This window comes from Pithys albifrons, chromosome 11, assembly GCF_047495875.1.
Source record: "Pithys albifrons albifrons isolate INPA30051 chromosome 11, PitAlb_v1, whole genome shotgun sequence".
NCBI classification, from domain to species: Eukaryota; Metazoa; Chordata; class Aves; order Passeriformes; family Thamnophilidae; genus Pithys; species Pithys albifrons.
Window position 1 is genome coordinate 25887254 of NC_092468.1, and position 139130 is coordinate 26026383.

Consider the following 139130-nt stretch of genomic DNA (forward strand, 5'->3'; position numbering starts at 1 on the left):
AGTGACAGGAGGGATCTACCGGATCAGGAAGTCACCCCTGATCCCAGGACTCCACACTAACAACTACTGTGACTTTACAGATCAAGCTAAGCACAACACATACCCAAAAAAATCCTGTAAAAGCAAATGTGTAGAAAATAAACTGTCATCAAGTCCAAGGAGAGCACGGGGCAGCAGGAGCAGAGGGGACACTGCACTGCTCTGGGGGCAAGCAGGACTCACAGGTCCAGTGGCTCTGCTGCTACAGCCCTGCCAGCTGCACTCCCAGTTTTACACTTCATCCACTCCCAGAGCACACAGGGACACTTCCCTGCCTGGAGTCTGCCATGAGCACACACACAGAGTGTGCTCACAGCTGTCACCACACACCCACCCGCCGAGCCGGGACAGACACACGGACAGAGGTGATGGCAGAGATTTCAGCATTGCTCAACATTATTGCCATGGGTCAAACAATATAGAACAAGTTAACAGTACACAACATACACAGTAACTCCACAACTCAACAGGGCCCACTACTCCATTTGGCAAAATATTTATTTATAATAAATCCGTTCGAAAGCAGTTGGTCACAAAGAATTCCTTTTACATGTTTAGGCTGTAACAATGCTTTTGGTAGAAGTAAATAAACTGTCTCTTTTTACACAGTGTACAAAACCAAAGAGACACCCCAATGACAGTAAAACACATGAGAAAGGGGAGAACTGGTAAGACAAAGGCAGAAGCAAGAGGGACCTGTCTGAGCCCGGCAGTGCTGCCATGGTTCTTTACCCGTACAATCCTCAGCCCCACGTCGGGATCATCCCCAGCACAGCTCTGAACTGCAGGATCCTGCTCCAGGATTGGAATCTGATGCGGTGTAGCAGCTCCAGTCACTCTTTCACAGTACTGCATGTCAACACTGGGAATGGTTTCTGATATGGTTTAGACTGCACACAGTACTTGGATAGAAAACAGTTAATTACTCCCACTCCGTAGTTCCTGGTGGCTTTGATGTCAAGTCATACATCACCCGAGAAATGCCAGGAATCTTCTTGATCTCTGCCACCATTTTTAACACAACCTGTTGTGGAGGGGAAAAAGAGTATCAGAAGAGAGTGTGGGAAACAGACCTGATGAAAATCAGCTGAGAAAAGCTCGAAGGAAAACTGCTCCCACTGGCTCTGACAGACACAGGGGAGGGGAGCCCATTGCCATTAGCAAATCACCCCCAGTTCACGGCCAGTTGAACCAAAACCTCTGGCTCAGGGTATCTGCAGGTGCATTTGGGACTTGCTGGGTTTTGGCACAGACTAAACCAGGCTGGGAATCACAAAACACGTCCCTCAAGGCAGCAGCTCTTCAGCTTCAGAGCTGTTTATTACAGTTCAGCAGAACACACTCTGCTGTGTGTTACCAAAGCTCTTGAAACTGGATATGGATAGTTTCCCAGAAAAAAGCAGCTTGAACCTGACTCCTAAATCCTTTTAGTGACCTAAAGAGCAAACAGGACACTGAGGTGTTAAAATCAGAAGTGTCAATCAAGGGCACTTCATTATGCAATTATTTCCAATTACTAATGCAAAAACTAATTCCAAAATCCCAGGAATGGCTGGGTATTCTCTTGCTGGTATTTCAGCTCAGCTCTGCTGGAAAGCCTTTGAGTTTGTCACACCCATCTGCCAGCTCCTCATTTTGTTAGTTTTTCCCCAAAACACCACAATATTCTGCCTAATGAATATCATGAAGGAATAAAAAAAGCAAGGAAATCAAATCAAGGCAAGAAAGAGAGAGAGGAAAATGACAATGAACCATCTACACGCCAAGCTGCTGCTGAAGGGGAGCCCAAAGGCCACGTTACCTCCTCTGGGACCTCGTTGCCAGGGGTGGCTGCGATGCCAGTCATGAAGTCACTGGTGATGAAGGGCCTGATGACCACAGACCTCTGGCAGGAGGGCTGTTTCTGCAGCGGGTCCCGGTCGAAGTGCAGCGGCGTCAGGATTATCGGCATCTGGCTGATCTTCCCGGCGTAACCTGCGCCAAACGGTTCCCCGGGGGGCATTACGTGGGTGGCACACACAGGGGGTACACAACTCCCACGTGTGCTTCAAATTCTGCACCAGGAGCTGCATCTACATCTTGGGGGATCCTCTCCCTACTGCTGTGACACCCCAGAGATCACAGTGGGGCATCACCAGAGCTCCTCAGTGCTGGAGGCACTGGCAGGCCCTGGCACAGGGTGGGCAGGCCCTGGCACAGGGCACAGGGTGGGCAGGCCCTGGCACAGGGTGGGCAGAGAAGCTGTGGCTGCCCCAGCCCTGGGAGTGCCCAAGGCCAGGCTGGACAGGGCTTGGAGCAGCCTGGGACAGTGGAAGGTGTCCCTGCCCAGGGCAGGGGTGGGACTGTGTGGTCTTTAAGGTCCCTTCCCATCCAAACCTTTCCATGATTCTATAAATTGCCAACTGAGATGATCCTCAACCTTTGCAGGCTTGCAGAGAAATCCCAGATAATCTGAGTTATCCCTCTAATTCACTGTGAGTCAACTGAAGATCCACTTTCCTTCCTACATAATGCAGCCATGGGGTTTTATCAATCACCACACCAAGCCAAATAAGAGTCATTCACAAATATCCCTTTGAAACATTCTATGAATAGTCTTTGAACTACTCTTTGAATAGTCTTTGAACTATTTAAGAGAAAGCTCTCCAGTATCCCCATGGCTGGTGGCTGACAGGTAACTCCAGACAATCATCTCTCACTTATTTCTTTCTAAATTATCTCCTCCTGAAAGTCACTACACAGCCCCCTAATTTGCCTCTTTCAATGATCCAGAGTCTGCCACTGAGGTGTGTGGCACTGACAGTGCTCAGCTCCCCCCTCTGCCAGCCTGGCCTGAGCTGCTGGCACAGGAGCCTTTGCACGAAATCAGAACTTCAGTCTTATTTTTAGGAGCAATTCATTCACACAAAGCCAAGTGTCACCAAAAGTTAGCAAGACACAGCTACAGCTTTACCAACACAGCCAACAGTGTTATCCTCAGCCTTCTGAGGTTAATTTTGTACAAATTCTGTTCAGACAGCCTTGCAAACTGAACATGGATTCTCAAAAAGACGTATCTGTTGTAACTTGATTTATACAAAATATAGGCAAGACTGAGGCAGTGCTTCCCACACTGATCACATCTCCACAGGTAATTAAGTTAAAAAATAAAGACTGCACCTCAGAACTCTTCATTCCCAGACTGGCTGTGCACCATATCCAGGGAACTCAACACTCCCTGGGTGTGCAGGTTTGGGTTGACAAACAGCTTTTACTTCAAGTTAAGAAACAGAAAAGCACCACAGGCAGGGAGCAGCATCATCACCACTGGAAACCTGCTATTTGGGCTCCCTTCTCACCACAAAAAAAACACTATTTAAAAACTGTGTCAAGTTTCTTTGGGTAAGTACTGAGGACTGAGATGAGCAGAGAGAAGGAATTCTGCTGAATTTTTAGCTGGCTGTCAGTACTTCCTGCTCAAGCTCACAGTGCAGTGAAGCACCACAGCTCTGGGCTTCATGGCATGCCAGAGGCAAGCCTCAGTTCCCCAAAATCCCCCAAAATTAATCCCAGGCTTCTACAACTTTGCCAAGAGTGTCCTCCCATTAGATGGCCACTTGTTTTGCAGATACTTGGCAGGTTACAGATTTTGACAGTGCCCCTGTAACTGTTGCCTTTAGGTTTGCAGGGATGTGACCCATGGGATAAGAGGAGCACCTACCAGACTCCCTGAGAATGTTGTGAGCCTCAAAGTCTGCTTGGCGTAAAGTGCTGAGGACTCCTGTGGTCAGGAACGTGGGGGTGACGTCTGTGGGGGGCTCCTTGACTGGGGGGCCAAACACATACACAACTCTGCAACACACAGGGTGGGGAAAGCACAGGTCACATCCACAGAATGGAACAAACTGCTCCAGACTGCAGTTACAGTGAGAAAATGGAAGCAAAAAGCAGCATAATATTTTATTTTACTTCCAGTTTCTAACAGGAACCCACCAAACCCCCCATTAAATACTAAACCTCAGTGTCAGTGAAGAGCTGTGTTTGCAGCACAGGGCACTAACACTACAGTTTATTATCTGCATGATTACACCTGTAATAAAATATGTTCTGCATTCAAAGCAGCCCCTCAGCTGCCTCTCATCAATCCCACTCCCTGTGTCTCAGCTGGAGCAGAGCACAGAGCAGAGTGTGGCACTGAGTGCCCCTCACAGATTTACTGCGACCGAGTCACACGAGGAGTTTGAATTTGTGGACACAAACCAAGAATATTTGACTTAAACCCCAAGCAGAAAACCAGGCAAGTTTACATTGTGTATTCTGGTTTGCAGTGCAAAGCCTGCAAGCACAGCTGGGCAGCAAACCAGCCCTGCCAGTGCCCTCCCCACTGTCCCTGCAAACACCCCTGGGAGAGCAGAGCCCCCAGGGCTGGGGGAGGCTCAGGGGGCAGCACCAGCTCCAGGAGAGCCCAAAGGAGTCAGTGATGCTGTAAAGTCAGCACACACCAAAACTGCCCAGGCAACCCTCATTTATACCCTCTCTTGTCCCCTCTGCATTTAATTTAACCAATTATACTGCAATTCAAGGTCTCACCTTTCAGAGTAATAGCTCTGTCAGTAGGTGTCACTTATGTGAGAAAATTAAGGCTTGCTGTAAGCAATTAGAAGCAGTTTCATCAGAAATCCCCCAGCCAGGCAAGGAGGATATGATTCTCCAGAGCTGATTTAATGTCTGAGCAGCTTCAGCTGCTGGGAGAAGTTATGGAATCAAGTAGGCAGAAAATGTATCCTCACAGAGAGCTCAATTGAGATCAAACTGCCCAGCTCTGGGGCTCTCCCTGTGCCATTAGAACTGCCATTCCCAAGTAAATCCCTTTGTGACACACAGCAAAATCAAACTGCAGGACAGCACAGCTCATCAGCAGGCTGGAGTCCTGCAGAAGAGATTTGCATAAGTTCTGTTGGATGTTGTCTAATCAAGTGCTCTAAAAATGAGCTATCACAGGCTGTCAAATTCTTTTCAAGCTAGAAATAAATCTGTATTTTGATTTATTGCATATTGTAACCTCTGTATGACACACCTGAACAATACATAAGAAAATAAATACTATAAACAGGAGAATGCCTGCACAAGCTAAACTTCCATATATTAATTAGCTGATTAAAAATAAAGGTAATTCAATACTTACCTGTTTATGTTGTGGCACATGCGTGGGATGAGCCTGGCAAGAAACATGAGGGACTCCCAGTGTGGGGCATCCTTGCTGGAGATGCCACAGACGTAGCTGTACGAGCGACAGTCACCCTGCAGGCACAGACAGTGAGAACTGCAGGGCAACTTCCCTGCCAAAACAACTCACAAACTTTCCTGTTCACCCTGCAGGTGACTGGGCCACTTGCTGGGCCAACATTTAGCAGACATTGAGCTGGTGAAGTCAGTGTGCTGGGAGATACTGAGGGGATGAGGAAACACAGAGCAAGGTGACAGAGGTAAGACTGTACAAAAGGAAAGACTCAGACTAAGGAAATATATATTTAAAAATATATAAAAGGAAAGATTCAGAATGGGAAGACTCATCTACACTGACCAGAGCAGAGGGATTGTGTGTTGCTATTTTTGTGACAAAGCACAGAAATGTGATGACATTGCAGCTTAAAACACTAACAAAAGGTGACTGCAAAGAGTCACAGAAGCCACACACAACACTAAGCAGTGACAATAAAATATATGTAACTCAATACTGATAGTGCAGAGAAAGGTTCTTTACAGCTGTGACTGCTCAGTCAGGAAAGCTTCCAAGCTCCTGCACACAATGGGAATGCCAGCTCAGCACTTGGTTTGTGTTTCTTGTCCCCAGAGGAGGGAAGGGGAAGGCAATGCTGGAGCTGCACAGTCCCAGGGTCCCCTGCACTGCCCCAGGCCTTCTCCTCCAAGCAGGAGGATCAGTCAATGCAGAAAGGTACAGCAAGGGGCAAAAAGCATTGTCCAAGGAGGGATTTGTAACCAACTTGGTCTGATAGTCCTGAGCCTTATCAGGGACAACAGGATGGCAGCAGAGGGCAATGGCACGGTGAGTGTTGTGAAGAAACTGCCTGTGAGTGCCCAGGAACTGCCTGTGAGTGCCCAGCATCACTGACAGAGGACAGCAGCATGGCTCTCACAGCCCTCTGGAGTTTATCTCCTCAATAAAGCTCTTTATTCCCACATCTTAAAGCAGTTCATGTGATGTTTCACCCCAGGCTGCCACCCCAGCAGGAGGGAGCTCCCAGAACAGCCCTGCAGTGCCTGCATTTACCTGCACTCCCACAGTTTTGATTGGTAGCAAGAAGGCATTCAGTGAATGTAGGCTTGTAATCTGCATCAGCTTCTCCTGGTCTTCCTCACTTGTGCAGGCCTTGACCCTCTGCAGCAACGTGTGTGGCTGTGAAGGATGCAGAGAAAGACACTGTCATTCCATAAAGCTCCCAAGCCCTCCAACAGAACTTGCACAGTGCAATTAAATTTGGTATTTAAGTAGCTGTTTGCTTAAATTTAGTCTGCATTTACCCCTTGGAACTATTTAAAAAACACCTTTAATTTGATAAGCACTTTTCTTGATTAGCCTGTACTTTAAGCTGAGACTCTCCATGGCCATGGGGGAGGCTCTTTTCCTTTGCTCATCCTCTTCCACAAAGATGGACTTTTCATTTTTGTTGCACTACAATTCCATGTTTTAGAAGAAAAGCAGGTGTAAATACTTGCCCTTCAGGATTTACCAAAAGGCTTTGGCAAGTTGTTTTGAACTCACACCTCAGAGCAGGGCCCTGTTAATGCCCCTTCACCTCCGAGTGAGCTCAGAGCAACCACACAGGTCACCACAGTTAAGAGATGTAGAATTTAAACATCACCAATTAACAACTCCAGGTTTTGGTCCAGGACACCTGGCAAGCACCAGTTCCTCATTCCTGCACTGTCACCTACACATTCACTGATTGTCTGTGTGCAAAACTAGAAAGCTGCATTTATTTCAGGGAGGGAAGACCTTTTGATTTGAAGTACCTCCAGGAACCTCATCTGCACAAAGTTTAACTACAACAAAACTTTTTTACTATCTGAAAGGTGAATTAAATTCCATTTTACAGAAACTGTTCAACACTTGCACCAGTCATGGCACTAAAGATTATTCCACTGTACTGCCCTGAACAGCTTCAAGTGAGTTGTACTGGGAGCCACCATTCCTTAAAGAGCACAAAGCAGTCACTTTAACCCTTCAGCAAATCAAACCTCACTGCAGGTCACTGCAGAACAATCCCTCTACTTCCACAGAACCACCACAGTCACACTACTTCTGTGCATAGCAAAATTTAGAGTTTCTGACCTTCTTCACACTCGCAGAAAAATCCGCAACTATTTTCAAAATGTTGTTTGTTTCTGGGAAGTCTTTGCACACATAAGGTTCTTCAGCACAGATCACTCTGATTGCCAGACCAGGACCTGCAAAGCAACGTTGAGAAAACATTACACTAATTAACAGCAGCTGATTTCCCCTTAGAAATGTGGAACAGGGGGTCAGTCACTGAGTAAGGGATTTTTTGCCACTGTACCTACAATTCAATTGTCCAAATACCCAACAAGACAAAAATGCCCAACCCACACACAATTTATTCCACAAGGACATTTCTGATTAATACAATTAGGCATTAATTTACATTTAAGCATTAACTGCTTACACCTTAAACGTGCTGGTGGTGCAATGAAGCAGTTTGTGGTGATGAAGTGGTGGCTGGAAATCCAAGAGGAACAGGAACCTGCTCCCTGCTTTTGCTGGGCAACTGGGAAGGACTCTGAGTGGAGTCTCTACTGTTTTTAAAGCCCCTCAAGGGCTGTTTGACCTTTTAGCTTATTAACAGAGAAGTGCAACGTGCTGGACAAGGCAGCAGACAGGTCCTTGCCCTCCCTGGGTGCTGCTGCACTGGCACTACCCTGTGCTCTGCCAGCTCCCAAACACGGGCAGAAAACATCCCCCTCCCAAAAGGACATGGACTTTGCTGTATTATCTACTTGGATGTTTTGTGGTGGAGAACTGGGGTTACTCTCCAGGCACTCATGTTAAAAGCAGCAAATGCCCCTTGGAAAGGCAGAGTCAGGCCATTATTCCAGGTAAGACACACGTGGCAGCTCAGGCAGATCTCACTGCACTTACTGAGCATTCCTGCTTTGGCTTCTACAACTGAAAAGGAACAAATGCAGCTAAAAAAGGCAAATTCAGTTACAACACTTTTATTAGGTGTATTTATTAAGCTGCTCAGAAATCTTTTCCTGAAGGAGGATCCTGCTGAAGTTAAAACCTAAATGGATTTTTGCAGTGTTTAGAGATCAGTTTTATACTCCCCCACACTGCAGGTTAAGCACCTGCTGAACAACACTGGTGTGACCCCCAGCCCTGCACTAACAGCACAGCCCAGCCCATACCTGGGAAGGGATGCCTGGAAACCAGCTCTTCAGGAAGGCCAAGTTCTCTTCCCAGCACTCGCACTTCATCCTTGTGAAAGTCTTTCAGTGGTTCTATTACTTTACCCTTTAAAAAAAAAAGAAAAGAAAAAAAAGGCAATTTACACTCCAGCTCAAGTGTTTAGGTTATGGCAGTCAAACTGGCCTGCTCCTCACAGCATCAGTGCCAAGGATTCCATAAACACCAGGAAGAAATCCCTTGTGAATGTGGGCTTTGTAACACAGCTGCAGCACAGGGAGAGCCAAGGAGCCTTCAGTCTGTGCCACCAGTACCCCTGTGCAGCAGGGCAGGCACAGCTGCAAGGGCAAACTGGCTGTCCTCACAAATTCAGACCCTCCTTGCCTTTGCTGGATAGTCAAACCAATCCAAAAGCCTTGAAAATTCTTAGTGCAGTGAGGAATATCAGAAATGTGGATCATTAGTTCTCTCCTGTGGGTGAGACTCTGATAACTGAGCACCTTCCACCAGGGCTGTTATGTGATCTCTCATGAGCTGGTTCTTTCTTACAGTATTTTGTCACAGTTAAGAGAACTAATGCCAGAAAAAGCAAATTAAGGCAGTCTCCTACATCTGCTTCACATGCTAATATTTAAGAGCTGTGCCCAGGAAAGGTGTTTAAAAAGCTTTTCCAGACTTCAGACTAAACACACCAACTGGGAGTAGCATCAAAGGGACAGGATCTGGGCAGCTTGGCTTAAGACAGTCCAACCCCTTGTGTTCCCATCACCTCCAAGCTCCTGGCTGTCACCCATGGATGTCCATTTGGGGCCATTTCAGAGAGAATTTGGGGTTCTTAAATTGCTAAGTGGCAAACAGTGTGTGCCACCAGCATGCTGCTGGCAGATCCCTCAACAGGGTACTACAAATGGGATGCAGAAGCTGCACAAGAACAGAAAGAACTCACCCTGGAGGTACCTGCAGGAACCATCCCTAGACTTCAACTCATTTTAAGTATGTTTTTCTCATTCCCTCTCAAGAGAGAATACTTTGCTCAAAGAGTTGAATGTTAGAAGAGGTTCAAGATAAGGAGAATTCTGTCCCTCTCTCAAAGAAGGAGCTGATTATCTTTTTCCTAAGCATTCTTTTTAAAGCACTGTTGTTGCTCTTGCCTGAATCCATGATGTGCCAGGTCTGGACTATCAGTACCTACAGTTTTCTCATTGACTTGAGTCCACAGAAGGAATGAGTGACCCATTTCACCATGGACTTCAGTTAAACCACAATAAAGTTGCCTGAGAAGCCTTGAATTGCTCTCCTGCTGAAGGCATTGGTATTTCTCTGCTTCCTCACCAAACATGGGCTTGTTTGGAGGGCTAAAGAGGAAACAGCTTTTGGTTTGCAGTTGAGAACATGATTGTTCACACTGCATGAACCCACCTCCAACCTCCTGACACCTCCCTGGGCGTGCAGTGCTGGACAATACCCAAACCACTCTGACTACTTGGGGAATGTGGAACTAAAAAACTGTAATAAATTGCAATATATCTCAGTAAAATCTCACAGGCCTCATCAGAACAGGGTCCCACCAGTGCAGGACAGTGACAGCAGAGCTTTCCACCTCTGGCCCTGAGGCTCCTGCAGCACCAGGGCCACCCATGCCCACGCACCTCCTCCCGCAGCTTCCGGATCAGCTCCGTGTCGTTGTGGTGGGTTTTGATCACCTCAGCTTTGCCACTGGCAACGAGGGAAGCACTTTCAATGAGATCAGGTCTGAGGGTTCCCTGAGCCAGGAAAACCTCCTCAGGTTTCAGGTTCATTTCTCCAATAACTTCATTGGCAATCTGTAGGATGAACAAAGAAAGTTCCAGTCTATTTTGGCTGTCCAAGGTCTAAAGGAGGGAACAGAGTGCCTGACACTGATACTGAGCTGGAGCAGCACAATCAGGAAGACAATTATGACACTCTCCCACTACTGAAATAGCCCTATAACCCCATATTTTGTTGCATAGAAAATGGAAAAAATGCCTTCAGATTACAGGAACATCAGTGCCTGGTAAATGCTCTCCCTGTAACCCACCAGTGGCTCCTGAGGTCACCCACAGCTCCCACGAGCACTGATGATGATTAACCACCCAGACAAGAAAGATGGATCCAGAAATCACATTTAAAAAGATCAACCAAACAACAAACACACATCACCTTCACAAAGGTGTCACCAATGATTTTCCTTTTCTCTTCAGGACTGGTGGTCATATTTAAGGTCTTGCTAATTCTTTTCCGTGGAGTTCTGTCCTCATCTGAGATGGGCAGAGTTGTGGTACCATTATAGAATGAGTGAGCTGCATTCACCACTGCAGGGAATGACAGGGATTTTTGGACAAAGTCAGTAAAGATTTGTATACAAGATTACAAAAAAGTAAGTTTCACTTTGTTGCTTTAAGAAAATAAAAATCACCCCAGACCTTTGACTACTAACTGCATTAAACAGGGCTGTTCAATACTTCAAGAATTACTTTTAACAGAAGCCTTTTATTTCTCTTATTAACCTATTCTTTTTTCATATTGTGCCAACCAGTTCAGTTCTTGCTTCTCTTCTTAGATTGTAATTTACTTGCTTTAAATAGTTTACAGGACAGTGTTTCCCCAAGGCCTTTCTGCAACTAAAATTAAATGATGCACTATTTATTCATGCTACATTATGCCTCTTAATTTGGAGAGGCTCTCAAGCAGAGATGAGCTGGGAGGCTCTCTGGCATCTTTACCAGCACTGAACTCCCTGACCTACAGAAGGAGCATTTGCAGCAAAGGGATTCCCTCAGTTTGTTCCCCTGGCTGCCTGCCACAGCCCAGGTTTATTGCTCCACACACTGCAAGAATAAGACATGGATTTTCCACCAAAAAAGTAAAGATAAAATAATTTTTTTTAAATAAATGTGTCTAGAACAAAGCTTAGACTTTGCTGCACTGTGTCAGGGCCAGGCCAGTGGAAAGAATTGCTCACCTAGTGCCACAATTCCTGGCCAAAACAAGGGAGAATCCCTAGACAACACACATTGCCCCAGGAACAATCAGCTATTACTCATTAAATTAGTCAGCCAGGCATCATAAAGCAGCTCTTGCTGTTTGCACAGATTTGTCTTCTCTGACCTCCTCATACTTGAGGTGCTAAAAAACCTCTGAACCTTCTCATCAGCCACATCAAGGCACTTTCTGCTCACTCATAATGAATTGCTTCATAGAATCACAGAATCTCATGATGTGGAAAAGACCTCTGAGATCACCGAGTCCAACCTGTGACCAATCACCACCTTGTTCTCCACAAGCTAGTCCAAAACCAACCAAAATGCACCTATTTAAAAGCAAGGAAAAATGCTTTGGAAAAAATGCTATGAAAACTTAATTCTGGCTGTAATAGCATTCATTCACCCAAATGAGCTCACACTTTAAAAAGAAAGAGATCCAGGATAAGAAATAAAGCCTCAAGCATTAATCAAAATACTGGAGAAAATGGAAATCCAGGGAGTTCTGCAGCAGCTGAACAGGATCACTCAGCCATCAGCAGAGAAGTGACTGAGGCACAAACCCACCTCTCTGCTGTGCCCCAACTGCAGAGACTGGGGCATACAACAAACTGCCCCATCAGATCAATTAAGGCTTAATATTTTAGGTTTGAGTTTTGTGAGTAGGTCCAGGTGGCTCCAAATTACCAATCCTGCTTTGGTAGGCAAAGTCTGAGAAGGCAAATCTCTAAACCAGCAGATGAGCTGTGGGTTCTGGGAGACCAGGCAGGTGCCTGTGGGTGCAGGGCACAGTGGCAGAGCTGTGGGGTACCTTTCACTTGGATGCCCAGCTTCCTGAGGGCCTCCTCCACGGCCTGGCTCTCCCTCTTGCGCATGAAGCCGTTGTCGATGTGCACGGCGATGACCTGCTCGCGGTTCAGCGCCCGGTTCAGCAGCGCGGTGCACACGGTGGAGTCCACCCCGCCGCTCAGCAGCACCTGGGCACAGGGACAGGGAAACACCCAAACTGGGCACGCTGCCCCTGGGCAAGTGTCAGCACACAATTCAGACACAGCCAGGAGGGGGAGAACAGCCAAGGACTCGGAAGGAGACGAGAAGTCAAACGATGTGTTGACCCAATGGCGTAACTTTTCTAAAGCTTGTTTAATGTATGACCCAAATCATGACAATTCTGCACCTTCCAAGTGAACCTGAGTAACTACCAGTGTTTCTGCAAATAAAGTTCCAGCTTCAGTTGAATGCACTCACCAGGACCTTTGAGGAGCCCACTTTCTCCTTGATGCTCTGGATGCACTGGAGCTCCCTGTTCTCCACCGTGAAGGTGCCACTGCACCCCGCAATGTCATAGAGGAAATTCTTCAGGATCATCTTCCCATTCACTGTGAGGCTCACCTCAGGGTGGAACTGTGCTCCATAGAGCTTTTTAGACTCGTTGGCTATGCCTTCATTGGTGCCAAGAGACGAGCAGGACAGAACAGAAATAAATCAATACCTTGGAAGTGAATGCAAACCCAAGTCAAGCATAACTGTTGGAGTGATTTACTCTTCCACCTCTGGGCACAAATCACCCATCAAAACTAAAGATTCTGGTTAAGAATTAGGAACAGGGGTACTGTTTTATAACTAGAACACACAATCCCTCAGAAACCAAGGAAAACACTGAGACAACCCAGAAAAACCACTGTGAAAACAGCAAACTGAAGACTTGACTTTTTCCCTCACCATGATGCCTCACCCAACCCTATGCCAAGCCACACTGACCCAGCTGCAGCCAAGTGCCCTGTCTGATTTAGGAGCTCTATCTTCAGACCTTTCATTTTAATGAAAGGCTTCCAATACCCAGGTGAATACTCAGATCTTATTAAATGGCTCAGCACACTCAGGATCTCTCCAGGGCTCCCATCTCTGAGGAAAGAGACTCCAGGGGGCTGTGTGGGATTCAGTAATTCCAGTGGCTTTCAAACCCCAAATTCTAAGGTCCTACATTTTCCTGTGACAATCTGTGTGTGCTGTTAGAGCCCTGCTTTCAGTACCTACATTATTCTTGCTCAGTTGAACATTCATGCAATATTAAATAACAAGTTAATCAATGTTTAATAATTAATTAAACAGTGTTTGACTTGTGCTGTTACAGTGCAAAACCCAAACCCCACTCACACCACAGTGTCTCCATCCCCTGCCCCAAGGGCACAGGGTATTTTAGTTCAAAGACAAACAACACTTGCATACTTTAAAATAACATAAACTGTATAAACAATGTTAACTCTTACTTAAACCACATTTAAATCAGGACTATTCCTTTTCAAGTATTTTTATTGTCACGATAGCACAACACACAAACACACAAGAAATGGTTAAAACCAATTCATTTTTTGGCAATTAAATAACAAGAGATATTATTCTGCTCCAGTGTGGTTTTAACTCCTGTCTGCCATAATTCTTTCCTTTAACCAACATTACCAAAGACAATTTCAGGAGACAATAAATACCTGCTATAATGTTCCCAGACTGTGCCACCACTTTGAATCCATCAGCTACTTTATCCACACTATCTCCATGAGTGAGGAGGACGAGCTCTTCCTTCTGAAGGCCCCTAAACAAGGAATAAAAACTGGAATCAGCTCAAGAAAGAACAGACATTTAACTCCCTGCCATTCCAAGGGAAGTCCTGAGGGATTCCAGGAAAAGCTCATCTCTATTGACCAGGGCATTTGAAATATGTGCAGGATTTCCCTCCCAGGAACATCCACCTCCAACTCCAAGATGCTTCCCCTGGAAGCTGTTTAAGTTCCTGTACAACACACACTTCAGGCAAGAGGGAATTCATCTTAATTCTGAAGGGTTTGGGTTTTTTTTCCTTATAAACATCCCAATATTGAAATATCCCCTCTTGGACATGTGGAGCCATCTGGAGTCAACCAGATCCTGCTTTTTATTTCAACAAAGTCAATTTTCTCGTTGCAAACTGTGTTTTCAGGACAGTTTGGGCACCTTTAGGCAGGGTATGAAGTTCTGCAGGAGCCCAGTAGAGGGAAGTTAATAAAACTGGAACACCAGGTATAAGGAAACTGCCAGACTTTTACAAGGAACTTGAGAGGCACCGACAAACTACCAAGAAGTCTAATTCTGGTTTTATAAAAACATCACAAAGAAATTTCTAAGGAAGGCAGAAAATGAATGGGTTTGGAAATTCTAAGACCTTTCCAACACTGGGTGGGTGCCAACCAATACAAGAGCATTGCACAGCAGGAGACAGGAGCTTAACACAAATATTCTCAGGGCATGGTACATTTTACAGGGTCTCAGTGAAGACTTTCTGCTTTGAAGTAAGGCAGTTACACATCTATTTGCTTGGAGATTGTGTATTTCTTGAGAACTTTTGCCTAAGTATTTGTTTCAATGAGCAACCTGCTCACTCGTGACCACACCTGTACAAGTTGTATTAGAAATGATCAGCTAAATATTGATGCAATGTCACTCTTTCCTTTAAAAACAGCATTCCTCTCACCCAGACACCCCTTTCCAGACAGGTATTCCCAACGTGGCTGTGATAACTTGCAATGTGTCTGACCTGAAGAGTGAGCAGGTGTTATCCAGAGTGATGCTGAACACGCCGTCCTCTCGCACACTCTTCTTGTGCACTGTGCCCCCAAACACCTTGTTCATCATCTGCAAAGCAAGAACACTGCATGGAAAAGCACCACACAATCTGCTGCCACTGCACACTCAGCCTGCCTATGACTGACAACAGCTCTCTAAAACATACCAAGCCAGTTTGTCATTATTACACTCATTATGTCTCCCAAAATTACAAGAATTCTCCTAAAAATTGGTCACTGCTCTGTACTGGGCTCAGTCCCCTCTGCCAGCATGGCTGGGGACAACTGCCACACACAACAAGCAGAAATCCACAGCAGCCAACAGGCAGAGGTTTGCAGAATAATGTACATTCCACAGTTACACCCACTTCTCCCATACAGGGCTGCTCTGCAAACCAGCTGTGGCCACGTCAAAAACCTGCATTTATTCCCCCAGTTTTATTCTGTGACTCTTAATAATCCTTGCTGTATCAAAGTAGCACAATTCTCAACAAGTTCTTTCTTTCTCCAGCCTCACTGTGTTGTTTGCAGTTGGGTATTTCCATCTTAGACTTCAGAAAGCTCAAACCAAAGATTTTTTTCCCTTTCAAATACAACTGTCGACTTAATGTTTTGAGAGTTCCAATCACTTTAATTTTCAGAGACTTAAAGCTTGGGTTTAGACTCAGTTTGATATTGTACCTACTGCTCTGCACTGTTATAATGAAGCAGCAGTGCATTAATAGACACACTTGGTTAATTACCCCAAGGTCAGCCCTAATGAACTCCTCTGGTGGTTTTCAATTTGCCATTTTGAGGTTCATTTTAATATTACACACGTTTCCTTTCAGGCCAGGGAGTCCCAACATGGTTTCCCCCATTACTGGCCTTTCCAAAGGAGTTTTTCCAGCCATTATTCAGCACCTCTTAACCACTAACCCTGGAAAAATCCAAGATGCACAAGCAGAAGGAATAAATCTAATCCAGCCCTTGTCTCCTTCAAGTTTGGATCACTGCAGGACCACCAGTGAGTCCAAGGGTAAAGAGCTGGGGCTGTTTCCTTTCTGGGGGGTGAGGGAGTGTTAAACACTCTAAGAACTATGGTAGAACATTGCATGCTTCAAACACCAATGCTCTTCCTTCCATGAGGGGAACACTTTCCAGTACCAACTGGACAGAACTAATTAGTGACTGACAGGTTGTATTTATTATGACAAAAAAAAAAAGGAGTGTGGAACTCAGAACAAAACCAGTCATGCCATTGATCATGGACTGGTCTGGGTTGGAAGGGACCTTAAATCCCACCCAGTGCCACCCCTGCCATGGGCAGGGACATCCCCCACCAGCCCAGGGTGCTCCAAGCCCTGTCCAGCCTGGCCTGGGACATTCCAGGGGATTAAGGGTTCTGTGACTATCCCAACTGCACCTGCATGCCATAGCAGATTCCAAGCACTGGTTTTCCTATTGTAAATATGGCTGGGTCAAACCATGGTGCATCTTCTGCATATACTGAGTTTGGTCCTCCAGATATGATGATAGCTCTGCAGAGGAAACAAAGAAAACATTAAGGATGCTGTTTATTTAAAATCTCTTTATTTGCTTCAAGTTCTGACATTATCTCACATCACTCTCTGAACTTCCTACACTATAATCCACATTTTAACACAGATATCCAAACATGTACCCCTGCTATGCTATAGCTTACCACAGAGCTATTGCCTCAGTTCAAACAAAGCCAAGTAGAAACCATCCTAACAAGTGCCTGTGTTTTACATTCCTCATAGCCAAGCATCAGCAAGGTGGCTGGGACAGAGTGTTAGAATTAAGATATAGATTTATACTTCAGGAAGTCTGTGACATCTGGAGCAGAGCTGCAGTCAAAACACACTCCCAAATTTCTAAGTCTGCTGAAAAATGTCCCCCAATCCATTCTGATTACCCAGAGGTGGCATTAGCAACAGGTTGTGCATGACAAGTCTAACACATGCCAGCAGGTACAGTTTGAAGTTGATACTTCACACTGTGCAAGAAAATTAAACCATTTCAAAGGGGAAGGGAGGGTTTTTGCAAACCATAATGATTTACAAGATCATGAACTGCAGAAGCACCAGTTGGGCAACACTTTTGGCCTCAGCCTGGGATGAACCAGGGCTGTACCAGACCTTGGACTCACGTACTGTTTATTCCACAGAGAACATCAAACTTGTTATTCAGAGCCAGAGAAACAAAACTGAGCAAGTGAGAGGTTGCATAAATGGGATTAAATGTACCTAACAAAGCTTTCCTCCAGCATCAGTCAGAGTTTGCCAAGCAGGGGCTGACAAAACCCACTTTCTCTGGTTTTGAGCAGCAGAATCAGGCACTGTGCTGACAACACCTGCACCACCAACAGGAACAACCAGGTAGGAACAAGCCCTGTCCCCAGTGTCCCCTGCAGCCACACAGGTTCCCCCAGCACAGAGCTGGATCTCCCTGCAGCCCAACTCCACCTCCCTTGTCCCAGGCAGGACAGGGATGGATTTGGAAGAGGCAGCATTTATTTCTCTGTGTGCTGGGACCTGCAGGTGAGCTGTGGAACAAGGACACAGCTGACACAGGGACAGCCTCACACTGAACCATCCTGACAACCTGGACCTGCTGTCCATGCCCAGGCACTTCTGCTCAGGCTGGAGACACCATGAATTTCCTAAACTCCAGGAAGAGCCTGACCACTCTCCATGCCTGGTGGTATCACTGCTTCCAATAACTCCGTGTGCAGAAGCCTGTGCTGAAGTGCCACTATGTACAGAACACTATTTAATATTAACTAGAATCACAGAATCTCCTGAGTTGGCCTGTTCTGGTGCCCAGCCACCCTCTGGGGGAAGAACCTTTGTCCAATATCCAACCTAACCTCCCTGACACAGCTCCAGCCTTCCCTGGGCTTCTAGGAAGGAATTATCATAGAATTGATTGGGTTGGAAAAGACCCCTGAGATCATCAAGTCCAACCCTTGGTCCAACTCCAGTCCCTTTACCAGATCATGGCACTCAGTGCCACAGCCAAGCTCAGTTTAAAAACCTTCAGGGATGGGGAATCCACCCCCTCTCTGGGCAGCCCATTCCAATGCCTGAGCACTCTCTCTGCAAAGAATTTTTTTCTGCTCTCCAACTCCAATTTCCCCTGGCAGAGCTTGAGCCCATTGTGCCCCGTTGTCCTATTGCTGAGTGCCTGGGAGAAGTTCCCCCAGTTTAGCAGGTGAAACAGTAAGATCACCTCAACTTTTGCAGATACAGATTTAAAATGCAACCTCTTGAACTACACTTGGAACGTGGAAGGAAGAAGGCAATGAGAAGCACACACACAGCGTGCATCGTTGGTGGGTGCCCAGCATGCCTCAGGTGGAGCAGCGAGGTGGGGTCAGCACAGCCCTGCAGGCCGTGCCCAGGAGCCCCCCAGCCTAGGAGGGGGGCAGGACGTACCGGAATCCCTGCTCCCGGATGGCGAAGGCGGGCGTCTCCAGCGGGAAGATCTCGGACTGCACGAAGAGCTCTCGGACGCGCCGGTCGATGACCTTGCCGTACTGCGCGCCGGCGTCCAGGATGACCACGGCCCCCTCGTAGTGGTGCTGCCCATCCTTGAGCTCTGCCCCGGCGTTCTCGGGCTGTGAACGGCACCACGTCAGCACTGCCACAAACCACACACCCAGCAGGGCTTCAAAGGGCCTTGGGGACCGTCGAGCCCAACCTCGGGGGGCACCGTCGAGCCCAACCTCGGGGGGCACCGTCGAGCCCAACCTCGGGGGGGCACCGTCGAGCCCAACCTCGGGGGGGCACCGTCGAGCCCAACCTCGGGGGGGCACCGTCGAGCCCAACCTCGGGGGGGCACCGTCGAGCCCAACCACGAGCCCAACACCAGCGCATTCACCTCAAACCTCACCCTTGAGTACCATTTCCACATTTCTCAAACACTCCCAGGGATGGGGACTCCACCACTGCCCTGGGCAGCCTGTTCCAGTGCTTGACAACCCTCTCCATAAAGAACTTTTTCCCAATATCCAATCTAAACCTCCCCTGGCTTTCCAGTGACACACTGCAGACCGCAGACTAAGTCAGGTCTCTTCAACAACTAACATCTGCAAAGCTTTGCTAATTAGCTGATGCTAATTTATGATCAAAATGATAAAGACTAGCCAAGAAACTTCTAAACAAAAAAAATCCTCAAGTTTATGAGGAACATCAGATGTACTGGCAAGATAAAGGGGTTGGACATCAGCACATCCCAACCCTGCCAAGCAGCCACACAAACACAACATCCCCATCCCCCAAACCAAACAGGGCACAAATTAGGGAAGAAAAATGCTAATAAGCTAATGAAGGCAGAGCTTTCCATAAATAAGAGCTCATATGCTCTGCTCACCATCTGCAGCCACTCCAGCTTTTTCTCTTTCCAGTTCCCATGAAACCCAGCACAGCCCATGGTAACTGAGAGCATGTGCCTTTTTGTCAAGCAAAAGAGCTCTAAGTCAGAAGGAAAATGTTTTCCTCACAGGCTGAACTTTCACTCAACATTACCTCCTGGAGAGAATAAAAAGGAGAAATTGAGAACAAATGTCGCTGCTAAATCATTTTTTATAAAATCTGCACTCAAGCAGACTGTACAACAGAACAAAGCACTGGTTCTCTCAGAGCCCATCACGTCTGAATTGGTTGGCCAACTCCAGCTAAATCTGAAAGAGGGCTGAAAAACACAAGGACAAGTTTCTTTTCTTAAAAAAAAAAACAAAAAAGAAGAGGCAGCTATTCCATGGAAGTGTCCTTAATGGAGGGTCTTCAAGGAAGAATGAACACAACCACAGTCTAAGACACCAAGAAATTCATGCAGAAAAAAACTTGCTGCTTGAAGAAATTACTTACTTTGGGGTGTTTTTCTCATAACTTAAAGCTTACACTGTTTCCTTGCCAATGCAGTTTGATGAAGGAAAAACTGGGAAGGTTTTACTTCAGAAAATCAGCCTCCAAACACAATTTGGAGCTTCATCACAGGGCACTCTGGAGGGCACCATCCTGCTGGGCCACAATTCCCCAGCAAAGGCTGCTCTGAGCTTTATTCCTCATCTACCACAAGACAGCTCAGGTAACACACTAGACACTCCTGAAGTTTACAGGCACTGGAAGAGGTTTATCTCCATTAAAAGACAGAAGCAGGAAGAAAAAAGTAGTTCTAGATCCCTCAAAAGCCTAAATCCAGGCTACAATCAGACACATAATTTCTGTCCTTTAGCTCACAGCCAAGTGTGTCTGACAGGGAGCTCTTGGTGACTTTTAGTCTTGGGTCACACACCAAAAAGAGCATGTGTTGGAGGAGAACAGACTTCAGCAGCAGGGCCCTTCAAACCACCAGTCAGATGGAGACAGGCCACCAGAACTGTCCTCCCTTTCCGTGGGTGGGAGGAAATCACTTTTAGAGAGACTCTGGGTGTTTTCATCTCTCAGTTTCTAAATTAGCACCTCTTGTGAGAAAGACCAACATCCTACTCCCTTCCTGAGTCTATCTTGGGGCAAACACCATTCCTTGCAGAGTTATTTTTCTATTTAAAGTCTTTAATTGTTTCAGAGCTGTAAGTTCAGACAAGCAGAATCAAAAGGAGGTTCAGGTCTGAAGAGAGCCCAACAACTCTACCATAAATCACAGGGAAAAGAGGAAGGAGGAAAGTCAGGACAGGCTCTGCCTTTCCTTGTTTAAAGGCACAGTTCTAAGGCGAGGGATTTTGAACCCAAATTTAACAAGGGAAACTTCATTTAATAAAATCCAAAAGGGAACAGATGCTGTTAACGTGCAGCCAACATGGCAGTTGAGCCTTGTACACCACATGTCTGCCAGGAGGGAGATTAGGAGGACAGCAGCCAGCCCAGCTCCTGCAGGGCCGGGGCTTATGGGGCCAGCACCTCTTCCCACTGGGGACTGGCCAGGCTCTAATAAAAGCTCTTTTTCCCCTCAGCAGAGGAGTAACTAGAGTTCCCTGTCTTCTGGCCTGTGTTCACAAAAATCTGGAAAACTTGCTGGTTTTGAGACCTTCTGTGGCAGCTGCTCCAACAGCTGCCCGAGGCAGCCCAAGCACGGGGGGCTGGGGGCACCCAGAGCTGATGTCCTGAGGGTGGGACTGGAAACAGGGTGGAACTTGTGCACACCAAGAGAAAAAAGGGGGGGAAGTCTTTATTCAGCTAATTCAAATCACAAATCACCCTGAAAACCACAGTGCTCTGTCCCTCAGACCCGGGACGTGGCACCGAGGTCCAAGTGCCACCTGAACCGCGTGGCCACAGCCGGGTCAGGGTCAGCCTCCTTCCCTCATGTCAGCTCCACCACAGAAACTCTGGGACACTAAAACCTTCCACCACTGCTGGAGGTTTTCCGTGTCAAACCCAAGCGATTCTGAGTTCTGCAATGAGCTGCCACCAGGCTTGCATCACCAACTAAGGACACCCCAAACCTCACTCCTCACACATGTACCTTTAACCCAAGTCTGCAGGTTCCTAACAACCACTTGTGCAGAATCAGGGAATTTTTTGGCATTTCACACACCCACATGCTCACAGGATGCTCATTAATGCAATTTATAAACCACTATGCAGAACAGTCACATTCTGGCACCAAGAAGCAGCAGAGCCCAGTCTGCAGCTGTGGCTCCTCTGTCCAAGTTCTGAGCTTTCACCCACACCAATAACTCAGGACAAGCCTAAACCAGGTGCTTTAAACTCACATTTTCAAGCCAGCACAGGTTTTACAAGAGTTTAATTGTTTCCCTCTGGTACTAAAATTAAGCAGGTCTAAAAACACTCGCTCATACTTCAAAGTATAACAGGAAAGTCATTCCCTCGAACTCAGCCCACCCCCAAGACCAGGAGAGGAGCTCCCAGCCCGTTATCCCAGGGAAGCTTTAACAGGTACAGGTGCCATGCACGTGTCCATGGGCTGGGCTGACCCAGCCCTGTGGAAACCGCTCTGTCCTCTCCATCACCCCTTCCCTGGACAGCTGGATGGTGGAGGATGAGCCATGAGCGCCACATCCCACCAGGAGCCCCGGCCAGGGACGGAGGTTGTGTCCGTGCCTGGGGAAAAGCGCGATAGGAAACTTAAGCAGAGCTCAACTGAGAACTCAAAAAGCCCTTCGGAGTCACGTCTTCTGGCAAACCAGATGAAGAGCCAGCACAGGGAGAGCAGGAGCCCCGCAGAGCAGCCCTTGTGTCCATGGCCTGCTAAAAGCGTGGCAGGAAACTTCCACGAGGACCAGCTGAGCACCCAAACCCCGAGCACTCAGAGCCGAGTGGATAAAACGCCTGCGAGGAGGGTTTGTCCCGCTACCGACACAGCTCGCAGGGCTCGGGTAAGGAGCGGAATTACCGAGGGAAGCCCCGAGTTCCTGCCGGAGCCACCGGGGCACGCGGCCCGGGAGCCACCGGGGCCACACGCGGGGCCGGGGGAGGCTCGGCCGAGCGGGGTCCGGACCCCGGCCCGGCCCAGCCCAGCCCAGCCCAGCCCGCCCGGAGGGACCCCCAGCCCGGCACAGGCCGCAGAGGCCGCCCCTGCCCGGGGAATCAGCTCATTAACCAGCGCCGGTACCCCCGAGCCCCCAGCCCCGCAGGGCCCCCGGTCCGGCCACACTGACCTTGGTGTCCCCGTTGCACAGGGCCATGGGGGCGGCGGCAGCGAAGAAAGGGCCGCTCGGAGCCGCGGCCGCCGCGCCGCGATGAGCTAATGCCGCCCGCGGGAGGAGGAGCAGCCCCGGCCCGGCCGGCGGAAGGGGAGGAGCGGGGAGGGACAGGGCGGGGATGGAGCGGGGCAGGATGGGGATGGGGATGGAGATGGAGCAGGCAGGAGCGCGGACGGCATGGGGATGGAGCGGGGATGGAGCAGCATGGGAATGGAGCGGGGATGGAGCGGGACAGGATGGGGATGGAGCGGAGATGGAGCAGGCAGGAGCGCGGACGGAATGGGGATGGAGCGGGGATGGAGCGGGGATGGGGCTGGAGCAACATGGGGACGGAGCGGGGATGGAGCAGCATGGGGATGGAGCGGGGATGGAGCGGAGATGGAGCAGGCAGGAGCGCGGACGGCATGGGGATGGAGCGGGGCAGGATGGGGATGGAGCGGGGACACGGCGGGGGCAGGATGAGGATGGAGCGGGGACACGGCGGGGGCAGGATGAGGATGGAAGTGGAGACACGGCGCGGGCAAGATGGGGATGGGAGCGGGGACAGCGGGAGCAGGATGGGGATGGAGAGGGGGATCAGGATGAGGATGGGGAGCAGGGACACAGTGTAGTCGAAATGGGGATGGGGAGCTTACAGCAATGGACCATTTTTGTTCCAAATGTTTTTTTTTAATATTCTAGGGTTTTTTTCGGGGGGTGGGATTAGGGGGGCATCATTCTTTCACAGCTCTATTTACACTGTCATTCTATTTACAGTCACACAACAATTAGTCTGTTAGAAACACATTTTGTGTCTCGTTTTCCTTCTGTTTCTAGTGCTTGAATTGTTCTTCCATTCCTGCGTTTTTTTAAATTCCTGAAAGAACAGGATGTGGTTAAAGCTTCGTGATACAGTTGGTTGGAGCTTTGTGGTATGATGTTTCCTCCTCCCTGCACTGTCCCTCTGCTCCTGTGCCCTGTGCTCCACGTGAGCCCCACAGCCCAGACAGGGGTCCTGCTGCTGTTCCTGTGCCCTGTGCTCCATGTGAGCCCCACGGCCCAGACAGGGGTCCTGCTGCTGTTGCTGTGCCCTGTGCTCCATGTGAGCCCCACAGCCCAGACAGGGGTCCTGCTGCTGTTCCTGTGCCCTGTGCTCTACATGAGCCCCACAGCCCAGACAGGGGTCCTGCTGCTGTTCCTGTGCCCTGTGCTCCACGTGAGCCCCACGGCCCAGACAGGGGTCCTGCTGCTGTTCCTGTGCCCTGTGCTCCATGTGAGCCCCACGGCCCAGACAGGGGTCCTGCTGCTGTTCCTGTGCCCTGTGCTCCTTGTGAGCCCCACGGCCACCCCCATCCCAGACAGGGGTCCTGCTGCTGTTGCTGTGCCCTGTGCTCCATGTGAGCCCCACGGCCCAGACAGGGGTCCTGCTGCTGCCCCCCGAACAGCACAGACCCAACACACCAGAATCCCAGAGTGGGTCAGGCTGGCAGGGCCCACAGTGGGTCATCTGTTTTCCCTTCCCTGCTCCAGCAGGGTCATCACAGAGCACAGAGAACAGGGTTGTGTCCAGATGGTGCTGGAGTATCCCCAGTGAGGAGACTCCACACCCTCTCTGCTCTCTGTCCAGTGCTGGGTCACTGCACAGGAACAAGTTCTCCCTCCTGTCCACGTGGCACTCCCTGGGCATCAGTTGCTGCCCATTCCTCTTGTGCCATTGCTGGGCCCCCAAGCAGAGCCTGGTCCGTGCTCTGCCCCCTCCCTGCAGGCACTGCCAGCCATGGGGAGGTCCCTCTCAGGGGCTGCTCTGGAGGCTGCCCAGCCCCAGCTCCCTCAGCCTTTGCTGCTGCCAGAGCTGCTCCAGGCCCTTCAGCACCTGCCCAGCCTGCACTGGCCCCGCTGCAGGAGCTCCCTGGCCCTGCTGTGTGAGGAGCCAGAGCTGGGCACAGCCCAGATGTGCTGCCAGGGCTGGGCACAGGGGCAGGATCCCCTCCTGCCCTGCTGGCAAAGCTCTTCCCAAAGCTCCCCAGGATCCCCTTGGCCCAGGGCTCGCTGCTGCTCAGGGGCAGCTCGGTGTCTGTCCGTGGGCTGCGGGGCTCGGCCGGGCGGAGCGGGGCGGGGCGCCCATCCCGATCCCAGTCCCAGTCTCGATCCCAGTCCCAATCCTGATCCCGTTCCCGATCCCGGACCCGATGCCAATACCGACACCAATCCCGGTCCCGGTCCCGATCCCAATCTCGGTCCCGGTCTCGATTCCAATTCCAATCTCGATCCCAATCCCGGTCCCGATCCCAATCTCGATCCCGATCCCTGTCCCATTCCTGATCCCGATCCCTGTTCCGTTCCCGATCCCGATCCCGATCCCGATCCCTGTTCCGTTCCCGATCCCGATCCCTGTCCCGCTGTCCCCCGCCCGCCACCGAGGGCGAGGGGCCTTGGCCGTGTGACGTCACCGCGGCGCACCAATGGGGCGCGGCCACGCCGGGCGGGGCGGGGCGGGGCAGTTCCCTCCGCGCGGCCGCGCCGGGGCCGCTCCCGATCCCGATCCCGATCCCGCTCCCGGGCCGGTCCCGCTCCCAGTCCCGACCCCGGCGCCCTCCCGGGGCCCGTCCCGCACATGGCCATCGCCGCCGAGGAGGGCGGGCGGCAGCGCCGCGCCGGCAGCCGGCAGCACTACGCGGCCGTGGCGGGCGCGGACGCCGAGGCGCTGGTGCCGGGAGGGCCGGGCCCGGCGCGGGGGTGCCGCGCGGAGCTGGGCAGCATCCTGCTGCTGCTGGTGCTGTACGTGCTGCAGGGCATCCCGCTGGGGCTGGCGGGCAGCGTGCCGCTCATCCTGCAGAGCAAGAGCGCCAGCTACACCGACCAGGCCTTCTTCAGCTTCGTGTTCTGGCCCTTCAGCCTCAAGCTGCTGTGGGCGCCCTTGGTGGACGCCGTGTACCTGCGCGGCTTCGGCCGCCGCAAGTCGTGGCTGGTGCCCACGCAGTACGTGCTGGGGCTCTTCATGATCTACATGTCCACGCAGGTGGACGCGCTGCTGGGCGACGGGCAGGGCCGCGGCCCCGACGTGCGGGCCCTCACCGTCACCTTCTTCCTCTTCGAGTTCCTGGCGGCCACGCAGGACATCGCGGTGGACGGCTGGGCGCTCACCATGCTGTCCCGGGAGAACGTGGGCTACGCCTCCACCTGCAACTCCGTGGGGCAGACGGCCGGATACTTCCTGGGCAACGTGCTCTTCCTGGCCCTCGAGTCCGCTTCCTTCTGCAACAAGTACCTGCGGCTGCAGCCCCAGCCCCGGGGCATCGTGACCCTCTCAGGTACCGCCTGGGTGTGCTGCGATGGGAGGGGGCACAGCCGTGGAATGGGGTGGGCTGGGAGCGACCCTGAAGGCTCCATGGGCTGGGACGTCATCACGAGACCGGGGAGTCATAGAGTGGTCTGGGTTGGAAGGGACCTGAAAAATCATCCACTGCTCCACTTGCCACCAGCCCAGGGTGCTCCAAGCCCCGTCCAACCTGGCCTGGGACACTCCCAGGGATGGGGCAGCCACAGCTGCTCTGGGCATTCTGTGCCAGGGCCTCCCATCCTCACAGCCAGGAATTTCTTCCTTATAATAATAGTTGTGTCTTCCTCAGGGTGTTTCTGAGCCTGAATCCCTCTGTTCAGAGTGAGTGGTGGTTTGGAACAGGTTTGGTTTGTCCCCTGCTCATGGGAAAGCACAATCTGGCAGAGGCCACTGCTACTGCACTGAACTTCCAGATTTCTCTGGGCTTGAGACTGTGGGAAACCTGCCTTGTCATTATCTTGGCTGACCTAAGCACTTTGGAGGGATTGGGTTTTTCCCTTTCTAGTTTCATGGCCCGGGACAAGATTACTCTTAAAAAAACCACCAAACCAGCCAAAATCTTTGTTTCTTTTTAAGGAGCTCTTTTGAGAACATCTTCTGGGAGGAAGGAAAGGGGAAACTACAAAAAATTTCATTCTTTCAACATGGTATTGTGCACAGAAGTAGAAATGAGAAGTACTTGGGAATGAGCATGCAGTCAATTTCTGAAGGAAGGCCTTACTAAAGTAAATTAAGGGAGGGTTGGATTTTTAATTTATTGAATTACATTAAGTCTGGTAATCCAACCAGACCTGTCTGCTAGTGTAGGGATACTTCTGTTTCCTGGTGTTTGGGTTGGTTTTTTGGTTTTTTTTCCCCAGAAGGGTTCTATGTAGTGGTTTATGTTAGAGTTACTACCTAAAAGATGCTTCAAATGCACCTGGTTTGGTTGGAAGGTCGAGTTCAGCCAGCTGAGCTTTTGGAGGGCAGGAAATGCTGGGATCCCTTCTGGCTGCAGTCTCAGGGTTCCATGGCCAGCAGTGAAGGGCACATTCTCCTGATTTTAGTCTCTTTTCCCTCTCTCACACTGGTTGCCTTGCCTGTGTCATCTCAGAGAACAGGTATGCCAAAACAGGCTGGAATTGCTGTGTCAAGGGTAGTTTTTGCTTTCTGTCCTGTCCTTACCTCGTGGGTAAATCAGGACAGCAGTTTCCAAGAGTGCTGTTTGCCTTATCTGTGCAGCTGTCACCACTGCTATCCAGTCTTCCCTTTGCTTCCTGCTGCCAACCTCCTGTGTGGTCTGTCAGTGAGCAGAGAGTAGTCCTTGGAGTATCCCAGGTAGTTCCTGGCCTTCCCTGTCTCCTGCTGTGGCTCTCATCCCTGCTGGCCTGTCCCTGCCCTGGCTCTGCAGTGCACACTGACATCTCACTGCTGATGCAACTGGCAGTCACAGCTGCTCAGAGAGCCTGGCTGGGCTGTGCTTCCCTCACTGCCCAGGGCTTCCTGTTTGGGCTTTTATTTTCTCAGCACAGTTTGTATAAATGGATTTGTTACTATTACAAAATGCTGTTTTTTAAAAAAATACAATCCCAAACCCAAAAAGCACCAATGCAACCTGCTTAACCTGTCCTGGAGTGCTGACGTGGGTGGAGGAAGAAAAGCCAATAACTGACACTGTAGTTGCAGGGTATGTTTTTCTAGGTGGTAAAACTGACTGCAAGAAACTTCCTTCCCTGGTTTGTGTGACAGTGACACAGTTTGGTGTGTCCATGTTCCCTGAGGCAGCTGAGAGCAGCAGGACATAACCAGCTCCCTGAGGAGCAGAGGGGCTCACTGGCCCTTGCTCTGCATGGAACAGGGATTGTGATGAGCAAGTTCAGGCAGGTAAAGCAGCAGAAAACTTTATACCTGGAAAAGGTGAATAGTTTTCTGCCAGTTCAGATTTCTGAGCACTTTTGTTGTAGGCTGGGAAAGAACAAGTCAGCACTTCATGATCTGGAGGGGCAGGCACAGGCACTGATCCTTCTCTTTGTGACCAGTGACAGGACCCAAGGGAACAGCTGGAGCTGTGTCAGGGCAGGGTTGGGTTGGATCTCTGGGAGAGGCTCTTCCCCCAGAGGGTGGTGGGCACTGACCAGGCTCCCCAGGGCAGTGGGCACAGCCCCAAGGCTGGCACAGCTCCAGGAGGGTTTGGATGATGGGACAGACACAGGGTGGGATTGTTGGGGTGTCCTGAGCAGGGCCAGGGATTGGACTGGATGATCCTTGCAGTCTCTTCCACTCAAGATACTCTATGATTGTGTCATCCCATGTCAGCTTCAAGGTGTTGAGAACAAACAGCAATTGTTCTTATTAACCTCAGGAAATAATATGGACAAACTAAAACCCTTCATCAAACCAAGTGCTGTGTTAGGTTGTTTCAGGATAAAGGTCAAGAGAAGAAAATGGACAATACCCTTCTGTGGGCTGATTGTTTGTGCTGCCATGGCCAGGGCTTTATTTAGCACCTGCTGTTCAGGTGACTTTTGTTTTTTTAAAACAGGGGGAGCTTCCTGGCTGGGTTTGGTGATTCCTGCCCACTGTGCTGTGCAGCCTCCTGAGTGCCTGTTCCAGCATGAAGGGGGAGAGGAAGGTGTGGGCACAGGACCAGGTGCCCCGTGGTGCCCACCTGTGCCTAGGCCAGGACTGTGGGGCACCCCTGCTGGGAGGAGGGCTGTACCTGTACAGGGGCAGCTGGGACCTGTGCCCACCCCATGGGCACCTTCTTGGTGGTTGTTTTCCAGCCTGATCCATTCCTGATCTAATGAAAAAACTTGTTTTGCCCCATCACAGTGGTTTATTTCATTACAACAGTGTAGAGGCAGAGACAAAATAGGGATGGGGAGGCAGCAGTGCTGGGACCAGAAAATTTGAGCTTGAAATCACTTGTGTAAAAACTGTGATTTCAAAGTTCTTTTGCTTGTAGCCTGTTAGTGGAGCTTACTGTATTTGAAAGGAAATTAACTTTATTTTTGTGTAAACTGCCTACAGTCTGAAAAAAACCCCACACTTTTTTTTTGTGTGTGGACTGTTCTATATGGTGTTTCTTTTCTTTTTTTCCTGCCTTGCTTTGTTGCTGCTGCAGCCCTTGCAGTGCTGTGCTGCAGCTGACAGGGCTGACCTGACCAACAGCACTCATGTGATGATGCTCAGAGCTATTTCTATCCCCATGCTCACACTGTGCATCTCTCACTGCAGTGACAATGCCCAGGGTTATTATTAGAGAACTGCTCCTCTGTCCTTTGGAGCCAGCAGCTGTGATTAGTGAGACTCTCTGAAAATACACTTTGCTTCAAAATTTATGTTAAGGGCACTGATTTTTTAGGAGAGCAGTCTGACAGCATTGGTTCTGAGCTCTTTACTTTAGGAAAGGGAAAATAGCTGCTATGGAAGCAGCAAAAAATGGTTTGAAAAGCCTTTTTTATCCTGAGAATGGTGGATACATGTAAAAGCAGTCCTTCCACATTTCCTTGTTCTCTTCCTGGCATAAGAAGCTGCTAATAATTGACTAACCTTTGCACTGACTCTGCCCTTTCACCAGCCCTTGCTGCTTCCTTTCAAGTGTCCCTGAGGCTCCTGGAGTTGCTCGTGACCAGGAAGATTAAAGGCTGCCTCTGTCCTACCCTCTGCATGTTACTGAGTTCTTTCTGCCTGTGTCCTAGAGGTAGAGGATAGAATTATCTTGGATTAACCATTCACTGACTCAAAAAGTACTGCTTGGTGTGTTTTTGCTGTTGCTGCCTTCACATCCCCAGTTCAGCACATATTAACTGTGTTTGAAACAGAGCACCTGGACCTTGGCAAGTGTCCATTTCAGCCAGACACGTTTGAGGCCTCCTTAGGACTGTGTAAGCACTTTCATCAGGCCATCTTTACACTCATAAATCTCTTTCCTCCAGGTGGGGGGTGGATGTTGGGTAGGGAGTGTAGAACTGAGGCACAGGATGGCTCATGAGTAGCCAGTAAATTCCTGCAGAGCTGTGAATGAATTCTTCCTCTGGAGGTTTTCCCTCTCCTGTACCCAGTATATGTGTTTCCCACTCCTTTATCAGCCTTAGTGGTTCATGTGTAGCCCTTCAACACCTGCACTTGTGTTGCTGTTTCTCCTCCAACTTGCTCACTGTGCTAATACCCCACCAAACCCCAGGGGAGTGGCCTGGTTTGCTGCTGCTCCTCTGCCCCAGCTCCAGCAAACACCTTGTTCCTATGAGGGAAGAGCTGTGTCAGTCCCTGTGTGTAGCTCTGTGCTTGTGGTTTGCTTTTGTTGCTTGGTTTTGTTCAGTTTTGAGGATTAGGTTTGTATTTTGCAAAACAGCTGCATTTTAGATACTTGGTGACTTGACAGTGATGGCAGTACAAAGGTTTTTTTAATTTTATTTCCCCTCCAGATTTCCTGTTTTTCTGGGGGGCTGTCTTCTTAGTTACCACTACACTGGTGGCCCTTTTGAAAAAGGAAAACAAGGAGCTAATACCAGCAAAAGAAGAAACAAAAGGCATCACTGATACATACAGGCTGCTATTCTCAATAATCAAGATGCCAGCAGTTCTTACTTTCTGTCTCTTGATCCTCACATCCAAAGTAAGTAAATACATACAAGAACTGTTAAATGCTGGTGTCAGAGTCTGGGAGGCTGCTGAGCCCCTGGCATTGAACTCATTCCTTGGGTTTGCTACTGATTTTCCTCACAGTTGTGAAGTTTCCCGTGGAGTTTGAAGCAGAATTGTTTGTGTCGTTGTGCTGAGCAGAGCTGCACAGCAAAGAGCATTTGAGCTTTGGTGTTTACATGGGTATTAAAGACAAGTGTGATTGCAATCCCATGTAACAGCAATCTGATTTTAAACATTTTCAGACAGGCTGTGTAGCCTGCAGTTAAGAGGGCAGAGAATGTTTAACTCAAATGCTGTTCTCAGAGTCCAGCTGTGCCCAGACGAGGTTTCCGTGGCTTCCTGTTGGCCACTGTGGATCCCAAAGCAGTTGAGGCACAGACATGAATGGCAGTGCTGCTTTGCTGTTCCTGGGCTGGGGTTGGCACTGGTGACAGTAAGAGTGTGTAGAACGTGTAGAACTAATCTGGAAATCAAATCAGAGGCAGAAGTGACTTGTCCTCTATCCTGTCTCTCAGTGAGTAAGTGGATTTTCTAGCCAAGCTCTTTTACTGCTTTCCTCAGTCTGGTTTGTCTCGTTTGTATTGCAGGTTGGATTTTCAGCAGCAGATGCTGTAACAGGACTCAAATTGGTGGAGGAGGGAGTCCCCAAAGAGCACCTGGCTCTGCTGGCAGTTCCAATGGTCCCTTTACAGATCATCTTGCCCCTGGTAATCAGCAAATACACAGCAGGCCCCCAGCCCCTGAACACCTTCTACAAAGCGATGCCTTTCAGGTAAATCCTCATTTTATAGAAACATAGTAATTAGTGTGTTCAGTTTGTGTATTTAGATCAAGTGTGGGGTTTCTTGTCTAACTTCCAGCTACAAGAAAGTAAGTCAGGATGCTCACAGGGCCCCAAATTCTGTCCTGTGCTGTGAGGATGATTCACACACCATCACCTGTGATAAAACACAGAGCATGAGGTGTTTCTGAGATGCATGTACAGCACCACTGGAGCAATGTCCTCTTGCTCTTACTTAACATTTTCACTGCCTGTCATATATTTAATATCTAATTCTAAGATAGAAATAGTTGTAACTGTTTAGATCTAAACTATTTTAGTGTACTTTCTATAAATGTTCAGTAGTTGCTCTGTGCTGAGGAAACACTTGGGAAGAATGATTTGAATTACGAGTTATCTTTGTTACTCCTCCAGGTTGCTGTTTGGCCTGGAGTTTGCTTTCCTGGTGTGGTGGGCTCCTAAAGTAAGGCACGAGGGAGGATTCCCTGTGTACTACTACGCTGTGGTGGTGCTGAGTTACGCTTTGCATCAGGTAACACACCCTGTGGGAAGGGGAGGGCGGGAGGGTGTTCACACCCTCACCTCAGGGACTGTAACTGCTGTTACCTGCTTTGTTCTGGGTCTCACTGGAACCCCTCCAAGCCTGATCTGTGTGCTCTGTGCCTGTATTGACTTCTGATACTCTCACCAGAGTTACTTCTTCCTATTCCCTGTGTTCCATTGGACATCAGCTGTGGAGCTACTTTTGAGTTGTCCACTTTTGGTTTTGTTTCCTGGGTTTGTCTCCAGGAGCTGGAGAGATCTCAGCACACTGTCTGAGTGTGACAGGCATGTGATGATTGTACTGGTTGTGCAGATCCATCAGCTTAGGTGATCCTACTCCCAGAAACAATACTGGATTGTTAGGGGAACATCATAATGGGTCTGATCCAAAGGCTTAGAAAACAAACACCTGAGACAGCCTGGCCTTTGGATCACAACTGACACGTGTGATGCTGTGAGAGTTGATCTTAAATACAAAAGTGTTGGGTTTAGATGCTATTCTAGCTGGCCTTGTGTTTCAGTTTGATAACTCAAGTCATGCCAGTGCATGTGAGGCAAGACTCAAGAGTGACTTGAGACAGGTGGCCAGGCCACTCCTGGTGTTAGCAGAGGGACAGGCTGCAGGAGGAATTGCTCCCTTGGGTAATTTTAAGCTGTTGGGATTATTTTTCAGTGAATGTTGCTAACTTGGGGTAATCTCTTAGAACAGTTTTCACACTGGGGATCTGAGTTGTTGTGACCCCTGTGTCCTGTGGGTTTGTCCCCTCAGATCACCCTGTACAGCATGTACGTGGCAATCATGGCCTTCAACGCCAAGGTCAGCGACCCTCTCATCGGGGGCACCTACATGACCCTCCTGAACACGGTGTCCAACCTGGGGGGGAACTGGCCCTCCACCGTGGCCCTCTGGCTGGTGGACCCTCTCACAGTGAAGGAGTGTGTGGGGGCCCAGGACCACACCTGTGGGACTGCAGCAGCTGCAGAGGTGAGTCTGAGGGGCTCTGCTCAAGAATGTCACAATTCAGTTGCTTCTTGGAGTACTTCTTTGCCTTTGAAAACCTTCGTGGGGCACAGCTCATGCTTCAAAATTCCCAGTGATGGAGGGGTAATTTTCCTGTGTGACAAAACTGCCTGCTTTTTTCTGTCCACCCTGAATAACCAACATCTTGCCAGGGATCTGCAGTTGTAGGGTAGTTGTCCCTTTATTTCTGGGCTGGGATGAAAAGCTGTGGTAGAAGCTGTAGATATGTTTTTGAGAGTTGGGTAATAGGGGCTCTGTCCTGGGCAGGGTTGTCTGTGCTCCAAGTCTCTCCATTTTTGTGGTAGGTTTTGCTTCCTCCTGTCTTCCTGGAGGTTTCCTCTCTGCCTGCCTTGATACCCCTCCGTGCTGCTCCTCTGCTCTCTGACTTTGGTGTTCCCTTTCCCCATGACACTGAGCAGTGGGACTGGCTCCCTTCCCAGTGCTGGGAGCCCCGTGGAAGAGAACAAAGCACTTGCTGTGCACTGTACATGGATCAAACAGGACACAAAACTGCTGAGAAGGCCAGGTTTCAAATTCACCTCCCCATGGCAAATGAGACATTTAATGTGGCTGAAGAGTGGAAAAGTTTGGAGGGTTTTTTGTGTGCTCATGGCTGAGATTCATTTCACCCCTGAATGCCAGGACTCTTTGGGATGTGGAGGGTCTCTAAACAAAGTGTTCTGGGAGTCCAGCACGACTTGTCTGAACTGAAGTTGCAATTTTTACCAGTTGCAGAAAGGAAACTGCTTCCACAGCAGGTGCTTTTTCAGTCTCCCTCATTAGCTTGTCATTAATGAGGTTCCCTGTGCCTGTACTGAACTCGAGTCCTTCCTCCTTCACCTCCCTCCTCTGATGTTTTCTCACATCTTCACAGTTGGTAACATTCCACCATCGCCACCACCACTCCCTTCTTACTCCTAATCTGATCTTGACATGTCTCAGAATAATGAAAGTGCTGGCAGAGCCTCAGCTCAGAGGATTGATTTATCCTGGGATTAGAGCAGTGTTGAAAGCCAAACAATAGCAGAACAATCCCATGCTGCACACTCACCCTTTAAATGCTGGGCACCTGCCTTCCAGTTAGAAACCACCCCGGGCGTGTTGCTCCCAGACAGAGAATCCCAGAGTGCTTTGGGTCAGAAGGGACCTTAAAGCAGTTCCACCCCCTGCCATGGACTTCCACTATCCCAGTTGCTCCAGGCCCCATCCAGCCTGGCCTTGAACACTCCAGCAATGGGCAGACCATAACATGGATGGCTGTTAAACACTGTTGGCTGAAGGCTCTTGGGAACACTGTTTGCAGCTCCAAGCCAGCACAAGACAGGGGGCACTTTCTGTCTTCTGGAGTTTGCCCTGTGGGCCAATGTGCTCCATTTCCCTCATTATTTTAGAACAGATTTGTTACTTTCCCTGCTGGTGATAAGCTCCAAAGCCTCTCTGACTGACTCGGTAAGAAATAAGGAAGAGTAAACAACTATATTTAGTAATAACCAAGAGCAAGTAAACACCAGTGGCTCTCTAGTGCTTTCTGCAGTCTGTTTGTGTCTCCCAGAGATCCTTAATGCATCAGCCTTGCTCCTGTTTCAGCTGTGCACAAAGGCTGGAGGCTCCTGCCTGACGACCCTGGACGGTTACTACGTGGAGTCCATCATCTGTGTCATCCTGGGCTTTGGCTGGTGGTTCCTCCTTGGACCAAAGTTCAAAAAGCTGCAGGATGAAGGACAGTCCTCATGGAAGTGCAAGAGGAGCAACTGATGCACTTCAGTGTTGGATGGACCAGCAAGGTTGTTTTCGGTTTTACTACAAAGACATATCCCATAATTCTCACCCAGGAGTATCGGTATTGTAACGCCACAGCAGTGAGATGGGGTGGCCGAGGTGTGGCATGATGTGTGTGACACCAGTGCCCTCCCGAGGACACAGGGGCAGTTCAGAAAGCAAAGGTTCAACCCTCTGTCCTCCCTGCATACCCTGCCCATCCCTGAGCTGCAGAGCCACAGCTGCTGGCACTGCCCCTGCTGATCCCATGCTCTGGAACAGCTGCTGGTGCCAGGGCTGTCCTGCCAGCTGGGCTCCAGCTCTGCTGTCACACAGACATGACCTGACAGAGGGTGGCCTGGGCAAGGGTGCCAAAGGCATTCTGACCTGTAGGTTAAGTGTTGCACTACAGAATCCTTGTGGGAAGATCAGTGTGAGATGTCTGTGGGCTTTGCTTCTTCTCACTCTCTGAACTGCAGCCACGCCTCAAAGGATGAAACGTTCCACAGATCCTTTTAAATGTATTTTCTGGCTTTTATAAGCTTTAAAGATTTATAAGAAAATATTTTTATAAACAAATGACATTTGTTTAATTTATTTCTGCTGTTTCAAAGCATTTTGATTTACATTCAAGGTACTTCCTTGAGGACAAAGTGCTGTAAGGTAGGACTGGAATAACGCACAAGCCTCTGAGCCTCGAGTCCTGCAGCTGTCACTGGAAGGGGCAGCAGTTGGGCTTCCCAAGGGAGGCCTTCAGAGCAGGGGGAGTTTGAGGGAATGAATTGATAGTGTTAGTTTTCCTCTATGTCATTAAAATTTGAACATTCCTTCTCTCAAATCAGTGGGAACACCATGACTTCTCCCAGCTGGGGGGTAAGACAAGTGAGTTGGTGATGACAAAGTTGCCAAATTCCCAGTGAGCTGGTGCACAGCTCACCCTCACAGAAATCCGAGGAGCACAGTCCAGTGGTAGAGCTGCTGCAGAATGAGCTGCTGGTGCCATGTGGTGGAAACATTCCCAGTGCATTTTCTCCCCTGCCCTCCCTCCTGAGTGCCTTAGTGACCCACAGCCCACGCTGAGAGGGCACTGGGACCTCACTGGGTATAAATGGTGCATTGCTATTAAACAGGAAAACTATTAAACAGCCCTTGGAAAGGTACCTGAGTTTCTGTCTGTGTTTCTTGCCTTGTCAGTGTTTGAAGTATTGGGCTTGGAGGGGGTTGGGGAAAGTAAATCAATACCAGCTTTGGAGTGGCTGGAGGGGATGGGTGGGTGTGCACCCAGGGTTTGCCTGGCATCAGGAGCAAGGAGGGATCGGGGAGGGTCTGGTGGCATCAGGAGCAAGGAGGGATCTGGGAGGGTCTGGTGGCATCAGGAGCAAGGAGGGATCTGGGAGGGTCTGGTGGCATCAGGAGCAAGGAGGGATCTGGGAGGGTCTCGTGGCATCAGGAGCAAGGAGGGATCTGGGAGGGTCTGGTGGCATCAGGAGCAAGGAGGGATCTGGGAGGGTCTCGTGGCATCAGGAGCAAGGAGGGGCTTGGACGAGGTCGGTGCTTCCCTGGGCACTGACTCGTGTCCCTCTGTCCCTTCCCCTCTCACAGTTTAAGTACAGCAAAATCAGTCAAGCTGAATAAAATCAGATCGTTTTTATTCCCCAAGCTGAAAGTCTTCCAATTTCTCCTCTGCATAAGCACAAAACCAACACAAAAATATATTAGAGCTTTCTGGCTGCACCTCTCAGTCCCAACCCCATCCCCTCCCCTCATTAACCACTTCAGTTCTGTGTCCTCACTGGGCCAGATCTGGAGATTTTTTTTTAGCTTTTTTGACTTCGAGATAAAATATCTCAAGTGCAGAAGATGGGAAATTAAATTCCCAGGTTTATCAGAGTTGGATTTTACTTTGTGATTTTGTTTCTCTGTTTCTGAAGGTGCCTCTGAAGCTTGTTACAAATAAAGAGGGGTGGAGAATTGTTTATTAATAATTAGATGATCTCAACAACATAGAAGTTACACATAAATTCCAAATCGGTAGGAACACCAGTGAAATGTGGCCTAAATTACCTGTTTACTCTTTCAAACTGCTGGCACAAGTGATGGGTTAGTGCTTTTAATCTAAGTAGCTATTTTGTAAGTCAGAGATGTTACTGCTGGGCCGCCCATTAGCAGGTTGTTGATGGAAGCACCGAACTTTTGACATTGTTGCTTTTTCTATCAACCCTCTCTAAGTGATTTGTGTTAAAACATTACAAGTATTGCTGACTAAACTCTAAAAAAGAGAGAAACAAACAAAACACTAACCAAATGAAAGCTTTTAAAAAGAGAAGAAAGGAGCATCAGGCAGGGTCAGAGGAGGTGTTGGAAGAGTTCAACCCAGAGCTCAGCCTGCACAAGAGAAGGGTCTGGGGAGACCTGAGAGCCCCTTCCAGAGCCTAAAGGGGCTCCAGGAGAGCTGGAGAGGGACTGGGGACAAGGGATGGAGGGACAGGACACAGGGAATGGCTTCCCACTGCCAGAGGGTGGGGTGAGATGGGATTTTGGGAAGGAATTCCTGGCTGTGAGGGTGGGCAAGGGCTGGCACAGGTTGGGCGGGGAAGCTGTGGCTGCCCCAGCCCTGGAGGTTCCCACGGGGTTTGGAGCCGTGGAAGGGGTGGCTGCTCCTGGCCCTGCCCGCCCAGCGCGGGTGTCCCCCTGTCCCCTCCTGTCCCCGCTGTCCCCCCCTGTCCCTGCTGTCCCCCCTGTCCCTGCTGTCCCCCCTGTCCCCCCCGCCCCCCCTGTCCCTGCTGTCCCCCCTGTCCCCCCCGCTGTCTGTCCCGATGTCCCCCCCCGCTGTCTGTCCCCCCCCCGTCCCGCTGTCTGTCCCCCCGTCCCGTGTCCCGCTGTCCCCCCCGCTGTCCCCCCCGTCCCCCTGTCCCGCTGTCCCCGCCCCGGGCCGGCCATGCCGCAGCCGGAGCGGCCGCGCCGTTCGGAGGGGCCGGGGCAGGGCCTGGCGCGGCTCTCGGAGTGGGCGGACACGCACCTGGGGCTGCTGCGGGTACGGGCCGGGCGGGGGGCCCGGCTGGGGGTCCCGGCTGGGGTGTCCGCAGGGCCCCCTGAGCGCTCTGAGCCCGCCGTGTCTCCCGCAGGGCCTGAGCGCAGGAGCGGCCGTGGCTGCGCTGCTGCTGCTGGGCCGGAGCCTGCGAGTGGTGAGCGGGGACGGGGAGGGACTGGGGGGGACACGGGGGGAGAGGGGGGGACTGGGGGGGACAGGGGGGGACAGGGAGGGACTGGGGGGGACACGGGAGGACTGGGGGGGACTGGGGGGGGACACGGGGGGACACGGGAGGACTGGGGGACGGCGGGGGACACGGGGGGACCTGGGGGGGACACGGGGGGACAGAGGGGGACTGAGGGGGACAGGGGGGGACGGCGGGGGACACGGGGGGACAGGGGGACGGCGGGGGACACGGGGGAGACGGGGGGGACGGGAAAGGGGGGATACGGGGGGGGACTGGGGGGCGACACGGGAGGAAACCGAGAGACACGGGGCACAGGAGGAGACGGGGGGGGACACGGGGGGGACAAGGGGGGACACGGGAGGGTCAGGGGGAGGACCCGGGGGCACAGAAGGACCGGGGGGGGCATGGCAGGGGCCAAAGTGGGGACAAGGGGGGACACGGGGTGGGGATCGGGGTAGGGGCGACCCCAGGCGGGGCCCAGGTGCGTTCCCGGTGCTATCCCGCCCATTCCTGGTGTTATCCCGCCCGTTCCCGGTGCTACCCCGGTGTTCCCACCCAGAGCCTTTCCAAAGCCCCTGGGATGGGGGCAGGCCCTTCCTTCTCTCTGTGCAGCTCCAGACACAGCAAACAGGCGCTTTCCTCGGTGCTCTCGTGTCCTGCCACGCACAGAAACTGCCCTGGAGTGCTGTTGAACCCCAGCTGAGCCTTCCTGTGCTCCTGGAGCGGGCAGGTCACTGCACTGACCCCACAGCACCAGCACTGCCCTGGGGTGCTGTTGAACCCCAGCCCGAGCCTTCCTGTGCTCCTGGAGTGGGCAGGTCACTCTGCACTGACCCCACAGCACCAGCACTGCCCTGGGGTGCTGTTGAACCCCAGCTGAGCCTTCCTGTGCTCCCGGAGCGGGCAGGTCACTCTGCACCAACACCACAGCACCAGCACTGCCCTGGGGTGCTGTTGAACCCCAGCCTGAGCCTTCCTGTGCTCCTGGAGTGGGCAGGTTATGCTGCACCAACACCACAGCACCAGCACTGCCCTGGGGTGCTGTTGAACCCCAGCTGAGCCTTCCTGTGCTCCCGGAGCGGGCAGGTCACTCTGCACTGACCCCACAGCACCAGCACTGCCCTGGGGTGCTGTTGAACCCCAGCTGAGCCTTCCTGTGTTCCCGGAGCGGGCAGGTCACTCTGCACTGACCCCACAGCACCAGCACTGCCCTGGGGTGCTGTTGAACCCCAGCTGAGCCTTCCTGTGCTCCCGGAGCAGGCAGGTCACTCTGCACTGACCCCACAGCACCAGCACTGCCCTGGGGTGCTGTTGAACCCCAGCTGAGCCTTCCTGTGCTCCCGGAGCAGGCAGGTCACTCTGCATTGACCCCACAGCACCAGCACTGCCCTGGGGTGCTGTTGAACCCCAGCTGAGCCTTCCTGTGCTCCCGGAGCAGGCAGGTCACTCTGCATTGACCCCACAGCTCCTGTGCCTGGGGAAGCTGAGCCCCCATGGGCAGGGGGGCACCCACTGCCACGGGGTTCCAGCAGCTCAAAAGTAACAGATACCCCCATCTTCCCTCGGCACAATTCCAAGGGCTAAGGAGAACTGTTGTGTCGTTTTTACTTTAAAATCCTATCAGAAAACATGAACTACAAATGTTGCCAGAATTACTTTTTTTTTTCTGGTTTTTGTTTGTGTTTTTGGCCCAAGGGCCTGAGAAGGTGCTCTTCTCTGTGGTGGAGCTTCCAGAGCAGATGAAGCAGCCTTGGACAGCTTCTGTTCCTAAAAGCCTTCAGGCTCCTGCCTGGAGGGCCTGAATTCCCATATTCCTGGAGGGAGAGGCCTGACAAGCCACAGAGGGGCAGGCTGGCTAAATAAATAGCACACAGGAGACAGATCTTTGCCTTAGGCTCGGTGTTTAGGGGGTTGATTTCCCAGCAGTTGTGCCCCAGCAGCTCAGTGGGTCTCACAGCTGAGCAGAGGTAGGTCAGTGCTCTGCAAAGGCCTCTTGCAGTGAGACCTCAGTGCCTTCAGTTCTGGGGGTCTCCCCTGTCCTCCCTCCACCCCAAACCTGCTGCTCCATTCCTGTGCCACAGCCCAAGTCTTTGCTGCTGCTCAGGCTGGTTCTGCTGTGTGATCACATAACCACTCCCTTTGGATCCTCCTGGGCTGTGGTGTCGAATTTAATCTCCTTGTGATCTTCTCAGAGCTGTTCACCTGCCTTTGTCCCTCTCCTGGTTTCCTCCCTTATCAAAGGCAGGGCTGTCTCTGCCCTCCCTGCTCTGCCTTTGTTTTCAGCGTGTCTGTCCTTTGCCTTCCTTTCACCCCCATCCCAGCACCATTCAGGCCACTTCTCAAACACTCTTTTCACAGGGAATCAAGTGAACTTCAATAGGCATTGCTCAGAAATGGCAGTTTCTGTTCTTTCTCTAAACCTGGCTTTTATGTCCACCCTGTAAGCCAGGGAGCATGGTAAGTGTAGAAAGGCTGGCACAGCTTCTGCAGCTGATCACTATTAAATATCTATCTATATTTACTTGCCCATGCTGTCTAATAATAGATCTGTAATTTCCCAAACCATTTTAAGAAGTTGGATTTAATGTGATTTGGATCACCCTACATTTATTTTTAATAAAACTCTGTCTTGTGCTTCCTTCCATCAATAGACAACCAAGTTTACAAGTGCTTTGGATATACCTGTGGAGTTTGTAGAAAAGAATGTGAAATTGAGAGGGAAGTTGCACCGTGTCACAGAGAAGGGCCTGGAAGTTGAGCACATTCCCATCAGCATTCCCTTCTTCACAGCCATACAGAGGAAATGTAAGCAGTGAGGAAGGTGAAGAACAAGGGTGGGGGGAAATGTGCTGCTCTCAGAGTGGCTGCAAGGCTGAGAGGAAGGGCTGAAACACTTCCAAGCTCTGCCTTGTCTTTCCTTGCCTTACAGGTGGGAAACTGGGGAGTAAAAGACACGAGGAGACCTGTACAGAGAGTTTGTCAATACAGGGTTTTATTACTCCTTACTGTGATATTTTCTAGCAGCAGAATTGAGCACACAGACAGTGCTGCTGCTTGCACAGCTCATCTCAGTCCTGGCAAAAAGGCTTTGTTGGGTTTGTGCTTTTATTTGCAGGCACTGATTTTGGGGGACAGTTTTTGTGTCAGAAACTGTCCCTCAGTTCTGTGAGTCCAACACTCAGGTGTGTGTGCAAACACCAGCAGGTGTTGATGCCTCTGCCCCTTTGCCTGAGAGGGAGTGACTGATGGTGGAGGCAGGTCTCTGTATTCAGAATAACCCAAATCAGCTTAAACAACTTGTGCTATCTGGGATTTTATTTTTTTTTTTACTGAAGGAAGGATGAGACCAAATTCCTGTTTGCTAATAAGTGCTTTGGGGAACTAAAGGGGATTCTTTACGTCCATGGGAATAAGTTCCTTACCAAGGGCTGAGGGCTGTGGAAAGCCTGAGCTTTGCTGCAGTCCCAGACCTGTCCCTCTCTGTTCCCAGGGCAGTCCGAGGGGCTCCTGCTGGTCCGGCTGGCGGGTGTGGAGGTGGCTCCCAGTGGCACGGCCTGGCTGCAGAGGGAGCTGAGCCCACACCAGCCCCTGTGGTTCCAGCTCCTGGGAAGGGAGGGCTCGGCCCTGGAGTGCCTTGTTTTGGTGAATAAGGTACATGGAGACCCCAAAATCAGCTTTTGTCTGCAGTTTGGGGTTTGACTGCAGTACCACAATTGTGTTACCTCCCTTCATTTAAGGAATGTTATATTTATGATTTATGTCTTTTGATATGAATTCTAAATGTTGTATTTGCAAATCTGATTTCAAGACCAGTAGTTTTGCAGACTGAGTCATGAGAGGAGTGTATTTCTCTGTCAGATAGTGCCAGGCTGCATCCCATAGTTCTGATTAGACCAGTGTTTATGCTGTTGAATGTTCCTGCTTTATAGAATCACAGAATCATGGGATGGTTTGGGTTGGAAAGGACCTTAAAGCTCATCTCTTTCCACCTTCTGCCATGGGCAGGGACACCTCCCACCAGCCTAGGGTGTTCCAAGCCCCGTCCAACCTGACCTTGGACACTCCCAGGGATGGGGCAGCCACAGCTGCTCTGGGCAACCTGTGCCAGGGCCTCACATGAGAGTGGGGTTTTAAGTCAGATGGATTCTTCTTCCCTTTTAACTTCTTCTGCCAGAGCATAGATTTAGCCATGATTGGAGCTTGTACCTGTGGGGGAGTTCACACAAAACCCCAAATAAACCTGTTTTAACAGTGAATATCATATTTATTGTGCCCTTTCATAGGGTCGGTTTCTCAGCACATGCTTGAACGAAGAGCTCTTGAGCCAAGGGCTGGGCAGAGCAGCCCGGATTGAGGGGCTGCCCCACCACTCCCACCTGTACTGGAAGCTCCACAGGAGGCTCCTCCGGGCAGAGCTGAAGGCTGTGAAGAAAAATAAAGGCATCTGGAAAGAAGAGAAGAAACGGGAAGGAATCCGAGATCACCTCAGCAGCAACACGTTGGTGCAGAGGCTGAAGCAGTTTGGGAGCTGGTTCAGAGGCTCCAGGGAGAGCTGAACAGGGGGGGAATGGCAGTTCCTGAGCTGGGGTTTGTGTCCTGTGGGTGTTTGTGCTCACAAACAGTGCTCTGATGCTGAGGGCCCTGTCTGGAATGGAAAGCCCACAGCTGGGGGGTTATACTGACCCCCAGTTAATGGGTTATAGTGAACCCACAGTCAGTGGGTTATAGTGACCCCACAGTTAATGGGTTATACTGACCCCCAGTTAATGGGTTATACTGACCCCACAGTTAATGGGTTATACTGACCCCCAGTTAATGGGTTATACTGACCCCACAGTCAGTGGGTTATACTGACCCCCAGTTAATGGGTTATAGTGACCCCACAGTCAGTGGGTTATAGTGAACCTTCAGTTAATGGGTTATACTGACCCCACAGTCAGTGGGTTATACTGACCCCACAGTCAGTGGGTTATAGTGACCCCACAGTTAATGGGTTATAGTGACCCCACAGTCAGTGGGTTATAGTGACCCCCAGTTCATGGATTATACTGAACACCCAGTTAATGGGTTATAGTGAACTCACAGTCAATGGGTTATAGTGACCCCACAGTCAGTGGGTTATAGTGACCCCCAGTTCAAGGGTTATCCAGAGAGTATCATCCCCAGTGGTGGGGTCTGTATAACACACCCCACATCAGGTGGCACTGAAGTTCAGCAGCACTGTGCCAGCCACCAGTGGAACGATCCTGATGCCAGACCTTCCCACAATGATGTCCTCAGTGAGGTGCCCACTTTCCCACCTGCTGACTCCTACAGCCTGTGTTCCCAGCAGGGAAAGCAGCCCCCAGTGCAGGACTGGGAGGTGCTCTCAGTTCACACCTCTGTGATGTGTCCTTGCTGTGCAGCCAACATTGGTTAGAAACTCCATTTCAGGCCTTTGCAAAGCTCATGGGAAGTGTTCACACGTGAGCCTTTTGTTTTAATTATTTTCTTACTCTGTTTCTGTGTGTCATTTTTGTTTTAAAAAACTTCCATCTTGAATAATGGGTTGCATTGTTACTGATAGAAATGGTAATTTGTTATGGCTGATCTTAAAAAGCTGATAAGGTTGTAACAAATAAAGTTCCCCAGGGGAAAAATCAATTAGTAGATCAAAGAACATAAATTAATGTCAGGAATCCAAATTTTTAGAGACAACTTTCACTTCAAGAGGAAAAAACTATTGGTTTTGTTCTGATGGTTCTATAAATATCTAAAGTTAGATGAAAATAAAACTTTAACAAGAAATTTGAAAAGGAGGACCAAAAGGTGATCTTAAAGTCTTATTTTATTTTTGACATGTGTTAAATATGAGTGTATTACTATCTATGTTGTAAATATTCTCAGAATAAAGATTGCTTTTCTAAAGTTCATTGTTACATGTTTTATATACCAAGCTCTTGACCTTTGTTTAACCTCCCCCAGTCCCAATATTTATTTAAAGTGAAGTACTTTACAGATTTTCTTTCCTTCTGTGTGATTCCTTTCCAGTGAAACACTGGGGAGAAGAGTGTGCTAAAAAAACACCTTAATACTGAGCTCTGCTTGTCTGACAATTGGTTACTGTGTCAGTATTTGCTGATTTCAGGGCAAAACTGTGACTCCTGAGACCCTAAAAGAAGAAGAGACGTTGGTGCTTCTTTTGTTGCTGGTGCTGCCAGGGGGGAGGCTGGTGAGCAGCGAGCCATGAAGTGCCTGCAGGGCATTGGCAACCAGCGCGGGGCAGAGCAGAGGCAGCTCTGGGGGCTGTGGACAAATGAAAAATAAACTAAGTTTTTATGCACTTTACAGTGAAGGGCTGGCCCAACCCCTTCCGTGGTACTTGGCCATGAAAGTCATGCAGCCAGTCAGGGACTGGGGATCGGCCGTGGCACCCCCTGAAGCAAAACCCAAAGCTGTTTTAACCCCAAACTACAAATTGAGGCTCAACAATAATCCATTTCTCGGGGGGTTTATTGGTGTTCCGATGTCTGGGAAGTAGAAAGAGCTTTTCCAAGCTGGGCATAATCATACAGATTTGATTCATTTTCTGTAACAAATATAATTCTGGACTTTGCACTTCTGTTCTGTAGATGAGTCACGGGAGGATTTATCACAAAAATCCACCGTAAAGCTGAGAGAAAACTCTCAGGAAGCCACACGCTCCATTTCTGGCGAGCAGAGGTGAGGGGGGGCGAGTCTGAGCCCGGGGTGCTGTTTCCTCACAGGGATTTGGGTTTGCATTGACAAACGATTCCCGAGGGTCAGCCCCTGTAACTGTTAACGCTGTTTCCCTTATCAGCCAGGGCTTATCTGGTAACGACAAAAACCACCGGCGCTCCCTCCCCCCAGACAAGCCCCGCTCAGTTCAAAGCTGCGCTCTCCATCTGTGCGGGCTGAGGGGGCTCCGTGGGGGGCCCGGCTGTGGGAGGGCAGGACAGACGGACACACAGACAGACACACAAGCGGACAGACGGACAGACAGACAGACAGGCGGACAGACGGCAGAGCCGGCCGGGGCAGGAGCGGCATCGTTCCCACACAAACCCCGCGCTGCTCCGAGCGGCTCTTCCCTCCGCAGCCCCCGCGCACCCGGAGCGTTCCAGCGGGGGATGCGGGGCTGGGATGGGAATGGGGCGGGAATCAAACCGTGCAGCTCCTGTGCCTCTGACCCCCAAACTCCGGGATCGGGAATGAGGACTGGAAGCAAACCGTGCAGCTCCTTTGCCTGTGTCCCCGAACTCTGGGATCGGGAATGGGGCGGGAATCAAACCGTGCAGCTCCTGTGCCTCTGTCCCCGAACTCTGGGATCGGGAATGGGGCGGGAATCAAACCGTGCAGCTCCTGTGCCTCTGTCCCCAAACTCTGGGATCGGAAATGGGGCGGGAATCAAACCGTGCAGCTCCTGTGCCTCTGTCCCCGAACTCTGGGATCGGGAATGGGGCGGGAATCAAACCGTGCAGCTCCTGTGCATCTGTCCCCAAACTCTGAGCGAAACAGCATCTTCAGAAGGTCCCAGGGAGGGGAGGCAGAGCCCCGGACTCCAAATGGCCCGAGCAAACAGCCCCGGCGCTGTTCAGCTTTTATTGCCGGGGGCTGCCGCGCAGATGGCCCGTCCAGAGCCAGCGCCGTCTGCAGCCTCGGGAACAAACTGGGAACATGGAACAGGGTTTGGCTGTGGGAGGGTCGGGTTGGGTAAGATTTAAAGAATTGTTTTAGTGAGGGTGGGCAGGCCCTGGCACAGGTGCCCAGAGAAGCTGTGGCTGCCCCATCCCTGGGAGTGTCCCAGGCCAGGTTGGACAGGGCTTGGAGCACCCTGGGCTGGTGGGAGGTGTCCCTGCCCATGGCAGGGGTGGGACGGAAGGGGCTGGGGTCCCCACGGCACCGGGGTGGATGGTCAGGGGTCCCCCGGCACCGGGATGGATGGTCGGGCCGCGGAGCTCCGTCGGTTTTCCCTCGGTTCTCACCGGGACCGCTCCCTCGGCTCGGCCCGGGCAGCTCGGTGAGTCCCGGCGTGAGGAAACCCGGCCGGGGCGGGCGGGGGGTCCGGGCAGAGCTGAGGGGGCGGGCTGGGGGTCCGGGCAGGGCTGGGGGCTCTGGGAAGGGCTGGGGGGGACGGGTCGGGAGGTCCGGACAGACCTGAGAGGACGGATGGGGTGTCCGGAGCTGGAGCCAGGTAGGGCTGGGGGCTCCGGGCAGGGCTGAGGGGGCGCGCGGGGGGTCCGGGCAGGGCTGAGGGCTCCGGGCAGGGCTGAGGGGGCGCGCGGGGGGTCCGGGCAGGGCTGAGGGCTCCGGGCAGGGCTGAGGGGGCGCGCGGGGGGTCCGGGCAGGGCTGAGGGGGCGCGCGGGGGGCTCGGGCAGGGCTGAGGGGGCGCGCGGGGGGTCCGGGCAGGGCTGAGGGGGCGCGCGGGGGGTCCGGGCAGGGCTGAGGGGGCGCGCGGGGGGCTCGGGCAGGGCTGAGGGCTCCGGGCAGGGCTGAGGGGGCGCGCGGGGGGCTCGGGCAGGGCTGAGGGGGCGCGCGGGGGGTCCGGGCAGGGCTGAGGGCTCCGGGCAGGGCTGAGGGGGCGCGCGGGGGGTCCGGGCAGGGCTGAGGGGGCGCGCGGGGGGCTCGGGCAGGGCTGAGGGGGCGCGCGGGGGGTCCGGGCAGGGCTGAGGGCTCCGGGCAGGGCTGGGGGCAGCGGGAGGAGCTCCGGAGCCTCCGCTCGGCGCGGCCACACAATGGAACAGGTTGAACGGGGCGGGCGCGGGGCCGCGGCAACAGCGGAGCCGGATCGCAGCAATAGTGGGGCCGGATCTCGGCTCGGGCGCTGCAGCGGCTCCTCTGGCAGGCGGCGGGGCGGGGCTGGGCCGCTCCGCTCCGGGCGAATTCGCTCCGTGTTTCCGCGGCGCTCGGGGCCGGGCCGGGCTGGGCGGGGCCGCGGCAGCGCCGGGGGTTTGAACGCGGGGAGGGCTGAGCGCGGAGCGGGGACAGGAGCGGAGCGAGGGGACAGGACGGAACAGGAGCGAGTCCAGCCCGGCGGGCGACGGTGAGTGACCTGTGACGGGGCTGTGCCCCGGGAGCCTCCCCTGGGCTGTCGCTTGCGGTCGGTGCTGTTTTTCCCCGGTGTTTGCGGCCGAAAGTTGAGGGGAGGGCTTGCAGGGTGTAACTTTGCTGAGTTTCTCGGTGAAGCTCCGTTCGGGTCCCGGTGCCCCGGAGCGCTCCTGCCGCGGGGCCGACCCGGCGCTCTCGGGGCTCCCCCGCGGTCCCTGCCCCGGCCCGGCCGTGTTTGCTGTGGTGGGTCCGTGATGGACCATGCGGGCTGAGCCTCAGCCACCCCCGGGGCCAGCCCGGCTCTCTCGGGGCTGGCCCAGCCCGGCCGTGTTTGCTGTGTTGGGTCCGTGATGGACCATGCGGGCTGAGCCTCAGCCACCCCCGGGGCCAGCCCGGCTCTCTCGGGGCTGGCCCAGCCCGGCCGTGTTTGCTGTGTTGGGTCCGTGATGGACCATGCGGGCTGAGCCTCAGCCACCCCCGGGGCCAGCCCGGCTCTCTCGGGGCTGGCCCAGCCCGGCCGTGTTTGCTGTGTTGGGTCCGTGATGGACCATGCGGGCTGAGCCTCAGCCACCCCCGGGGCCAGCCCGGCTCTCTCCCCGTGCTCTCGAGGCTGGCCCGGCCCGGCCCGGCCGTGTTAGCCCTGCTGGGTCTGTTCGGACCACGCGGCCCGAGCCTGACCCGCCCCGGGGCCAGCCCGGCTCTTTGCCATGTGCCGCGGGTGGAGCTGCCCCGGGGCTGTGCCACTGGCAAACCTGGGGCCGAGGAGCTGCAACCAGAGCCGCTGCAACCCCACCGTGCTCAGCGAGGCTCTGCCCCAAATCCTGCCCGCCCCGGGGGCAGAAACACCAGCCCGGGGGGCTGCGCGGGGGGAACGCGCCTGGGCCCCACCTGGAAGGGGCTGGAGGAGGTGAGAGGAGTCCTCCCTTCTTTGAGGGATAATAACTTACTCCATAAACCAATTTTCGGGAGAAAAAGGAAGTACAATGAGCTGGGAATTAAACTCTGTGCACGTTTTGTTGTTGTTAAGCAACTCTGTAATTCTGGGAACTTCAGCTGACCGAGAAGTGTTTTTAGAAGTGTTATTAAATTCTAGCGAGAAAGATATAATCCTTATCTGATGGAGCAATCACAGGCTCTTTGTTTAAAGTGTGCTTTAACTCCTGAGTTATAAAGCACAATGCTTGCCTGTTTCCAGGGGGCTCCTGGTTTACTTGGCCTGTATGTTGCAAAACTTAAAGGAAACTAACGAAAACTTCTGGTACTTGTTCTGAAATGTGAAAGAACAATTGCAGGTAACCGGGGCAGAAAAGAGAGGCAGGATTCAACCCTGCAGTGAAACACCTGAGTTACAGGTAATGGGGAATATGGAAAGCAAATACAGAGTTCTGGGGAGGTGAGAGACAGCAGAGAGCAATGCCTGCTCTTAAAAACCTTCCTGGTTCTTTAAACAGCAGCTCACTGGAATAAGTTTGGAAGCCTACTTTGCTTTATTTGTTTTTAACTCTGAAGGATGCTTTTTTAGATTTAAAAATGCCAGTAGGCTGTTAAAGAAAACCCCCTGAAGTTTTATCAGCTAAGATGCAGGATTTGTGAGGAATGATCTGAGCGGCCGCAGGTGTGTCCTGGTTCTGTGCTACCTTTTGTCTGTGGAAAGGGGATCAGCTGGTGGGGTGGGATCAAGTGGTGCACAACTCATTATTTCAGCAATCCCAGCCCAGCCTGGGAGGTTGCCCAGGGAATTGATTTAATGCTGCTGTCCTTTCAGCCACCGAGGGGGGTGTCCCGCCAGCACTTTGATCCAAATCACCGGCGTTTGGGAGGGAGAATAAAATTTTCACTCCATAAAAGCAAAGGAGAGGCCACCTGCTATTAACAGCTCCTGGTTTTGCATGAGCTGGTCAGTAATTTAAAACACTGTCAAGAAATACCCGTGGCAGTAAAACACTTTTATGAGCATCAAAACACAGAATGAAAATCAGTCCTCTGTTCAGTATTTAGCTTCCCTTTATTTCTGAGAGAGGCTTTAATGCCAGAGCTGTGTGTCCTGTTAGCTCTACAAAGTAATCGTTTTATGGAATGGTTTTCCTTTAATACAATCTGAACAAGGGTTTGGTTTTTTTTAAGGTGTCACCAAAGATCCAATTCAATTTAAATTGCTAACCTGGATGGCAAAGCCAGGGCTGCAGCCACATGGGGTGGTGGGAAGGTTTCTTTTGCTTGTTTGGGTGTTTTAATAAGTTTAAAAAAGTCTGAATGTTAAAAAAAATGTTACAAACACTTCAGATTTGGAAAGCAGGTCTGTTTCCAGGTCAGATAGAGACCTGCTGTGTTATCTTCAGTAGAACAGTTTTCTGCCTGTGTCTTCAGAGGAGTGAGACTGCCACATATAATTGGCTTGTAGGGTCTTGCAGAAACTCCTCTAATTAGTGCTTCCAGTGTACGTGGATGTGTTGAAGGGAAGGTGCTGTAGAAACACAATTATTAGGGTGTTTTTCCCTCGGCATAGTCGGGTGCAGAGTGTGTTGTGGGCAGTCCTGGCTGTGGCACTGGGAGGGTGTTAAAGCCACAGACCAACCAAGTGTGGTTCCCCTGGGCAGGGGATCAGCTGGTGTGACCCTCTGGGTCTGTGCTGTGCCAGGCAGAAACCTGACTCTGCTTCCACGTGCAGGAGGGGAAGGGGCTTCCACTGGAGTTCTGCTGGGTTAGTGTGGACTGATCTGATGGCCAGGAGGGAGGTGTGTGTTCTTGTGTGCTCCTTTTGGTTTATTTTCCTCCTTTCTGGTTTATTTGAGGAAACTGTACCTGTTTTCTGTAGCAAAGGTGCCTTTCTTGCTCCAGTCTCCATGGACACTGAGGGCAGTGTGGTTACTCCAGAGATCTGAGTGTGCCCTCTCCCCTCCTGATTAGGGAGCCTTTTGCTGCTTGTCTGGCATTACAGGACTGTCTGGTTGGACCTGGGTGGCTGAGGGTGATGTGGAGTAAGATCTGAGAGATGGAAGGGCAGGTTGGGGTGTCCACAAGATGAGGAAATACCTACTACTGCAGGTGGGCCCTTGGTGGGGTTCTCCCAGGGGCAGTGGTAGGGGAGAGGTGGGCAGAGCTGCTGGCACGGTTGGGAAGCAGACACCTGTTGCAGAGCTGGAAAAAGGCAGGGACAGTGCTGGGGGTGCCTGTGCCCCTGGGGAGGCTCAGCCAGCCCCTGAACAGTACAAAATGCTCCAAGGGGCTTGCCCGTGTGGGTTACAGATCTTGGCAAGACATGTCTGCGCGAGACTCCTCAGCCTGAAGTAACTCAAGGTTGCTTGCAAGACACTTCAAGTGGAGACAGGCTCTGGTGTGAAGTGGTCCATGCTCCCTTACAGGCTGGATTTATTGGAAATGACAGAGTTCAGGTACTTTTGCACACTGAGCATGACCAAGCGTGCCCTGAGATGGAGGGTGGGATGAGCCGACTCTTTAACAACGTAGGTCCGAACCAGGCAGTGCTGAGCCTCCTACCAACACGTTTCTCGTTCTTTGCTTGGCCTTTGTTCCACCCACAGCTGAAAAAGTGGAAGAATATTGCAAGTTACCAGCTGTGTCAATTGGTGTTCAACACAGAGGGTCTCGTGGTAAGACATGCCCTCTTCTTGAGTGCCCGTGATCAGCAGCCACATGCACGGGGTGCAGGTCATCCCTGGGCATGCCTGGCTGTGTTGGCACAGGTCCTTTCCAGGCATCTAATCTTTATCTTCATATTTTATCCCATTGTTTGAATGAGTGTGCTGCAGCAGAGCAGCAGCCAGGGCTTCCCAGGCTTTACAGAGCAGGAGCTGGAAGCTCAGCCACAGCTGCTCCAGCTGTGGGAATGGCAGTGCTGCCTTGTGCTGAGAACAGTGTCTCCTCTGTCAGCGTGTTGTGAGAAATGGATCCCCTCAGGTGTGATCTGGTGTGCTGTGTGCCACCTCCTGCTTCCTGCAGGGTATGTTCCTGCTGATCTCTTGAGAAGGAAAAGGTCCTTCTTAAAGCTGTGAAATGATCTGTGGGAGAGAAATGTTTAATTTCTAGAAAGTGTTCCGAGGAGACCAGCAGTCTGCTGGTGTTGGCACTCTCACCAGCATGAGAACCACTGGACTGAGTGGTGTGAATGGGCTTTATTTTCTTGACCATGTGCAGCAGTGGAATTCCTTGGAGTCCATAGAAATTTGTAAGCTCCAGCATGGGAGGTAAACTTGGATTCTACCCCCACCCTTTCCAGATTTTACCTGGAGAACTGAGACATGAGGGGGATGAATCTGGGGATTCATGATCTCCTTCTGAGATGAATCAATTCCCCTGACTTGGGGAGCATTGATATTGGGGGGGGGATGGCTCATCTGACAGTTCTGGGCTTGCTGTGCCTTCCTCTGCCTACTCTGAAGTGCTTGGTCATTGTTGTAGAAGAATTTGGAGAAAATAGCAAAGATTCTCCAAGAATATAACAGAACCTGAAGATATGTTCTTTATGCATAAAACCAGCACTGCCAGTGTGCTGAAGTGAGGTGTCTCCCTGTAGGTTAGAACCTCCAGTGCAGAAAGACTCTTGACCTCAGTATATGGAGTTTGAAAGGCTTCGTGCAGCAAACCCAGAAACTGATCTGGGCTGGTGAATTGGTGTGCAGGGAGCTGGCAAAGGCAGCAGGAAGGTGTGCAGAGCTCTGGAAAGCTGTGAAAGGAGAACATCATGGACACCCCTCCATGTTTGCCTGTTGGTGTCTGGTGGGATGAGTGTTCAGGTGTCTCCTGAAGCTGTGCCTGCTGAGTGACACAAACATGCTGCCCTCCTGGAAATCATTCCCTAGAGAGGAGAAAAACAAATTCCACTTAGGCCTCTTGAGGAATGGGGAGCAAATGCTAATTCCCTTTCAGTGTCTGTTGCCATGGGGAGTCAGATCAAATCCTTTCTAATGCCTTCCTCAGCAGCAAGTTGTGCTGACACTGCTTTTCAGGGCTCCCCAGAAGGGGCGCAGGGATGACTTGGAACAAAAGCTCCATGGGGGTTCAGAGCCCTGGGCAGAGCAGGGGCTGCTGCTTGGCTGGGGTGGGACAGGTGAGGCTGTCCTGGGCACAGGTGGGCACAGCTTGGCTGGGGTGGGACAGGTGAGGCTGTCCTGGGCACAGGTGGGCACAGCTTGGCCCCTGCTTGGCTGGGGTGGGACAGGTGAGGCTGTCCTGGGCACAGGTGGGCACAGCTTGGCCCCTGCTTGGCTGGGGTGGGACAGGTGAGGCTGTCCTGGGCACAGGTGGGCACAGCTTGGCCCCTGCTTGGCTGGGGTGGGACAGGTGAGGCTGTCCTGGGCACAGGTGGGCACAGCTTGGCCCCTGCTTGGCTGTCCTGGGCACAGGTGAGGCTGTCCTGGGCACAGGTGAGGCTGTAGGAGGGCGATGTGCCACTGCCTGCCTGTCACACCTTGCCTGGCCCAGGTGGAGCTAGTGCAGTGTCCTGAGTGTGCCCAGGGCAGGGCCCAGGGAGGGGACCCCGGGCAGGGTGGGCAGTGATGAAATGCTATTTCTGGCTCACTGATGGAGCTCATCAGTTGCTGTAAAATGGGAAAAGATTTAGAAGCAGCTTTTCTGAATGCTTAAGCAACCTGAGATCAGTCTGTCTTCATCTGGTGAGCGATGCAAGTGCTCTGGTGGGGGAATAGCCAAAATACCAGGTTAAACCCAGTAGAAATGAAAAAAATCTGCCTTTCAAAGAAGTCTCACACTATCTAAGAGTGTGCAAGCACAGTATCTGTATCCCAAATTCACACTCTTTGACCTTTTCCCTTTGAACAGAAGGCTCCAAGAGTTTCCAGTTGCTCCCAGCAAAACCCCAGGAAATTTTTCTTTGCTGCCAGGCTGTCCTACCCCCCAACCCCTTTGGTGCCAGCACAGCTGTTCCCTTGGCCTCGTTCATTAGGGAGCTCGTCTGTCAGAACAATAAACCAAACAAAAATCTCCCTTCCTAGAGAAATAGGAAAAGGATCAGGTCCTGGATGTTTCTGGTTTTTGTTGCCAAGGGTTGTCAATAATATTTTTTCATGCTGGTGATATTTTTGGATAAATATTTGCAGTTCAAAAGGGAGTGTAACTTTGGGGGTATTTTGAAGCTCTTTGTTTATACAAGATGCTTTAACTTCTGGAAGGTAATGGTGCATTTATGAAACAGTTTATACCATAGGTAGGCGAAACTTTGTTTTGTAAGTTATGAAAATTACATCAATTTGTGGGGAAAAATGTCTTTTGTGTCAGCATTCTGCACCTTCCATCTGATGCAGCCCACGTGCTGTGCCCACTCTGCCTGGCTCCCATCTGTGTGACTTTAGCAACGTCTATGCAGGTTATTTTGAGTGGATGTTGGTATTTGATGCTGATTAAAGAGGAGATTTGCACAGATGATGTGTGGAACCCTTAGAGCCTGGGTTTGTGTGACAATTAAATCTAAATCTGCATGAATTTAGACCAGCTTAAATGCTTAGCAATATTTGGGTGACTGTTACTGGCTTAGGGGAATAAGAAGCCCAAGACTGCAGATGGGTGGATGCCCCATGAAATATTGTTATATTAGGGTTTTCTAATCTCTTCAGATTTGGTGTCTGGGTCTGACTGTGGCCAAGCTTTTCAGCCAATAGCTTTGTTGTTTTTTGGATGCTGTTTTCAAAAACTACAGCCCTTGTGCTCAAGTTTGAGAGCTGTTCCACCAGAGGAGTTGACACTTTGTTTAGGAAGTAAAACCATGGACTGAAAATTGCCTGCTGATGGCTGCTAACAAATTAACCTAGGAGAGAACCTGCAGCATTTTTTAGTACAGTCCAGGGAAAGGAAGGTGGTGAGAGCATGAATTTTCCTGGTTGTGAACAGAGTCACGACTGACGTCACTGCCTCTGGTCAGTACCTGTTATTTCACAGTGACAGTAAAACAAAGGGCTGGGCCCTGGGACTGTGGAGGGAACCTCCTAAGAGAAGTGTCTCATCTCTGATTGCCACTGCAATGTGTTTGCCAGCCTTTGGAAATGATGGAGAGCTTGGCCTGGGGCGTTTCTTTATTGAGCTAAGAGACTGTAGAGGAAAAGCAGGAATGCCCCCTGGGCAGCCCTCCTTCTGTTCCTGAGGAGGGTAAGGGATCTCCTGCTTACTCTCAAGGTGTAAATCCCTTCACCTCCCTCCCTTCTCATGATGCTGTAGCTCTGTTCTGAACCTGAACTGCTCAGCTTTTCAGTCCCACCTCGGGATTCTCGCAGGGAAGTCCAAGGTAGGTCTGCATTGTGCTTTGGGGCTTATTTGCTGTTTGCTGGGAGGTACCTGCCCACACCACCCATGGTGGTGCCAGAGATGCTGTGCCCCCACCACAGTCACAGCTGCCAGATTAAAGCCCAGCCTTTCCCTCTGGACTGAATTCCTGCTGCTTAGTGCCAGCCAGATGGTCTGTCCTCCCTTCCATCCAGGATCTCTAATGCTCACAGCAGTGCTCTGGCCACAGTTGGAGCTGATACACACTATTTCCATCACACACTTGGAGTGTCCTTTGTGTGACTCTGGGTTGCTCATTTCTAACTTTTGTTATTATTCTTCTTTTCCTTTATGTCAGTTGTAGAGTCCAGTATCTCCAAATTATTTTTCATGGTTGTATTTATTGATGGGTATCTGAAATGGGCATAGTGTGTAGTACTCTCAATATATTCAGTGTTTTCTGGACTCTGTTTCTGTTGAAGACAGAATTGCCAAGCACATGCACTTCATTCATCATCTGAGGCCAAGGAAGGAATCAGTTTTTTCTGAATCATGTTTTCAGCATGTGTGCACTGGGTAGGTACTGGATCAGTGAGCTCTGAGTCTGGAGCTGTGGGTTTGTGGGAGGGAGGTGCTGGTGCCCTGCAGTGTCTGCCCTGCCCTCAGGAACAGTCCGTGGGGTGTGATGGACCCCACACTGTTACCTGTCCAGGTGCTACTCCACAAACAAGCAGGGAGAGGGCAGGTGAGGAGGGGGGGAGAACAATCCCCAGGCTCTGAGCTGCTCCACTGCTGACCTGTTGGTCTGTCTGTTCTCAGGGCTGTCCCAGGACTCCAGCACTTCTCTCTGGGGCTGAGTGGATGTGAGCTTGACACCCTTCTCACACTGGGCACCTGCTCGTGTCCAGGTTCAGTATTGTGATAAATCCTTGGATTGTGCTGCTCCTTTCCAGGATGGTTCAGTGTTACAGCCTGAGCCGAGGGTGTTCTGCTCGAGTGCTGCTCCCCCTGCAGCTGCTGGTGCCATGCCCTGTGATTCCCTGGAATGAGGGAATTCCCTGCCCAGCTTACTCAGGCATGGGGTGTTTCTGTGTGAGGGGGGACTGCAGGATACAGCGAGACCTGGGGCTCAGGTGTGTTTTGGTGTTGAGGTCTTGGGGTGAGAATTCTCTCACAGCCTGAGCAGAGCTTTTGTATCCTCTGCTAAATTCTGAAGCATCTGCCACACTCATCTCCACAGCTTTAATTATCAAACAACTTAATAAATCGTGCATATAATGTAACTTTCCTTGAGAGGGGTTTACCCACTCTGATAACAAAAATCATATTTGTGCATCTCATCCATCTGTATGGATCCACTGCTTATGCATGAACACAGCAGTTTACTTATTTCTTGCATCAATATTTGAACAATATCAGCCTCTATTAATAACGAGCAATATCAGTTTACTTCCATTAATATCTTGAGTGGTACCAATTTACTTCCATTAATAACTCCTTTGTGATGTTTTTGGAATGATGTGTCTCCTGGAACACAGAGCTCAAAGCACAGAAAGGAGGCAGCTGACAGGTTTGATGGAAATTAATCAGCTAAAATAGAAGCTCCAGTGCCTTCCAGTTGCTGTGTTTCTGCACACTTATAACAGACTCCTGTGCTCAACTTCCATATTAATACACTTTGTTCAGGTATAAAGCAGATGGATTTCTGACATGTGACACCTCCCCTCTCAGGCAGCAAAGCAGCCCCTGCTTTACCCCTTGGAATGAACGTGCAGGAATTCTGCTTGTTGTGAAAGTGATACCCCCAAGCTGGGAAACCTGCAGAGCGAAAAGTGGGGAGTGTTTTCAGCTCTCTCTCAATTGGCTGCTCTGTCAAGTAATACATGAGCTGATTTTGAACTCAGATTTATGTCTGGTCAGAATTGTGGTAGCTTTTTCCCCTCAAATAGTTTTGGTGGTACAGTCCTTTCCTATTTATACATAATTACCTGCTTGCCAACACTTTTTGCTCATGTAGCTTATTTTACATATATAAAATAAATTATACAGGCATAACCTGTGCCATGTTCTGTTCTATGGCATGGACAGGGTGCTCCTTTTCTGCTGTGCTGCTGTTGTGGAAATGGTGCAAATTTGTGTACAGTTAAGTTCCTGAGTGCATGTTGATTTGAAATGATGGTATTTGGCCCAAGTGTGGGGTTGTTGGGTTATTGTTTCCCTTTTCTTGTGCTGTGGGGTAAGGCATGATCTTGGCTGGGCTCTCCCAGAGCTCTGTAAAGGAAATAACTTTCAAGGCCATCCAAAAAACTGCTGGTGTTTCTTAGGAGGGTTTTCCTATGGGGTGTTTGTGTCAGCTGGTGCAGCCCCTTTGGGATTCTGCCTCCATCCCCGGTGTGCCAGGGAGAACCTTTGTTGCAAGGGGCCACCGTGGTGTGGGAGAACCCTTTGTGCAAGAACAAAGGGGGATTGTATCGGCATGAGCCTGAAAGGGAGGGGAGGGGGCTGAGGGGCTCTCTGAGGCACTGCAGGGATGTATTGATAGCAACATTTCCCTGGAAATCCGCCCCTTGTTACCGAGTTCTGTGTGGGAGCTCAGCCGGAGATAAGATCTTATTGTGTGTAAATTCTTCGTGATGAATATTTGATGTGGGGTTTTATTTGAAACGGTGCCTCTTGTGTTTTTCTAGCCTAAAGCAAGGAGCTGGCAGTGGGCTGGGCCATGGCAGGAGAATCGTTCCTGCACTTTGAAAGTAACTAACAGTTTGTGCCTTACTAATTAAGGCTGCAAGAGCTGCTTTTATTAATGCAGGCTATAACCAAAGCTCGTGCCTGGCAAAGGCAGAAGTCCAGGAATGTAGATGCTGAAGCCTGGCAGTGGGTATTGCTGCTTAGTGTTCCAGAGTTTGGGAAAACATGCCTTTGGTGTAAACAAAGCATGGGCCATTCCCAGAACGGTGGGGACTGTGGAAGTTTTAAGGTAGAGCAGAACAGAGCCAGGTGTTTTTGGCTCATGCCTATGTGGACCGTTCAGACCATGTCTCCTCCCTGCAGAGGCCGTGGTGGAGAGGGACATCCCAGCTCTGCAGCAAGGCAGGGACAGAAACACCACAGATACTGGATTAGTGCTGGGCTGTCAGTGCTTGCACCGGTCAGGAGTGCAAGTCACTGACAGCGCTTACACTCTGTCCCTGAGTTACTGGCTTCAGCCCCACGCCTGGAGGGGACAGAAACCTCCCCAGCCTGCGGAGAGGAGCAGCCCTGGCAGGGTGACTGAGAGCCCAGCAGCTCCCTGGAGGAGAGGGGGAAGCTGGCTGCTCTCTGCCGTGCCTCCAGGTCTCACAGTGGTGCTCTCCTTCTCAGCCCCTTTCCCTGAGCTCAACCCGCTTCCCAGCCCTGCAGGGACAGCCTGTTTTGTCCCTGGGGTTGTGAGGAGAATCAGGTGAGGAGTGGCTGGTGCCTGCCGCAAGCGCTGGGAGAGGAGGTCTGCAGGTATTTCCTGGCTCTGCACAATCAGCTCCTTCCCCTCCATCACTGCAGGAAACACCATTCATGGCATGGGTGTTCTCCAGGTTCTTCTGTTCCCCTCTAGCTGACAGCAGTGCCTGCACCCCAGGAAGTGATGGCAGGCAGCTAAAATTGATCATTAAGGATCACAGGAGTCCTGTTGACTGTGATTTCAGATCTCTTGTCCTCTTTATTTTGAGGGAAATGGATCTGTGTCCCTCAGCTGAGCTGCAGATGGGGCACTGAGTGTGCTGTGGTGTTTCATTTGGTGCAGGGTTGTTACTAAGGCCCCCTGGCAGTAGTTTTAAGGGGAGACCTGAATGGCAGTGTCCTTGCATCCTGCTCGAATTTGCTTGGATAAAGACAGAGTTTTTGTGCCAAGTGTGGGCGAGGAAGCAGCTGGGTTGACCAGAGTGAAGGTGGGAGGGAGATAAAATGGGAGATCAAAGTGGGTTTGTAACAGGAAGGGGTGCCTGGATTGCTGAAACCAGATCTTGAACTTAATACAACAGCAAAGAGAGGAGGATCCTGTGAAAGGATTTGGTGTCAGGACAGGAGATCAAGGAGTCCATGGCTTAAAAGAAGTCTGAAATGCTGGGGTGTCTGGCTGCAACCAGAAGTGTGCATGATGAGTTATGGAGGGATTTTTGCAAGGTACAATGTGCAAAACAAAAGGCTGAAATTCTGGAAGGGGCTCTCGGGTCTCCCCAGAGCCTTTTCTTCTCCAGGTGAGCACCTCCAGCTCTCCCTCCCAGCCTGGCTCAGCGTTGTGTTTGGTGCTGTTGGTGATCAGCTGTGCAATGGCAGCATCACGGAGGCAGGAGAAGCAGAAAGGTGGTAGAGGAGGTGTGGACAATCCCACCCAGCACAGAATAGCATTGACACTCTGGGTTGGGAGCACCTCTGTGCAAAGCTGGGGTCCCTTGGGGCTGGAGGAAACAAATTTTGGGTGGCTGATGTAAATGCTCCTCCTCAGAGGTGCTGCTCAAACATCCTGTCCATGGGAGAGTTTATCCTGAGCTGCCATAGGGCAGTGGCTGCCAAAGGCAAGGGCACTGGTGCAAGGGCTCTGTGTCCACATAACTACTCTGGTCTCAAAATCAGCAGGTGATTACCTTCAGTTCACTTCTTTGGTGTGTATAACCTTCACTTGGGGACGAGTTATAGTTGTGTGGTGGCATTGATGTGTCTGTAGCTTGTTAACCCAGGGACAGCATCATTGCATGGATTGCATTGATCGTGTGCCCAGGCCCTGCAGCGCTGTGGGGTGGCAGTGACAGCAGTGGCCCTGGTGGGGTGGGCTCTCTGCAGCAGCTGGCACTTGCTGGCTGGTGGCATCCCTGCAGCCCCATCCAGGTGATGTGCCCATGCCCTTTGCCTGGGTGTCTGCGGAGATGGGCACGTTTGGGGAGTGAAGAGCTGTTGTTGTAATGTTTGTGTGAAGCCACCGAACTGTTCTGAACAAAGGGCACAAATAACTGTGGTGGGGGCAGTAGGTGGGCACTGCTTGTGCCTGAGCCCATAGTTACATGCTCTGGTCTCTCTTGCAGGGTGGGAGCCGTGGATGGTGAGCAGGAGGAGGCCTCGCCATGAGTTACTGGAGTCTGGATAAGAAGAGCTGTCTGCAGTACTGCCGGCACTTCCTGGCGGACAACGGCGTCTTCCACGGTGGGTTACAGTCATTGGTATTGTTGGCTATGCCAGTTCCTGCTGTCGGCTGTCCCCGGCATTCCCTGCCCACCCGTGGACCCCGGTGGGGACCCCCATAAGTGCTGGAGGGGGGGCACGGAGACCCCCGTTAGTGTGTGTGAGGAGTCAGAGACCCCCGTTAGTGCAGGTGGTGTGTGGGGACCCCCTTAGTGTGTGAGGGGGCAGGTGTCTGGGACCCCCTTAGTGTGTGAGGGGGCAGGTGTCTGGGACCTCCGTTAGTGCGGGAGGGGGGTTTCTCAGGGACCCCCATTATTGTGGGGGGTGTGTTTGGGACCCCCGTTAGTGCTGGGGGGGTCGTGGGGACCCCCGTTAGTGCTGGGGGGGCTCCCCGGGGCTGCAGGCGGTGCCGCGCGGGGCCGCCAGGGGGCGCTCCGGGACCACCGCCCCCGGTGCTGCCGGGCCAGACACCGAGAGACCGACAGACAGACCCCCGGGACCGCGGGCTCCGACCAACAGAGCCCAGCACTGCCAGTGCTGGACTGCAGGGATCCGACTGACCTGCAGTCCAGCTGACCACCCCTGGTCCAGCCACTGCCCCGACCACTGCCCCTGTGCTGTGCCCGCGGGGTCCCTGCTGCTCACAGCCCCGGGCAGGTGGGGGGGCTGGCAGGGAGCCTGTCCCTCCCTGGGCTCAGCTCCAGCCCTGCCCAAAGCAGTGGAGCCTGGAGGGGAGCAGAGCAAAGCAGCAGCTGGAGCACAGGCAGGGCCAGATCTGCTTCGGGATCTTTGGTGGTGATGGTGCTTGGATGACTTGGGTTTGTTCGTGGCCCTGGTACCCACAGGGGCTCTCAGTGCTCACACAGGTTCTCGGTGCCCACGTGGGCTCGTGGCACTCCCACAGGTTCATGTGCTCACACAGGCTCTTGGTGCCCACGTGGGCTCATGGCACTCACACAGGTTCTTGGTGTCCATGTGGGCTCGTGGCACTCACACAGGCTCTCGGTGCCCACATGGGCTCATGGCACTCACACAGGCTCTCGGTGCCCACATGGGCTCATGGCACTCACACAGGTTCATGTGCTCACACAGGCTCTCGGTGCCCACGTGGGCTCATGGCACTCACACAGGCTCTCGGTGCCCACATGGGCTCATGGCACTCACACAGGCTCTCTGGGCTCACGGCACTCACATGCTCTGCCTTGCACTCAAACGGTTCCTCTGGGAGCCTTGCTAGCACTGCCCCAGTGAAATCTGCAGGTGTGCACCCTCTGTGCTCCCAGAGAGGGGGAACTGAAAGTGGCAGGAAGAGCTTGACTTCCAGGGGTTGATCAGACATTTGTGATGCCTCATAGTGATCCCTAATTAGTCCCCATCAACCCCCCACATCTTATTCCCTTGCTGCTGCAGATCACATGCTGTGGTCACGCAGTTGTTGAAGGATCCTTCCATAGCAAAGTCACTAAATACTCCAAAGTAATTTTGATTTAAAATACTTCCTTTTCAGGATTTCTTTTTATATGCTTAAAACTTGATATATCAACCAGAGGCCAGTGTGTTCCCCACACAGAGTTTCTCTCCTTGGACACAGGGTAGGGAGCAGTGCTGAGCCCAGCCCGTGCCCCTGTGGTGGGTGAGGGACCACCAGCATTCAGGAGCTGTCCCTGCCTGGAGTGGATTCCTGCAGGTCTCATCTAATAAGAGAGCTGAACTCCTGCCTGTGTGCTGGGAGAGTGACTTCCTTATGCTTTTCTGAGAGGCCCATATCCTGTATTCCTTATTCCCTTTGAGGTCAGTGATTAAAAACTGTCACTTCAGGACAGATTTATGGCACTATTAATAACATCAGAGTGGAATGCCCATGAATTAAAGATAGAAATACTCATTTCTTTCAAAGCAAAGGTATTTTTTTCCTAGAGATCATACATCTCAATTTTCAGTGTATTTGTCAGCCCTGGGAAGTTTGCAGCCCTCTGTAAACCAGACTCTCTCTGCATTTTTGTCACTGTGGTTGTGTCACCATCAATGAAGTTAATGGCTTAGTGGAAGAATTAATCATCTGTCAGTTTGTGGATCTTCCTAATGAAAGCCTGTTCAGAAATAACCCCATTTTCCCCTGTACTGCTTTTTTCTTGCCCATGGGCACTGCTACTTCTATTTGGGACACCAGGAGGACGTTATAACTTTGTAAGTCAGTCTGACAGTGGTGTTGTCACATTAATTCCTGTGTGTGCTGCATCTGTGGCTTGTGTTCCAGGCAGAGTGCTTGGTGTCCCTGTTACCTGCAGGCACAGCCACTCTGCTGCTGGGATGGAATGGGCTCACTCCTGGGATGTAGCTGGGCACTCCTGCAGTCCCACTGATTTGGGTGGGATCATTCTCCTTCTGAGTTGTCTCCCAGCTGTGCCCACCCAGTGCCCCTTCCCTGGCAGTGTCTTGGTGGATTCCTGTTGGTTGCCCTTCTCTCCAGGCAGCTCCAGCTCTCTGGCACCAGTGTAGGAACTGCAGCAGTTACATTTGGGATGTGTATTTGCAGTTTTGCTGTTCCAGAACACGTGAAGGAAGGGTCTGGCCCATGCCCTGACCTGAGGTGGTATTTTATTGCAGAGCAGCACAAGGTCTTTATCCTGCTAATGGTGCAAAGGCTGGATAATGATCCATCAGCACAGAGTCTGGTAATCTGTGAACAGCTATTGGGGATGAGTCTGCAAAGTGGTAATTCTCTAAAGTTGAAGGCATAATTAGCAGGAGTCCTAGACCAGAAAGATTCCATGGCTTAATTTGTTTGTCTTTTGTTCACGATCAGACAGGATTAATTATTTTTCCCTGACAGAATCTCTCAGGGCTTCCCATTTGTCTCTTTTAACCTGAGCAAGACATTGCAGCAACAGTCCCTTCACTGTGAGTATGTGGAGGGAGCTGCAGTTCCCTGGGCAGTGACAGAGGTGGCAGCTCTCCCAGCCTGTGTGAGGGTGTGTGCATGTCCCAGGAGTTGGGACAGGGCTCCTGATGCTGCAGACAAGGTGGGGCTGTGCTGATACAGAGAAAAGGGCTGATGGAACTTTTTGGGGATTTGCTCCTTGTCAGTGAGTGTTCCAGTGTTGGGCTGTGTGTGTCCAGCTTAGTGTCTATTAATCCTAATTTACACAGTGTTCTTGTGATTTTTGGTAGTTAGTACTGTTATAGTTTCATATTCTGATGTGGAGAGCAATGGCTCTCCTGGGAGCAAGCACATGGAGTCGTTGATTAGCTTATTTCCCTACATTTCTGAATGCCAATATTCTGTAATTGTTAAACAGAAAGAACCTGTGACTTGTTTAGCAAGTGGCTGATTTTGTCTCAGCAGTTCTGCAAGTAGCTGTTCCTACTTACTTTACTTGTGCTAATTATCCTCTCTTCTTAAGCACTTTAAACAAACTTTTTGTTTAAACTCTGTGGCCATAATTGTAATTAATTCTCTCAGTTTCTAATTTTATCTTCTGGCCTCTCCACCTCTTTCCAGCCCTGTGTCAGTAGGGACTGCCCACCACTGGTGGGGTGTTGCCTTCATTCTGCTCTTCCCCATCTGCTTTCACTGGGAGCACTGGGATGGTTCAGTGACACTGGGGCTATCAGGAAGGTCACACACAGTTGTTGTCTGTGGCTGAACCTGTGAGCTGGAGGAACTGCTGTGTCTGAACCTGTGAGCTGGAGGAACTGCTGTGTCTGTGGCTGAACCTGTGAGCTGGAGGAACTGCTGTGTCTGTAACTGCCCCTGTGAGCTGGAGCAACTGCTGTGTCTGTAACTGCCCCTGTGAGCTGGAGGAACTGCTGTGCCTGTAACTGCCCCTGTGAGCTGGAGCAACTGCTGTGTCTGTAACTGCCCCTGTGAGCTGGAGCAACTGCTGTGTCTGTAACTGCCCCTGTGAGCTGGAGGAACTGCTGTGTCTGTAACTGCCCCTGTGAGCTGGAGGAACTGCTGTGCCTGTAACTGCCCCTGTGAGCTGGAGGAACTGCTGTGCCTGTGACTGCCCCTGTGAGCTGGAGGAACTGCTGTGCCTGTAACTGCCCCTGTGAGCTGGAGGAACTGCTGTGCCTGTGACTGCCCCTGTGAGCTGGAGGAACTGCTGTGCCTGTGACTGCCCCTGTGAGCTGGAGGAACTGCTGTGCCTGTGACTGCCCCTGTGAGCTGGAGGAACTGCTGTGCCTGTAACTGCCCCTGTGAGCTGGAGGAACTGCTGTGTCTGTAACTGCCCCTGTGAGCTGGAGGAACTGCTGTGCCTGTGACTGCCCCTGTGAGCTGGAGGAACTGCTGTGCCTGTAACTGCCCCTGTGAGCTGGAGCAACTGCTGTGTCTGTGACTGCCCCTGTGAGCTGGAGGAACTGCTGTGCCTGTAACTGCCCCTGTGAGCTGGAGGAACTGCTGTGCCTGTGACTGCCCCTGTGAGCTGGAGGAACTGCTGTGCCTGTGACTGCCCCTGTGAGCTGGAGGAACTGCTGTGCCTCAGGGGCAGGGCAGGCAGGTAAAATTACCCCATGTGGTCAGTGGGCGTTCTGATAAAGCACAGGGAGAGACCTCAGGACTGGAAGCATCCACAGAGGTGCACAAGAGGAAATTTGCTGCTTGACTCTGCTGCTCTCTGGTGTTTCCCCCATCCCCTTGTGGCTCCTGCATTGCTTTAAGCACCTGAGCAGATGCTGTTCCTTTTGCTCACCTCCAGCTGAGGGGTTCAAATGCAAGAACTTGTGGGCTGCATAAATGAGAATGCTGAAGCTCTGTGTTTCTTGGGAGTAGTTTAAATGACCTGTTTTGTGTAAAGGAAAAAAACCTCAAACCCAACCATAAAAGCTCCAACAAACCCGAAACAAAACCAAGGTCCCCAGAGAACCAAAACAAACAAAAGATGAGGTTGGAGCAGGAACACCCATGTGAGGCTGCAGCCCCCTGGAGGGCACACTGTCCCTGCAGGAGTGGGCACCTGGCTGTGGGATGCCTTGGGGCAGGATGTCCCATCCCTGGCAGTGCCTGGCCTTGGAGCAGTCTGGGCCAGTGGAAGGAGTCCCTGCCTGTGGCAGGGGTGGAATGAAATGAGCTTCAAGGTGCTTCAAACCCAAAGCAGTCTGGGATTCTGTGATTAGTCAAAGGAAGATGCAGTTTTGAGTGTTCAGGACTGCAGTGAAGGTGTTGGTGCCACGAGGCCCAGCCTAATGCAGTTCTAGTCAGTAGTATTTGAGCAAGGGAGCTCAGAACAGTCAGAAAAGGGCTCCAGAAGTGGAGAGGAGTCAGGTTTGTTTAGCTTGGAAAATCAAAGAGTGAGAGGGGATGTGACTGCTGGCCCTGAGTGCTTTGCAAAGGGAAAGCTCAGGGAGGAAAAGGCTTATTCGAACTGATGGGGAAAGTTGGCACAAAAACAAATTGAAAATTGTCCACAAATATATAAAATACACAGGGAAAACTAGGGTGCCTTGAGCTGAGGATTGCCAGTTTTGGAAGAACTGTTAAAGCATCCTCTTTGTGCTCTTGCTCTGGAGTTGTAAGTGCAATTAGCAAGCAATGTATTGACTAATGGGATTATAAGACTGGGAAAATATTTATGTGGCCCCAGTTCAGTTCCTGTGTACAGTGAACAGCAAATGCAAACAGCAGTGCTCCCATTCCATTGAGGAAAACGCTGCTGTAGGTGGGTCGTGCTGCTCTGCCACACTAGAATGGTTCTTGGGGACATCTGCATGTTGTTGGGCAGGAGAAAGTGTTGATACACAACTGCGGGCCTTTGCATGGGGCTCTAACGGGTTGTCTTTGAGCAATGGCTGACACTGGTGCATGTAATGAAGTACTGAGTGCATCAGCATTGCCCGAGGGTTTCTCCTGATTTGTAATTTTATTAGGAAAAGCTGCTAATGGCTGCATTTGCAGGACATTGGAATTCTCACCTGTTTATGTCTGAATTTTTGGTTACAGAAGTGGAGGTTGCTGCTGTGCCTTGTACTCTGGGAAGCCTTCTCTGCCCAGAAGCAGAAGTGTCAGTTTTCTTCAGCAGCAGCAGCAGCAGATGCAGCAGGGTGTGTGTGTGTGCACAGAGAGGAGCAGGCTGGGGGCAGAGCTGGGGCTCAGCTATTCCAGCAGCTCCTGGAGAACAGAGCAGACAGGCAATTACAATGTTTGGAATAGCCTGGAGGATTTGATGAACCCACTTTCTTTGCCTCCCTGTTGCAAGCAGTGCCAAGATAAAAGCACAGCATCCCTCTGGGCTCAGAGAAAGAGGGCTTTTTTATTTTCACAGGGTTTTAAAGCTGTGAATGTGGATCATGTTTTGTTTATTTGCTGGCAATAATAACAGTGTGGGAATGGCTGTGTTGTCAAAGCAAACATCCATCTCCTTCACTAGTGCATGGTTGGGGCTAAAAGTATAAAAAAGAAAAGAATTCCCAGTGTGTGTGGAATAGCCCTTCCTGTGGCTCCCAGTGCCTCCCATCAGCAATGCAAGTCCTTCCCCAGCCAGAGGCTGCATCTTGGTAATGGCATTTATTATCTTCACATCTGATCATTTTATTTTTTCTTTAAGTTTTTTGAATTCACTTATGCTTGTGACCAATTCAGTAACTCCAAAACTTATGGTGATTGGTGTAAACCCCCTGCTTGAAGGGAAGCAGGGACTCCATGCCACGTCCAGGCTGTGCTGGGACAAGCAGGGGCTCTGTGCCATGTCCAGGCCGTGCTGGGACAAGCAGGGACTCCATGCCATGTCCAGGCTGTACAAGCAGGGGCTCCATGCCATGTCCAGGCTGTACAAGCAGGGATTCCATGCCATGTCCAGGCTGTGCTGGGACAAGCAGGGGCTCCGTGCCATGTCCAGGCTGTGCTGGGACAAGCAGGGGCTCCGTGCCATGTCCAGGCTGTCCTGGGACAAGCAGGGACTCCATGCCACGTCCAGGCTGTGCTGGGACAAGCAGGGGCTCCGTGCCATGTCCAGGCTGTCCTGGGACAAGCAGGGGCTCCGTGCCATGTCCAGGCTGTCCTGGGACAAGCAGGGACTCCATGCCACGTCCAGGCTGTGCTGGGACAAGCAGGGGCTCCATGCCATGTCCAGGCTGTACAAGCAGGGGCTCCATGCCATGTCCAGGCTGTGCTGGGACAAGCAGGGGCTCCGTGCCACGTCCAGGCTGTAGTGGCCTTAGCAAGTTTGGTGGCTCAATTGCCTCACCTATGAAAAACCATTGCCTGGACGTTCTGAACTGAGGCTGAGCCTGAAAAGTGACACAGGTCCTTATCAGCATTTTTGGGGCTTTATCTGCCTCCCAACTTGTGCTGAAGGAAATGGATGAGGGAATGTTTCTTTGCTTCAGGCATCTTGAACTTTCATGCCCAGTGAATAAGAACATAAAATTCGTTATGTTTTACTTTCCATGGAGCAAAATGGTGTATTTTGGTTATTGGAGCACAAGAGTTTGGGGGGAGCAGTGCTCGGTCTTTGCCAAATGGCACAAACACGTTAGGGCTGCTGTTTGCTGCAGGGCAGGGCTGTGCAGTTGGCTCTGCTGCCCCTCGTGTGAGCCAGGGCTGGAGGCACAGAGCTGCAGAGGTCAGATGTACAGTGCAGGACTCGGCCTCAGAGCTTCATCATCGGCTTCAGCTGGAGTTCTGTATTGATGTTGGGCAAAGCAGGACAAGACAGTAGTGCAGGAATTGGTATATTGGTTCATATTCTGATTTATGTACTGAAATATCCACAATTCCTTCCTCGAGGCAAGCAGATGTAAATGAAAATGTATGTGCAAGAAGGGCACCAAAGAATTTATGTACTGAAGTTCACTTAGATTACAAAAGGGCCTAAAATGCCTGCAGAAACTGTCTTGGTGCTTTGTTGGAGAACTCTGTGTCTGTCTCTCCATCCATCCTTTGCTGGAAGGAGGAATCTCGTGTGAGGTCTGTCTCCAGATGGTGTTTTAGGTGGTTGAGTTCCAAAGCCAAGTGTTTTCCCCCTTCCATCCCAGCGTGTTTCTCAGCTTTCCACAGAACAGTGTCTTCATTAATGACAAATGAGTTGATAAAAGCTTTAATCTGATAAAAAAGACAAGTTTTCCACGCAGCTAATACAGGGTTTTATTCATTGCTAGCTAACTTTCCATGAGGAGTTTGTATTGCAGTTTAGGTCTAAGATTAAATTTGGATGATGAATATGAAGATGTTGGTATCTCCTTATTTCATTATCTATTCACTGTGAGAGGTGTTAGTTCTCTAAGCATCTTTTCTTGCTCTTTAACAGAATTAGGCTTTTTACTGGTTTCCAGCTATTTTGACAGTGGAAAAGGAAAAACCAATGAGCTAGAAAATGAATCTTCTGATGCTGTAATTTCAAAACTGTTAGTTAAATGATATTCTCATTTATTGGAAAATGAATATTTTGCAGTGCTGTGTCTCTGTTCAGTAATCTGAACCCTGTTAGGTATGGACAGAAAATCTAAGTAGCAAAGCAGGCAGAGAGGTGAGGCTGTTCCCCTTCCTACCAAGGGAAATTAAATTATTGGGGTTGTGTGGTGTCTGTTCTGGCACAGTGGTGGTGATGGTTGAAAATACTTCCTGTTGTCTTCTGGCCATTGATGTCAATCAGCTGCAGGTAATGGCAAGGCAAGTTTGTGTTTAGAAATATTGTTTGTCACCCTCAGCTCTGAGACTCTGTTGGAACTTTGCTGTGGCACCACAGAGTGTTCCCAGGAGGGGCCGGTGACTGCCCTGAGAGCAGGGAGGGGATGGAATCACTGGAACCATGTGGAGGTGATGCTGCTTAAATCACATGTAGGTGCAGTGTCAGGTGTGGTATGAAATGAACTTTTTGCCCTTTGCAGACAGACAAACTGTCCCATGGTGTGTCTTCAGGGCCACATCAGTTGCAGATTTGACTCCGACTGATAGGCCTTGGATTAGGTGCAGAACCTGGTTTGGCTCTGAGGAGTGGTCATGGGGATTGATTTGTTTTATTTTTTTTGAAAGTTGAATAAACCTACAGCTATTCTCACACCGCTTGGAATGTCTCCTGAGTTACATACAGTGTTCATTTGTTTGCTGTAACATTGTACCCCTTATTACTTGCTTGAATTTCCAAAGCCACAAACCATTTGAGCACTTCTGGTTTTAAAATGAAGCTTCCCTTGCAGACAAAATAATGAAGAATGTACTAATGAGTGTGCAAGGTTTCTGACAGAGCAGCTGTGGTGTTAGGGATGGTGTGTCCAGCTCCTCACACGATTGATGCAGTGGTAGGAGTGTGTGAGAATTCGTACTTAGCACGTTATCAAGTGCAGTCTGATGTTAAACTGTGCAGTGGTGACAGTTTTTGTCGTTGAATTGCAGCTATAGCACATCAGTTCACTTGAATGCAAATGTGTTGATAACTGTCAGAGGCTTCAGAGTGAAGTTCTGATTCATTAATGTGGTGAGGAGAGAACCAGAGGTGGGGTAAGGACGTGGCTGCGCCATGTCCCTTGTTCCTGCTGGGAACGGGTGACACTCCCCTCTCAGTGGGACTGCTGCCGTGTCCTGCCCTCCACACCTGAAATGCCCCTGGAACTACAACCCGAGGGCAGCCAACAACCCTCCTGCAGTGGGTCTGGGCTCTTGTTTCATTTTGCAGGTTGCTGGCCATAGTGCACCCCCCCTGCAGTGTCTCATGGCCTGGGGGCTGTGGGAAGCCTGGCTGTGTGTGTGTGTTAGCAACAGCTAAGAAATAATGACTTCTCAGTAAGAAAAACATGTCAGCTCCTCTTGCATCTTGTCTCCCATCTCACTGAAGTTCTGCAGGCAGGTAGAACTATGGGGGTTGAGGGTTTGGGTTGCTTTTCTTTGTTTCCTTCTCTCAATCACACTGTTCATCCAGTAACTTTTTCCTGGCATGCACTAGGCAGATTCTGTCCTCTTACTGCTGTCACAATGTTAGAGAATACAGCTGGAAATTCCTTTGGGGTGCTGATGTGTCACTGTGGAAGAGCCAGCTGAAGAGTAAAACAGTTAGAAAAGGGATAAATGAAAGATGTGAAGTGCTGTATTTGGAGCTGACTTTATTCTTGCTGTGCTTTCCAGCCCTGTGTCCCCTCGGGCTCCATTGTAGGTAAGTGCAGTTTATGTGAGTCTGAATGTTTGTGCCCATTGCTCCCCAGGGACTGTCACCCCCTGATTTCAGGAGCAGCCCAGGATTTCTGCAGGAGCCCAGTGGGGTTTTGCAGCTCCTGGGAGAGTCAGTGCTCAGCATCTCGCAGGGGACTTTGGTTCTTATGAAATGCACAGCTCAGTGATGCACAGCCTGAACAAACCATTTGCATCTGTGCCCTCCCTGCCCTCCTCCTGCAGAATGGCTGATCCCCCTGGAGTCAGGGGCAGAGGCAGGGGAGGGGGCACAGGGGCCGGGCAGAGGCGTGTGGTCCATGGGGATTCTCCGCTCCCTCCTCGCAGCATCCCAGCGGCAGATGCTGCTGGAGTTCCTCGGAGCGAGGGTGGGTGTTCCCCCTGCATCCAGCCTGCGTCACGCTCCCGTGCTGTGGCTGAAGGGTGGTAATCCCTGCCCGAGCAGCCCCCCTGGCTGCCTGCAGAGTTCCTGCTGCTTCCCCGAGTGCAGCTGCTCTCCCCGGGCTCCAGCAGCGCTGCCGGAGCTCTCCGTGCGCTGCGTGTGCCGGACCCGGAGCAGCCGCCGCTCAGCATCCCCCCGGCAGCAGCACGAGAGATGCTCCCGGCTCCGCTCCACGCTCTGCTTCCCTCCTGTCAGCAAAGTTGGCTGCGGCTGCCCCTGGGTTTGTGCTGCGGATCACGAAGGGTTCGCCGTTCGTCCTGAGGAGCAGAGCTGGCAGCGCTCGCTGCACTTCCAGGGATTGCTTTCCACATGTGGCAGCTCCGAAGGCATGAGCATTGAACCGAGGCTTTCCTGCCAGGGAGATTTCCATTCGACTTGCCAGTAATGCATGAGTTCAAAAATTAATGGCAGACCTTGAAGTATATAAGAATTTGAGTCCAGAAAAAGGTAAGGATGTTTGAGGATGTTTGAGTTTGGAATTGCTGTAGGACGAGCTCATAACATTTCTGGAAATGCTTGTAGAAAACTCAGGTAACTTAATCCTTCTGTGTGGTAACTCACACTGTATTTCTGTGGACATTGCTCATATGAAAAATGTGTGACGTTCTTGACTGTTTGACAAGAAAACTTGGAATTTTTGTATTGACCTGAAAAAACATTTCTCTGAAAATGTGTAGTTTGCATGTGAGGTACTGCTCCTTTGGTCAGGACAGACTGCACTTGTGTGTTGGCTTAAATCATGGCAAATGCATTTGCCTTGAACCAAAACATTCTTGACCTTTTCATCTGTTGGGCATTTTGCTGTGGCTTTCTGTGGAGAAGAGTTTCTGTTGCTTTTTCTAGTGGCACTTACAAACAGCATAACACACATGTAAATGATGTGTGAGAGTTGGACGAAACAGCATTGGATGAAAGATGCTTCTTTTCAAGAATTGTGGGAGATGGTTCAGAAAAGGAGGACATCTTGAGTAACTTTCTTCAGTAACTTGTGATTTTAGTGTCTGATTTTGTTCCGTTGAAGTCAGTGCTGGGTGGAAAGTGGCAATTAGCTTAAGGCTCTAAGTGGATAGAGGGTAAATGCTGTAGAGAGGGGAATCATGGGACATAAAGTACATTTCGTGTTTTGCTCATCCTTAAAGATTATGTGCTTTTAAAGAAAAAACTTGCCAATACATTTAGCAAAGAGCTGGGCTGCTGAAATTGGGTAGGTCAGAAGGCATTTGCATGACAAGACTGTCTGTAGTTTAAAATCAAACAAACTAGTCTAAAATTAAGCCACCAAAAGTCATGGGTCGCACTCAGAAATATCATTTTGCCCAGGGTAAATCAGGGCAGTGTTGAGGGATGACAAATACTGTTGTGTTTCTTTGTATCTGGAATTGTAGATTTCACTATTTCTTGTTGAGGGAAAGTTACTGGGAATAGACACAGCTATTGTATAAGAAATTCAGGCTATTTCAGGAGGAAGTGAGCTGTAGATGCTCTGAGGGCAGAGCCTGCTGTGCTGGAGTTGTGGTGCAGTGCCAAGTCTGTAGGTCTGTGTAGGAGGCTTTGGGTGCCTCTGCATTAAGGTTTGATGCTCAGGTGAAGGAGCCCAGGTGTTACTCCATCTGCTTCCCGAGGCTCAGGAGGTAATGGATATGGCCCCAGTGAATAATTCACAACAGCCAGCTCACCTGGAGGGGGTTGGAACAGGCTGCCAGGAGAGCATCGGGTTTAGCCTTTGCCTCTGGTGTCAGTGTGTGTGCAGATCCCAACACTCCACACCGGAGCACTCGGTGGTGGTGGAACTGTGCCTGAGGTCACTGCAGTCCCTTCTCTTCCCCAGATCCAGCAGCAATAGTGCCCAGTCCTGTTGGTTTCCTCGGTTAGTGGCGCTGCCATCCCTGCCTGGGGGACAGTGAGGGTGTCCCTGGTGCCTGGTGTGGTGGCACCACCGCGGTGTCGGGGTCACAGCCGGGCTCTGAGGGTGACAGAGCACAGCGTGGGCAGAGCCCTGGCATTGTGTGCTGTGGGCACAGTGCCTGGTCCCCGTTAGGCAGGGTGGGCTTTGGCACCTCTGGCACTGACAGTGATCCCGGCAGGTGCACCCCCTGGGCACAGCTAATGCACCTGAAGGTGCTGCAGGATAACACCTGGATCAATGCACACCTGAACAGGTGGGCACTGCCCCAGGTCCACAGTGAGCTCTCCTGGGAAGCAGCAGCTGTAGCAGCTTGGCTGTGAGTTCCTGGGTGGCTGCTGGCACTGGGAGTAGGAGATGCTGGAGCTTGGAGAAGGATTAGTACTAGGACACAGTGGGCACTGCACAGACCTGCCTTGGTTGTGGGGCTGGTCTTTGACTGGTGCTTTGTAGTTCTCGAGTGTTTTATCAGACACCAGGGATGCAGCTGGCACAGCTGAGCTGAGAAACAGCCCCAAATGCAGCAGGTCTCATCCCAGGGCCCATGGCAGCAGCCTGTCCGATATCATTGTTAGTGCTGCTTCAGGACTGTATCTGCAGCTGTCCAAGAACCTGTAAAACAAGAATTAAGTGTAGACTCTGGAATAGTGGTCCAGAAAGGAATTATGGTCTGAGTGGATATCATCAATCTCCTCCTGGTCTTCCACAGGTTTAATTCCAGTAGTAGTTTGAATCTGTCACAGCACTTGCACGTGGCAGCTGTGCCAGGTGTGAGGCCTGGGGAGGTTTGGTGTGTTCTGGAGGTGTTCCCTGTGTGAAGTGAACTGACTCACCTGCCAGCCTGACCAGAGTGACCTTCCATGGCCCTGGGGAGGGTTCAAAGGATGCTGGAGCTGGATGCTGAGGGCTCCATGAGAGGCACCTAATCTGTTCTGCAAAGCCAAGGGCACAGTAGACCAGTTAGTGACTGGGTTAGGTGCTTGTTAACTACTTCTAGTCTCCTTTGTTTGGTGTGTGTTTACTCCTGTTTCATTAAGTGCACAGAGTGCTGTGGTGTGAAGGTGGAAGGGTAGTTGCAGTTTGCTGAAGAGCTGTTGCCTTCCCAAAACTATGTGGCACAGATGGAAAACTTCAGTTCAGTACCCCCTTCAGTGCTGAGCTGGGATGGGGCAATGGGTGGCAAAGCAGGGGCCAGGGAGCAGAACTGGCTGAAGGAAACGTTCCCAGCTTTCCCCAGCACTGGGTTGGCTGCAAGAGGAGATGTGTGTGCTTGTTTTCCCTTTTCTCCATCAGAAGCTCATGCCTTGGAGGGCAGCCTGGCAGCAGGGGCTACTCCCTGTGCTTTTGGGATGGCTGGAATGAGAGCCTGAGAAGCCACCAGAGGCTGTTCTGTGTGAGGGACAGGAAATCAGGCTGTAGGGCAGGGCTGGTGCCTGGGCTGTGGCACGTCATCAATATCCTCAGCACCACCACAGGCAGAGGGTTTGGAGGTGTTTGCACGTTACCAATAGAAACATTGATCAGCATGAAACTCAACGGCACAAAACATCATCCTTTCAGTCATAAAATTACTTTGCTGTTTGAGACTGTCAGTTCATTGTTTGCCCACAGATGACTCACTGTCAGTGACTTGCTCTGGGGTAATTTAGAATAGAATAGATAAACATGTTTCTTTAGCAGAATGACTGTTTCTGAGGAGTGTGAATAAATTAGTTCATATCATCTGTTGCAATGTAGTCTCCATTCATTACTGTTAAAGGTTAATTAACTCCACCTTCAGTTCTGATCTGCAGTTTTCCCCTCCTGCTGCTGTCCAGTGGAGCCCCAGAGGTGGGTTGGTTTGGCAGCCCAAGGGGGCGGCAGAGCTCCCTCCAGCCAGCTCCGGGTCTGGAGGGTTCCTCTTCCCCCTGCCTCATCCTGCAGCTCCAGCTGCTCTTGCCCTGCTGCTCATTCCCCTCCCAGGCTGTGGTGCTGTTCAGGTGCTGAGATTGCTGTCACATGGTGCTGTTTGCTGATACATTTGCAGACATCAGGACTGGCTGCTCTGAAGCTGGGACAGTTTATCCTCTGCATGGCTCCTGTGTGGGGACAGGAACAAGCTGCAGGAAGGGCCTGGATGTGGTTCTTTTTCTATTTCTGTTAAATTGGAGAAGTTACGCAGGGGGTGTGAGATATAAAGGAATGGTGTATTTGGAGAGGGTGTGGTGGATGAGAGGATCTGACCCAGCTCTATGTTGTGGTGGGAATTGTATTTCCCTGGATAGTAACACAACACAGGCAGGCTGAGAACAAGACAGGCTTGGTTCACAGGTGTATGATCCTTATTTATGTACTTATTGATTTGTTTAGAGGGCAGATCTGGGATTCTGAAAGACGAAAAGCTCGTGGCTTACTGTTTTCCACCTGTGCTTCCAGAGGCTCCTGGGCTGCTTTTCAGAGTGGTCTGTGGCAGTTCTGTGAGGCACCGAAGGCTGAGCTCCTGTCTCGGCGCTGCAGGGGTGACTCAGCGGGGCTCCTGGAGGGAGGTGTTGCTCCTGGCTGGTGCCTGGGCACTGCCAGGCTGAGTGCTTTCCTTGGGAGACATGGCCAAGACCCACAGAAGGATTGCCTCCTTCTCCCTGTGCTCTGCCACGGCAGTGAGGAGGATGCTTGTCCTGAGTGCCACTCCTGAGCCTGGCACGGCAGCACCTGCTGCTCCTCCTCCTCATCCAGGGGCAGTGGGAATTCTCCTCCATTTCTCCAGTCTCCTGCTTTTCCCACATGTTCTGTAGTATCATAATCAATTGCTGTGCCCTCCCTGCTGAGGGATTCTCCCTAAATAAAGAGGATTAGGATGTGCAAACTTAACTGTGTTTGCTTAATAAATCTGCATTCCTTGTTGGCCCCATTGATATGACAATGTGCTTTGGCAGCTGCCATGTCTGTGCTTAAATGATTGAGCTTTTCAGCGTGGATAAAGCATTAATTCCATAGTCTTAGTGGAAAACTGACAGCCCTCAGTCCTGCTGTGATGCAGTGGCACCCACAGCGAGCAGCTCTGATGGGGGCTGTTTCTGGAGAAGGGATGGAACCTGGGTTGATTGCGTGAAGATAATGACTGGAAGCTTGCTGAGCTAGCAGAAGGAAGGTATCCTTGGGCAGAGGTGGCAAATATGCATTATTCCTGGTCTCTCAGGGCTGCTCTCCCAGGCTTCAGTTGCTACACTGAGGAGTTGCTCCCAAAAAGGGGGTCACAGCCCCTGTAAATGGGGCACTGTCCTGTCCTGGCAAGACAGTCTCTGCATTGCACAGTACTCTTGAAGTCTCACTGAGGGAACAAAAGTTGTGGTTAAGCATCATTAAAACCCTTCTGGGATGATACCATAGTGCCAGGCTCTTGTTTGAGTGCTTCTGGTTCCTCTCTGATCTCTTGAGTGTGAAACCAGGAGGGGGCCTCAGTCTGGGAAAGGGTTCTGGGTGCTCTCATGTCAAGGATCAGCAGTGGAGGAGGCAAAGGGCAAAACCCACTCTCTTGGAATGTGGAAATAAGATGAGTTATTGATCATAGCAGGGCATTGAGCCAGCAGTGTTAATAGGGGAGGCTGAAAGAGCAGTTTCTATGAAATATGTGTTACTCAAAGGTGACTTCTGAGAGCAGCTGCTACCAAGTTCTTGGTTTTGTTTTGTTTTTTGAAAAGAAAAAAGACAACACCAGGCAGACAGATCTAAGAAGAGTTGAAACTATGCTGATAGATTGTGGTTGTGTTTGGAGTTGTTTCCCCTTTCTGGGCATTATTTGTTGTTGTCAAGCTTCACCCCGTCTTGTTTTCGTATTATTTGGTGACTTTACAAGCATGAGTTGTTTTCCAGAGTGATTTCCGTTGCTAGTACAACATTCACAGTTGTTTTGATTATTCCCAGTTTGTGTTTGGTTCCTCATTTGGATTCTCTGCATCTCCAGGGCTGAGATGGGTTGCCTGTGCCCTTTTCAGCTGGGCCTGGCAAGGACCAGCCCCACCATTGGGTGTCTTTGCTGGTGCTCTGTGACTTCCTCGAGGGTTTCCTGAGATTTGCAGAAGTGTGAGAGATTGTCCATCTCATGTCTGTGGACTTCCCAGAGATTAGGATTAAAGCCACTGTAAGAAGCTTAATGTAGAATTCCATAGGGCTGGAAGAGTGGCTGCAAAGCAAATTAAAATCTGGCATAAAGTATGAGCTGTGGCTATTAAAGCCAGTCCTGCCTGGGGCTGTGGTTCCCCCGGCCCTGGGTCTGCCCTCCTGGCCCTGTGGCTGTTACACAACACAGCAATCAGCACTGTGCTGATATTAGTGCTGGATATTTGTGCTTTTCTGGGGGATTTGGATGGAATGTGCTCTCTGGGGACTGCAGGTGGGGGCTAAATGGCTTTTAATGGCATTAGTGTGAGGGCAAACTTAGTGTGCTCAGGATGAGTAAATGATGCCAAACAGGGTGTTGAGGAGATGCAGAGAACTGAGAATGTTGGGGGCTTTGTTGTAGGGTGTGACTGGATCCAGAGTATCCCCACTACTTGGATTGTGATAGTTTAATTGTGTACTGGTCTCCAGTTTAGGGGGTGGTGGCTGGTTTGGAAGGACCTTGATGATCATCAGCTCAGAACCACCACCGTGTTCCCCACTCAGCCGTGTCCTTACGTGCCACATCCACAGGTTTCTTGAACACTTCAAGGATATTGACTCCACCACTGCCTGGGCAGCTGTGCCAGTGCTTTACAACCTGTTGTGAAGTGCACAGTAAACCCTAAAATACTGAATGCAGGGGAGAGGAGCTGATGTTGCAGTTGAAAAAATAAGTCCTGTGTTTTATGGGTTCCTTTTATCTCCTCAAGCTTAATGTCAGCTTAATGCAGTGGGTGCATCTCATTTAGAAACCCAGTTTATATCCTCTTTCATAATTACACTTCTCAGTGTTTGGTAATGCTCTTTATACCTTATTTAATCTTTTTGTTTTGTCAGATGGCTGTAACATTAAGTCCATAAGAGCAAGACGTGAGACCAAACCTTTTGTCATTTTGGTTGCACTTTGAAATATTAATTTCATAACATGCAGTAATACAATAGGGGGAAAAAAAGAACTGTATTTGCAGACAGCAGTAAGAAATTTGTATTCTATCCAGATTTTGCTGTAGGCTCTTGGCATTGCAGTTTGGCTACCAAGGCTTAGCTAATGGTATTTTCTTGAATGGCTGAAACTCAAAATATGGAAGCAGAAACTGCCCAGCATATCTGTTTAAACTTGGTGAGCTCTTGTGGGAGTGACTGTTGGTTTCCCTGCTGGGATGTGCCTGTGGAGCAAAGTGCGTTTCCAGTTTGCTGGAATGCTGCTCAGGGTCATGTTGTAACTCGGAACATTTCCCTTCTGGTATTGACTAAAGGGTCCTGCACACCTTAAAAGCTTTGTGGTGGGGCACGGCTGCAGGAGGGCTGTGGCTGTGGAATGGAATGCCATGGATGGCCAACCCTTGGATCCAGGGAGAGGCCGTCAAACCGAGTGCAGTGTCAGGTTTTGGGGAGCTTCCCGTGGGCAGGGTGCTGGGCCCATGCCCCTGTGCGGGGTGCTGAGCCCATGCCGGTGGGCGGGGTGCTGGGCCCATGCCCCTGGGCGGGGTGCTGGGCCCATGCCCCTGGGCGGGGTGCTGGGCCCATGCCCCTGGGCGGGGTGCTGAGCCCATGCCGGTGGGCAGGGTGCTGAGCCCATGCCCCTGGGCGGGGTGCTGGGCCCATGCCCCTGTGCGGGGTGCTGAGCCCATGCCCCTGTGTGGGGTGCTGAGCCCATCCCTGGCCCTGACTGCCCGTGGGGATGGATTAGAGCCGAACGGGACGGTGGCGCTGCCCGCTCTGGGCAGGATTAGTGCCCTGGGATCAGCTGCAGCTCCAGCAGCAGAGGGGTCCCTGCTCAGGCAGGAGCAGCTCCGGGAGCACACACAGCTCCTGCCTGAGGGGCAGCGGTCCAGGCTCCGTTCCTGCTTCCTGGGGCTCCGTTCCTGCTTCCAGGGGCTCCATGGCTTTCCTCCTGGCCTCAGAGCTCTCCCACCTGCTGGCCAGCGTGGCTGCTCCAGAGAAGGTCGAGCTGGCACAGATGGGTTTGTATCTGGTTTGCACTTGGAGACAGAAGCAGCTCCTCCCCAAAGGAGGTTTGTGCTGCTGGGAATGATTGCTGTTGCTTGAGGAGAAATTAAAAAGTGATATTTGAATTCAGGTCTGGTTTGCTTTAGATGGTTATTTGGAGAGGGAAAAATAGACTGGTATTCCAATATTATTAAATCCCATTAAACTACAGAGTGTCTGTGGGGATGATTTTGGACTGTCAGGTTTGCATAACTCTGGAAACAGAAGTGATTGTAGTTTTCAGGTTTTTTTCCACTTAAAGCTTTAAACATCATAGAATGATGGAATGGGTTGGGTTGGAAGGGACCTTAAAGACCATCCAGTCCTGCCGTGGGCAGGGACACCTTCCATATGTAATGCATAAGCATATTTCTTTATTTAAACTTCCAGATTAATTTTCTTTGATCTTGTAACATAAACTGCGTTGTGTTCTAGTTTAACTTAATTCATTTTCAGGCTTTGGGCAGAAAATGCACAGCTAGTCCTTGTGTCAGGAAAATACTCTCTAATGGAAACCGTGTCTTGCTTCCTCAAATGTTGATATCCATCTGCATTGGGAGCTGCTTCATTTACTCTGTATTCCTGGTTTATCTGCAGAATTGGATGTTTTTCTGGAACCAGCTCCCCTATTTCTTAGTGAAAGCCTTCCTGAACTGCCCTTCTGGAGCTTTATTCTGCCTTGCCTCTGCTCAGTACCTTCCCCTGATTCAGATGCAAATGTGCAGTGTCTGGCGAGACTGGAATTAGCATTTGGAGAATAGATTCAAAAAAGACCTTTTTTATTTGCGTGCTTATATTTTATAAATAGCCTGGAGGGGAGGATGGGGTGTTTTGTAAATGGTTTGCAGAGCTGAAACCCGGTGGGCCTGTGATTGCTGTGGCATTTCCATTACCTTAGTCCGTCCTTTAACGTGGATTCTTTGTTATTAACACCTCCACAGCAGGGATGATGCAAAGAACTCTCTTACACATTTACTATTCTTTAAACGTTTGAGTTGTGATGGTATTTCTTGGAACTGGGAAAGCACAAGCAGAAAAGATGGTGCTTCCTTGGGCACCAGCCTGAATGCAGGTGGTGTTGGAGAAGTGGACACTGTTGAGGTCCTGGGCAGGTTCTTTCTGCTCTTCTCTGTCTGTGCAAAAAAGTCTTAAAATCTGTTCCATATAACTTTGATTCTGAAGTCTGAAAACATGAATGTGAAATGCACCTGTAACAATTACAAATGGGATGCAGAAACGTTTAGGCAATTGACACAATGAAGAACTGGATTGTCTTTTATGTTCTTTATTTCCCCCCATGGTTTTGTTGGCTGTAATTGTCTGAGCGTGGCCCATTTTCTTTTCCTGTTAAATAAATGTGAGTCTTTCCCCTCTGCCTTTTGCTGCCTGTCCCCAACATTGGTGAAAACAGGGTGGGCTTTTCCTCTGACAGCTGAGCTGATGCTCATAGAGACTTACTTGAGAATGAGTTGGTTTGTAAGATCTGACTAATGCCTGCCAGCCTTAGGTGAAAAGGAGCAGCTTTTCTGTGTTGAGCAGCTTGTTGCTAAACCTCTTACTGAGCTCAAGCCCTGCTGCAAGTGATCTCTGTTGGTGAAATCAAAAGGTGCTCGTGGTCTGTGCCAGGCTGATGGAGCAGGTCACACTTGTGTATGCACCCAGATGGGGGACCTTTCCTTCCAGGGCCTTCATTCTGTGCTGGGGGATGAGTCTTGTTTGCTTGGTGGGTGGGAATCCAAGGCAGACTTGGTCTAGACTCAGTTCCAAAGGAAAGGCAGGGTCTGCCAGGAAAAGCAGATGTAGGAAGTTTCAGAGACTGTTTGTGCTTCAGTTCTTTCTTCTCTGAAGGTCTGAGTTGTCCATCCGTGGTGGTGTAAAGGTTTGTCTGCCTGGTACTTGGTGCATCTTCAGATAGACACAAGTTAGGACTGCCCAGCCAACGTGTTTGACTCAAACTCCTGTTCAGATTTTGAAGGGCTTGGCTTGGTCTCACATGTAGTCTGGCATCTGTGTCTGGCTTGTGTCACTTTTCTGATGTATCTTAAAGCCCTTCCAAACTCACCTTTTGCACGTGTGGTGATTCAGGGAGTGCCATGTGTTTATGGACATCATACAGGACACGTTTGTTGCATTCATGTGATGCTTCCAGAGGATTTTGGTTCTGCTCAGCTCAACCTGAGTCCTCTCGTTGCTCCAAGAAAGACAACTCAGGGCAGATGCTGCTCCTGGTGGAGTTACTCAGTGTGAGCTTTGGCTTTGCAGCTCCCAGTGTGTGAGGGAGCCATGGGGCCATTCTGGTGACAACCTGCCTGACCAGTGTTCAGATGCTGCTCCAGCTGCCTGTGGTGTCTGTCAGAGGTGTTGGGAGCTGGGAAAATAAATCCCAGCTGTGGCAGAGAGGAGTGGGAGGGTGAGTTAGTCTGTGCTGTGATACTGAGGAGCACTGAAGAGGGAAGTGGTGGAGAGAGGAAGGGTGATAAGACATAAAGACAGAGCCAGGCTGTATATTTGGGAGTTAGCCAGAGTGTAAACAAATCACCCAGGAGGTGAATTTGGACTGATACCAAGTGAGGAGAGGCTGTGAAAGGATAAAACCAGGAGAGGGTAATTTAAGAGCGTGGATATATACTGAGATGGGAGGAAATGTTACCTTGATCCGAGTGTTTGGAGGGCTGTAGGAGGGAAGATGTGAGATGAAATGGAAGTGATGGGTTTATTTTAGTCAAAAGAGAGAAACAAAGCCTCGGATGGGATGGGTGGATAAAAGGGAGTCATCACAGCATGTGCTTGAAGTGTGGTGGCAGGATGGGAAGGTGTGAATGTTGTGTGTGCTGGGGAGGAGGGATTGTCTGGGCACAGTGCTGTGAGCAGCTCTGCCGGTGGCAAAAACGCAGGATACAGATTGTGGAGCCCAAAGGAGCAGGAAGTTTGAATGATGAGCTCACCAGTCCAAATTCATGGAGTGCTGGGGTTTAAAACTGCAGTACTGAGTACAGTAATATAGAAAGATTTAAGTGAGATAAGCATAGAACAACAATAAAATAATTTCCTTCAACACATGGTAAGGGTTTTTTTGCTTCCTTTGTTGGGAAGGTGATTTATTCCATTTTCCTGTGTGGAGAAGTTAGTAGTGAAGAAGGAACAGTATGTCTCACAGCAGGGATCAGTTTGTCACCAGAGGTGCAAGGGAAAAGTGTTTATGTGCTTGGCAGATGTTGGAAGTAAGTCATGTCATTAGCTGAATTTATTCTGCTCTGCTTCACAGTTGAAAGATGCATGAGTGTCATGCAGTCTGGGACTCAGATGGTTAAGCTGAAGAGTGGAACCAAAGGGCTGGTCAGGCTCTTCTACCTGGACGAGCACAGGACCTGCATCCGATGGAGACCCTCCCGGAAGAGCGAGAAGGCAAAAAGTAAACTCCTTGTTGCTGTTGGGGTTTGGGCAGCTCAGTATTAGAATGTGAATTACAGAGAGATCAATTAAAGAAATGCTGTTTGATGCTTCATTGAAATACGATGTGCTACTTACATGAAGGTCTTCAAGAGCATGGGTAGAGCTCAGCCACCTGAAAGCTGAGGATTGAGGAGGGGCAGTGTCGTTCAGTCAGATGGGGACATTTTCTGTAGGGTTATGTGAAATATAAGCAAACTGAACTGCTGAACTCTTTTCAATGTATACATCACAAATTTAAATACAGAACCTGGAAGAGTTTAGACTGAGGTTTCTTAATCTTGACTGTGATCCTTTTCTTCAGGCATTATTACATCCTGCAGTGACTGGGTAGCATTATTTCTCCTTGAAGCTGCTCCTGCTGCACTGTCTCAAATTGGAAATGCAAATAAGGAGTTTACTGAATAAAATAAAGGCTGGAAGTTCTCCAAACTGTCACGGAGCCTTGAGATTAAAAACAAGCAGTTGAGAAGGCTACAAATAGTGGCAATTGGTGTTTGTGGGGCAGTGTGTGCTGTGGAGGAGCCGTGGGTGCCGTGGCACCGGGATCAGCCCTGCCCCATCGTGGCTGTGCTGCCCTCCTGCCTGGGGACCAGCCCTCTGGAGCCCCCCAGGGCTGACTGGCCAGGGGGAGGCACTTGGAGCCTGTCTCCTCACACTCCCCTTTGTGTCCTCAGCACTGCCATGTCGCAGGGAGTGTGTGGAGCTGTGCTGGGACTCGGTGCAGCCAAAGCAAGCAAAACCTTCCAGTCAGAGAGGGCTTGTGGATGTGGAGATGTAATATTAATAAAGTTTAGTGACTCTTAGCCTGAATAATTCAGAGCTGTTCAAACCAGAAGGAGGCTGGCTGCTCTCTGAGCACGTCAGTTTGTGTTTCCCCCTCTGCCCACAGTTGTCATCGACTCCATCTACAAAGTCACCGAGGGGCAGCAGTCGGAAATCTTCCACCGCCACGCCGAGGGCAGCTTTGAGCCCAGCTGCTGCTTCACCATCTACCATGGCAGCCACCTGGAGTCCCTGGACCTGATCACCTCCAACCCGGAGGAGGCTCGCACCTGGATCACGGGGCTCAAGTACCTGATGGCCGGGATAAGCGACGAGGACTCGCTCGCCAAGCGCCAGAGGACGCACGACCAGTATCCTTTGCTGGGCTGGGCTCCAGCTCCTCATTCCCCATTCCTGGCTGGGCTCTTGGAACTCCAGCTTAGGGTGTCCTTTCACCTCCTATTAGGTGACCAAAACCCTCCCATTGACTGCAGAGGAAACTTGAGTAATGGGTTTGACATGGACACTTGTACATGAGATAAAGCATCAGCTGTGCCTTAGGGAGTGGATTAAACTGCATGAGGTCAGGGGATAGTCTTCCATTTTGTTAATGAAATTCTTTTTGAAGGGTCAAACCAGTTATTTCTACTTATCTCAGTAAATACTGACCCCAGGATGATTTCAGCATTTCTGTCAACTTCTATTTCCCCAACTGTGCATTTATTCTTCTGCTGCAACTTGCAAAGTCCCTTAGGAGACACTGGTTTGAGGGTGATACTAACTGAAAACTAGTGCAGGTGAAACCCCAACACTCTGGGATTCTTTCAGTAAACTGACCAGTAACTCTTGGCCATCTCTGTTTCTCTTGGTGTAAGTCAGATCTGTGTGTTCTCAGCCTCGTTGATTGTCAGGACCACAAATCTGTAAAGCTTCCCAAATGTTTGTTACAGCCCAGTAACCAAAGTGAACTTCGTGTCCACAGAATATTTTCCTGGTGTGTTGTTTTTCACTGCTGTTTACTCAAAGAACACTCTTCCCCCTAAACAAAAACAAACAAACAAAACCCCAACAAGCCAATCTTGTTTAAAATTGTAACCTGTCCTCTGCCTCCTGGAAATCTCCAGTGGTCACTTGTAAATCCTCCTGGGGAATATACACTTGGGTATTGTTGGGGTGTGTTTTCAGTGCTAACTCTGACCCACACAGGCACAGACCCACTGGGCTGCATTGCATGCTCTGCTGCACACACCCTCAGTTTGCTGGGTTTAACCACCCCTTTTCCAAGCTGCTCAGGCCTGCTGTGTCTCCTGTCCTGCTGAAACATCACTGTAAGTTTGTTTATCAGAGGTGGCAGCTGCCAGACTGCACACACAATGATCCTGTGCCAGTCCCAGCCAGTGTCAGAGCTCAGCCAGAGGGGTGCCGAGGGGTCTGTGTGCAAGGAGGGGCTGAAAGGTGCTGGTTTGAAGTGGAGAAGTTCAAGTAGAACGAAGGGAGAGGTGGAAGAAGATATCAGAGCAAGCCCAGCAATATTTGAATATTTAAGAGTATGTTGTAGAGGAGAAACCAGCAGCAGAAATGGGAGTGGGAAAAGGCTCAGTTGCAAACTGAGCTGCAAATAATTGCCATAAACCAGTTCTGGTTTAAAACATTTGAGTGAAACTGCAGCAAGGGCAGGGAAGGGGAAAAGGCTGGTTCCCCTGCCCAGGGGCTGTGCCCCCTCTGCTGGGAAAGGGCCCTGTGGTGGCTGTCCTTGACTCGTGTGCAGCTGGGTCAAGCAGACCTTCGAGGAGGCCGACAGGAACGGGGATGGGCTGCTGAACATCGAGGAGATCCACCAGCTGATGCACAAGCTGAACGTCAACCTGCCCCGCAGGAAGGTCCGCCAGATGTTCCAGGTGGGCTCCTGGGGGGGATTGAGCCACTTTGGGGCTATTGCTGGGCAGGTCCAGAGCAAGATCTGCAGGCTGGGACTTAAAACTCTGTCCTTTCAGCACCTCACAGGCTTTGTCCAGCTCTTACCTTGTGTAGGCAAAGGTGCATCAGAATGTTGTTTAAGTGGCATAAGCCACACAGAAGATAAATTATCAGTATTAGTCTTTCAGCTGCATTATTGTTTTCCTCTCTGTGGACTGAATTGTTCTATGGTGGCATTGATGGACGAGGAAGTTACTCTGTTACTATTGAAATCTTTTTTCATTTCCTCTATGGAAAATTATTTAATATAAACTGGCTTTCTGAAAGTAATTAGGGTTTTTTTTAACAACTTCCTCATACTTGACCAGAATCAATTTTTTACTTTTGTTGTCTCAAAACAGTTCCCATTTTTCACCAGCCCTCCTGCTTACTGTAGGAAAGGAAAGACAAGCCAAGCACATAAAGGAGTGAAAAGAGGTTTTGTCAAGTCTTCCAAACCAGTCCCAGCCAAAAGCTGGTTTGCTGTAAAACATGAAGAATTTTCTGTGGTCAAAAGTGTTCTGTTTGTCTGGCATAAAATCCACATTAGAGATACACCTCTGGAGCTCTGAGATACTCCCCAAGAGCTGAAGTGTGGAAGCTGTTGGGGTTGTGTTGTGGAGATGGATTCGGGTTGTACTTGTTTCCACAGATTATAAATGTCATTTAAGGTACATTGCAGATAAAAGTGATTAAACATCCCATTCAGCACCAGATAGCTGGGAATTATTTTCTTCTCAGAAGGAGATGGGAGTCTGTAGTTTGGATGACAGAGGCAGTGAAAGGCAGGAGAGGCTGAGCTGGTGTAGCCCAGTCCTGAGAGGGGGGGAAGAAAGGTAGCTCTGTCTTCAGTTCCAGACTGTGTAGGATGGAGTGGGGCACTGGTCCTGCAGTGGTGGCAGGATGAGGACACTCCAGCTGGAGGGCTTGCCTTTGGTGTGTCACTGCAGGGACAAGCCCAGAGGTTCAGAGCCAGGTCAGTGTGGGAAGGGCTCTGCACAGAAAGGGTTCTGACCTGAACAGGGACAAGAACTGTTTTTAACAGCACCTGACTTGGGAATGGCAAGAGGGGTTATAAATAGAGGGCAAACACTGGATATACAGCTCTGAACAGAGGACGTGATTCAGGGGAACAACAGCAAGATTTTGTTTCAGTTTGTCTCCATTATTTGCCACAGCCCAAAACTTACCAAGTTGGAACTTTCCTGAAGTTCTTTTTTCATAGAGACCTACATAGAGCTTGCCTAGAATATATTCTTTGTTTTGAAAATGCAGAGCAATCCTCTTAGGCAGATGTTCACAGGAAAAAGCTTGTATTAGCACGTGTTAAGTACTGCTTTCTTCCTACCTCTGAGGAGAAACAAAGAATCGAGACTGGGGATGTTTGGTGTATATTGTGGTGCAGAGTCTTGTTGCTGCTGCAGGCTTGTCCCCTCTGCAGAGTGCTGAGGGGCTGAGAGTGTTGCAGATTAAATTAAAGTATATTTCAGACTGTGATATTGTTCTGAATGTTTTAAAGTGTCAGACTGTTGTTGGGGAAGCCACAGGGTGACACTATTGTGCCCCTTGCTGTGTTTTAATCCAGGATAACTGCAGGGCACACAGGAGGGCAACAGCTCAGGGTAAAGCCCAGGGTAAGCCTCTTTCATGAGAAATGAATTCAAAACTGAAGAGGGAAATTAGAGTTTCGTAGGAAATCTGTGGCTTTAGTGTAGCAACTGTTTTCACAAAAAATCCAATAAATGGTGATTTAATTTTGCAGTTACTTTACCCTGCCAGGATTTGTGTCTGATCAGATCCTTGCAGACCAGAATTCATGACATTTCTGTTGGTGTACTCAGGTCCTGTTCTGTTTTATTGCCTGAATCCACCTGTGTGTGCCATGCTGAGCTGAGTGTCTGTCCCTTAGGAAGCAGACACAGATGAGAACCAAGGGACCCTGAACTTTGAGGAGTTCTCAGTGTTCTACAAGATGATGTCCTTACGTCGAGATCTCTACTTGCTGCTCCTCAGCTACAGTGACAAGAAGGATCATCTCACTGCTGAGGAACTGGCTCAGTTTCTAAAGGTGGAACAGAAGGTATGGGAGTGCTTGACATCCATTTATATGGACATGTAATGCATTCAGGTATAGGGAAAGAATATTACAGAAAAGTTTAGCTTGGGGAGAGGGTAAAGCACAGCTGTAACAGAAAAAAAAATCTGAAGGCTTTATTGTGTTTTAAAATACTTGTGTGAAGGGTTTGAAGTTCTTCAGACAATTTTTGAAGTACCCAGGACAGTGGTATGAGAGTGCACTCGGGGACCTGGAGCAGGAGGAACATGTGAAAGAGGAGAGGAGCTGACTTTGGGGGTACTCAAGGACATTTTGGAAGTGCTGCTGCAGCAGAAGAACCAAAGTGACTATCACGTTCTGCCTCCCCTTCTCCTCTGCCCCTCCTCAGAGCACGGAGTGTGGGCAGGGTTGTCTGCTGGCACTGCTTTGCTCAGCATTGCTTCAAACCCAAACTGAGCTCCTGTAGATGAGTTATTGGCTGTGCAGTTCAGAAGCACCTTGTGCTGCCTTTGCCTCTCCCACTGCCCATGAGGGGACCCACCCCAGGTGCTCCCAGGGCAGCTGTGCCAGCCACCTCCTGGGCTGGGGCAGCAGTGCCTCCCAAACAATGCTCCCAATCCTAAGGCAGCTCCCAAGAGCCTTTTGCTCCTGTCTGGCTGCTTGGAAAGCTGTGGACAGTCTGTCCCCCTCCATCTGCCACTCGTTTGGCAACACTTTTAAATATTCTGCAGCCTGAGGATAGAACAAAAGCAGGTTGGATTTTTTGTTAGCTTGCTAAACTGGCTTCTTTTTTTAGAAGAACTCCCTGTTGCCTTCACCCCAGGGCTTGTGAAACAGATTATTTCCACTTAGGTGCAGTTAAACTCAACTTCTTGCTGTGGAAATTGGAATTACATGGCTTCAAATGTCAGAGGAGCAGAGAGCAGGCTGGTTTCCTGAGGTGACTTCTGCTCCTGGAGTTCTTTTAGTGGCTGTGAGGGAGGAACATCCCTGGATGTCCAATCCTGTCTATGTGCCTGAGTGTTGTCCCTTTGAGAGTGTCCTTCATTAATAAACCACTATCCCTGTCAGAGCTGGTCCCCCCCAGAGCTGCTGTCCTGCCCCATGACATGTTACTTCTACAGCAGGATCTCCAGGCTCTTCTTGTGCCACAGCCTGTCTCATACTTGACTCTGAGCAGTGGGACTCAGGTGAAACAGGCTCTGCAAAGACCCTTTTTCCTGGGAAAGGGCAGCTTTGCTGTTTCTTGCCCCTCTGGACCTGCCCTGGGACCCTGAGCGGGGCTGCCCCGTGTCCAATGGCTGCCTGTCCTTCCCTGCTTTCTGCTGCAGCCACATCACAGGTGCTTTTGTTTCAGGCACAGCAGGGCCCCCTCTGACTCCTGTGCTGACAGGCTGATGCCAGGGAAAGGCTGTTGCAGCGTTCCAGCCCTGCAGTTTGGTTCTAGTTCTGTGAGCAGGAGGTTCCCCAGGGCTCACTGCCACTGCTGCCCTGCCATGGCTCAGCTGCTCTGCAGGGCAGTTTTCCCATGGCCTGAGACAAGGGCCAGCCCCCTGAGCTGTGGGCCAGCAGCCCTGGCTGGGCTCCAGGGCAGTGCTGTGGGGGGATGGCCCTGCTGTGCCCCGAGTGACAGGAACCACACGGAGATGTCAGTCCCACACCGTGGCTGTGGCACCAAAGCACTCTGTGCTTAAAGGGCTGCTGTTCATGCAGCTCAGAGCAAGCTGGTGGCAAAAACTGGAGGCCTGCTCGTTGTCATTAACTGCAGAGGAAATAACTGTGTAACCTCAGAACATGCACATGGAACTGGAAATCTGTTACTCAGTATGAATGAACCAGTGCCTTCTGTGTTGCTCTGAATTTACTCCTCTTGTCTGCACTAATTGTGCAGTGTCCCAGGAGCAACCAGGGCTGTGGGGAATGCTGAGAATGTGACACAAGTGGTGAGAAGTGGGGATTGAGAACAGCTCATGTTTTGCAACAACTCCACCTGCTCTCTTGGAAGAAGTTGTCAAGGGATATAATGAGACTCTGTGTGCCAGGGAATGTTTTCTGTGTTTGGGAGCTCAGACAGTGGGTGCTGAAGGATATCAGGACTGAGTACCCCAAAAGGCAAAGGGGGGTTATAATATTACCAGTGTTGGTACATGGGCTTTGGAAAGAGGAGAGACTGGAGCTTGCTGATTTCAGACAAGGAAGACAATACCAGTGATTTCTCTCCTCTTTCTCATACTTGCACACTGGAGATTAGGGATAATGTTGCTATTTTGTAGCTTCAAAGGATCTTATTTTAGGAAAATTGGTGGGTCATTTACTTAAAAAACAAGATCTTACTGGTTACTCAGGCTGATACTCCTTAAAAGAAAACAACTACATCAAAATTAAAGGCTTGAACCAGGAATATAAAAAGTAGCCACGTATCCAAGAGATTGTGGAAGCTCCATTGCTGAACTTCTACAACAATCCACATACCCAAATGCTCAGTCATCAATAATGATCATTACTGTTTGATATTATTTTTCGTGGAGCACTTTAAAATTCAGTGAAAACAAATTTAAATGAGTAGCCAAAGTCATCATCTCTTGGGTAGCTTAAGCAGCACAAGTGAGTGCACTTTCCCCAGCAGATGCAGCTTTGGACTGGCTGAGACATTCCCTGGTAATGGAGAATTCCCTGGAGGCAGCTGTGCCCCAGCAGGGTCTGTCTGAGCAGTGCTTGCAGCCAAGCACCAGCATCACCCTGAGAGGGCAATCGCTTCCATTTTCTACTGAGTTCTTCTTTTTTCTGTTATCCTGTGCTGTCCCTGCAGCATCTCAGGGTTGGCTTAGCTGGGAGATCCAAATGACAGGTTTGGAGCAGGCAATGTGCTGAGCCTGCTTTCCCTGTGCAGAAGAGGGAAGGGGAGAAAGGCTGGAAAGATCTCCCAACTTTTCCTCCCGAGTCAGCACGTGGGTGGAACTGCTTCACTTGCCCCCTATTACTGCACTTCTGATGCTGACAAGTCTGGTTTTCTCCTCCTCTGGTGATTTTTCATGCTTAGGCTGTAGCCTTTGAGGTGTTGTGAGAGATGGTCAGTCCTGGCCCCACATTCCTTGGGAGGAGCTCAGCACTTGGCAGCAGCAGGCCCAGAGGAGGCCACCCAAGCTGCTCCTGGGTGTCACAGGTGAATGTTGGGAATACTGAGCTCCAGGAAATCATGGAAAGCACAGACTCACCAAAGGCTACAGGCAGAGCAGAGTAAATGGAGTGGGTTTGGCCATCTGAAAGAGAAGCCCATTAAGAAGACAGCAGTTCACAGAGGGACTATTTTTGGATTTAAATAGCGAATACTGGGTAATTTTCATGGTGTCTGACCCCATTCCTGCCCTTGCCTGGAGCAGTGATGGGAACAGAGGGCACTGCATGTTCCAGCCAGTGCCACAGGTCGGGGGCTGAGCTGCTTTGGCAGAGGGTGCAGAGCACAAACAGCAAACCCAGAGATGGTACAAACACCCTGCCAAAGGTTCCAGTGCCAGTGTTGTCCTCCTGGGATTTGGTAGTGCAGGAAATGAAATCCACCCAGTCTTGGTTCTCCCTTTGGTTCTCTCCAGTTCAAGAGGAGTGAAAAAAAGATGAGTGATGGAAGCTGCTTCTTTCCTTTAATTTTAAAGGAAATTCAAGTGTCTACTTAAAAGTGCCCTACAAGTCAGTTAGAACTTCAGATGAGGAACTTCATCTGTGGCCAGTTGAAGCTGTTGACAAAACTTCTGTTTGTTTCAGAAGTGGTGCTGTTTTTAATTTCAGAATTTAATGATTTCTCTCCTAGCCTGTGTTTTATATTGAACTCTCTTGGAAGTAATGAAATCACAGGAGTGGAAAATGCATGAAAATGTAATCAAACCCTGCCAAATCTTTTTGCATATCTAAGAAGATTTTATTAAAGAATAAAACTTCATAGTTCTCATTTCAACACTATTGCCCAGTGCAACTATTAAGGGTACTGAACATCTCATTTTCATCTTGAATCTAAAATGACACAGGTTTTAAGTGATGGGTCCTGCTCACTCCTGTTTGTCTCCTCTAAGTTAAGAGCCAGGAGGCTTTTGCAGCACTGACAGAAACTTCAGTGGTGTTATTGACTGGCCTGTTCACTGAACTCAGTGTTTGATGGGAAGGTTCTTCAGCTGGGCCCAGAAGTCTAAAGGAGAATTTCCTGTGCTGGTGATATGATATTAAAAATAAATGCACTGACACTGTTGATTTTTGTGCAGATGAATAATGTGACACCAGAATATTGCCTGGACATCATACAGAAGTTTGAAGTGTCAGAAGAAAACAAGAAGCAAAATGTCCTTGGGATTGAAGGTAAAAGTTTTGATTTCAGAGTGAGTTTTGTCCTGATATGCTGCAGTGGCATAGAAGAGCTTTAGTGGTGTTTTGGTGCAGCTCCTGATGTTTGACTGGGTCAGAAGCTCCCATAGATCAGAGTCAGGAGTGTGGGTGGGTGTTTGTGAGCCAAGGGGGAGATGTGAGTAGGTGGGGTGAGGCAGCAGCTCCTGCACTCCACATCCATCACAGCCATCCTGCAGGAACAATGGGATGGGTGCCTGAGGCTGCAGGGAGTTATTGCTCACTGAGTTCATAAACACAAACCATCCCACACCACCTAGTTCATCCTCCAGCCTGCTCCAGGGGAAGGAATGGGAGCCAGGGCTGCATTCTCCCCTGTCTCTGCAGACCTGTGCTCCTGCACAATCCATTGATTTATGCTGATGTGAAATAAAATGTGGATAGTTGCAATTTCACTGGGGTTTAATACCTTACTCACATTGTTTGGGAAAGCAATTATGAATAGTATTATTCAGAATCCAACTTAGCTCCCAGCCTGATTTGATACTGAGATGAAATGGATTAAATGCCACGGTGTGTTCCTTTGCCCAGAAGGGAACTTTGATGGAGCAGCAAAATGTACATGGTGGTTTGGGGTGGGGGGATGTAGAAATCTTCCTCCTGTGATATTTAAATCCTGAGTGTGACCCCCTTCAACGAGCTTCTGGTGTGACCCAGGGCACTGCACTTCAACTGAAATAAGGAAAGTAAAGTGAACAATCTGTGACACTTAGAAAGTATTTCTGCAAGCATTTCTGTTCCTCTTAACCTTGCTGCTGCTGCTGCTGCTGCTGCTGCTGCTGCTTTCTCTCAGTTGCTTTCAGAGTTGGTGTTTGTGCTGCCCCTTGGAAATACTTTGCATTTCCCATTCTTGGAGGAGTTTTTCAAACTTTTTCTGTTCAGTGCTGCTCTAATTTATGAATACAAAGCAGGTATCACCTTCTTGGATACCCTTGAAGGGTAGAGAAAACTGTAAGTTAAGAGAAGATGGCTGGATTAGTGAATTGGCCGTGGTGGCCTCTCAGTTCTCCTTAAGTGGCTGCTGCCCTGTGAGTGCAGCATCCTCGGGCAGGGCAGGGCTGGGCCACAGCACAGGGTGCCAGCAAGGGGCTTGGGGGCACAAAGGCATTGGCTTCCAAGTCAGGACATCCCTTTGGCTCCCATGTCTGTATCCACAGTGGGCTCTTTGGCTCTGGGGCAGTGTGTTGTGTGTGCCCTGCTGTGCCCTGGCTGTGGTGCCTGTGGCTGTGTGGCACCTTTGGCTCTGTGTGCCCTGCGCTGTCCTGCCGTGGTGCCTGTGGCTGTGTGGCACCTTTGGCTCTGTGTGCCCTGCTCTGTCCTGCTGTGGTGCTGGTCACTGTGTGGCACCTTTGGCTCTGTGTGCCCTGCGCTGTCCTGCCGTGGTGCCTGTGGCTGTGTGGCACCTTTGGCTCTGTGTGCCCTGCTCTGTCCTGCCGTGGTGCCTGTGGCTGTGTGGCACCTTTGGCTCTGTGTGCCCTGCTCTGTCCTGCCGTGGTGCCTGTGGCTGTGTGGCACCTTTGGCTCTGTGTGCCCTGCTCTGTCCTGCCGTGGTGCCTGTGGCTGTGTGGCACCTTTGGCTCTGTGTGCCCTGCTCTGTCCTGCCGTGGTGCCTGTGGCTGTGTGGCACCTTTGGCTCTGTGTGCCCTGCTCTGCCCTGGCCATGGTGCCAGTCACTTGCTCATGTGGCACCTTTGGCTCCGTGTGCCCTGCTCTGTCCTGCCGTGGTGCCTGTGGCAGTGTGGCACCTTTGGCTCTGTGTGCCCTGCGCTGTCCTGCCGTGGTGCCTGTGGCTGTGTGGCACCCATGGCACCGGTGGCTGTGTTGGCACTGTGGCAGCGCCGTCCCTTCCCTTCCCTCCCCGCAGGTTTCACGCGCTTCATGCGCAGCCCCGCGGGCGATGTGCTGAACCCGCTGCACTGCGCCGTGCACCAGGACATGGAGCAGCCCCTCTGCAACTACTTCATCGCCTCCTCCCACAACACGTACCTGAGCGGGGACCAGCTGCTGTCCCAGTCCCGCGCCGACATGTACGCGCGTGTGCTGCAGAGCGGCTGCCGCTGCGTCGAGGGTGCGTCTGCCGGGCTGGGCTGGGACTGCCTGGGCTGGGACTGCCTGGGCTGGGACTGCCTGGGCTGGGACTGCCTGGGCTGGGACTGCCTGGGCTGGGCTGGGGTGTGTGTGGTGGGGCGGGATGTGGTGTCTGGGATGGGCTGGAGTGTCTGTGGTGGGACTGTCTGTCCTGGGCTGGGGTGGGACTGCCTGTCCTGGGGTGGGATGGGGGTGTCTGTGGTGGGACTGTCTGCTCTGGAGTGTCTGTGGTGGGACTGTCTGCTCTGGACTGGGATGAGGTTTCTGTACTGGGTTCCCTGCTCTGGGGAGTGGGATGGCATTTTTTTAGTGGGACTGGCAGGTTCTGGGGGTGACAGGTATTTCTGTGAAGCACAAAGTCAGTGGCAAACTCAAAGCATTAATACTTCACTGTCTGATTCCCTTCAGCAGTAAAGTCTTGTTTTTGAGCAGTCTAAACTGCGTTTTTTGTTGGGCACAACCATCTCAGACAAACATCATAAACACCATAGAATCCCAGACTGGTTTGGGTTGGAAGGGACCTTCAAGGTCATCCAGTTCCAGCCCTCTGCCATGGGGGAATGTGGAGATCATGTTGGATTCCTAAATTCTGCATGATTTGAATAACAAAACATCACAGTCAGGTGTAAATCCAGGGTACAGTTAATTCATTGGGAGAAGTATCCTTGTGCTTGTCCAATCAGCATGTGATGGTTTGGATGCTGCTCTTTGTATAATCACTGATAAAACTGCAAGTTAAATTGGGAATTGGAAAAGATAAATTGTTTTTAAATAGTTTGCCTTCAGAAGCAGAAACTGCTTTCCCAAGGTAGCTCTGAACATTACTTGATCTATTGCCCTTTTGTAATTTTATGTATAAGGGAAAAACATCAATTTAGGATAAGGGGAAAAGACTGTTCTAGTTTGCAGGAATCTCATTTGATTTAGGAAAAGACTGCCTTGTTAGTCTTGGCTCAGTTGGTATGTCAGAAGAGGTGGAATGAGCCTTGTTGACACCTCCATGGTCTGAGTTCTGCTGGCAGCAGGATGTACAGGATCATGGGCATCTCTGACTGTCTGGCTCTTTGTCTTGCCAGTGGATTGCTGGGATGGTCCTGATGGGGAGCCTGTGGTGCACCATGGCTACACCCTGACCTCCAAAATCCTGTTCCGGGACGTGGCCGAAACCATCAACAAATACGCCTTCGTCAAGAATGAGTGAGTGCAGGCCAGGGCTGGAGCTGCTCCTGCTTTCTGTGGTTATCCCACGTTGGAATCAGCATCAGCACCAGGCAGGGCATGTGTTCCTGTGAGCACACCAGGCCTGGCTCTGTTTCCCTGTTTATTGCCCAGGTTGTGTTTGTTGTTGAGCTGCACAAGCTCCTTCCATCAATCGAGTGAGAAAGTTCTGCCCAAATCAGACCTTTTGTGCACTGTAAACTCAGTAAGATTCTGAACAGTTTGACACTTGAATAAGAGAACTTCCCACTTATATCCACAGGGAAACTTTCCTTCAAAATCAATACTATGATTTTCTCTTCTTACAGCAAGTGCTTTATTTCAGCAGGCAAATTGAAAAGCTGTCACATGTGTAGTGTGAGGAAATACTGAGATGTGGGACAGTGTTCTGAGGCTGTTCCCTTTGCTGTGTACCAGGTTATCATGGACTTCAACCATATATGCACAGCAGCAGTCTCAAATCATGAGTGGCTGTAGAGAATTTTCAGTAGTTTCGAGAGAATAAGAAAGAAAAACTGTGACCCAGTGATGAGTGTGTGGGGAAAAAACAAACCAACCAACTGTGCCCAAAAGTTTTATGTCACTGATGAGAAACAGGAGGTGGTTCTTATTTGGTGTGGAGTTGGCACATGATGTTCCTTGCCAGGGACTGTGGGGCTGCCCAGAGTTTAGAAACAGTGGGGCACATTTGTGGCAGAAATGGGCAGTTACATCCATGGCTGGTGTGGGGAGTGTGCAGGTGTTCTCCCTTCACACACAGCTCTGACTGAGGTTCTGTTTCCAGGTTTCCAGTGATCCTCTCCATTGAAAACCACTGCAGTATTCAACAGCAAAAGAAGATTGCTCAGTACTTGAAGGACATATTTGGTGACAAACTGGACTTGTCATCTGTGAGCACTGGAGATCCCAGACAGCTTCCCAGCCCTCAGAGTCTGAAAGGGAAAATCCTGGTGAAGGTAACTTGCTCCTGGCAGTGTGTTCAGAATGCAGCAAAAGTCAGTGTGTGACATTTATGGTAGATTGTCTTTAGTTTTGCAGAACCAGCTCATATCCCTTTAGTATCTAAACACTCTCTTACAGTCCACCCTTGGACAGAGTATTTTGGGGTGGTATAACAGTGCAGATGTCTTGCCTGTGCTGTTGCCCTGCTGTGAGCAGCAGCTCATGGAGTGAGCCTGTTTGCCCTGTTCATCAGCTGTGGTTGTGGCAGAGGAGCCCTTTGGAAGGAGCTGGAGGAGGCCCTGGAGCACTGAATTGGTGCTGTGGGCAGGATTAGTTCTTTGAGCCTTTCACTGTAAACAGATTGGCTCTGGAAGGAATTTCCAAGACCAAGATGGAAAGAGTAAGAGATGCTCAAGGCAGACCTTTGAGAGGATGATTAATAGACCTGTGGCTTATTGGATTGTCTAATTTATTTTGGCCCATGGGGGCAATTACTGTGCTGTGAGCTCTCAAGATACTGTTTTCCCCCTCTCTCCTCAGTATCAGTGTGGCTACAGGGATTCCCAATTTCAGTTTGAGGTTGTTTGAACATGTTTCAGTGCACAGTACTGAGCTGACCCTGGCCTGGAAATCCTCTGGGTGATTCTGAATGTCACTGCCTCAGTTTTCTGGGGTGACTCTGGCTGATGAACTGTGCAAGCACATGGGGCTGGTTGGTGTTCAGGGCTCCAAATGAATGGTCAGTCATGCACCCAGCTCAGCAAACCTGGCTTGAAACACCACCCCAGTGCTCCACAGACAGGACAGGTTTGGGGCTCTGCTGCTCTGAACTGAACTCCTGAGCTGCTTTTCCAAGCACATTCCAGTGGGATCCTCCAGCCCTCTGTGCTGAGGCCCTGTGGGTAAGTACAGACTGGAGTGGAGCTGAGCTGTTTTCAGAATGAGAAATTCTGTTTCAGGCATGACTGTATCCTTGCACAAAGCCCTGTCTTCCATCTCCTGCTCAATTTAAAAAGCCTTATTGGAAAAGATAAAATCAGATTCAGGAATCAGTATCTTGTTGAGAAGTAAACCAAGTTCTCAGCTTTTTGCTATTATTTTTGCTCTTTTTATACCTTTTCCTTTGAAAGGCAGTATTGATTGATTGATTAGCCAAACCATTTCAATTAATGACATAGCTTTGATCTTGTTAGTGTATATAGTGTCAGTCTAATAACACTCCTGGGTTTGAGCCACTGTGAAGGTGCAAACATGGAAGTGAATCTGACCATTCATTAGCAGCAGCTTTATTAATTTCAAAGTGCAGCCTGTAAATCAACCCTCTGCATTTCTGCAGAACTCTGGCTGTAATTCCTGTCTCCCTGTGTCAGGGATGAAGCAGGAGGGCTGTGAACAGGCCCAGTAACACAGCAGTGTGATGGGTGATTTATCAGGGAGCAGATGGAGGCAATGGCCACAGGTCCCAGCCTGGAGCAGCAGGGAGAGCTGGTCCAGCTGGGCTTGGTGCAGCATGGCAGGAGCTGCCCAGGGGGCTGGGAGAGGCTCCAGCCCTGCAGGTTGGTGGGATTCAGCCAAGGAAGGCTCACCCAGAGCTGCTGCTGAGCCTCCTGCAGCAGGAGAGGGGAGCACAGACACTCAGGTGTCCCACAGCCACCAGTTCTGAGGTTCTGGGACTGGGCTTTGCTGGAAGTGGTCACACAGGAGAATCCAAAGGGAATGCTCTGAAAAGGACAAGTGAGCTGCAGGGACTTGTAATTTTTTCTTTTACCAGAAGTGGCCAATAACTTCTGTTTGCTGCTCCCAGTGTAGTGAGATGTTGGAAACTAGACATGGAATTCAGTAGTTCCTTTCTAATGGAGGCCTCTGTCATTCCCAGTGCTGTTGGCCCTGGCTGTGCCCTACTGCCTGTGCTGCTGCAGGTGTTTGGGAGCACCCCTGGCTGCTCCCCTCGTGGGGCGCCCCTGGCTGCTCCCCTCGTGGGGCACCCCTGGCTGTTCCCCTCGTGGGGCACCCCTGGCTGCTCCCCTCGTGGGGCACCCCTGGCTGCTCCCCTCGTGCTCAGGGCTGCTGCCAGGGACCCCTTCTGTGTCTGCACTGAAGAGCCAATGACAAATCTCAGCTTTTGATTTTTCAGTGTTTTATTTTAACTATACAGTGCTTGCTAGGGGTAAACCTGATTATTCAGGAATCAACTCCAAACAGTCTTTGGGCAGCTGGGAGATGGGAAGTGGTGTGCTGGTTTGGAAAGAGCTTGCAAAGATCTTCAAGTAACAAATTCTTTCAGAAATGCTTAAAATATCAGCTGTGATAATCTGGGCCCTTGAACCAGTTTGCAGGAGACTCTGAAAATGATTTATAAATGCAGGTCACAGTTTACATAAGGAGTAGTTGAGGAATGGGCAGTTTTGGTCTTTGCACTAAATAACACTGATCACACCTGCATTTGTTGTGACTGCCCTTGTCTCATTCCAGGGTAAGAAGCTGCCCTGCAGCCTGGCAGCAGATGCTGAGGAGGGAGAAGTCTCAGAAGAGGACAGTGCTGATGAAATCGAGGACGACTGCAAGTTAAAGCCCTGCTATGTATGTGCACAGTCAGTGCCCAGCTCTGCATTCCCTTCCTGCACTGCCCATGTCCTGTTCCCAGTCCTCAGCAGATGAGAGTTTTTAATTGCTAAGGTTTTGATTCCTAGGTCAGGTGCACGCTGTTCTGTAGGATCCATTTTTATTTGCAGTGCCTGGTTTGAGTCTGTATAGTCCATATGACTGTTGTTAACAGGAATTCCTTCCCTTTCTTACTGTTTGGAGCAGGACTCCAATGATTAGGTTGTCTGATGTTTTGAAGGGAGTGTGTAAGTGCATTCACTGAGAATTCTTTCTCCTCTAAGAGCCAAGGTAGGGCTTGTGGCACTTGTGGGACAGAGAGTGCCCCAGGTCCTGGGGTGGTCTCTGTGGGGCTGTGCTTCAGTGGGGCACTGTGAGCTGTGTCAGAGCCATGGAGAGAAAGGCATCAGGGAAATGGCAGTAAAGCCACCAGCAGAAAAGGCAGATTGTGCAAGAAGCCTTTCCTTACCCAGAGAGGGGAAATGTTGGGAGTGTTGGAGCATGGGTGACCCCCTCAGGGCAGAATCACCTGCTTTAACTGGGCTCCTTGCGTGTCTTTCAGAGTAATGGTGCAACTGAGCACCAGGTGGAATCCTTTATAAGGACAAAGCTGGAATCTCTGATAAAGGAATCCCAGATCAGGGACAAGGAAGACCCTGACAGCTTCACTGTGAGAGCCCTGCTGAAGGCAACGCACCAGAGCTTCAATGTGCACATGAAGCAGGTACGTGGGGCTGCCCTTCCTGCTCTGGGAATGCACAGCAGGGCAGTGTGGTGCACACTGACAACTTGGGAACACTGTCTGAGAGCTGGATTTACCCAAAATGAGAGCCTGGAGCCATTTCAGGAAAATACCTAAGGAGGCAATTTATATAGTTCACTGGGGAGAGTGTGTTGGTTCAATGTGTGCTAATGTGGTTTATTCCTGGTAAAACTTGGAAGGCACTAGTTCTGAAAGCACCAGTGCTGCAGATGTGTGTCAGGCAGCTTGGACTGGGGCTGGGTTGTTGGGGAGAGATCCCTGTGCTGTCCCCTTGGTCCTGTCACAGCAGGCCATGGGAACTGCAGGCACTGGGGGCTGTAACACTGAGGGCTGTTTCCTGCAGCACTGAAACCACAGGGTTGTGCTTTTCCTGCCCTGAGCAAGGTTCTGGGGTTTTAGAACTGATTTTGCAGTGCTCTGGATTAGAATGATGTGTTTCTTTGCACTTTTGACATCCAGCTATTTTTGTGAAACAGTAAAATGCATCAGAATTTGGAGTTTCAACAGTTCCTGCCCTGAGTTCAGGTGCCCACACCTTACCCAGCAGTGGGTGCACCCTGGTGTGTCAAACTCAGGATTTTCTGTGCAGATGTGCCTGCCCTGAGCAGTGTAGTCACAAAGGTCAGGAATGTGTAACTCTGCTTTCTCCACACCTTCCCACGCTGGGGGGCTTAAGAATCTCCTGCCACTCTCTCTCCAAAGCTGCACCTGTGAGACTTCCCTGCAGCCAGGCTTGACTGCAGAGAACGTGCTCTGCTTGTGCTGCTGCTGAGCCATCTGGGGGGGTTGTGAGTGGTGAGAAGGAGCTGTGGGAGGCCAAGGACGAGGCCTCTGACCCAGCAGGAGGTGATTTGCAGGCTGTGGCTCTGCAGTGTGAGACCAGGAGTTTGCTGCTTCCCTCTGGCCTCCAGGAGGTCAGCAAAGGGGGATTTCAGAGAGCAGACTCCTTATATCAGTGAATAGGAGCAGTTGTTATCCATTTCAGTATTATTTTGTGTTGAAATAATAACATTTGACAAGCTCTCTGTTATCTGGGAACTGACTGGCCCCTGGAGAGCATTTGAGAGAGTTTTGGTTAAAGAATGCAAATTTCCATCAGGTGTTGGGTATGATACCTGAGATTGCCCATTAATGTCAGTGATGTGCCCAGAATACTGAAATACTCCAGTGATGTGAGTGCATTATTCAAACATCTGCCAGGTAATAGTAAATGATAGAATTTCCTAATTGACTTAGTTTATGAAGGGACATTTAGAGATCTCTTCCCCTGCTGCAACAGTCCTGTGAAGATTGATTGTGTGGGACTGTTGTTTCTAAGGATCTTAAAGCAATACTGAGCTGAATAATTAGGGATAATGAGTTAAAACAATTGCAAGATAATTTATAGCAGTGTTGATGTAGATCAGAGAAATCTAAATGGTTCAGCATCCTGCTGCTTTGGTGCTTCTGTAACTCATTAGCTGGCTTTGTGTGCTGGTGGTGTAAAGCTCTTTTCCAGTAGTTCCTGTGTAATTGATGAACCAGAAGGGGATCAGTTGGAATATTTTCCTGCTTTTTCACTGATCATTTTCCTTTCCTTCCTTACTGATCTGCCTTTCATTTCCCCAGAGACTTGCTATTAAAAATAAAAGTCTGCTGAAGTTTGTCTACGTCTTACAGAGTGTTCCAGCCTGAGCTGGACCCAACCTCTGCACAGAGCCACAGAGGTTATTGATTTTCCTAGACCTGAATGAACCCTCTTGTGCCCAGATTGCTCTGATAGCCAGGAGTGAATCCAGCTCAGCACTGAGCAGGGAGTAGCTGGACTTGCTGAAATGCTGGGGGAATATTCTTCAGCTTTGTTTTGCTCTTCAGAAGATGAAGGGCCGTGTTTTCTGACAGAAAAAGCGAAGTGCTGCCAGGACTTACCCAGCTGATGTCTGGGGCATGGCTGGGAATGTGAAGCTCAGACTCCAGGCTGCCTGTGAGAAGTCCACATTTTTCTGTTGGGAGATTATTTTCCCTCCCTGTTCCTTTGTGGCTGTTTTCAAGAGCACTAAAAGGTTGTGGATTGTTGTTCCTTGCCTGGTTTTGTGAACTGCTTTTTCTGCCTGGTTTGTTGTTGTCTTGAGTGTTAATATTTTTCTTTACTGTTAGAAGATTTTAAGCTATCAAGTACACAAAGAAAGTCCTGTAATGAAATTCTGAGTTTGTTTGTGTTCACAGATGAGACTTTAACTCACTTTTATTCTCTCACCTGCAATCACTGCACTTCTCTAATAGTGAACGAGGCTGACACACAAGAACTTGTACTGTGTTGAAATGATGCCTTTTAGAAACTGTAGCAGACTCCTGAAAAACATTTCTGAAGGTCTCTGGTTATACTTCTTATTACACTTTCTCTGCACAGAACCTGGACACAAAAGAAGGTGGAAAAAAACCTCACGGTCGATCATTAATGGGCAACTTTGGCAAACACAAGGTAAGTGCAGTGAGAGGCTGTTTGCTGTCCTGGGACTGGCAGCATTCCAGAGCCCCTGGGAATGTTTTACTGCCTGAGATGAGCTCTGTGGGCGTGGGGGCAGGGAGGAAAGGCTGTGATGACATTGGTGTCTTTATTGCTGCCCAGAAGGGTATTAACTGCCAGCAGGATGGAGAACCTTTAAAAGGAATAGAAAGGATCTTGTGTGACTGAAAGCTCCTCTTTACCAGTGAGGTGGAGTTGTTCATTTTCTGATCAAACGTGCAGCAGCAAAGCAGCACAGACAGATGTGTTGGCATGTTCTTGTTTTGCACCCAGCTGACAGTGCCTGTTCACTCAGGGCCCAGTTTGAGCTGTCCCAGCCTGGGCAGTGCCACCCAGGACAGCTGTGCCTGTGCCTGCTCCAGGGCTGCTGGGACCCAGGGCTGCCTCTGGGCTCCTGCTCTGCACAAGGGGGTTCTTTTTCCCAGTCTCCTGGGTCTGCACATCCTGTCTGTGTTTGTGGAGCTGCCAGGCTGCACTCCCTGCTCTGCTGAACCAGGACAGAGCTGGCAGAGCTCACAGGAGTGTGAGGTCTCATTTCACAGCTGGGCAGAGCAGCCACCACAAGGGACAGTGCTCCCATGTTTCCTCCCATTCCCATATCCTGACAAATGTGTTCCTGCCGTTCCCCTCCCCTCTTCCCACACTCCCAGGGTGCCTCAAGGCTTGGATTTATGGCCTCAACATGAGCTGTTCCAGCTGGAAGCTTCCTCCCTCCTGGAGTCACTGAGCAGACAGAAAGGGAGGGAATGAGCAGAGGGGCATGTGCCAGGTCTGCAGCCTGTCCTGGGCCCCCAGAGCCCCCTCTGCCCCCAGCCTGCCAGGGGCTGGGATTCCTGCTCCATGCAATCCATGGGGAGGGCTGCAGGGAGCACACTCTGACCAATAGTCTGAGCAGTGGTTTAGGAAAAGCAGCAATCAAGAAATGTTCATAGAACTTAATTAGCCACCAGTCCATCTGCCCTGAAGCCAGGCAGGAGCCATCAAAGATTCCCTGGGCAGATGGGATCAGGACTTGTATTTACCCCATAGTTCCAAGCTGCCATCAGTTTAAGGTGCTCTGTGTCCTTCAGCACCTCTGCTCCGTGCTCAGGGTTACTCAGGGGTTACTCAGGGTTTCCTCAGGGTGTGTTGGCACCTGCAAGTGCTTGCTGTGCCTGAAATGGGCACTGCCCATCACACCCTGTGCTCGCTGCTGGCCAGACAGATGCTGTGGAATGAGATGGCACAGGCACGAGTCAGCCACTGAAATCTGCTGGTTATGCTGAGGGCTGGAAAGTATGTCAATAATTTAATTACTCCAGCTAGTTATTCTAATGGATTCAGCAGGTTGGAAAGCCCATTTGTTTCATCTCTGCTGAAAAAAAATATATATAGATTTAAAAAACCCAACTAATGATTGTGTTGTGGACTGAGGCAAGAGGGAGCTGCTGAACTTCCCCCAGTGCCTTTGCAGCTGAAGGGCTGCCTGGGCAGGCAGGTTCCTATTGATAGTTTTGCAGATACAGAATTACCCGCCCAGCAATATCGACATGTGCTGTTTTCAGGCTGCTCTTGTGCCAAGTGTATCCATGGATAAACTCTTTAAACTGCCAGTGGAAGGACCAGGATACTAGAGCTGGAACTTTGTGGCCCTTAACTGGGGGGAACACCCTCAGTGCAGACCTTCAGATTCCAAACCTGAACCATGCAAACGATTTCCAGTATAGTCAACTTTGTCAGCACTGAACACAGCAGAGTAAATTATGTTCAATATTGAGTTATCACAACAGGAGAAAAGAAATCTGTGTTCAGTGAGCCATATGAGCAAAAGGATAAGGAGCTCTCAGTTATGTTGTTAATTACCTCTTGATGAGAGGGGAATTAAACAACACTCAGAAGAAGCTGTGGTTACTGTTACAAAAAGTATAATACTGTTGAAATTGGAAACTATGAAATCATAAGTGCTTATGGGAAAAAATTGTGATTTTGAGGTTTTAATGTTTTTATTAAAGCTGTTTTCTTTACTGCACACTTTGATAATATAGAGTAACCTGAACGTTTGTAAGTGGATCAAAAGGGAGCAGAAGGATGTTTGAAAAGTTTGCCCAGACTGTTCTCAACTTGCCTGGTGATTTTGTCAAGTTTTCCATACTGGGGGAAGCACAGGAAGGTCAAAACAGTGCTCTGTGTATTGGGATCCTACTGTGTGTTAAACAGGACCCAGTCCCTGGGGATTCCAGCAGGATCAGTGCCAGGGTGGTGGGGCCAGGGGGTCACTGTGCCCGTGTCAGGGTGGGGTGGGCAGGGTGTGCAGAGCAGTGGGCTGGGCTGGGCTGAGCAGTGGCAGAAATTGTTTCCTGAGGTTTGGCTCTGCTCACCAGCAGCTAAACCTGCTCTGTGGCTGTGGGGCTGGATCCTGGGATGGAGTGAGATCAGGGCATGGGTGCCTTGTGCTGGCTTTCCTCCATGGAAACCCCCACGTGCCACCAGGGCTGCTGCTGTCAAAGCCCCAGGGGTCACTCTGGGTCTGGTAGGGCACTGGTCCTGAGCTGCACACCTGCAGCTGCCCCTGCTGCCTGAGGTCACCACAGCAGTGTGGATTTGTGGAGCCACCCCAGGCAGGGACTGACCCAGCCCTGCTTCGCCTGTCCCACAGAAAGCTGCCAGGGCAGCAGCCAAGCACCACGGTGCGTCAGATGAGGACGAGAGCCAGCAGAACCCCCCTGGGAGGGAGCCGGGGCACCCCCCGCACAGGTGAGCTGGGCACCCCCCCCACAGGTGAGCCGGGGCACTCCCCCCCAACCCCCCCCCCCCCCCCCCCCCACAGGTGAGCCGGGCACCCCCCCCCCCCACAGGTGAGCCGGGGCACCCCCACAGGTGAGCCGGGGCACCCCCCGCACAGGTGAGCCGGGGCACCCCCCGCACAGGTGAGCCGGGGCACCCCCACAGGTGAGCTGGGCACCCCCCCCACACACAGTTGAGCCGGGGCACCCCCCCCCCCCCCCCCCCCCACACACACACACACAGGTGAGCCGGGGCACCCCCACAGGTGAGCCGGGGCACCCCCACAGGTGAGCTGGGCACCCTGGAGTTGTGCAGCTCAGGCAGAGCCAGAGCCTTGCTCGCTGCCACCAGCAGCTCCGTGTCGTTGCCTCAGGGATGTCTGTGCCCCAGAGCACACGTGTGACACACATGTCATGTCTGTCACTGCTCGGGGTGTTTTGCTGCACCTGGTGTCTGATTGCATTGCCTGTCACAGGTTGCAAACAGCAATTATCCTTACAGTGAAAAGAAGTGTGACAGCAACACTGTGCTCCTGGAAAGATGCCAATCCTCATTTTGCCTGCTGTAAACAGTGCTCAGAGCAAACTGTGCAGGTTAAATAAGGTGCAGCACAGCCCAGGCAGCTTCACTGCACTGGAGAATGTAAAGAAAAAGCAAACGGTGCCACTGAGAATGCATCTGCTGTCACTGAAATAAATGCTCCTTGGTTTTGGTGAGAAGAGCCATGGTGGTGCAGCTATTTCATCATGTTTTAAATGAAACATTTTGTTTGTGGAGGTGGAGAGGAACAGTCATCCCAGAGCCCTCTCCAGGGAGGTTTGCCTCACACAGCTGGCTGCCCACGGTGTTTTGGTTCCTTATTGATGGCAAGAACAGAAAGGGGGATTGAAATATGCTGTAGATGCTGCAACTGCTGTCTGTGCTGCCTGTGCCCCTCAGACTGGCTCGCCGCAGGAAGACCGTGAAGCTGTGCCGGGCGCTGTCCGACCTCGTGGTGTACACCAACTCCGTGGCTGCACAGGACCTCGTGGATGATGGTACAGGGGCTGCTCTGCCTGTGGCACTGGGAGAGGACAGCAAGTGGGCTGAGTGCTGCTATTAGTGGGTCACAAGGGCTAGAGCAAAGCCAGAGCCCAGCTGGGCACTCCTTCCCTGGCACTGAACTGCTTCTGTCATGCTGACAGCAGCAGATTTCTCTGTAGATTCTCCTGGATTGTCCTGTCTGGGGTTCTGGAGGAGAAAAGCCCCCAGCAATCAGCTGGAGCTCTTGCTTGGCTTTCACTTCTGGGAACTTGAGGGCAGTACATAAGCCCCTCCTGGAGGGGGAAGCCAGTGCCCTTCAGTTACACGAGGTGCATGGTTTGTGTAAGACAAAAAATCTATCCTTGTAACTTTGGACTAAACTCACGTTCCCCTTGATTAATTACCAGTGTAGTGAGGTCTGAGCTCAGGCCCCACCTGGGGCTGCTTTGTCACCTGTTTGTGTTTAACCCTGGCACAGGGTCCACAGGGAATGTGCTGTCGTTCAGCGAGGGCAGAGCCCACCAGGCCGTGCAGCAGAAGCCTGAGCAGTTCATGCTCTACAACCAGAGGCAGCTGACCAGGGTCTACCCCTCAGCCTATCGCATCGACTCCAGCAACTTCAACCCTGTTCCCTACTGGAACGTGGGGTGCCAGCTGGGTATGTGTGGCAGCCAGCCTGGCTTCCTGTGCCCTGGGCATGTGCTAGGGAATATTATCTTGAATGACACCTGACTTCTCTCCTTCAGTGGCCCTGAACTACCAGTCTGAGGGACGTGTGATGCAGTTAAATGAAGCAAAATTCAGGGTAAATGGCAACTGTGGTTACGTCCTCAAACCTCAGCAGATGTGCAAAGGTAATGTCCTGCTGTGCATCTATTACTGTAACTCTCAGGTCTTTCACAAAGTGTCTTCATTCTGATGTTGGGAAGGCATAGGAAAGGAAAGTAAGAACAAATGTAGAATCTTTCATATTTTCGTGCATTCATAGAAGAGAATTTCAGAGTTAATAACAGCTGCCCCATACTCTTGTTACTTCTGGCTGAACTTTGGCTGTGTATCTGCATCTTGGGGAGTGATGCTTATTCAGTGTGTCTTTTTCCTTACCCTTCTCTTTTTTCCCATCTTTTAGGCACATTCAACCCCTACTCTGCTGATCCACTTCCTGCCAGTCCTAAAAAGCAGCTGATTCTGAAAATCATCAGTGGGCAGCAGCTCCCCAAGCCTCCTGACTCGATGTTGGGGGACCGAGGAGAGGTGAGAGACTGATCCCAACAGCTCCACAAGAGCTCCTGCAGTGACAGGGCAGCACGTGGCTCAAATAAACCTTCTCCTTGTTGAAATACATTAGTACATTGCAGAGACTCTCAAGCTTTTGGTCCCAAGATACTGCATTTTCCCCCAGTCTGTATCCTGCACATGATGTTTAAGAACCAGTTTGCTTTGTATTTTAAGGGTGACTTTACTAGTTTGGAAATCAGTCATAGCTGGTCATAGCTCTGGAGACTACAAACCATAACTCAGCTTGGACTTCATGAAACCATTTCCCATGACAGTGCTGCTGGAGAATTGATTTCAGTCAAAGGGTTTTGAATTCTCATGTGAATCTCTTATGAATTGACCTTCACTTGTGTCACTGGTTTGCTTTTAAAATATTTTGTTTTTAAAAAATAGATCATAGATCCCTTTGTTGAGGTGGAAATCATTGGGTTGCCTGTTGACTGCTGTAAGGACCAGACCAGGGTGGTGGATGACAATGGTAAGATAATCTGATTGCTTCTTCTCAGAGTATAATATAAAGTAATTATAAATTATTCAGAGTCTTTTATTACTTTCTAAATTGCAAAGCTTCTCATCTGATGAAAGCAAATGATTGTGTTTTAACAAATTAATTCTGCTTTTAGACAGAATTTCTGGTGTGGGGAGACAGCCAGGCTAGAGGTGAAGGGCAAGAGCTGCTCATCACATTGTCTTTCTTCTGGGTTGTTCTTAAATCTCCTTTTTGCAGAAGTTAAAATTTGTCTGTCTGTCTGTCTGTCTGTCTCAGCTCTGCAAGCCCCCATCTTGCCTTGCTGTCCCTGCCAGCTGCCCAGGCAGAACCATTTGTTTTTAAAGCAGTGCAAGAGGCAAATCTGTCACAGAGTGACTGACATGATGGACTGAGAGTGCCCAGATCCAGATGAGCAACAGCAAGTGATGTGTTGTCCCTTGTGTTGCTGCTCGTCTCCTCTTGCTGTGCACCATGAACACCGAGGGTGGCCCTTGTTGTGGAGCTGTTTCCCACCCCTGGGGTGTTTGTTCCACAGGGTTCAATCCTGTCTGGGAGGAGACTCTCACCTTTACCATCCACATGCCCGAGATAGCCCTGGTGCGGTTCCTGGTCTGGGACCACGACCCCATCGGGAGGGACTTCGTGGGGCAGAGGACCGTGGCCTTCAGCAGCCTCGTGCCTGGTGAGTGCCACGAATGGTCCTTGGCTGGGAAACGTGTGAAGAACAGACAGCCTGGGCCCAAAGAGGAGGTTACCAGCATGAGATGATGTGTGCCTGTACCTCTCTGAGCCCAGGGATGAGCCTGCACAGTCCTCCTGGTGTCTCAGGGTGGGTTATTCAGCAGCTGGAGGAGTTTGGTGTCTGTGCTTTGGGAAGTTACTGCTGGTGTCTTTTATAACTTCAGTACACTTTGTGCTGGGGTTTTGGAGAAACCTGTGAGAACATAAGCTTAGTAAAGGTGGCCTACCTTATACACATCACTTTTATAGCCAGTCATTGCCAGGTGTGCATAACATGTGGGATTATTTGTGTGCCAACATTTCTGTTCCTGTTTCACCAGGCTATCGCCACGTGTATTTAGAAGGACTGACAGAAGCATCCATATTTGTTCACATAGTCATTAATGAGACCTATGGAAAGGTGGGTACAGCTGGAAACTTGCATCTTCCTTCTGATAAAAATGGATTTAAATACAGCACAGAACCTCACAGGGTCTGTGCTGGGGTGCCCAGGAGGCAGAAGGAGGAGGCTCAGAGTGTAGGGGGTTCCTTGCAGGAGATCAGCAAGGAAAGCACAACACACCATTGCTCTGCTCTTGGTGCTCACGTACTGACAGGTGTTCCTGCTGTCAGCACCTCCTAATTATCATGTCTTCATACAGGAAGTGCTTTTCTTCAGTGTGTGGAACTGATTTTATTTTAGAAGTAAATCTTGAGAACTGTGATCGTGCCAGAACATGGTATTTGACAAGCTATTTTTAGCAGCCAATTTAATCTAAATTAACCTAATTTAATTTCAGGGTCTAGTGCATACATTTTGCTTTTCTGCTAATTTTGAAACGTTTTTAAAATGAAAGTAAAAGCACTGCTTTCCCCCTGCCTTATGCTTCAGCTGCCTTCCTGAGCTGGTCACAGGAGGTCATTGGAGATAAACAGCACAAAGAAATTAAGGTCATGTTAAACAGGGTGCTGAAGTAAAATGGCACTTTTGCAGTGATTTAAGAAACAAAAATAAACAGAAAAACCTGCAACCAAAAACCTGACCTCTGTGAGGGGTGTAGGTCTCAGAGGTTGGCCCTCAGTCTTTGTCCCTTCTGGGGGAGGATACACAGAATGTGGTGACAAACCCACAGTTGTGCAGCACCCAAGGAAATCTCAGAGGAACGAAGTGAAAACCAAACCACAGAGAGAAAGTCCCGTGGCTGAGACTGGGTGTATTGCAGATCCTCACTGAAATCCACTGCCTTTATCCTCCCTGATCCCCTTAGGTCCCTGAGTGGGCTCCCAGAGTGGGTACACTGCAGTGCATACCCAGATGTGTGCCCCTCTGGGGGCACCTGTGCAGTCACACCCAGCTTTGGTGGTGGTTCACAGGAGTGTCTTTGGCTGCTGCTCTTGGCTCATGTGCTCTTCAAAGGAGAAGTATGTTTAATAAAACCAGTAGAGAGCAGCTTCAGAGGGAAGGACGAGGAGACCCACTGGGATTTGGTCTCTGTCACACTCTGCTCATCTGCTGCTTGTCTGAATGATGGGCAGTGATATTGTTGTTTCTAATGGGCTGAATGCCTGTTGGCATCCACGTGAGTGGGGAGGTCTGGCCAATTGCTGGGAGACACTTTATATTAGACTAATAAGTAGTTTTAAGTGCTTTGCTATGTATTAACCTTATTTGCTTGTGTGGCAGTCTTGAAAACATTAGCCAATGGATTTGCATTTTTTTTGCCTTTCAGTGGAGCCCTTTAATCCTCAACCCCAGTTACACAATATTGCACTTTCTAGGAGCCACCAAGGTAGAGCTCACGAGCATGTACTTTGCACTGCTGGGCACAGCTTTGCCAGTGGTTCCTAATGGCATGATCTGCAGCTGCCAAACTTGCATCATTGTCCATGCAGGCTCTGAGACATCTGCATATTGCTGTGGTGAAGGCCATGCATATAAAACTCCACGTTGATGTGCAGCCTGTCACTGCAGTCACTTCTCACAGCCTTGTCAGCTCCCATCAGGGGACCTGGAGCAGCCCTGCTGCAGCTGTGGCAGGCTGCCATCCTAGTGAGGAGAAACACAGACATGCATGAACCCACGGAGACCCGAGGGCTCCTTGGGCAGAGTAGATGTGAGTGGCTTGGTGTGGATTTTCGCTTTGCTGTGCTTTGGTCTTTGTCTTCATCATTCCCAACCGCTCTGGAAGCAGCTCTTTGCCTTGTACCCATCACACCCGGTGTGAGCTGACCCCAGGCCGTGGCTCTCCTGTCCTTTCAGAGCAAGCAGCTGCTGGGGCTGCGCGGGCTGTTCGGCAGGAGCGCCAGGCAGGGCTGTGCCGAGGGCAGCGGCACCGGCGTGCGGAAGCGATCGCTGGGGGAGCGGCTGCTGCGGCGCACGGCCAGCGCCCCGGCCAAGGGCAGGAAGAAGAGCAAGATGGGCTTCCTGGAGGCCGCTGAGCTGAAGGACAGTGCCTCGGAGCCCACAGCCCTGCAGGAGCAGGAGGGCGTCGTGCGGCGCCCCAGGCGCAGCCTGCAGGCACGTCCGGCCTCCATGCCCGTGGACAGGTACCTGCTGCTGGCACCGCCCTGCCCGGCCGAGGACACCGCCCAGGACAGCACAGGGAGGGACAGCACAGCTGGTAAGATGCCTCCAAAATCACTCTGAAGTAGTAGTTGAAGTAGTCTGTTGAAAGGCTTAGCCCTTGTGCAACTCGTTTTGTTCAACTCAAACAAGAGTTACTGTGCAGAATTAGATGTGCTGAAGGTTGGTGGGATTGTATCAGCTCCTTAAAAAGTGCCACCCTGGAGAGCTGTCAGCTCTGCACACCAGGCAGAGGAATTGCAGTCATTCCTGGAAGTGTTCTTAAAGGACACTTGCCAAATCTCTTTTTGTAATTTAAGGACCAGTCTTCCATTGCACTTCATCAGTGTCTGGTCTCCTGTTCTCCATTTATTTGTGGAGACAGAGCTGCTGGCAGGTGATGTCCCTCTTCCCATTCTCAAGGAGGAAGAGCAGCACACAGCATGTGGTTTTGCCTAAAGACTTTCAAATAGATGTAAAAGGGGTAAAAGTAGGTCAAACTTTGTATCCAACAGGCTTGATATTTGACAGCCTGGGTTGTGGCATTTAACCAAGTTACATGGAAAGCATGTGTTAGGATAGAATCTTGGTCTTATGTACCTGATGCACAATACAATTTCATTCTTTAAACAGCTCTTTTCTAAGTGTGTTCAGCAGTCCTGCTTTTAAAATCCAGTTATTCTCATGACTACAGCAAAGTTAGTGTGTTGGGCCTGCCTAATATTTGATGTACTGGAATACTTCAATGGTCTAAGGGGCTTTGAGCACAGTGACAGTGATGCATTAGACCTGCTGTCTCCACCCTGAGCTAGTCCCAGTTTGGGGTGTCAGCTGCTTTTGGGGGCTGTTTTTGGTTTATTTGGGGAAGGTGAATGCACTTCCAGAGGCTGTCCCCAGATCCTCAGCTTTGAGGGATAGTCCTGGGGCAGCACAGCCAGCAGCACCATCTCTGCCCTGGGGGGAGGCAGAGGGGGCACCCCAAAGCCTCTCTTGGCCAGGGGGTGACAGAAATGCTGCTTTGCTCCAAATCACATCAGCAACAGAGCAGCCACTTCCAGCACCTGCAGGAGCCACTGAAATAACTACCTGGCACAGATAAGGACATGTTGATAAGCCACCTTTGTGCTACTAACCCCAGATTAGGGCTTTGAAGGAGCAGCTGATCTGCACAACACTTGTTAAAGAAGTTCCTTAGGAGAAACAATGAGCAAAGTCACCCAGGGCTTTTTCTACCACCACTAGAAGAAACTGTAGGCAGGAAAAAGGATGATAACACTGAAATGCTGTGTTTTAAATTAAAAGATTCTCCAGATAAGCCTGTGAAGATGATACAGCTCAGCCATTCCCTGGAACAGATGTAATAATTTCTTAGGTATCTCTTCCTAAAGTTGTTACAAAGACACGAGACACTTCCACACTTTTTGGAGGTCACAGGTATTCACTGCCAGTAAAGTGACCTTTGTAGAAAGCACAGGCCCTGTGAGATGCTTTAAAAAGCTGTCCCTTCTAGCTGTGAGGGATGGATCCTGCCCCTTGGAGTCTCTGTAAGGCTTGTCCATAACCCTGTGGAAGAGGCTGTCCCACAGAGACCTCTGTTGCTAAAATGCTGTGGCTGAGCTTTTCTCTGCTGCTTCACAGGAGTTATGCCAAGGGGACAGTGTATCCATTTTCTCCTACATTCTTTATAGAAAAGATAAATCTACAAATCAAAGAAATGTGCATCTCTTCCATCCTTGTCTGGGAGCACTGGAAGGCTTGGGTGGTTTTCAGATTTTGGAGATGGGCATCAGTGCCAAGTTCACCAGAGGCAGTTCCTGCTCCATCAAGGGGGCTCAGTCACTGTTGGTGGGTGCTCAGGGCTCCCCTGGCTGCTTCCAAGGTATATATTAAACTAAGCTTACTTCTACAGTCCCTGCTTAATTAAGTCTCTAAAAGAATGAGTTATGGAACTCAGATTTGGCATATAAAGACAAGTAGGAGGATTTGGTGGAGAAAGCACCTAATGAGTGTTTTTCAAGGCATTCAGCCCCTCATTCCTGTGAATGCAGCATGCTGGTGAAGACTGAAATGAGATCCTTAGTTTGTAACACTCTGCAATGGCCACGTGTCTGGAGTCCATCTACTTGATGCTTTTTACTCAGCTTGAAGCATGCCTCTTGTTGCCAAGTGTTGTGTGTTTTAACAGAGCTGTTTTGTTCTGTCTTTATTGCCACGCTTCTTTGTAGTACAAATCTGACTAGGAACACAGCTGAAGGTAATGCCACGTGCCAGCCATGCCATGGTACCTCATTAACATTACTGACAACAGATATTACATCACCTGCTTGATGTAATACACATTCCAAGGAAGTTTCAGTGAAATGCCTGCAGTTTCAATGAAGTGCCTGCAGTTGTATTTTTCCATTTATTCGTGTCACTCAGATAATTTGCACTAAACCTGCACAACCCCATGATTAAGTTCTGTCACAACTGTACCTAATTTTGCGTTCTCCATTTGTCTGTCTGAGGACAAAAGAGTTGTTGATAGACAAAACAGAGTCCTGTATGCAACTAATATGTCTCTTATTCAATTTAGCCAACAGTGATGACAACACAAATGAGAAGGAAACAAACTTGAAAGAATCTGTTTTTCCGTGTTTGGAGCCAACGGCAAATACTTCGAATTTGGGATCTCAGTTCAAGAGGGAGAATGACCAGAAGGATTCTACAGCTGAGTCTTTGGTACCACCTCCACAGGAGCAACCTGAACACTTGGTTTTTGCAAATGATGTAGCTGAAACAAATCACCTCACAGACTGTCAGGAAAACAATCTTTCTGGTGAAACTGTCCCACCACCACAGGACTCTGACTCTGAACTTTCCACAGAAAAAACACATGACAGAAGCTGTGCTGACAGTAAAAAGGAAGCTGACACAAAGGGGTCCATGGAGGGCAAAGTCAGACTTGTGGGGACTTCTCTTTCTCAAGAAGCAGCGTTGGAGAATCACAAATGTGACATCAGGAAGAAGAGCACTGTGGCAGCTCTTTGTGTGACTGGCAGTTCCTCTCCCAGCTGCGCCCACAGCCCCGACCTGCACTCCACGCTGGCCCTGCAGGACAGTGACATCTCTCGCCTCATTGAGGAGGTTTCCCTGGCGACTGAGAGCGAGCTGGACAGTGCTGTGTCTGCTCTCATCGGGCAGGGGGATGCCACAGGGGACCAGACCCACCTCACTGCCCCCTCGAGCCTCCACGGCAGCAGCAGCAACCAGACCTTCAGTGTGGTGGCTTCACACCCCCAGGGCGTCACTGGCCATCTGAGCAGCCCCTGTCAGCACAACTTCACTCCCACAAAATCCACCAAATCCCCTTTATTCTCCACTCCAGATACAACCATGTTCTCCAACCCAGAGACTGCAGAGTGTTCCATGTACACAGTTACCCAGGGGACAACTCCAGCTCCTGAATGTGAGGCCCACAGGGAATTAGTTGGCAAGAAAAAATTAAATGGTCTAGAAAGCAACTTCCCTGGGTCTCCGTGTTCTCCACCTCTCCCTTTGCTAAATGCAAATCACAAAAGAAATTGCAGAAAGAAATCTGGACCAAGCTGGGAAGGCCCTGAGTCTGCCAGTTCTTTTGCTTCCAGTAACCTCATCTTTGAGGAGATGCTGGTGGACCCTCTCCCTGGGGAGCACTCGGACAACAGCAGCCTCGTGGAGGTCGATGGGGACTGCCAGGATGTCCTGGTAACTGCCTGTGAGTACAGGAGGGAGGACATGAGCCAGTTGGCTTCTCCTCTGAGGCTGAGGCCGGTGCCGGGCACGGGGCAGGGTGGGGAGAGCAGCTCTGGGACCAGCCCGGCCGCTGGGCTCGGTGCGGCTTCCCAGGGCTGCTCGGACACCTTCAGGACTGCAGGGGCTCAGCTCCCCTTTCCCGTGTGTGACAGTGCTGGGACTTTGTGCCACCATCGCCCAGAGAGGCAGACAGATGTGCCGCGTGCCCCCGAGAGGCGCCAGCCCAGCACGGCCCCCGCGGTGCCCCGGGGTGCCCTGCCCTTCCTGCCCCACACGGCCCTCCCACCGGGCAGCCCCTGCAAGTCCAAGAGCCTGGGGGACCTCACGTCGGAGGACATCTGCTGCACCTTCGAGAGCAAGTACCAGTACATCAGCAGGAGCTTCGTGCCGGCGGGGCTGGCGGGCACACGGAGCCTGGCACCGGCTGACGCGCTCACCGAGCGGCTGCGGCGCCTGCTGTGCCCGGAGCAGGAGGAGCTGCACCCCGCGCCCTGCCCCATTCCCTGCCCCGTGCCCCGCCCCACGCCGTGCCCTGCACTGTGCCCCATGCACGGGGATGACAACGACGCCGGTGCCCAGGGCCTGGTGCGCAAGCTGTCGTCGCGCAGCCAGAGCCGCGTGCGCAACATCGCCAGCCGTGCCCGCGAGCGGCACGAGGCGGGCAGGCAGAGGGGCCCCGCCGCCGGCGTGGTGCTCAGGAACAAGCCCGTGGCACCCCCCGCCGTGGCCAACAGGCACTCCACAGGCTCCTACATCGCCAGCTGCCTGGGCAGCCTCCCCGTGGAGGGCCGCGGTGCCCCGGAGGGCTCGTGCTCTGCCCTGCACCGCGGCTGCGGTGACCGGCTGCGCCCGCACGGTGCCCAGCATGGCACTCAGGACCAGCCTGAGGTGTACTTCCTGCTCCGGCTGTAGGGGAGCACCCTCGGGGTGTGCAGACTGTGCCTCTGGAACGGAGGGGTGTCAGTGCACAACGCTGTTGGGGGGTTAAATTACCCAGAAACACAATTTCATGCTGCTGATCCAGCCCTGGTTTAGTGTGCCCCTTCCTGCTGGGGCTGATGGAAATGGGCACCACATTCCATGGATACAGCCCTGGTTTAGTGTGCCCCTTCCTGCCAGGGCTGATGGAAATGGGCACCACATTCCATGGATACAGCCCTGGTTTAGTGTGCCCCTTCCTGCCAGGGCTGATGGAAATGGGCACCACATTCCATGGATACAGCCCTGGTTTAGTGTGCCCCTTCCTGCTGGGGCTGATGTGAACAGGAACCACATTCCATGGATGTATCCCCGGTTTAACGTGCCCCTCGATGCCAGGGCTGATGTGAAGGGGCACCACATTCCATGAATCCAAGCCTGGTTTAACGTGCCCCTTCCTGCCAGGGCTGATGTGAAGGGGCACCACATTCCATGAATCCAAGCCTGGTTTAACGTGCCCCTTCCTGCCAGGGCTGATGTGAAGGGGCACCACGTCCCATCCGTGTGGATGTGCTGCTGTGCTCCAGGAATGGTGCAGTCTGTGGCTGTGCATGCAGTGGGCATTCCTAGTGTTGTCTGTGATGCCATGGCATTGTTTTCCTCATGTCTTGTCCTCCTGACTGGAAAAACACTCTGTGGTTGCTTTTGGCCCCCTGTGCAGGTTCTCAGAGCTCTGTGGTGCCAGGGCCGGGTGCTGGCCCTGGGGTGGGTGCTGGGCTGGGGCTCACTGTGCCCCACAGGCAGTGACCCTGCACTGGCATCACTTGTTCCTACTTGGTACTACTGATTTTACCTTTGTCCATGTCTGAGCTGTGGTTCTACAGCAAATGATTTGCAAAATGAAGGTTAGTCCCAGTCTGTGAGTCACGTGGATGTGTCTTTGCCTGCTCTGTGGGGTGTGACAACAGTTGTCTTCCTTTTTGGTCACTGTGTTGAATGCTGACTGTGGGACAGAGTGGAATGCAGGAGTAACTCTGAACTCATGAATCAAACCACTGAATTTCTGCATATTTTGTTATGTATTTTTGCTGTTGGATGTGTGTGTAGCTTCAGTGCAGTAGCAGATCCATTCTCTGTACATTTGTAATTTTATTGCTGAATTGTCAGTGGGATGTTTGAGGCTGACATTGTAGAGGGACTATTTTGACTGTTCACTTTTTTCTATGAAGGCTGAAAGTGAATTGGGTGAAGGAATCAGACACCTGGAGCTTCCCTGTAGGGAACAACATAGCTTTATTTTGGTTTGAAGATATTCTTTGCCTTTGCTGTAAGTTTTTCTGGTATGTAAAAGACGTACCTTTTACCTCTTTCTTTTGTAATGCAGAGTATTATTATTCTTGAAAATGTCATTAAAATAGATTTTTAAGCACTTGTTTACATGTTTTCTGAAACTGTAGCAAATGGATTTATGCTTCAACCAGCAGTAGTTGGTGACTGCAGACATCTGTCCTGGCAGGAACTTGCAGTAAGGGTTCAGAAAGGGAAAAATGCCCTTATTTCATGTGATGCTAAATAAGCACATGATGAGATCTCAGTCTCAGGAGATGAAGAAACTTGAAGGCTGTTACTGGTTCTAGTTGGAATTAATTTAGGAGCATTGTGTGGTGCTTGCAGGAGGTCAGAATAGATTGTTGTGGTGGTGTTTTACCACTTAATGTCTTAGTGTCTCCTTAATTCCAGGTGGGGACAGTTCTGTGAGTGACAGTGGAGTTTGGCTGGACAAACAGGGCAGGGTTTCTGCAGTGCAGGCTCCAGCTAAAGGCACATCAGCCTCACTGGGTTTTCCTGGATCACTGGACTTGTATTTAGGGTTTCTGTATCCCTGTCTCACTGAAATTCAGATTACATTTGGTTTGCACAAGGGGTTTTTGGTGGTGTGGCATTGGGATGTGCTGGGGCCTCTGAGCCTGGAGGGACTCGAGTCAGAGGGTTCAGGGGGTTCCAAAGGCTGTTCAAAGGTCTTGTGAAGACCAGAAGCAAACATGGTGTATGAAGTGTTTGAGCATGAGAGGGGACTAAGCCAGAGTCAGAGACATTGTCTCCTGCTTCTGTATTCACAGGGCAGAAAGAAGACTAGTTGTAAACAACAAGTACTAAAAAGTCAACAGTATTTTTTGTACCTATAATAGATATGGATTAAATTTAGTATTTTCTATTAAAGCAAGTGCCCCAGGGGTCTCAGAGATCCCCCTCTGACCATCTCTCTCTCAATTTGCTAGAAATGGAGAGCTTTGAGGCTGAAAGGAAGAACCTGAGGTGGCCCAGAGGAGCTGAGTCTGTGCTGCCCTTGCACAACAGGCAGGTGAAGATTCAGGGGGCAGTTCTGTGCCTGCTGGTGAAGGTGTGTTTGGGTGTTCACAGCACTGGGAACTGGTCTGGAACTGTTCTAGCAAAGCTGCTTGAAACCTCAACATTTCAGTGTCTTTTCCAGATAAGAGTCTGTATAAACAGTGATTTCTCCTTAAAACTCTCCATATTGCCCTGAATCTGGAACCTACAAACAGTAGAAATGCAGGACAAGGCCAAAAGATAGAACAGAAAGTTCAATACACCATTTCTGTGTGCTAAGGGGCAGGTCAAGATGGGTTGGAGGTGGGCAGACACTCTGCAGTGAAGTCACTTGGTGTAAATCCATTATTTTATGGGAGATTTACTGCATTCTGTACCAGGTTAGATTCTGAATTCCAATGGATTTCATGTATTTTCAAGATTTCTATTATAATTTCATACATCAATAGGTCATCTTTCTTCAGTTTTTAGTTTAAATGAACACACTTCATTCTCTTTCATGGAATGGAAGGGACATAAACAAATGTACCTGCTGCCAATCCAGCTGCTCCAGTGGGGATGTTCATTGAGAGGATGTCCTGGGACACCTGAACCCCCTGCTGATGCTCCTGTTCCAGAGGGAGATGTGCTGTTCTTCTGGTGAGTGTTGGTGCCACAGCCCAGGGCTGGGGTGTGACACTGGGCCAGGGTGTGTGTGCCAGGGCTGGGGTGTGACACTGTGGGTCAGGGTGTGTGTGCCAGGGCTGGGGTGTGACACTGTGGGTCAGGCTGTCTGTGCCAGGGCTGGGTGAGGTGCCAGGGCTGGGGTGTGACACTGTGGGTCAGGGTGTCTGTGCCAGGGCTGGGTGAGGTGCCAGGGCTGGGGTGTGACACTGTGGGTCAGGGTGTCTGTGCCAGGGCTGGGTGAGGTGCCAGGGCTGGGGTGTGACACTGTGGGTCAGGCTGTCTGTGCCAGGGCTGGGGTGTGACACTGTGGGTCAGGCTGTCTGTGCCAGGGCTGGGGTGTGACACTGGGCCAGGGTGTGTGTGCCAGGGCTGGGGTGTGACACTGGGCCAGGGTGTGTGTGCCAGGGCTGGGGTGTGACACTGGGCCAGGGTGTGTGTGCCAGGGCTGGGGTGTGACACTGTGGGCCAGGGTGTCTGTGCCAGGGCTGGGGTGATGCTGTGGGTCAGGCTGTCTGTGCCAGGGCTGGGGTGTGACACTGTGGGCCGGGGTGTGACACTGGGCCAGGGTGTGTGTGCCAGGGCTGGGGTGTGACACTGTGGGTCAGGGTGTCTGTGCCAGGGCTGGGTGAGGTGCCAGGGCTGCCCCAGCCCCAGATGAGGTGCCCCATGAGCAGTGCTGAGGATCCATGCTGGGCAGCAACAGGAGTGGGGAGTTTGGGAAGCTGAGGATGCTCCTTCCCCAGCCTGGATCACAACCTGAGGGGCTCTGGAGTCAGAAATAAAGCCCTTTCTGAGGTGTGCCCATCTGGGATTGGGTTACAGGGAGCACTGGGCAGAGCCAGGGGGCTCAGACATGAGGGTAGAACAGAGCAGCAGTCTGAGTTCAGACACTTATAAAGCCATTTGTTTCTTAGTCCTTTCCCCACATTAATTAAACCCTGTATGAACAAGGCTGCAGCTTGTTGAAATTCCATCCAGAGAAGGCTGTGGAGGTGCAGAGTCTGCCCCAAAGAGAACAAGCAGTTGTTTCTGCCCAGTGCAGGCTGCAGTCCCACACCCTGGGTCAGCAGCCTGGGTTGCTCTGCTAACCTGTGAAAGAAGGTGTAAATTAAACTGTTCAAGAATCTGCAGAGAAGAGGTAAGAGCAGCAAAATTGAGATTGTGGAATATTACTGTAAAGAAATTACATATTTTCTAATTCAGAAGCAGAGTCTCTGTTATGTTTATGGGATTGTTTACTGGAGGAGCTGCTGCCCCTGCTCTCAGCAGTGGTACCAAAGACTCCTGGTGTGAGGGATCCATCCCACACTCCTCACTCCTGGCACAGGAGCTCTGGGGCTTTGCTCAGAGGGCTTTCTTCAGTAGTTTCCCATTCTCATCCTAAATAAAATGAGGTTATAAAAGAAAAGAACGTGTCATGGAAGAACAGCCAGAATTTCCCCACAAGCAGGCTGGGACAGTTCTGTCCTTGGACTGATACAAATTTGGATTTGTCCTGATAAGATTTTGATGCTGTTCCTGTTGGCAAGAGGGAAAACAACGTGCAGGCCCCTCAGTCCCACATGCCACAGTGAGGCAAAGTGATTTCACTGCTCACAGATCTGCTTAGGCTTGCAGGGGGAGGAAGAAATTGAATTTCTAGCAGAGATTATCTTCTAAAGTCCTGTGTTGACTGAGATAGAAGGAAATGAAAATGAGCAGTGCCTGGCTGGCCTAGTTGGGGTGGAATTTTGTGTGTGTAGAAAGCCATGGAAGTGGAAATGTCTTCAGTGAGTGAATTCAGTCTCTGGAGGGTTTGCCTCTGAGCTGCAGGTGGAGTCACGTGGATCTCCTGCCTGCCCTTGCCTGCTCTGTGTCTGTGCAGTGGAGACACAGGAAGGGAATGGGGAAAGGCACTTGGAGGTTCTGAATGCCCTGAATTTTCACTGGTTGCTTGGCTGAGCATTTGCAAATAAAGTTAAATCCCATTTTTCCCGGTGGGTGCATTTCAAAGCAATGTGAGCTTCCATTTCAGACTCTGTAATGACATGGAAATAGTTCCTTCATGTTCCAAACAGGGAGATTTTTCCAGACTGAGGGACTCTGATCTCATCTGGCATGCAGGGAAGGAGCTGGGTACAAAATCACTCCATGGGGGGAACTCTGGTGTCCAGCAGCCCAAACCTCTGGGTCTGGGCCAGCACAGGGGTCTGGGGCACCTGTACCCACGAGAGAGGCCTGGGGCATCCTTGGGGTTGTGCCACCAAGGGGTCTGAGCACCTGTACCCACGAGAGAGGCCTGGGGCATCCTTGGGGTTGTGCCACCAAGGGGTCTGGGGCACCTGTACCCACGAGAGAGGCCTGGGGCATCCTTGGGGTTGTGCCACCAAGGGGTCTGGGGCACCTGTACCCACGAGAGAGGCCTGGGGCATCCTTGGGGTTGTGCCACCAAGGGGTCTGGGGCACCTGTACCCACGAGAGAGGCCTGGGCCATCCTTGGGGTTGTGCCACCAAGGGCCCCTCTCTGGTTCCACTCCAAAAGAGAGGAGAAGGTTCCAGGAGAAACCCCCAGCTGGGATCAAACATTCCTGAGCTTTGCTGGGCTTTGTTGTTGCTGTCAGGACCAGTCCTGGGGGCAGAGCCCTGAATTAGATCCACTCCATGGCCTTTGTGTGACAATGATTTCCCTGGAGCTCTTTGTTCCCAGTCCATGTGCTGTTCTGTAATGGCATTAGTTGGATGGTTAATTAAAGTACATCTGGATAGAGACTCACATTTGTCAGTGGAGTCAGACAGTATTTATGTGATCCCATTTTAAGGAGTAATAGTCTTAAGGAAGCACATTTTTAAGAGAGACAGATGTCTTGAAGAAGATGATTAATTCATGCTTAGTTTTCAAACACTCATTTAAGTTACAGGCTCTTTAAAGTGGATTCTTCAATTTAGTGCTTCACATCTTAAACATTTATAGTCAAAATCTTATTTCAGTTCAAGATGTGTTTGTCTAAAGTGATACTTTTAAATTCAGTGGAGTTCTGCAAACAAGCACTGCTGAGAGAACAGACTGGGAGAGTTGCAGAGGCTGCAGGGAATGTTAACCCAAACCACTCTGAGATTCTGTGATTCCAGGATTCCTGATCCTGGAAGATCATCCCTGGCATTGCCTGTGCAGTGGGAGGGCAGAGGCTCAGCCCCCCTGGCTGTGTTGGCTCCAGGCTCTGCATGCCCAGGCTGTGGAAGGGGACTCTGCTTGGTTGGGTGCTCTCTGCAGTTCATAACTGGGAGTTCAAGCTGCTGCTGCAGTGCTGGAACACCAGAGGTGGGGCCCTGCTGCACTGGGATCCTTCCCCAGCCAAACAGGGTGGGAGAAAACTGGATTTCATCTTTCTGTGTTTCCCTGCAGCCAGGATGTGTTTTCATGAGATAAACCAAGATTTACTAATCAATATAGTTTTTAATTGGAGAGATAAATCCTCAGCAGCCCCTTTGGCTCTGGTCTCCACTCAGTGCCCACAGCAGGCTCTGAGCCAGCCCTGCAGCAGGAATGCTGCTGGATGTGACAGCAGGAGCCAGGAAAAGGGCTGAGCCACACATGGCCAGGAACTGGCTCTTTGGTTTCCTTGCTGAAAAGCCTTCTTTTTTACTCAAAAGCTGTGTTTCTTTTGCAGTAACTCAGGTTCATTTGTGGCAGGGGCTGCAGGCCCTGCCCTGCTGTGGGGCTGGGGCTGGGCTGGGCAGAGGAGTTGGCTCCAGAGCCAGAGGGAACAGCTCCTCTCTCTGCCCTGCCTTTGGCAGCACCTCCTGCTGCCCATGGTGGAGCTGCCAGAGGGCTGGGACAGGGTGGGCCAGAGCTGCTCTGAGCAGGGAGAGACCCTGGGACGTGTCTGAGCTCTGTAATGGTGTGAGTGAGGCCAAACTGGGGGGTTGGTCCCACACAGCAGATGTGCTGTCACAGCTTTTCCAGTGGCAGAGCTGGGACAGCCATGGCAGCTCTGGGGAGCTGATCCATGGAAACCTCCCAGGCTCCCTCAGGGCAGAGCCTGCCCCTGCTGAGTGGCTCTGGGTGCATTTTGGGTTAAAATGGGGTTAGAGTTAGGCAAACCATTACTTATTGATTGATAAAGACTGAAATAGGATATCCAGTTTGGATTTCCCAGTTACTTTTCCAGAGGCCTCTGCTCTGCAGAAGGAACAGGAGCACAGCCCCTTTACCACCTCCCAGTTTCCACCCCCAGCACAACACAGTGTAAACCTTCTGCTTTTGTTGAGGAGACCATTCAATCAGCTCTTCTCTTGCCCAGCAACTTTCCTTCAACCTCTGAGGTGTAACAGGATAAACAACAGTGGGATATTATTAGGGATTTATATTTATCCCTTGAAGTTCCTATAGCATTTGTCAGTTTTTCCATACCACTCCTTTCAGGAAGTTATTCCAACTGCACCAGCAGTGATTTTTATGGCAAGTGATCAGGTTAATTTTTGGGAAAAAAAGGTTAAATTGATACCTTGTTACAGACTTTCCTTCCAGGCCATTTCCCAGCAATGCTCTTTGCCCCTCCCTTGTCCCTCTGTGGTGATCCAAGATGTGGGTGAGTTTGATCTGTGCAGACCACAACAAACCACCTTTGTGTTGGGCAGAGACACCAGATTTTCACCCCCTCCACACCAGAACAAACCCTGCTGCTCTCAGCCAGCCAGTGATCTGAGTCCTCAGTCTTTATTAGCAGATCTTCTCTTCATCCCTCACACTTCAGGTTTCTCCAGAATCCTTCCCCATGTGTGAGACAGGGTGATTTCTATGCAGGGGCTGTGCCTTGAACAGATGGATCTGGCAGCAGTGCCTTGTTCTCCCCCCAAAACTGACAGGAGAATAAGTGGAGATCTTGTTAAACTTGGCTGTGTTACCCTGAGTGCTTGTTTACTAATATTTCACAGCAAGGCAGATTGGCTGACAGGGCTTTGCTCACCAGCCACTCCATGCACTGGCAGCTGCTTTTCCTTAACCTTAGAGAAATAAAGCTGAAAGAAATAAGGAAGAAAAGAGAAGCTGAGATTGTTGGAGCCCTTGCCAACTCCAGCCCAGAATGTGATGGGGAAGCTCAGGAGCTGAGGGAGCCCAGGCAGCTCTTCAGCCACTGAACCACCCCGAGTTACACAGCAAAGTCTGGTTTGGCTGAGGCTGGAAATCTCTCCAGCAGTGTGGGGCACAACTGGGGCTCTCTGAAACCTCTGGGGGTCTGGGGTGGGTTGGTTGGGGTTGGTTGTTTGGTTGAGTTTTTTGTTTGAATCAGAGACTTTGTCCTTTGCCCTTTCAAATGAAACCAAAACGTGCTCTGTGTTGGGGGAGCTCTGGGGTGGCTCTGCAGGTGTGGTGCCCTCTGTGACAGCCTCTCCTGCAGCTCTCAGAGCAGGGCAGGAGCTCTGCAGGGGCAGCTGCAGCTCCTCACAGTCCTGCTGCCTCTTCTGGCCCCTTGTCAGAGCTTTTTACTGTCAGGAAACTGGAACAAAGAATCAGAGTGGCATATGCAGAATGTTGGACTTCAGATTAACATTCACAGGGACAAATGTGAATGGATCTGCATTTGAAAACCAAGGAAGCTCCCAAAGGCCTCTCTCCCACAGCCCCTGCTCTGAACAGGTAAAACAAAGGTGAGGGGACCTGTACCAGGAAATGACAGAAACTGAGGAGGTGGGAAAAATCTTATTTGTCACATATATTTGAATCTGTGAACTGTTGGCTGGGGATAGAAAAATCTGTAGCATCTGCCTTCCCATGATTAGTTACCACCATTGTGGCAGGACTGCACTGAGTCCTGTTGGAAGGCAAGAGCTCTGATGGATCAGCACAGGGAGCCCTGACTTTCCTAAGGATTCCTTCATCTTGAGCTAATTATTTTCCTAAGTGTACTACACACAGTCCTGCTTTTGTTCTGTTACCTGATCAACAACTTACTGTCATCCTTGGTTCCCTACATTCACATTCACTTCCTCAGCATCTGCTTAGGGCTTGCAGTGTGTTCACTCTTGGGCTATGGCAGCAGAGAAAAGTGTTTGGGGTTTTATTTCTTTAATTCAAAGTGAGAGCTCAGTTCCAGTCCTGTTTGTGGGACAGGAAGGCAGTGGCTGAGGGTCTGTGCACTCAGGGATCTCAGTGGGTCCCTGAGGGGGCTGAGCTGAGCTGCCCTGATCTCCAGCAGTCCTGGCATCCTTCTGTGCAGGGAAGCAGACAATGTTTCCTGGGTGTGGAGCAAGTTATTCTGTGAAACACCAATGAAACGTCTCCTGTAAGACATGGAGGATCCTCCTCCCTGTCCTTACCTTGTCCTGGCTCACTCCTCAGACTGTGCATCCCTGGGGATGCCCAGCACCAGCCCCTTTCCCAGTGCCAGCCAGGAAATGGGTGATTCTGTAGCAAAATGTGTTTTACTGAACCATAAACCCCCAAAATGTGCAAGTCTGGCTTGTATGTACAGAGATTGTTCCCAGCCCCCTGTGTGGCAGCAACCCTGGCCCAGCTGGAGGGAGGAGGGATCAGCCCCTGTGTGCAAAGAGGGGCTGGGGGAAATGCATTCCTGGCAATGAATATCCATTAACTTGTGGTGCAAGGATTGTCACATATGGAGAGACACAAATAACAAATATGATGAATATGGATGAATTTCAGTAGGACTTCTGAAGTTGTCTGGAAATGATCCCCAGTCCTGCTACAGCTCTGGGAGATTTCAGCCCACACAACCATCATCTTGTTCAGAGAATTGTTGCACATCAAGTTGGAGTAGCTACAGGGGAATTGGTTTATTTCCTCTGTATTATACAGAAGGCTGAGTTTTATGACAGGAGAGGAAATGGCAGGACTAAATAAATGACTAATTCCTTGTAGCAGAAGTGCTGGTGCCATTAAACAAGTTAATGAATGACAACTATTTAGACAGACTTGAGCCACCCTTAATCTTATAAGCATTTTATGGCAGAGGGGAGGGTTTATGAATGTTTTCCTATCAAGCCATGGGCAGTACCTGAGAGTCAGCTGGGACACTGGACTGGAGGTGGGGTTTGTTACAGACATGTGGTGCTCCTGCCCTGTCTCTTCTCTGGGGGGGCTCTGCCTCCCTGCAGTCTGGTCCCAGGTCCCCTCTGCTGTTTGACAGCTACTGAACCTTTATTTTGGTACTTTGAGGTATTTCATACCTTGTCCTGCCCCAGACACAAACTGTGTGAGGGACTGTTCCCACCCTGTGGCCAGGTGTGGGATGGTGCTGTCTCTCTCCCCCTGGGGCCAGTCCTGTGGCCTCTCCTGCAGGGCAGATGCCAAAGCCAGGGCAGCAGCTGGAGCAGCTGTTCCCATGGAACACCAGGCACTGGTGGGGTTGGGCTGTCGAGGAGCCTTCGGGGCCATTTCTGTGCCCAGAGTGTCAAGTGTCCAACAGTTCTGCTCACACTGTCACAGCCCTTCTCCTGCAGAGCCTCCCCAGGGGCCAAGCTCGGCTGCTGCTCAGGCTGCTCCGTGTCCCTCCACCTGCCTGTGCCCTGCTCAGCTTCCTCTCCTCCCCTGCCCACAGAGCCCCCTCCCCAAACCGGGTGTGCCCACCCATGGGGCACCAGCAGTGCTCCAGCGCACCCTGCCCTGCCTGCTGAGCCAGCAGGGACAGCATTCCAGGCTTTTTGTGCTCCCAGGATGTTAAAGATTGGTTGAGCAGCCTCACAATGTATTGAGGACAGAAAAATGTCCTGTTTTTCTCCTTACAACAGCAATGCTGCAGGTGTGGCTGGGGAGCAGCCATGGGGTCAGGATACATCGATGCCAAAGTGTGCAAAGGGGTCCATCTGCATCAGGCTGGTTGGGAAATCCAGAACACAAGCTGGGAAAGAGATTTAATAAGGCAGGAAATGCTCTGGCTTTGTTTTGTTTTCCTGGAGCAGCTGCTGGTGGTGAAGGGGATGCACACAAAGCTGTGTGACCACAGAGGGAGAGGGTGGAGCGAGGGCAGGGCAGAGACAGAGGGAGCTTTTATTTCATGTCACTGCTTGTGCTGGGACATGCTCTGGTTGGTATTTAAGATAATCTGTGTGCGAGGGAGGATGGACAGACATGGCAAAGGCCCTCATTTTGGGAGTGCTCCAGCTGGATCTGCCTTCCCTCTGCAGTGCTCTGGGACTGTGACCTTGGTGACTGTGCATCAGTGGCTGGGTTTGTCACCGAGCTGGCATGTGACAGCTGGCTCTGGCTGTGCTGTGCCCCTGGCACTGAGCAGGGCAGGAGGAACCACCCCGGGGGATGATGCTCTGCCTCTCTGGCAGCAGCACTAATGAGGCTCCTAAAGCACTGAAACTAATGGATATGCAAATGGGAACAAAAACATCAGCTGCTGGGGTCGTTTGGGATGTCCTGTTTGGGGAAAGGCACTCCCATAATTTAAGATCTGTAATTGGTTTAAGATCTGTGTTGTTGTGAAGATATTTTTCCCACAAGAGCCAATATGCTGATGGACTTCAATGCTAACATGAATTACAGGAGACTCCTTGATAGTTGTTCAAACTGGCAGTGGAGAGTCAAAGAGGCTCGTTGTGTTTCTGGTATCTCCTTCAATGAACTTGGAATCAATTGTGGCAGCAAATTAGTGAACAGCTCTAATTATGCTAAAACATCAATGTTGAGAGGATTAAGTCAGGCTGGGAAGTAGCTGAGCAGTGGAAGGGCATAAGGCAAAATAACCTGGCCAGGGCAGCAGCACAGAGGGCAAGGCTGGACATGAGGGGGTTTGCTGGGGCTGCCCTGGGGGGTACCCTGGGTGAGGCTGCCCTGGGGGGGTACCCTGGGTGAGGCTGCCCTGGGGGGGTGCCCTGGAGGGGCTGCAGGGGAATGAGCAGCCTGACAGTTCCACACACTGTTTGGTTCCAAGGGGGTGTTGGGAGAGGCTGAAGGGGCAGTGGTGCCCCTGGGGTGGCTGGCAGGAGCCTGCTCTGCCCCAGAGGTTCCTCTGCCCCTTGTGCTGAGCCAGGAGGGCCCCTGTCCCCCTGGGTCACAGCCCAGAGTCCTGCAGAGAGCACAAACCTCCAGCCCACCATGAGCAAGGTCCTGCTCCATCCACACCCTTTCCTTGCCTCCCTGCTCCTCCCTCCCCTGAGCTGCCTTTCCCTCCTGTGGCTGAGGGAGGTGTTGCCCTGGCCTGGCAGTGCCAGCCGTGGGTGCCCCTCCTGCAGCCCTGCCCTCCCTGCTGTCCCCTCACCTGTCACACCAAACTGCTCCTGTGCATGTGGAAAGGAACCAGGCAAACGTGCCCCCAGTGTGAATTCATGAGCAAGGCAGTTGTCTTGGTTTGAGATAACAGCATAACAGCAGTGCAATAGGATCATTCCAACAAGGGGATTGTTTCCTATTTGCCTTTTTAATTTGAAATATTCAGAACAGTTAGAGAGTTTTAATGTGTGATGAAACCCTGACCTGTTTTCTGCCAAATTGCAATTGTACAGCCTTGGCTTAGCAATATATTGCCAGCTGGGATGGGGCAAAGTAAATCCACACACATTATATAACTTGAATTGGTTTATGCAGGAGAAGGGGTATAATAGCTTAAGCCTTTTAAATAAGGGATAAGTGCAACAAGGGAATTTGTTAATATTATCTCATGCTAAATTCTAAAGTGCATTCCAGGTGCAGCACTTGAAGCTGGGGCAGTTTGTTGGGTGGGTCCCTGCCCTCCCTGGGGCAGGAGGTGTCAGTGGTGGGATGCCCACCCCTGCTGCCCTGTGCTTGGGTGTTGCTGGTGCTGCGGGAGGAGCTCATGGGCACACCCACAGGGATGGGGAAAGCTCCTCCTCCAGCAGGAAAGAAAGGGTTTCCAGAATGGTTTAAAGCCCAGGCTCTCCTGAAATGTTGAGGAAAGTCAGCCAGGGGCTCCAAAACCAGCTCCTTCTGTCAGTGGTACTGAATTATATGTTAATATATTAATACAGAAAGACTTGATACTGAATATTAATTGTCTCCATTTGAATGTCACATAATACATCCAGAATTTAAAGTCAATCTAATTACCTTTGCTACTAATTTAATTAGCATTCATTTAGAAGAAAACATGCTTTGGCATTTGACAGCATTTAAACTTTATGTTGCTTGTTCAGAAGTGACTCCTGGGGGAAAAATCACTTAGGGAATGTCTGAAAAATTCAGAAGTATTTGGAAATTAAACTGTTTTCTTGATTTCCTTCCCATGTGAATGCTCATACAAAAATAAGCCTCAGGATTTTGGAATTCTCATTTTGCATGAGGAACATGTTAGACAATAATAATTGTAATACTCACAGAATATACTCGAGTCAGTTTTCAGCAGCTTCAGTTTCCCTGGAGAGGAGCAGGAAATGATTTTGTGCTTCTTTTGGGGTTTTAGTGTGTTCCCAGCTGTTGGTGATGTTTGTAGCTGTTCTTGTAACATGTGGAATACTTTGATTTCAGTATTTGTGGTGATTTTGGAGCCCAGGAGCCTCCATGGCTGTTCAGAGCACCTGCTGAACTAGCAGAGTTTGGTGCTCAGGTGAATAAATGGATAGTCCTGAGCTCCCCCAGGAAAGGTGGAATTCTGTCTGCCTGGGGGTGCCAATCCAACCCAGAGTGTCACCCCCAGGAGGTGACACCTCAGCACAGCCACAGCCAATCAATCCCTCCATGGGGTTTGCTTGAAATTCAAACTTCAAGATAACTTATTGAAAGACTATTTTTAGAGATTAGACCCCTATAAAAGTCTTCAAAAGTGTCTTTTTCCCCCAGCCCTCAGGCTTTTCTGCCTGCCCTGTTACTGCAGCACATCTGAAAGCACCTGAGCCCTTACCCAAGAGAACCTGCTCTTTGTGGGGTTTAAAGGTGCTTATTTCAGGCTCATTTCAATGAACCAAGAACAAACTGAAGCTGAGAAAAGCCTTTCACTGATCCAATAATTTCTGCATTTTGCAGCAATTAACTTCAGAATGGTGTAATTAAAGTGCTGAGTTTCTGTGTGCAAGGAGGGGCTTCCAAAAATGACCAGTGAGGATTTAATGAACCATCTGCCTTCCAAAATAACCCCGGCTTTGGGGGAGTCTCACGTGTGACTCCTTTGTCGTTTGGGGAGTGTTGCCAAACGCTGATGCTTTGAGGAAATGCAGGTGAGTTCAGCCATTCATTCTCTGCCCCTGAAAACAAGGGAGGGGTTAAGGGAAGTGGTGGAACAAATGAGGCTCATGGAAGTGTTTGCCAGGGCTGGGCTTTTCAAAAAGAGCTCTTTTCCCAGCGTTGATCTTTTATGCCAGGGTGATTATTTTGAATTATTTTCTGGTGTCTGTGACAAGGGAATGTCCCTGAGGAGGGAGAGAGAGGAAGGGAGGGCTGGCTCTTTATTTGCTGTCTGTGGGCTCAGTATCCCAAGAGGAGAGATTTGCATCCAGAAATCCAGGACAAAATTAATATTTCTCCTATTTAAACATTATGTAATATAATTCATTGTAGAAGTGTTTAATTTGTTAATTTTTCCTTGTTATTCAGATGACTTTTCCCAGCCCCTGAGCCAGAGTCTGGCCTGGCTGCCAGGACTGTGGGCAGGGATTGCCCTCTGCTGGCAGCCACCCTGCCCAGAGCAGGAGGTGTTCCAGGAGCCGTTCCCACTGCTGGAGTTGGGATTTGCTGAGCCCCAACAGGTCAGTCTGGGCTGAGCAGGAACAAACACACGAGCTCTGTGTGCCCTGGACATGGGGAGGGTGTTGGGGGGCTGTGGCTGCTGCTGAGCAAACAGCCCGAGCCTGTGGGACAGTCCTGGAATGAGTGGGGAGCAGCTAATTAGGGAGCAATCAGCCTGAGCCTGTGGGGCAGTGCAACTGTAATGAGTGTGGAGCAGCTAATTAGGCTGAGCTTCTCCTGGTTTGTGACTCAGCACTGATCTGGGTGACACTCCCTGGGGGTGTCCAAGGACGGGGCTTGGAGCCACCTGGGCCAGTGAGGGGGTCCCTGCCCAGGCAGGGGGTGCAGTGAGATGGGCTTTGAGGCCCCTTCCAACCCAACCCACCCCATGAACTGGCTTCCCACAGCAAAACCCAGTCAATTCTGGGAGCTTAGTTTGTGGCAAAATGCATTCTCAGTGAAGAACCCACAGAAATGAGAAAGGAAAGGAGAATTCATATCAAACAAACAGCAAAATCCATGTTCCTGCCTGCAAATATTGCTCCTTGTTGCCCAGGTGGTCTCAGCAGCTGCCAAACTGCCCAGGCTTGGTCCTTTTGGAGCATCCTTGGCAGTGCCCAGAGGCTCCTGAGGCTGAGGAAGGTGAGGCTCAGGTGCTCCATTGCCTGTGGCTGTTGAAGGATTAGTGTGAACAGGGGCAAAGACACCCCAGAGTGAGAGCAAAGCTTTTTCAGGGCCCCAAAACACAGAATCTCTTTCCTGTGCAATGTTTGAAGTCCAGCTTCTTTAGTCTCTTTCAAAACCCCCTTTTTTGTGCACAGAGGATGGAGCACTGATGCAGCAGGAAAGCATCCTGGTTCCTGGAAATGGGAATGTGCTCTGGCTGTCACAAGAGGGAACTGCAGCCCCACTGCAGGAGCTGCTCCTCACACACCTTCTCCCAAGGGCTCGGTGCTTCCACCCGGATCCTGCTCCTGAAGCTGCCTCTGTTCTGACAAATCAGATAATTTTTTAATCTGTGCCTGAAAATGTCCATTTTAATGCATTTGAGGACTTTATCTCTGGTCAGATAAAACTCAGTAATATCTTAATGGCATTTCAAGGCTTGCAAAGCGTTTTGAATTAAGAGATTTGTCATGGTAATTTTAAAAATGCATTTTGCCCCCAGCTCAGAGGGTTCATTTTAAAAAGGAATATATAAACTATACAAAAGGAAAGGAATGAAGATCCCTCTCCTGATCCCCCCCAGGTGGATGGGCTGCAAAAGGAGGATCCTCCCCATGGAGGTGCAGAATCAGGGAAGCTGATGCCAGAGTCACCCTGGGGAGCAGGGAATGACTGAGCCAGTGCCCAGAGCTGTGCCAGGCCTGGCACTGCCACCACAGGGATCCAGGTGGCACTTGGAGTGGTGAGTTTGGAGGGTGCAGAGCTCTCTGCCCCTCAGAACTGTGTGTGCCCACAGCTGAGTGCCCTGGGACACTGGGGGGATCTGCTGACCAGAACTCCATGGCACGTGGAGGTGTCCACAGGACAGGGCTGTTTCTCCATCACATTTGCAGCTCTTTTTATCTCAGCATTCAGTGAGGGATATTTCTCTCTGCCAAGAGAAATGACAGGCAGAGCCCAAGCCCTGGAAACAACCTGTGCAATTAAATATTTAGTAGCTTAATACATGGATTTTTTCAGGTCTTCAGTTGCATAGTGATCAAATAGATCAGCCTTCATTTTCCTGATGTAATGTGAGCAGAAGGAATGGCAGTTTCTGAGGGGCCTTTCAAGTGCTAAGATTGGTGGGACTAGTAAAATGCATTTCATTGGACAAGCTGTCCACACATAAATCTGGTTCTTGAAAGCACAAATTACTTTCTTACATGTTAGTTTGCATGTCACAGGAGTGTATGGCAAAGTCATAAAACAATTCAAGGCATGTGAATGTGGCTTTTGATTTGCTGGTAAATTGGATTTTCTTAAAGAAAAAGCTCGATTGAAAGAAATTATTTAAAAATTAATACCAGTATTACAGAACTGTAAAGATTTTGTGACTTGGAGTGTTCCTTTGTGCAGATGGGTTGGTCTGTGCCTGTAATCTCCTCTGAAGCAGTTTAGTCTGCAGCTGTTTTCCTGGGGCACAGAGTCTGTAAAACAAAGCATTCCTTTGCCAGCCCCCTGCCTGTGGGTGCAGATTTCCAGGGGTTCCCAGTACAGGGACAAAGGCAGAGATTCAACACTCCAATATTTGCTGTCTTGGTACTGGTGAGAAGAAGGAGATTGGGTTGTGCTCTCAACATATTGGCTCTTTTAGCACCACAAATGGCCAACTTGCTTTGCCCAGTGGGTGCTGTGCCAGGGAGGTTCTGACAGTCCCTTCCCAAACATCAGGCACTAAATCCCTGGGATCCAGCAGAAGGAGCCCAGGAAATGTGTCCGTGGTTGTTTCCAAGCACTTGATATTTGCTGCCTCAGTTGTGCTCCCAGCATTCCATGTGGGATGTGCTGAGAAGGAGACCCGTGTCTGGGACAGAAGGGGAAGGGTTTGCCTTAGTGAGGTGCTGTGTGATCGTTTGGAGCTGAATCTTTCCTTAGCATTGTCCAAGAAAGAGGTTCCAGCTTGGGGAGGGTAAACCTGGAGCTCCCAGATGTTGGCTGGTGGCTCCGTGTGCTCCGACCCATCCCAGCTGGAGTTTGTGTGAGTGGACACAGGGCAGGGGTGGGCTCAGGCAGGGGGGATGCTGAGTTTTCTCAAGTGAGATCCATCATTGTTACAGGAAAACCCCTTCCCAACCCCATGGGCCACTGTCCCTGTCGGCTCTGTGGCCCAGGGTTGGATTGTCCCACTGCAAAGCTCCTGCATAACCACCCTCCCTCTTCAGGGGCTGGACATCACATTCCTGCCACTGCTGGCTGGCTGGTCCTGTTTTCTTAGGGATTGGACTCTGGCTTTAATCACCTCATGGTTCATTAACCTCCAGTGATCGTTAGACTTGATGTTCCCAGGGGTCTTTCCAGCCTTAACAATTCAGTCTCTCCCAGGGCTGGAACAGGGTGGCTCAGTCTCCTAAGGCTGAACAGCTCAGACTCTCTCCCAGGGGAAGGTTCCAGGCTCGCCCAGCTCCTCTGTGGGCTGAGGGAACAGCCAAAGCAAGGCTGGTGCATGAAGCACTTTGGATTCCGAGGTGGGATGCTCTGAAGGCAGTGGGGATGTTGTTCCTTCCAGCCCTTCCCACAGCTCTGGCACAAACCCAGACACCTGCAGAGGGGTTTGTGCTCCCTGGGCCGGCGCCGTGTGCGGCTTCGCTGGGCAGAGCAGCAGTTGGTGAAGTTTTGGCACTCAAACCTGCCAGCCAAGGAATCCAGCTGTCCTTTTTATTTTTCCTTCTGGCAGAGTCCACGTGGGTCTGGAGAATTGAGTATTTTCTAAACCATCAGAACTGGTTTTTCCCTTAAAATTGCTGCTCCTCCAGAAAGCCTCCCAGCCCTGCTGCCCCACTCAGTTCCTCCTCATTTAGAGCATTTGAAGTGATTCCCACTTGGAGCAGTTATTGGGAATGAAGGGAAGGAGGTGGCTCCCCAGGCTGCCCTAAGTGAGACTGATCTGTTTGAGCACCTCAGTGAGCTGGAGGCCAAAGAAGATGTAATTCCTAAACCCAACTGCCCATCTGAGTCTGACTCTGGGTATGGAGTATCTCAGTGTCCCAGCACAGACACAGAGGGGAAAACACATAGAAATTACCACGTAATTAGAAACACAAACAGAAAGGAGGGAATTGTTCTTCTTGTCTGTGGTTGTTCAGCAGCAAAGCAGTAGATGTGTTTTGCCACGGATCATTCTGAGGTTTGTGTCCTTGTTTTCTTATACTTTGAAGCTGTCCCCCTGCTTTTTGTTTTGGCTGTTGGACTGAGCTGTATTGTAGAACCAAGTTCATTCCTCAGTCCCAAACAGAAGATGTGTTGTTTGAAATAATGTCTATATTGTCAGTCCACTCTTTGCTGCAGTTACAACTTTCATCTCCTTCCCCTCGTGCTTGGGACGTGCAGGCCAACACTCTGTGTGTGCAGCTGAGCTGGGGCAGCAGCCACAGGGCTGGGCAGCAGCAATGACTCTCTGTCCTTGCTTGTGGCAACTGGGCCTGGAAAGGTCCCAATCCCTGAAGGTCAGATGGTCTGTCAGGAACACATGGGTCCTGGTGGCAATGTTTCCATGAGATCAGATGGATATATATAACCAGCAAACCCCAACCAGACAGGATTCTTCTGGGAACAGCTGTGCAGCCAAGGAAGTCATTGTATCAAGAGGTGCTTTTCTCAATAAATATATTGCACACAGTCATATTTCTTTTTACAACAAATTGGATCTTCCAGATAAATTTGTCCTATAGCAAAGGTAGCCCAAGACAGCAAAGCTCACAGTTTATTCTTGAGTCTCAAAATGCTGTGACAGGCTGAACTGTGCATGGCATAATAAAGTGCTTTATAGCCCCGAGTTTTATTTTGAGACTACACCTGTTTCGGGTCAGCAGTAATGAAATCACCTCCCTGTGGTGCCTGGGGAAGGACAGGCAGTTTTGAAGGAGAGTGTTTTGCTCAAAAATGTAGAGAAGTGGCAGAAAGCAGCAGTCAGACATCAAGGTCTGTCAAGGCTGGGTTGGACAGGGCTTGGAAGAACCTGGGACAGTGGGTGGTGTCCTGGCCCGTGGCAGGGGATGGAACTGGATGGGCTTTGAGGTCCTTTCCAACCCAAACCATTCTGTGATTGTGTGCCATTGATGAAAACTTCCTTAGGTGACATGACTTGGCTTCAGTTACTGATCTGGAATCATCACCTTAGAACTCATGCCAGACTCCAAAGCCCAAAGCACGGGGCCTGTTTATAGTGTGCAATAAACCATCTCTCCAGAGCTGAATTTGTGTCTGATGTGAACCAACTGCTCAGTGCAGTGTGGTCAGAGCTCAGGGCTGCTCCCCCTCTGGGGTGTCAGTGTGTTCCTGAGATCCTCATCACACCAATGCACAGAACTGCATTTGCAACATTGCCCTGCCATTCTTTGTTCTTTGACATTCCAGATGAAAGTGCTCTGCAGATGGACACAGGTCATGGGAGCCTGGGCCCAGTTTCCATTCTGCATCTTGGACAAAAATATCCCTGTAAAAGTAACCAGATCCTGAGTTGCATTTCCTGTGCATGGTTGAAGGCTGTGCCTCCCTGTGTTGGAGGTGCAGGGTTGGGCACGGACCTGCCCCCTCCTGCTCTGCCCCACGGTGGGCAGGGAACTGCCAAGGGATCCCTGGGGAGCAGCTCCTGTGCCCTGGAACAGCCCCTTCCTTGGGAGGAACTGGGATTCAATGCCATTATAACCAGCTCCAGTCCTTTCAAAATCAAGTGCTTGAGTTACAAACTTGCTTTAGGACAAGTTAGACTGTGTTGGTATGAAAAGCCAGGATTTTTTCCACCTGGTGCTGTAGAATCTGGCTTTGGCTGAATTCCTGTTCTTCAGGCTGCCTGCAAAGGCTCCCAGGAAGATCTGATCCCACAGCCACTGTATGAGGGGAGCAGTTCTGAAGAAAGGTGGTAACTGATTCTTTGTTAATGTAATATATTTAATCAACAAGCAGATAAGAAAGAGATCATCTGTTTTACATCTGCTCAATGTGTGTGTGAGCACTGTCCTGTCTTCTGGGAGCCCACAAGAAATTCCTGTCAACTATATGAAGATCCAGATTAGACTTCTCCAAAACATCCTGTCACCCGTTACCTGGAAGGGCTTTGGAACAGCCATTTCTGTCCTTTTCCAGTTCAGAAACATAGGAAGAATCCCCATTTCATTCCCTCTCCAGGCACAGCTCTGAGGTGGGGTTGGTACAAGCTTGGTGAACATCAGAGGAACTCTCCTCCTGTTCCTGAAGGAAATCCTTTGCGTTGGGCTTGTTGCTGCTGTGGGATGTTCCTGAGTGCTCTGTGCAGGGTTTCATTTCCCCAGAGCATGGGGAATGTTTTTTTCTGCTTATTGGTCAAACCCAGGATGGCTCTGAGGGATCTTCACACTCAGGTCCCCTTTGATGTGACATGAGCTGCTGTGCACTTTGTGCTTTGGGCTGAGATCTGGCACTTGTGTCCATGGGTTTTCTCCTCTGGATTAGAGTTTGCAATGGTTTATCCTGTTTAGGACAAAGTAATTCTCAGATTGTTGTAGGAGTGTTCTCCCTTTCACTTTGTTACCCACAGGAGTGATGCCAGCCCTTGGCTGTCCCCTGTCCCTGTTCAGAGGGAAGGAGCCACACGTGCCCCTGTGCTTTGTGCACAACGAGGAAAGATCAGCAAAGAACAATAACTGCAGAAATACCTGTGCAAGCCTCCTGAACAGGGCCTGGCTTGGCTTTGGACAGCAGAGGGGTGGGAGAGGGGGGCAGTAAGAACAAAGCAGCTCCTGCCATGCTCTAAATATGTGGACAGTCATAAATATTATCTGAACATACCATGTGGTGCTCCATGGCTGCAAAGAGACCATAAAGCACTTTACACCTTTGTTTCTCTCCCTTTCTCCACTTGGCTCTGGAACAGATGTGCAGCTGCAGGACCAGGCAGAGATGGCCTTGACTCCCCTGAATTCCTGCCTTTTTAGACAATTGAATGCATATAGCCAAGCCCTGGCAGCACGAGCCAGGCAGCTGCAGCACATTCCAAATATTGCTCTATTTAAAGCATCCCAGGGCTCCACAACAACGGCAGAGGCCAACCTGAAACCTGCCATTACACCAGCAGAGGGGCAATGGCAGAACCAGGTAAGATGCACAGTTAAATGTGAATGGAACAATATATTAAAATTAATATATCTGAGCAATGAAGTGTGAAAATAATCAGCTACTTTTATTCTTGTTGATACAGTTTATATTTTACTCTTCAGTAACAGTTACCAATTTGAAAGGTAATTCTATTAACAGCAGTGAGTTAAAAGTGGCTTGTGGTCCTCCTGTATTTCTGAACCTTCCAGTTTTTTCTTTAGTGTTTTGTAGTTGTAATTTCAAGTTAGTGAGCACAATAGAAGAGAAGTGTGTGAAATGAGATGTTTGACAGCATATCTGTGTGTAGCTGAACTCTGAGTGCAGTTCTTGGTGAACACGGAATAATTTAGATTGTAACACAAAGCTCGAGTGATAGAGCAAAATGAAATTTTAATAATGAGCTTTCCATTGTAAGCACACTTCACTGTCTCCAAGGAGAAAAGGCAGCTTATAAAAATGCATTTTATATCTACTGTCATTTTTTATTTACTTCACTTAGGCTTACAGCTGGGAGGGTAACTGTGGTGTTGGCTGTGCACAGGTACCCAGGTAATGCTTGTCCTTGTGAAAGGAACTTTTGGTTACATCTTCATAGCTGTGATAAAAGTTTCTAAAGACTTACCCTCTGGTTTTTGCACCCTTTACTCTGGTGTGTAAGGAGGAGAGTGAATTTCTCCCCAGGTACAACAGGATACTGAACGCTGTGTCTGTATTTCAGTTTTCATTGACATCCACAGAGTTTACACTGGTCCTGGTTTAACTGGGGCTCACATGAACCCCCCTCTATGGTCAGGAGACACAGCAGCACGAGCAGAGCTCTGGCAAAACCCCTCTGTGCACCCCAGCAGGATCCAGCCCTGGGTTTGCAATTAGACCTTTAGAAAAATGGCAAGAGAAATGATTCCCAAAGAAGCAGCTTTACCTCACACAGTGTCAAAGCAGTAACAGGCTTTAAATTAAACAGGTAAGGGACCCTCCTGTGGCAAAAGGACTCCCGGTTTCAGACCAGAATTTTATCTTGGCTGTGTGGCTGCTTCTCTGTTTAATATTTTCATGACACACATGCAGATTTTCTCTCTCTGTGCTCTCTCTTTCCCTCTGGCAGACACTGTGCAGTGTCTTGGGGAGAGGTTTGTTGTGCACAGCTTTAAAAGACCACTGTGGCAATCCTTAAATTATTAAGCATCCCTCTGAGTCTGCCTGCTTGATCTTAACTGTGCAAGGTATTGTGAATAGTTTTACATAATTTATTAACCCCTTCAAGACCTGGAAGCCTATTGACTGCAGAGAGATGTGCTCTAAGAGGCTGTGAGATATTGGTAAGTAATAGGATCTCAAAGGTTGTTATTCTGCTTTCTGGCATCTGTCTGCTATTTGCAGGAAACGGATAGAAGGGTCTTTAAATGCTGATATAGTACAGAAATGTATTTATATAAAGCCAGCCCTGCTCTCCACATGCTCCATGGAGAACTTCACTGGGCTCCACATCCCCCTGTCATTTTTGAGCCTGTTTTAGCACTAGTGGGCAGCTTGTCCCGTGGCCGTGGCTGGTCCAGCTCTCAGGGTTTCCACACTGGACACTCCTGTGTTATTTCCCTGCTGGAGAGGAGGAACAGCCTCTCAGTGGATGATTACTCAGCCTGAGCTCCCTGTGTGGCTGTGGGGACAGGACAGGAGAGGGGGACAGTGGGCTGGGAGATGAGTTGGGACTCCCTGATGTGCAGCCCCTGCCACCATCCCCTGGGTTCTGGGAGCTCACAGTGTCCCCCACTCAGCTCCAGGCACACAGATCTGCACTGCCTGCAATGTTCAATCACCCTCTGGGTTCTGGGAGCTCACAGTGTCCCCCTCTCAGCTCCAGGCACACAGATCTGCACTGCCTGCAATGTTCAATCACCCTCTGGGTTCTGGGAGCTCACAGTGTCCCCCTCTCAGCTCCAGGCACACAGATCTGCACTGCCTGCAATGTTCAATCACCCTCTAGGGTCTGGGAGCTCACAGTGTCCCCCACTCAGCTCCAGGCACACAGATCTGCACTGCCTGCAATGTTCAATCATCCTGGTGTTTTTGGTTTACTGCTGCCAGCCTGCTGAGGCTCCTGGAAGGTGCTGTTGGAGCCCAAATCCTGGCTCTGCCAGGACTCTCCTGCCAGTCAGTGAGTGTAGATGTTCTGTGGAGCTCAGGGACTGTACCCAGCTGTTCCCTGTCCCTGCTGCTTTGGCAGTGCCAAGCCTTGTACTGGGCTGATGGGAAACACCAGAGTGTGGGGATCCCATTGGGCTTCTGCTCTGGGTTCTCACTTAAGGCCCTGCCAAGATGTGGTGACTGTGCTAGAAACAGTGATCCCAGACAGGGATCCAGAGCTCACAGGTATCTCTCTGCTCTGGGACAGTCCTGCTCTGATGTGTTTGGATAACAGTGTGAGTGTAACCTGGCCCTTCTCTCAGAGCTCCTCTCCTCCCCTGGGATGGTCCTACTCTGATATGTTTGGATGGTTCAGTGTCAGTGTACCCTGTCCCCTCTCTCAGAGCCCCCTCTCCCCTGGGACAGCCCTGTTGGATGTGTTTGGGTACCTCAGTGTGACTGTGCCCTGGCCCCTCTCTCAGAGCCCCCTCTCCCCTGGGCCAGCCCTGTTGGATGTGTTTGGGTACCTCAGTGTGACTGTGCCCTGGCCCCTCTCTCAGAGCCCCCTCTCTCCTGGGTTGGTCCTGTTGGATGTGTTTGGGTACCTCAGTGTGACTGTGCCCTGGCCCCTCTCTCAGAGCCCCCTCTCCCCTGGGACAGCCCTGTTGGATGTTTGGGTACCTCAGTGTGACTGTGCCCTGGCCCCTCTCTCAGAGCCCCCTCTCTCCTGGGTTGGTCCTGTTGGATGTGTTTGGGTACCTCAGTGTGACTGTGCCCTGGCCCCTCTCTCAGAGCCCCCTCTCCCCTGGGACAGCCCTGTTGGATGTGTTTGGGTACCTCAGTGTGACTGTGCCCTGGCCCCTCTCTCAGAGCCCCCTCTCCCCTGGGACAGCCCTGTTGGATGTTTGGGTACCTCAGTGTGACTGTGCCCTGGCCCCTCTCTCAGAGCCCCCTCTCCCCTGGGACAGCCCTGTTGGATGTTTGGGTACCTCAGTGTGACTGTGCCCTGGCCCCTCTCTCAGAGCCCCCTCTCTCCTGGGTTGGTCCTGTTGGATGTGTTTGGGTACCTCAGTGTGACTGTGCCCTGGCCCCTCTCTCAGAGCCCCCTCTCCCCTGGGACAGCCCTGTTGGATGTGTTTGGGTACCTCAGTGTGACTGTGCCCTGGCCCCTCTCTCAGAGCCCCCTCTCCCCTGGGACAGCCCTGTTGGATGTTTGGGTACCTCAGTGTGACTGTGCCCTGGCCCCTCTCTCAGAGCCCCCTCTCCCCTGGGTTGGTCCTGTTGGATGTTTGGGTACCTCAGTGTGACTGTGCCCTGGCCCC

General features: G+C 50.5%; 5 protein-coding genes across 7 annotated transcripts in view; 4 read left to right on the forward strand and 1 right to left on the reverse strand.

Moving 5' to 3' along the window:
- Window positions 1–519: 519 nt before the first annotated feature.
- Window positions 520–22811, reverse strand: GMPS (guanine monophosphate synthase). Its single transcript, XM_071566839.1, has 16 exons — window positions 22693–22811; window positions 18506–18687; window positions 16471–16585; window positions 15038–15135; window positions 13956–14059; window positions 12715–12908; window positions 12278–12443; window positions 10646–10797; window positions 10114–10287; window positions 8467–8572; window positions 7373–7488; window positions 6311–6436; window positions 5204–5319; window positions 3740–3870; window positions 1841–2013; window positions 520–1063 (listed from the first exon to the last, which is right to left on the reverse strand). Exons 1-16 carry the CDS (start codon window positions 22717–22719, stop codon window positions 962–964), a joined length of 2082 nt encoding a protein of 693 aa, XP_071422940.1. The 5' UTR covers window positions 22720–22811; the 3' UTR covers window positions 520–961.
- Window positions 22812–25196: 2385 nt separating this feature from the next.
- SLC33A1 (solute carrier family 33 member 1) lies at window positions 25197–35950 on the forward strand. 2 transcript variants are annotated; one of them, XM_071566840.1, is made up of 6 exons: window positions 25202–26027; window positions 30463–30653; window positions 31270–31454; window positions 31878–31995; window positions 32776–32991; window positions 34615–35950. In XM_071566840.1, exons 1-6 carry the CDS (start codon window positions 25331–25333, stop codon window positions 34780–34782), a joined length of 1575 nt encoding a protein of 524 aa, XP_071422941.1. In that variant the 5' UTR covers window positions 25202–25330; the 3' UTR covers window positions 34783–35950. The 2 variants fall into 2 exon arrangements, with proteins under 2 accessions (XP_071422942.1, XP_071422941.1); XM_071566841.1 differs by lacking the exons at window positions 30463–30653; window positions 31878–31995 and having other exon boundaries at window positions 25197–26027.
- Window positions 35951–37704: 1754 nt separating this feature from the next.
- Window positions 37705–43913, forward strand: C11H3orf33 (chromosome 11 C3orf33 homolog). The gene is made up of 5 exons (XM_071566727.1): window positions 37705–37819; window positions 37911–37970; window positions 40655–40808; window positions 41494–41654; window positions 42287–43913. The coding sequence occupies exons 1-5, from the start codon at window positions 37724–37726 to the stop codon at window positions 42557–42559; spliced, it is 744 nt and encodes a 247-aa protein (XP_071422828.1). The 5' UTR covers window positions 37705–37723; the 3' UTR covers window positions 42560–43913.
- Window positions 43914–69475: 25562 nt separating this feature from the next.
- PLCH1 (phospholipase C eta 1) lies at window positions 69476–114445 on the forward strand. 2 transcript variants are annotated; one of them, XM_071566161.1, is made up of 23 exons: window positions 69476–69521; window positions 81272–81418; window positions 82349–82592; window positions 83990–84119; window positions 86087–86257; window positions 90484–90577; window positions 92487–92690; window positions 93787–93907; window positions 94713–94884; window positions 97343–97450; window positions 98034–98195; window positions 100624–100695; window positions 103376–103473; window positions 104443–104540; window positions 105005–105184; window positions 105273–105380; window positions 105656–105780; window positions 106198–106282; window positions 106830–106976; window positions 107356–107435; window positions 108745–108804; window positions 109275–109635; window positions 112153–114445. In XM_071566161.1, the coding sequence occupies exons 2-23, from the start codon at window positions 81283–81285 to the stop codon at window positions 114261–114263; spliced, it is 5067 nt and encodes a 1688-aa protein (XP_071422262.1). In that variant the 5' UTR covers window positions 69476–69521; window positions 81272–81282; the 3' UTR covers window positions 114264–114445. The 2 variants fall into 2 exon arrangements, with proteins under 2 accessions (XP_071422262.1, XP_071422263.1); XM_071566162.1 differs by lacking the exon at window positions 108745–108804.
- Window positions 114446–135519: 21074 nt separating this feature from the next.
- The window catches only part of STRIT1 (small transmembrane regulator of ion transport 1), a 4859-nt gene continuing 1248 nt past the window's right edge, over window positions 135520–139130 (forward strand). The window contains exon 1 of the mRNA XM_071566904.1: window positions 135520–135684. Within this exon, the coding sequence (XP_071423005.1) occupies window positions 135672–135684 (13 nt within the window). The 5' untranslated portion in view covers window positions 135520–135671. The remainder of the gene's footprint in view (window positions 135685–139130) is intronic.

Bases quoted from the DNA above. Each gene is read 5' to 3' on its own strand.
- C11H3orf33 (XM_071566727.1), top strand. From the start codon at position 37,724: ATGCCGCAGCCGGAGCGGCCGCGCCGTTCGGAGGGGCCGGGGCAGGGC. The intron at 37,820-37,910 runs GTACGGGCCGGG...TGTCTCCCGCAG, and splicing joins CGCACCTGGGGCTGCTGCGG to GGCCTGAGCGCAGGAGCGGC. The intron at 40,809-41,493 runs GTAAGCAGTGAG...CTCTGTTCCCAG, and splicing joins CACAGCCATACAGAGGAAAT to GGCAGTCCGAGGGGCTCCTG.
- GMPS (XM_071566839.1), bottom strand. From the start codon at position 22,719: ATGGCCCTGTGCAACGGGGACACCAAG. The intron at 3,871-5,203 runs GTAAGTATTGAA...TGTGTGTTGCAG, and splicing joins ATGTGCCACAACATAAACAG to AGTTGTGTATGTGTTTGGCC. The intron at 2,014-3,739 runs GTAGGTGCTCCT...CGTTTGGCGCAG, and splicing joins CAACATTCTCAGGGAGTCTG to GTTACGCCGGGAAGATCAGC.
- PLCH1 (XM_071566161.1), top strand. From the start codon at position 81,283: ATGAGTGTCATGCAGTCTGGGACTCAGATGGTTAAGCTGAAGAGTGGA. The intron at 82,593-83,989 runs GTATCCTTTGCT...ACTCGTGTGCAG, and splicing joins CGCCAGAGGACGCACGACCA to CTGGGTCAAGCAGACCTTCG. The intron at 103,474-104,442 runs GTGAGCTGGGCA...TGTGCCCCTCAG, and splicing joins CCGGGGCACCCCCCGCACAG to ACTGGCTCGCCGCAGGAAGA.
- SLC33A1 (XM_071566840.1), top strand. From the start codon at position 25,331: ATGGCCATCGCCGCCGAGGAGGGCGGGCGGCAGCGCCGCGCCGGCAGC. The intron at 31,455-31,877 runs GTAAATCCTCAT...TTACTCCTCCAG, and splicing joins TACAAAGCGATGCCTTTCAG to GTTGCTGTTTGGCCTGGAGT. The intron at 31,996-32,775 runs GTAACACACCCT...TTGTCCCCTCAG, and splicing joins TGAGTTACGCTTTGCATCAG to ATCACCCTGTACAGCATGTA.